At 40.3% G+C, this 144,179-nt stretch overlaps 7 protein-coding genes across 10 annotated transcripts; 4 read left to right on the top strand and 3 right to left on the bottom strand.

Annotated features, from left to right (window-relative positions):
• The first annotated feature begins 30,446 nt into the window (after positions 1-30,446).
• On the top strand, positions 30,447-38,822 carry slc16a1a (solute carrier family 16 member 1a). The gene is made up of 5 exons (XM_088309052.1): positions 30,447-30,508; positions 33,518-33,789; positions 35,669-35,812; positions 36,696-37,469; positions 38,351-38,822. Exons 2-5 carry the CDS (start codon positions 33,573-33,575, stop codon positions 38,572-38,574), a joined length of 1,359 nt encoding a protein of 452 aa, XP_088165178.1. The 5' UTR covers positions 30,447-30,508; positions 33,518-33,572; the 3' UTR covers positions 38,575-38,822.
• Positions 38,823-40,900: 2,078 nt separating this feature from the next.
• sycp1 (synaptonemal complex protein 1) lies at positions 40,901-53,314 on the top strand. Its single transcript, XM_088309233.1, has 36 exons — positions 40,901-40,986; positions 41,075-41,140; positions 41,211-41,343; positions 42,488-42,572; positions 42,657-42,694; positions 43,178-43,180; positions 44,370-44,534; positions 44,606-44,673; positions 44,750-44,823; positions 44,900-44,958; positions 45,034-45,100; positions 45,173-45,246; positions 45,303-45,411; positions 46,780-46,874; positions 47,012-47,196; positions 47,279-47,346; positions 47,449-47,510; positions 47,599-47,715; positions 47,795-47,890; positions 47,968-48,071; positions 48,152-48,269; positions 48,387-48,457; positions 49,115-49,196; positions 49,271-49,333; positions 49,400-49,459; positions 49,532-49,594; positions 49,668-49,784; positions 51,089-51,199; positions 51,279-51,371; positions 51,465-51,530; positions 51,657-51,743; positions 51,896-51,979; positions 52,219-52,290; positions 52,366-52,473; positions 52,551-52,616; positions 52,701-53,314. Exons 3-36 carry the CDS (start codon positions 41,230-41,232, stop codon positions 52,833-52,835), a joined length of 2,979 nt encoding a protein of 992 aa, XP_088165359.1. The 5' UTR covers positions 40,901-40,986; positions 41,075-41,140; positions 41,211-41,229; the 3' UTR covers positions 52,836-53,314.
• Positions 53,315-53,574: 260 nt separating this feature from the next.
• On the bottom strand, positions 53,575-67,165 carry slc5a8l (solute carrier family 5 member 8, like). The gene is made up of 15 exons (XM_088308343.1): positions 66,632-67,165; positions 63,630-63,695; positions 63,410-63,461; positions 61,531-61,598; positions 61,271-61,425; positions 60,403-60,543; positions 60,180-60,309; positions 60,014-60,102; positions 58,882-58,994; positions 56,226-56,293; positions 56,067-56,153; positions 55,779-55,972; positions 54,607-54,716; positions 54,428-54,513; positions 53,575-54,341 (listed from the first exon to the last, which is right to left on the bottom strand). Exons 1-15 carry the CDS (start codon positions 66,983-66,985, stop codon positions 54,228-54,230), a joined length of 1,827 nt encoding a protein of 608 aa, XP_088164469.1. The 5' UTR covers positions 66,986-67,165; the 3' UTR covers positions 53,575-54,227.
• A 2,954-nt stretch (positions 67,166-70,119) lies between these two features.
• tshba (thyroid stimulating hormone subunit beta a) lies at positions 70,120-71,895 on the top strand. Its single transcript, XM_088309498.1, has 3 exons — positions 70,120-70,210; positions 70,283-70,474; positions 71,399-71,895. The coding sequence occupies exons 2-3, from the start codon at positions 70,313-70,315 to the stop codon at positions 71,669-71,671; spliced, it is 435 nt and encodes a 144-aa protein (XP_088165624.1). The 5' UTR covers positions 70,120-70,210; positions 70,283-70,312; the 3' UTR covers positions 71,672-71,895.
• A 5,029-nt stretch (positions 71,896-76,924) lies between these two features.
• slc25a55a (solute carrier family 25 member 55a) lies at positions 76,925-83,353 on the top strand. 2 transcript variants are annotated; one of them, XM_088308631.1, is made up of 10 exons: positions 76,925-77,090; positions 77,684-77,761; positions 77,868-77,993; positions 78,571-78,626; positions 80,276-80,366; positions 80,452-80,570; positions 80,809-81,010; positions 81,091-81,245; positions 81,331-81,406; positions 82,596-83,353. In XM_088308631.1, the coding sequence occupies exons 2-10, from the start codon at positions 77,742-77,744 to the stop codon at positions 82,753-82,755; spliced, it is 1,005 nt and encodes a 334-aa protein (XP_088164757.1). In that variant the 5' UTR covers positions 76,925-77,090; positions 77,684-77,741; the 3' UTR covers positions 82,756-83,353. The 2 variants fall into 2 exon arrangements, with proteins under 2 accessions (XP_088164757.1, XP_088164758.1); XM_088308632.1 differs by lacking the exons at positions 76,925-77,090; positions 77,684-77,761; positions 77,868-77,993 and having other exon boundaries at positions 79,653-80,366.
• A 1-nt stretch (position 83,354) lies between these two features.
• On the bottom strand, positions 83,355-91,482 carry tspan2a (tetraspanin 2a). Its single transcript, XM_088308633.1, has 8 exons — positions 91,253-91,482; positions 87,722-87,824; positions 85,783-85,880; positions 85,425-85,499; positions 84,869-84,961; positions 84,728-84,799; positions 84,273-84,356; positions 83,355-84,190 (listed from the first exon to the last, which is right to left on the bottom strand). The coding sequence occupies exons 1-8, from the start codon at positions 91,319-91,321 to the stop codon at positions 84,125-84,127; spliced, it is 660 nt and encodes a 219-aa protein (XP_088164759.1). The 5' UTR covers positions 91,322-91,482; the 3' UTR covers positions 83,355-84,124.
• Positions 91,483-100,113: 8,631 nt separating this feature from the next.
• ngfb (nerve growth factor b (beta polypeptide)) lies at positions 100,114-125,725 on the bottom strand. 3 transcript variants are annotated; one of them, XM_088309616.1, is made up of 4 exons: positions 125,551-125,725; positions 125,206-125,469; positions 104,311-104,436; positions 100,114-100,727 (listed from the first exon to the last, which is right to left on the bottom strand). In XM_088309616.1, the coding sequence occupies exon 4, from the start codon at positions 100,714-100,716 to the stop codon at positions 100,114-100,116; it is 603 nt and encodes a 200-aa protein (XP_088165742.1). In that variant the 5' UTR covers positions 100,717-100,727; positions 104,311-104,436; positions 125,206-125,469; positions 125,551-125,725. The 3 variants fall into 3 exon arrangements, with proteins under 3 accessions (XP_088165742.1, XP_088165744.1, XP_088165743.1); XM_088309618.1 differs by having other exon boundaries at positions 125,206-125,315; XM_088309617.1 differs by having other exon boundaries at positions 104,311-104,433; positions 125,206-125,725.
• Between the last annotated feature and the right edge of the window lie 18,454 nt (positions 125,726-144,179).

The raw sequence follows: 144,179 nt of genomic DNA, 5'->3' as shown, positions 1-144,179 counted from the left end.
TTTTGTAGCATTGTATTCAATTTTGAGGTTTCTTCATTGCCACCCCAGAGCGAAATCTGAGTCTGTGATGTTGACATTAAAATGAACCGCATACCATATCATCACGCCAATTGAAATTTCACAGCGCTCCCTATGGGAAGCTGGGGAGTTGCCAGCTCCAGATGAATAATGAAACTTTGCCTGCTTTGCTCATTTTTATTTAATGTGAAACTCTCCTTTGTTGCTCCCCAAGAAGCACCCACAGTTGTGAAAAGAAAACATTCGCATTGGCTTTTCGCACATGCGTGAACGTGAGAGTGTGAAGGTTAAACGGTGATGAATAGTTTTGTTGTAGAGTTATGGATCACGGTACGCTTTCAATCTGAGGCATGCTAAACGTGTAAAGTGAACATTTCAGAATGAGATTCCGTTGGGATCTAATTGAGCCCTTAAAATACAAATGCACACACACACACAGAATTTGAAAAATAGAAGGAAAGAGGATGATAATAATGATCAAAGAATTGATTTCTACAATGATTAAGAGGGTTTGCACACTGTTGTCATATTTATGACGGAAATACAATGACATCCACCACAATATATCGTCAGCCTGCACCTCGACAAAATTCACTAAAATCGTGTTACACCACTTTTACTACAAATTCAATCTGCTCCAAGGGAGTCTAATGTCTAGTCTAATTTCAGTCACCAAATGTTCAGGTGCATTGGAGGCTTGTAAACGTACGGTGGCCACAAACAATTATTTTTGTAGTCGACTAATCACCAACAGTAGTCACGATTAGTCGAATAAATCAAATCATATGTAAATTGCGGCATGTCACACCAGCAAGCTGCTCTTATAAAACCATAAATACATATACAACTTGATTCTTTATGTATTTGAAAATTAATGAGATGATACCTTTAATTAAACTTTGCAGCTTCTACCAGAATTGCTGAGATGTGAATGAATGATGGTGCATCTTACACTGAAAGCAATATTGTGACCTTCAAATTTTTCGCTGAAATCGTAATTGTTAAAATGAAACCAAAACTGTACGCTGGGCAGAGTTCAAAACTATCTCTGAATATGAAAATAAATACTTTAAAACAAATTTTATTATTCTTGGGTACCAAGCCTTTTTTCAAATGTCAGAGGTCGTGAAATCAGAGGATAGTAGTAAATCAGGAAAATGCACTGTGCTAAAGAAAATTAAATTAACACTTGTATTTCATTTATTTAACCTTTATCCCAAACGTTTGTTTTTCTTCACTAATATGGGTAATTCAAGAGTAGTAAATTCTGTCCATAAAAGTTTTGAACAGAATCGGTGACAAACGGCAGCCTTGGTGGAGTCCAACCCTGACTGGAAACAAATCCGACTTACTACCGGCAATGCAGACCAAACTCTGACATCGGTGGAACAGGGACCAAACTCCCCGTATCAGAGGGCTCGGTACCCTGTACTCCTCAAAGCACGCTCCACAAAAATCCCAAGGGACACGGTCGGACGCCTTCTCCAAGTCCACAAAACACATGTAGACTGGTTGGGCGAACTCCCATGCACCCTCAAGGACCCTGTAGAGCAGGGTTGCTCACACTTTTTCAGCATGCGAGCTACTTATAAAATGACCAAGGCAAAATGATCCACCTACTATAAAAATGCAAATGTATATATATATATATATATATATATATATATATATATATATTTATATATATATATATATATAAAATATATATATATATATAAAAAAAAAATATATATATATATAAAATATATATATATATATATATATAAAAAAAATATATATATATATATAAAATATATATATATATAGAGAGAGAGAGAGGCGGCACGGTGGCCGACTGGTTAGCACGATGGCCTCACAGTGAGAGACAGCATCGGGCGTGGGTTCGGTCCCTCCATCCTGTGTGGAGTTTGCATGTTCTCCCCGTGCCTGCGTGGGTTTCCTCCAGGTACTCCGGTTTCCTCCCACATTCCAAAAACATGCATGGCAGGCCGATTGAACACTCTAAATTGCTCCTAGGTATGAGTGTGAGCGCGGATGGTTGTTCGTCTCTGTGTGTCCTGCAGTTGGCTGGCAACCAGTTCATGGTGTCCCCCGCCTACTGCCCCGAAGATAGCTGGGATAGGCTCCAGCACCCCCCGCGACCCTAGTGATGAGAAGCGGTACGAGAGAGAGAGAGCGAGGGAGAAAGAGTTGCTTTTCAAGTAAGTTGTTTGAAAAATGAGTGCTGTCCTGACAACTGGCTTTTTAATTCCTTCACCTTTCTCTTCCTCAGATCACTTTTCGGCGGAAAGTCTGTATCATATTTTCCCTGAACAGTCCGAAAATGCCGCTCCACATTTCCCTTCTTTGGTATTGCGATGGTAGACTGGCAGATGAGGCAAACGCACTTCGAAAATGTCATTGTGACAAACAACTCCTCCTCCCATACCGTATTAAAGTGATACGTTTTTGTCTTCTTACTTGGTCCAGCACCCCCACTCATGTTTATACCCCCCTTGAGTTCAAGAGAATAAAACGAGGGCTTAAAATTGGAGGTAATCAACTCGCTAGCTCGTTAGTCGTGCTGCACTTGTTGTTTGCGCATGCGTGGTGACCTATGTGTCACAAAAAAAAAAAAAATCAGGTGTCATCTGACTGGGTGCCTTGTATCAATCACATGACGGATAATGATAGGCTGATGTCTATTTTTTAATCTCATGCGATCTATCCATACTACCTTTGCAATTGACTGGTCGATCGCGATCGACGTAATGAGCACCCCTGCTGTAGTGAGTGTAGAGCTGGTCCACTGTTACACGACCAGGACGAAATACCACACTGCTCCCCCTAGATCTGTGATTCGACCTCCCGATGGACCCTTCTCACCAGTACCCCTGAGTAGACCTTACCAGGGAGGCTGAGGAGTGTGATTCGTCTATAATTGGAACACACCCTTTGGTCCCCCTTCTTAAAAAGTCTTTGGTTCTTGCCCTGTCAAACAGTGGTGCTACCTGAACAATGAACCATCGTGGCTAAAGGATAATTCAGTCAGGATTCTTGGATTATGTGACACAGTAGTCTCGTAAATTGGAAGATGGGTTGGACTCGGTTGCCTGCAAAATCTAGAATTCTTACACTGTTACACCGTTATAATCCAAGAATTTAAGTATGAATGAATTTAACATACTTTCTATAGGGTTCTTCCTTTCTAAGAGAAACTAGTACTTCTAATCCCAAAAAAGAATAGCCAAGTGTCATGAAATTTTCGCTACTTCAACTATTTTGAGTGTCTCAGTCCTGATCAACAGCGTTATTTCATAGAAAAAGGACAAAAACCAGTCAGGAAAAGTTTATTGAAGCATTTCTTGTTATTGTCCTTCACATAATGGCAGCAAGAGGAAGAGGAGGTGGAGACACCGCACCTTCCTCACTATGCTGCAATCACCAGACTGCAGCTACCAATGAAAACGATGTTTTATCTGAGAACACACACACATGCACGCACACACGCACACACTGCTGTGTTGGATGTCATTTCTATTTGGCAGAGGCGAGCACATCTTTGCCTTCTGGTAACAAGCTCCTTTCTGCATTAAAAATGGAGTCGCATCCCCCGCTACAAGATCCATATCCAGCCACTCATGTATGAGATTATACTTGCCGCAATGAAAAAAAAAAAACATGGAAAAATACAAAAGTGTTGTTTGATGCCTTTCTGTTCTACACATTTGGAGGTTGTGCTTTTTGTTTAGTTTTTTTGTGCATCTGTTGCTGTTCCACTCTTTCCTCATGCACCTGTTTCTCCTCAGCCGGCTCGCGTTGCCTTCAGGGACCTCTGAATCAGCTTGCCAGGCCTAAAGGTTAATAACCTCAAGTGAAGTCCATAGCTGAATGCGAGGGGAAAAAAGGAGGCAAGGTGGTGGGAGAACCTGCCAAGGGAGTGCAGTGGATTTTGATTTAACAAAAAAGAAATGTGCTCCACTGCTTAGAAGCTAGGGGCAATGGAGCTTTTGTGCTTTTTCTTTCTTTTTTTGGGGGTGGGGGTTTTAGGTCAGGGGGTCAAGGTACGTGAGTGTTGTTTGTGAGTCTCTCGTTATGTTGTTGTCTCTGAGGCATGGCGAGAAGAAATGGTGCGAGCTGCCAAACACGAAGAAAAATCGATTTGTCGGCCACATCATCAAAAGACAAACGACACCGTTAACCTTGTGAGACGGAAAATTAAATATTATTTTCTGTCTCCCCATGTGTGTGTGGTAGAGCTTGATTTCTCTGTGCGTTACGCAGTGGTGGGAAGTAATCAAGTACTGTACTTAAGTAGATTGATCATGTACGGTGCATATAACAAACGGCTGTTGAAATGCAACATTTTTGTGATATTAAAAAAAAATTACAGCAAGATAAATCATTTTATTATTATTTTTCCACAATAAATGTGTAACCTATAACCTGTAAAATGTCAAAAAAAAAATTATCAACTGAGATAATGTGTGTGATAATGTGTGGCATGCACACCCTCTTACAACATGGATGTGGCCTGTGCTTTAAGTGAAAAAAAAATGCCAGTATATAAAAAAAATAAATCCCTACAATTACAGATCATTAAATTATTTTTTTAATAGAAAAATGTATAATAAATAAATTAAAAGGCAAAAAAAAAAAAACCTTGGAATTCACAAAAAAATAAATACTAAAGTACAAAATAATGCAGTAAACAAACGCTAGGAAAACTCGATTTGGAGAAAGAACTAAACAAAAAGCAACAAGACGTAGCTCGGACAGGAGGACAACCAACACACAACAGTAGACAATCAACCAACAAGGGTTGAAAGGAACCCTCGAACAAAACACAAAAAAAAATCCGTTACTTGAAGCACACCTGGACAAGACACAAAGGGAGCTGGAGGGAGCTGATTGGCTAACAGTAGGGAGTGGGATGACAAGCACATGTGGACACAATAATCTTAACGAGACAGACAAAGGGACACGAGAAAAACCTGAAACTAAAAAGCAACAAAAATACGATACATGCCATGGTAGAGGATCAAATGCTAAAAAAACAAAACAAAACTGCATACTATTTAAAACACTGGATGTGGCTGTGTTCATTATTAACCAACCACAGTCAAAGCCATGTTTAGAGAGAGTCAGCACTCACCTGATGTGAGTTCCTCTGATTAACCCCAAATAATGCCGTTAGCTGTCATAGTAAGTCATTCCTGAATGTATTTGTTGTTGTTGCTTTCCAGCAAAATGAAGTTGTGTGATAATGCTCACTGCTATTTCAAACTGTTCATAATTTATTTCACCTTGTCTAAGGTCCCAGTTGCAGCTGAAGAAAAAAAGCAAAGCACAATGCTACCACCCAAATGCTTTCAACATAGATAAGCGTTTCTTTTGGTGATGAGCAGTGTTGTGTTTCCGACAAACATAATGGGCAAAAAAAATTCAACCTTCCTTCCATTGGACCGTGACAAGATCTCCCCAACACGTGGAAAAATATTTTATGCTCCAGCGAGCGTTGCCACAAAACCTTCAGGCTTCTGCTCGAAAGCAAAAGAAAAACATGTCACGTAAAGCCTACTTAAGAAGTTGAACATTATTTGGGGTTAATTAGAGACACTTTTAGTGATGCTAGGTGTGTCCTGACCATTTAACATAAGTTCAAACATGTTTGGTTAATTCTCGACACATCTCCAGCCATGTTATTTTAGTTGTTTATTTCACCTCCCATTACATTTTTTTTTAATAATTGCATTGTACAGGTTAATGCTTAATGTCATTAATGTTGCATTTTTGTCTATTTTTTTATATAACAAAAACGTGATTTGAACTGGGGTGTGCAGACTTTTTATATCCAATGTATCCATACATCAATTAAAAATTTCTGATGACTTCATCTTTTACTTTTTACTCCTTACTTTGTCAAGATAAGCCTTCTGTCTAATACTTCTACTTACTCCAGGGTATTTTCTGTACACATGTCTCTTTACTTCTACTTAAGAACAGAGCAGAGTGTGAATACTTTTTGTCCCATGTGGCGTGACATCACCATGACCAAAGGAGGCATTACAGTATTCGGACTAACTTTCAAACCCCTAGCGAGGGTTGCTCGCCATGTACCCGCGGGACTGCAGCACCGCCGGGTCATGCTAATGAGCAATTACATCCACAATCAGCCATGCTAATTCACTTAGTGGCGGGGTGAATGCTTTCTAGGGAAGCCAGAGTCACATTAAATTAATACAGCTAACGTGGCGTTTAAGTACCAATGTCGGCCACACTTGCTTGAATAGACTTCCAACACACACAACTATACACATACACACACCAATAGACCCCATCACACACGCACGCACACGCACATGCTGGGTTTCTCTATACTGATTATTTTTTTACTTCACACACACCCTCAGGGGCAATCTTGATCTTTTTTCAGTCAGTGACTACTGTAGCTGAGATTTCATTTCTCTTCAAAAGAAGGATTCAATCTGTTTCATAGGAAAACAGCATGAGAACGCACTGTGATTTGTCTCTCGGCTGCACTTTTTCAAGATTGCAATTTAATGTAAAAAATTTAATTCTACGAAGGACAAATTCCATTTGAATGAAAACTCATTAATATACTGTAAGGAGACCTAGTGATCGAGTCGGGAATTGTATTGTAATTTGTCATTACAAGCGGACGAGCGGTGACACCTGGCCCTGGGAGCACTCCCATTGGTCTGCCTTCCGGATTGCTGATTGGCTCATTGATTGCGCTCCGCTTCCGGCGCGCAGAGTGGTGGAGAAATCGCACAGGGACAGCTTTGGTGCTGCTACAAGTACTCCCTTGTTAGAGAGTCCTTGGCCGATAAAAATCGTGCAAATTTCATTTTTTTTTTTTTTAGGTCCTCATGGCTATACTTTAGTGCACAGACGCTTGGGTGGGTGGTGTCCTATGCACAATGGGTGGTGGTCACTGCCGCAGGTTGATCCCCGCCAGGTAGGTGGGTTTTAAGTGGTAGATACCCAGTCGCTGCGGCCGTTCACATCGACACAATATGCTGTCTACAGCCGTTTTTGGACAATGAAAGGACCGCGGTGCGGTCTTGTGAGCGGCACTCTGTGAATGTCGATCCTTACAAAAACATGTGTACTTGTATGCAGCGTCCTGGGTACCCGTACGGGAAGGTTGTTGGTGAATGTTGCTTTACTTCCCAACAGTATGTCGGAGGTCGGTGAGGTGGTTGGTAGTGGCTGTGGCGTTGTCCGTCGTGGGTTATGAAGGGAAGAACTTTCCTGGAATGGCAATGGTCTCGCCCATGGTTGCTGGGCTCCCAGTCAGGTCCGCTGCACCGGGCCATCAGAGCGGCTTTCAGTATACGATGACTACGTTAAGACCATGCCATCCGCAGGAGTGTTGTAGGCAGTATATGGTGAATCTTAGAGCGGCCCAGAGCTGTGAAAAGAAGGCTGGGACCCGGTCTGATGTGACATCATCTGGTAAAAGTGATTTCCTGTTGTTGAGTATGGCCTCAAGCGCAGGCTTGAGCAATGGTTACTGTTATGAGCACAGCTTCTGGCCATTGAGTTGATCGCTCGGTAGATGTGAAAAGGTATTAATATCCTTCCAAGGGAGTCAGGGGTCCCACATTGTCAACATGGAGGTGGCCGAAATTGCCCAATACGAGACTTTGTGTGAGAGCTGACTGAGCTAGCCTCAGAAGAGACGCAATTCTCACCTCAATTGACGGGCGTTGCGGGTGATGCCATAACATATGAACTTCTGAATCATCGGCTTGGCAGTTTCCAAACTGGATGGGTGAGACAGATCGTAAATTGTCTCAAAAACGTGGTGGCGTTGTAGCGCAGGCACATAAGCCAGTGCTTACGTCGCAGAGCAATGTGCGACCTTGTTCACCGAATGGCACATCTTCCCAGTGGAGGCCACTGATCGCGGTTCAGTATGCAGGCACGTCTGTGTCGTTTGCCTGCGCATCCACGACAGCATGGTAGTCGATTCCTTGGAGGACGTCGTTTATTCCGATCTGAGAAAGTGAGTCAGCGACTGGATTTCTTGCCAGGTTATTACTCAACCTCACAATCATGTTCCGCTGTGGCTGACAGTTGTCGCTGTCGTCGCGTAGACCAGGCGTCAGAATCATTAAAAAATGCATGAAATAGCAGACGGTGTTCTCTGCAAGCATTGAAGTGTATTTCATCGAGAATGTAGCCCTGTAATGTATCCCATCGAGAAGGTGGCGAATGTGGCTGAGTGCTTAACTTGAGGCTGAGAAACCAGTCTTAGTAGCATAAGGTAGATTGTTTTTGCTTAATGATTGGTCTGTAGTGACGTGTTTGCATTTCATTCTATACGTGTCACCTAGGAAACGGAGCAGGCGTGGCTCGAGCGCTGCAAAAGGGTGAATTCTCCCAGCAGGTATGGTTTCAAGACATCATATTGGTCATCAAGCCATGCCAAAATTTGAGGGAATACTTTATGCAGCACGTCATCGCTTTTCACTTTGCGTAGACGTAATTGTACTTTGACGTGGCGGAACCAGGAGATCGGCTTGTGAGTAGAGATTGGCGAAATCTTCACCGCCATGGCGTGAATGGTTGACGCCGAAGGCTCATTTGGGTGTCTTTCTTCGGACATTGTGGCGTGTCGCAAGATGTTTGAGGTCACCAGTTGTAAGGAGACGAAATGAAGTGTTGTATTGTAACCGACTTTATTTTAACAGCTGTCATTGCGGTCCCCGGAGTGCTCCCATTAGTCTGCCTTCCAGGTTGCTGGTGCGGAATGGTGGAGAAACAAATCGCACAGGGACAGCATTGGTGCTGGTGTTTGGGATTATTGTTTTTTTTTTGCTCTCGTTTTTCTTCTCTTTAACTGTTACATACTGAGAACACCTAATAATTAAGGAGCACATTCTCCTGTTGGCGCTTAAGTCAATTCCTTATGCGTGTTTCTTATGTCTCAGCTTCTGACACGTCCACCATGCATAAACTTGAAATATATGTGAAACCACCAAAGAGGCGTGATTCGGTGAAGTCTGTGGGTGGCTCTAATTTCCGGATTGTGGCATTTCATGACACATGAGAATTCCATAGTGATCCATTTTGGCACAATTTGACTGTGATATTAACTTGGACCTGGAAGTTCTCGCCAGTGACGTGAGCGTGGCTCATTTACAGGCTACCTTGAAGAAGCGTGTTATTTTGCATTCACTTTTTAATAAATCCAATAAAAGTAATTTAGTGCCGTGCTCATAAGGAAAGCTTAGGAGACGGCGCAAATTGAGAGTTGACCAGGTTGCCAAGCAACGTATTGCGCACGTGGTGCAGAAAATACCACTGCAAATAAAAAAATCTAGAACTTACGGCCCATTGCCAAATGCTCCACGATGATGAAGAAAAAAAGCACACTGGTACTGATCCATGTTTTCAATTTTATATGATATAATGTCAACATTCAGCCGTCATCATCATTTACATCCATTGGGCAATCGCTGAGCGCATATGGAACAGGTATGCTCGTCTGCCCCACATGTCAGCACGAATCAGCCGTATTGGCCGTTGACAGTTATCAGCTCACGCTCAGCGGCTGTGAAATGTCTCAAAAGATACAATATGATGTTTTGCCTTCGAGATGCGCGAGACCTTAGTATAGATTCCAAAAGACACTTACGTCTGCATGTGAATGCACGCACTGAGGTGCTTTTTCCGCGTTACGCCTTAATCTTGACTGTCTCGACCCGGAGTGCATAAATTTCATGAAGGTGCGTAACGACACAAAGTCAATGGGAAAATCTGCGCATAACAAAAAGTGCATAGCAGCGGCACTCACACCCCCACCCGAGTCTTGCTCCACCTCTCACTAAAACGGAATTTGAAAACGGTGCTCTAAGAGGGGTATCACCTGGAGGAGAGTTGGCCTTGCGGGGGGGAAAAGCCTAAACCACAATCTGAATAATTCCTATACTACTATACTAAACTAACCAATTGCTATGCTAATAAATCACTAACCTGAAAAGAGATATAAAGATGTTTGCAAACGTGACTATTCCAACTCCAACATGCTACAGAATCATATGGAGACTGAGCCGCTTATATACTCCACGTGGCAGAGTGAAGAACAACCATCCACGCTCACACTCATATCTAGGGGCAATTTAGAGTGTCCAACCTGCCATGCACGTTTATTGGAATGTGGGAGGAAACCGGAGGACCCGGAAAAAACCCACGCAGGCACGGAGAGAACATGGAAACTCCACACAGGAAGGCCGGAGCCTGGGATCGAACCCACGACCTTTGCACTGTGAGACCGTCCTGCATATTCATTATTTTTTTTACAAAAACAGAATACAGTACAAACACTATTCCTTACATTGGCTACAAAACAGAAATATGTGCCATGACTAGTAGATCATTTCTATTGATTTCAAGATTTTTTTCTTCTTGTCGTTGAGTTCTTCCATTATCCGTTGTAGTGTTTAATTACATTCTATATGGGCCAATCGGAACCCATTTAAAGTTGTAATATTTTACATTTCATGGGGTGTCTGACGGACTGGCAACACGGACTCCTGTTTAAACATTTACACCCCTATATGCACGGATCATTAATGTGTCTGATGCAAAAATCTATTGCGGTGAATGTGGGATGGGGGACAATCAATCAATCAAATTATATTTGGCCGAGGTACTGCTTGGCGGTAAAAGGAGACATTTTACTGGTGAGTATATTAGATGAGAGGATATGCTTCTCTTCTACAGTAAATACATGCAAATGAGCACACCTTTGGGGAGATGGAACACCTACTAATATGTATTATTTTGTGGCGAGACATAATTGCAATGAGCAATCAGGAATTCTTTCCTGGCGCATAGAGGCGGTGCACCATCCATCACGCCGCTTGGACGCCCTATCAGGAGATTACTTGATAAGTTGCCCTGCCTAATCTAGTTAACGTGGTAATTCTTCAGATTTTAACGATTCATTTCCTCCATAAATGTGTGTCTGCGGACACTCCTTCTGTTAAATGGTGTGGCCAAAACATTTAAATATTTGTGAAACTGGCACTTAAAAGTATTATACTTTCTAAAAACAAAGAATAATAATACAACTCAAGAGTGTAAATAATTTAACAGTTTTTGCATCATGATTTCATGAATTAATTATTTGTGGTGCTCTTTATTGGTGGCCACCACGCAACAATAAAATAAATACATGAAGACATACTACACATGATTGATATTGATGATTCATTAAATGAGAAGACCACCAGCATTACGATACACTGATATTAGTAGTTTTTCACCGAGAATATCGCACATATGCCTGCATTATTAATGCTCTATCTGCATATGTTGGTGTGCTTTGTGATCAAGCTGTGTCAAGGTTTGGAACTTTCGCAACATCAATGCGATGACATTTGCCTGTCTGTGGTGCTCCAATTGTGTGTTGGCATTAAGCGAGAGGCTTCAACAACGTTAAGTGCCTGGTAACAAAGCTGGGTATCATAAAAAGGTCGGAGAATGAAGAGACACCGACAAACATCGGATATTTATTTCAAGATTCAAGGGGGCATTAAGGCGTTAATTTTGATTAATGCGGAAATTCACATTAAATTCATATCATATATATGATAACATATTAAGAAAAAATATAATTAAAAAAATCGCTGAGAATGGGGGCTGTACTCTATATATGCTTTATGTTAAATATTCAAGGTCAAGGTCAGGTTTATTCATATGGTTCATTTAAAGTAGTACAGTAATCTTTGCCCGAAGTGCTCTTTATGAAATAGCTTTTCAGCAGTGTGTGGATCTAGCATGCAAAGACGACGCGATCAAAACAACTGTATGTGTGAAGGAGCTTTCCTTTAATTTATTTGTATTTATTTCATTCAAGTGCCATACACTCTCATGTTTGCTGTTGAATTATTGTAACACATCCATCCATCCATTATCTCCTCACTAGAGTCGCGGGAGCCGCTGAAGCCTATCCCAGCTGTCTTCGGGCAGTAGGCGGGGGACACCCTGAACTGGTTGCCAGCCAATCGCAGGGCACACACAAACAAACATTCACACTCACAGTCATACATAGTGACAATTTAGAGTGTTCAATCAACCTGCCATGCATATTTTTGGAATGTGGGAGGAAACCGGAGTGCCCAGAGGAAACCTCACAGGCACGGGGAGAACATGCAAAGTCCACACAGGAAGGCCGGAGCCGGGATCGAACCCACGACCGATGCTGTCTCTCACTGTGAGGCCATCGTCCTAACCAGTCGGCCACCGTGCCGCCCTTCTTGTAACCCAAATGTTGGGAATAAATAAGTCATATTTTCTCATAGTAACTAGGGCTGACTATTGTTGTTTGTTTGAATAGTATCACTTGATCAAGCCTCCTGTTAATTAATACAATTGATTATAATTAAAAGCATTTATCATTTCTGCCAAAATACTCTGGCTGCAAAATTGGTATCGTATTGGAAGTGAAAAGGTTGAAACACCCCTAATCAGAGCCCTTTCTCCCTGTGTCGAATTCTGAACCAGCTCTAATCGACAAATAGATAAATTATCCAGACCATGAAACAAGGAAGTGCAATAATCCAGGCGTGAGTCAATTTTTCCAACTGGTCAGATGGCAAGTAAGATTTCACTTTGGCAATCAGTCGCAGCTGAAAGCTACTTTTACCACTGAACTCATTTGCTCGCCCAGTTTAAAAGAAATGTCAATCATGATGCCAAAGTTCTTTACACGGAAACAGTGAGAAATGCCAAGGTCAATAGCGTGCTCAGGTTCACTAAACACAATTAGTTTTCCAAGTTTTCCAGTACACCTCAACTGCAAGTGGCAATGAACACCTGCCACTTTCTGCAAAGTTTGCTGCCACCATCTAATGATTGTGACTTGTGATTTTCGCTGGCAACATAAGATACGGAGACTTATTTCCACAGAACCTTGTAAGTCAATGTACTACTGTACATTGTTATTTTTTTATTACCTGGTCACACAGCAAATAGAATTGCCTGCACATCACTGAAACCTCATGTGCAGTACGCCTGCCTGTGAATTTCTCCATCTGCATTTGTCGATAAACACATGCAGAAACCCTAATATGTGTTGCGTTTTAAGTCACATATCCCGAGGTGTTCTCCACAACTTTGGACTTTTCACTGAGAGTGAACCGACAAACGCGGACATCCAATAAATTACATCAGATACTATCGTGAGCCAGCGTGTCTTTTAATCTCATCACGAGCAGGCGGTGGTGTTTAGTCGGACCGCGCTGTATCTCACTCAGGCAGGCCTCTTCACCCGGGTCTGTGCTGCAGACCGTTAAAAGCGGTCACGATCAACTCGATAACCCGCACACAGCGTTTACGCTTACCGGGGTTTGGTAATCATTGAAAATATTTTTAGTCCAGATTTGTGTTTTTTCGATATTACACATGTTGCTCTTGTAATGCCCGGTGTAAAATGTGAGGAATGGGAGTATTGTTAAGAAGGGAAACGTAATTGAAACTGAACATTGACACATATATATGGACTCGATGAAAAAGGGATGTCAGCATTGAAATTCACTCCCTTGAAATCTCTGGCGTGATTTGTAGATTTTTTTTTGTCATGAATTTAGCACATGTAACACCACCAAATGGAAAGGAAATTACTTGGTTGACACAACAGACAGACTCTCATAGAAGGAGACAAGCATTGTAATATTACTCTTATTTTTGTGGGGTTGTTGCTTAAGAACCAAAATAAGATGCAGCAGGGCTCGGAAAGCTTCCACACCAACACCAGAGGCATTGGCTGGGCCTGGAAGTAGTTAAAGAAAAAAAAAAGTGTATTTTCCTGCAGTGCTATTTTTGGCCAATTTACAGGTCAAAGTCTGCTATCACTAATTTGCACATTTTGGTTTCAGGAATTTCGGGGTAACTTCCTCACTGACACCAAGGCCCTAAGTGGGCAAAACATTGAGTTTTTTGTGTTTTATTTTTAATTTTATGCATTTACCTGAGCTACTCCTCCTTCCCTTGGTTCCTCTCGTTTCCCCCAGGCAAGACATGACTCACAGTTTCAAAAGACAAAAGAAACACATGAGCGCCATTTTTTTTCTTTTTTTTTTTTTTTCCTAAATACATCAAAATCTTTGGCTTTCCCTTTGCTGCAGTAAAAATGCAACCTTTTATAGTGTCGACAAAAAGAGAAAGCCCGATAAATCAAGCATACCATGCCAGGTCCTTTAAAATCTATGAAAAGATGAGACATTGCTTTGCTAAGACTGTTTATCAAAGAAGTTCCAAATGTTCACTTTCAATTAAATTGAAACTTGATCATGTGGGTTTGCCAACTTCCATATACACAGAAAACCAAATCTATAGCAAACAATGTTAAGAGTCAACATGCTGTGTGGGGCCGTTTGTTGGCGCAGTCAATTATCCACTCTTATGTGTACTCGTCCTGATCACACAAAGCGAGTCTTGATGCACCCTTGTTTACTGTATTCCTCTCTCACATACACTCATACACACACGTACACACACACACACACACCCGCACACCCCTATACCCAAATGGAAACACGCACATTTATTTACCAAGACATCAATTGCAATTGCAAGACAATATACACGGATTGCGTCAGTGTAAGCATCCACTGATGCGTGACCTTTTAATGACGGCTGAGACGTGAACAATTCTGTGGAGATGATGGAATTCAGCATTTTATCGAAAAGAGCCACTCAAACACCACCTTTATAGTGCAATCACGTTGCTTAACTTTGCATTTTAAAATGTTAATCAAAGGTGAAGCGGCGGGTTCGCACGATGGCCTCACAGTTAAGGGGTGTGGGGTTATTCACATTGGAAAAAATTTCGAGTCACATGAAAACTAGTTGCACGATGCCGCAAAGTGCACAACCGTGAAGTCACATTCGGTCGGACCGATTGTGCCGTGTACCTAATATATTTCTCATTCTCAAGATGCAATGTTGGTTTTAAATTCTATAATTGATCATCTATCATCTGGTCGCCAGATCAGTTTGGTTCATCCTGTTGTTTGTTGATATCGAATGGATTGAAGGTCAGAGTGTAAATCTTATTTTTGAATTCAAACACTCCCCTTTTGAGTGTTTCCAAGAGAGAGAGAGAGAAAAAAACACTAATCCTTAATATCACAAATGTGTATAATCCTCTCTTTTCTTCTTTTTTTTTTGTTTTTACTTTGACCTTTTGCATGGCGAGTGGCATCAAATCCAATTCCGTGGCCCGCCTCATCGGACTGATCTCGGCAAGCTGTGAAAAGCCACAGTCGTCATCCAGCGCCGGGTCCTGACATTTAAATAAAAGATGATGCAATCCAAAAGAAACGCCGCTCTCGCTACAAAAATCTGATAACACAGAATAGCTTTTACCCCATTTCATAAGGAGGTCCTCACTTGACGGCAGAATTATTTTTATCTCTTGTGCTACACTGTCAGGCCGTTAAATATTCATGGGAATTCTTGCGCCATATTTACATACAATCCACTCTCTGTAGGTTAGCTTATTTCAAGGGCAGGCTTTTACTTTTTGTACAGGATTGATTAACTAACTTTGTGTTCTGCTGAACTGAGAGTAAGTCAAGACACAAGGTGGCAGGTTTTCGTCTCACATTCGGATGGATTGAACGCTGTCACATCACTTCATCGTCAAGAAACGGGACGCAATGAATATTTCATCCCCGCTTCGCGCTGCACCTTTGCTGTCTGCATACAGATGTTCACTGCTTTAAAACACTGTTTGGCTCCATGACGCGTCTCGTTTAGGGGGCTCGGGCGGTGTCATCAAGCGCTTTGTAGGAGAAGCGCCTCTCTTTATTGGCACCTCACCCAGGTGAAATTAATATGCACACTTAGTCTGCATTTGTTGCAGAGTTACTTTCGTTCAATCCAATGCTAGCAAGCACAGTGATAAAAAAACTAGTTATAACTCATATTTCATATTATATTTTGACATTATTTTGCCAAGTAACATAAAAAGACACCAGTTACACTTGATTGTGGTCGAAGGAGTGCTGCAGCATTTCTCATCAAACTGCAACCTGGAATGGACACCCGTCAATCCCAGAGCAGTGGACTGTGAGCTTGATCCAATTTAACAACTCTCTTTCAATTATTGTGTTCGAGCAAAGCTTCACGGCTGACATTTTGGGCCATTTTGATTTTGCATTGCCCGGCAATCACCATATTCACATTACCATAAGACCAAATGTCGATGCCTTTATATTATTTCCAGTGTGGTGCTCAAAATTGCGAACGTAATGAAGTTCATATGAAAAGATTTTCGTTTGTCGTTGTCCAAAATATATTTTATTCCCGAATTCTTGGGGACATCAGATAATTCCACTATAGGAAGTGGAAAGTCAAGGCAATATGGTGGTGGACCGCCCCTTTGCAATTCAAACAGGTTCCAAACTGTTATAATCATGGTGGAATATCCCAATACGGTTTGTGAGACATCACAAGGGACTGACAATGACAGATCAGACATAGAAATAATTTTTCAAAATAGGCCCAATTATCAGAGTGACCCAATTTAAGATGAACAATTAGGAGTCCCCCTAAACTATGATTAATGCTTTAATTGATTAAAAAGGTGCGTCCCAATCATTTTTGCATCTTCACCAAAAAATTCCTATCATGAAGCAACATGGTCTATGACAACAGCTGCTCTGAATCCAAGCGGCACCTTACAGCGAGCCTTCGACTAATCTAACACACACAGCCTAAAGCACCTGTTCACAATTTGTTTTTGTTTTTTTTCAAGAGGTGGGATTTGTCGCCAATGTATTTTTGCCCCTTTATCCCTAATCTTCTCTATGTGTTCCCGTCCCATGAATTGTGCATGAAATCTTTGTCATCTCATCAGTGGTTCTTAATAAAATCACTGCGTAATGGCAAGGTAAATTACACCCTAATTGCAGTGGCATTAATTAATTATTCATCTGCAGCTTCCCTAACACAGCCTCAGACGTAGCTTGAGCTTTCTGTGAGGAAGATGTAAAGGAACACATGTACATCTAGTGCAAATTGAATTATATCGCAGCCTCCTTCTTGTCGCCAGAGCTTTGTTTACTGAACTCGGGACTAAAATTGCAGCTTTATTGAGAAATGATTGTGATGGATATGTTATGCATGCTAACTCACTTAAGCTTAGAGGTCAAATTAGATTTACTAGAGAAGAAAGCAAGATCCTTGCATGGTGTACTGTAATCCTGAAGGGTGTTTGTGCAGTAGGGTTTTTATATGAAACAAATGGACCAACCAATTAGGTAGACGACGTACCATAAAAACTACTCTGCTCTCTTATACTGTCTAATCATTCCAGTGTCTTACATAAAACAATGAACAAATCAAGTCCATTCCGACAGTAAGAAAAAAAAAAGAAAAATAATTTATATATATATATATATATATATATATATTTGTTTATCAGGACAGGAGTAGAACTCGTAGTACTCGTACTCTTACCACACTTTGAGAAATGTCCTACACTAATTGCCAAATGTAATTGGGCAATGAGGTGGTGAAGTACTGATCCCGTGATTGAAAATACAATTCATGCTTTTACGGTCCTTACAAGTACTCATATATCTCTTCAGACTGCTGCTTCTGTAAGTAGTTGCCACATACCTTGTTGCAAATCCCTCATTTGCATGAGATGACAGAATGATAGTATTGCATTTTTTTTTTTTGAAAAAAAACATAATGCGTCCTTCAAACATCATGAGAGAGATACAAAATGAGTTAAAAATTGAAGGGCTACTCTTTGGTTATTTTCACCAATCTGGTGGGGCACACAGAACAACGCTGTCTTCATTTAGTGGTAACACACCTAAATGTACAAGAAATAGACAAGCTTAAACAAGAGTGTCAGCCACTCTTGCTCCAACCACAACAAATTGGTTTTCAAAGGAGACCAAGGTGGCACTTTGACTGCATAATCCATTATCGTATTCAAGCATGAAGAGCATTTTTTTATACGTCCCTGCGGGGGACACAAGCGGCATCGTAAATGCGTGACTGCTGATGGCTTTCATTTGCAGGATGGACGCCCAGGCAGTCTCCCGTTATGGGATGGAGGTTTATTGAAAAGCGTGCCTACCTGTGTGACGCTCCCGACGTGGAAAGAACAGCTAGTTTGCATTGAGCAATTCCCAGTCAATTTTCCCAACTTCCTCAAGCGGAAAATGAGCCGAGCACAGATAAGATGCACAAGTGCACCATTGGGGTATGTCGTATATGGTAGCACACAGTGAACGTCCTGTAGACCAGATCGACAGGACATGCTTGAATCGCATTGCATAAATATTCTCGCATGATTTCCGCGGTAATGTGCCGGGCTCCAGCAATCATTTACAGTACTTATCCTCTTTTATTTTTATTTTGGGGTTGTCATAGACCTCCGCCCAGAGCGCTGAGTGAGTGAAAATCAACAAAACAAGGTCAGATGAAAACATGCAGCGCTAAATTGTGATGAATCGCCTCCACTTGCACATGTTGAATTTGAATGTCATGTTTTTCAAAGTCAGTAGGATTCTCACATGCAAAAAAAAACAAAAACTTGAGGTCATTAAGGCTGTTAGAGACAGCGATTTTATTTTTAATGTATTGGTGTAAAGACCAGTTGTGAATTGTATCCACACTGCAATGTTTGAACCAGCACTTAAATGAAATACATAATTGACTCACAACAGGAAACTTTTTTTTAAGTACGTAAGATGCATTTATAACATAATCACTCTTAAGTATCAAACTGTGACTCTCTGCAGCCATGAAACGTTGTTTTGGTTTTTATATGCTTATCCTCTGTCAAGTCATCAAGCAATGAGCAAAGTGACTGATGATGAGACCAATGAGATCAGACAGAGGCATCACGAGCGATGAGTCATGGATTTTTGATAACGATCTCGGGTACCAAACATCAGAGCCTGAGTCACCAAGTCAGTCCAAGTCCAACGTCAAAGTCATGAAGATCGCATTCTTCGATATGAGAAGTATTGTCCACTCTGAATTCTGGCCTCAGATCCAGACAAACAACCAAAAAGTGCACAAAGAAATCCTACGAAAGGTTTGTGACGGGACAACTTGTGGCTGCCTCACCATCGATACTCACTTAACCTGAATGCTTGTGTTTTTTTCCTCTTTCCCGAGCTAAAAGAGGACATCAAAGGGGACCCATTTTGAAGATGTGGGCAACATCAAGATGGAATTGTAACAGAAGAATCCTTCCAGAAGTACAAGAAGGCAATCCTAAAGCTGCAACCGACGGTAAGAATCTACGCTGATGTGACTGTTGCCATCAAACTGGTAACATTTAAGCTATAGCGATAAATAAATAAACAGGTCATGCTAGCAATGTACGCCATGCATGGGTATTAGTGAGCAGGGGGCGTTTCACGAGGGAAGAGAAGGGAAGAGTGATGTGAGGCTACATCAAGTCTTGCTAGCGGCTTCAAGAAGACTGCAAACTCAATTTATGTGTGTGGTCAACACCAAAGAGGGACAATCCATGGACTCCGAAACATCTCTTCCAAGTTGTGCACATCTGCAAACATCTGCTTTTACTTGGGAATACAATAACCCAACTATTGACGCAATCAGATTCCAAAAGGTTGCTGAGTACAACATCAATCCCTCAAGTGTGATATGGCTAAATTGCTGTTTAGTTGTTTTTTTTAATCACATTTATTCCATTTTATTCAAGTTTAGTGACTAAACACCACCAAAAAAAGGTTAATAAATGATAATGGTGGAAAAAGGGTTTCATAATACACTCCAATGAAAATTAAATGCAAAATAATAAAAATAAAATAATCGATTCTCAAAATATTATGGCTACAGCCCTAAATGGAACACTGTCAAAATGCCAACAGTTGCCTTTCTGTTAGCAAATGTCAGTTGCTTCCAGTCGACCGTGCACCTGCCAACATCTCAGATGATAAGACCTGAAGCTCATCAGCAGCAAAGAGCCTTTGCAGTGCTTCTGATTGATCCACATGTCAAGCCCTCACAATCAATATGACAGACACAAAGGAGGCTGTTATTTCACCATGCTAACCATCATCTGACATCTATTTCAAAAGCTGGCTAGTTTATAAGATCACAACCTTTTTAGTATTGAAAATCAAAACAAGATTCTGGCCTTTTAACAAATTAGGAGCATTTACACAAGCTAATGGGACTGAGGTGCAGAGTAAACTCTGTCCACAAGATGTCCTCATTTATTTACCTGGATACTTATGAGTCTCCTATCATTTTTGCTTGTTTCAACAGCATGCCACTGAACAGCTCTTTTTATACTTTCCAGCCTGTATTAGCTGCAGAAAGCACCTACTTAAGCCATGCAGGTGGAGATGATGATGAAAAAGAATTCAAACATTTTGCTGTGCCTGTGTGCTCGTTCCAGCCCTGGGCTCCGAGCCAAAGCGCCCCGGCACCACAGTGCAATAGCACTCTTGTCTTTCAAATTGTGTCACTCGACACAGCGGCCATCTGGCTTCTCTCCGAGGTGCACGGTGACAGTGATTCAAAAATAAAACAGGTCAGGCAGATGTTGTGGAATAAAAAAAAAAAAGTATCAGTTCAGTCTTCATTGTAGTTTCACGATAGCAATGGATGATGTGTTTATACACAAAAGAATTCACAAGATGGATGAAACGTTATCCACTCAGGATTAGATCGCTTGGATGAGGTCGATAAAGGCATGCTTGCAAAAGATTGGGTTGGACGAACAAGCCCTGAATTAATGTTTTTCCGGACAAAAATTCCCAAACATTCTTCATCATCATGCTCTTATCGAGCACACCACACAACGATATCTTCAACACCAACAGCGAGTCTCCCTATCCGAACCCAATGTCTTTTATAATACCAAAACAGGGCAGCTGTGGACCACATTAGCATTTGCCATTAGCCCCAACCATTTTCCAAGCTTAAAATAAAATTCACTGCGTTCAATGCAGAAGTTATATACCCAGGCAATTCAAAATGACACATTTTAGAGCATTAATTGCAAAATTGTGTTAATGAGAAAATGCGATACTTTTGCTCAAGGTTTTACTATCAGAATCTGATCCTGGCCAGTGTCCAGTGTTCACCCTATTTTTGCCAATTCTTCACCAAGGAGCAGAGATAAATTTTGTACATTCTTTTTTTTATAGTACCACTATCCTGTGAAATTCTATTACACTGAAAGATGGAGCCAGACACTGCAGTCAGTTGACTGGACATACTGCAGCTCAATTAAAAATTTTGTTGCACGCATGCGACTCGTATCAGATATTTTTCAACAGATTTTTTTAACAGTAAATTCAGATTTTTTTTTCCAAATGTTTTTTTCTAATTGATATGATCATATAAATCTGCTACACATGAAATGTGTCTGCAGTATGAATGCTCGGCTGCACACATCCGAACCATACGTCATCACAAGCCCAGTATTTGACATTGTGCTTTGTGTGCATGTGTGTCACATCACAGATGCGTTGCATTCACATTAGAAGTCGAATTTGTTTTTTGTAGCATGAAAAGATTGGATTTAACATAAATTGGGCATCACGCACTGCAGTATGAACGGAGCCTATGATGATCTGCTACTCATACGTGGTAGCCAAACCTGGATCACATTCGGGTTCACAAGTCCAAAAAGTCTTAAATTCAACAGAATTCTACCAGTTGGTGGCTGTACAGTTACTGGAGTAAAAATTGTTAGGTGTCCCAATATTTGTGTCCAAACAGCGCGGACGAGCACTCCCACTAAGGACGTACACTAAGGCTCGGAAAACTCTGATCTATGGCACTACAGCGGGAATTGACCCTCATCGGATAAACCGTTCCGAATTGCCCTCCTGATATATAGCAACCTCTTGTTACTTGTTATTGTACCCCTGTACTTCACCCCCACCCTCACCCCCCACCCTCGCGCCAATTTTCCCTATTCCCCTCAAGGTCAACGCTCCATGCTGCTGTACAAAGTAGCAAATCCACTCTCACATCTTAATACCTCTCCCTCGTCTACTTCCCCAAACCATGAGCGTCCCCAATTTTTGCGGCAATTGTTTCACCTATATTTACAAAAATAAAGTACGACTTGAACATCAGTCACGAGCCATGCGGAAGCTGACATTTGTGTGATATATTTAGATAACCCCAGTTCATCCAGATGCACCCGCAATAGAGACAGCGAAATAAAACTTTTTTTTCTTTTTCCCTCCAGCACACTTCAAACTAACAGTAATATTACACACTTTTCAAACACATTTTAAATATATTCGCAAACAAAAATGGAAGCATAAAATGTACATATTGTCGTATGTGCTAGATACCCTTCGTGCCTTTAAGAGGTGGGGCCTGGCGAGGCGCTGTGTGATGTCGCTGAGTCTGAGGGCCCTACTCTAGTCTAAAGGCGGAATGCTTGAGACTGTTTCCGAACATAGCAAGTGTTGGTAAAAAAATTCTTGGGGACAAGAAAAGCTTTCTGTGATTGGCTGGCAATCAGTTCAGGAAGTAGACCGCCTACTACCCGAAGACAGCTGGGTTAGGTTCCAGCGCCCCCGCGACCCTAGTGAGGACAAACGCTACAGATAATGGATGAAGAAAAACTCTTTGGGACAATTAAAATTGTATGCAAATGTCTTTGAAGAAAAACGAACAATCACTACGTTCATGAACACTTGCAAGCATTCACCGCTCAGTGAGATACACCTTAACTGTCCACATGAGTGTAGCTTTCTTTCTCTTGGGATTTCCTAAACAGGCGCAGTAAGAAATGGCGGTTTGCGCTGTTGTGGGACTGAACAAAGCCGACTTCACTTCCCGCCAATCAAAGCGACTCCCCTCATCATTCCCTTTAATTTCAGTACGGAAGAGGCCGTGCAGGAGTTCGGTATGTGCATCATACGTTTATAAGCAACTGCTAGAAAGGAAAAACTCCACTTCCTGAGGATATAGTTGGTCGAGGTGGTCAAGTGGGCACTTGGAGAGCATGCCTTCAAGCCCTTATCATGCATGTCCGGCTTTAAGCTCTGCAGTTACCACTCTCAGCTTCCAAGCCAGTGACGTGATGGTGGTGTGGGTTAGCTCGCCGAGTGGGTAGACAGCGTAGGGCGAATGCAAATAGATAGATTGCGGGAAAAGAAATTGCAACATTGCATTGGGTGAAGCGCAATATAACAGCACCATTTAACTTTCCCTCTGCTGCCCCAAGGGGTTTTCATCTTGATAGATCCAAGACCTGCACATTATTTTATTTGTAATGAGGCATTTATTCATATTTTACAATCAAGTGTCATGTTGAAGAAATGCGACACCTGCAAAGAGAATGCCATTGAACGTGCTACAAAGGAGCAGGAAGCACACTAACAGGCCATTTTGTTTCTCACTTTTCTATGCATGTGGCTTCTAATGTGCACACAAGAAAGAACAAAAAAAGTGACAGAGCCAAGCATCAGCTTTCTATTCTTTTCTCTATGATTTATTTGCTTTTTTTTAGGATTTTAGTAAGTGATTATAATTTAAGCCGCTTTTTTAAAACGTCCTCTGACTAAAGCAGCATGCACACATACCGATTTGTAACATCTTCACTAATATTTTGAATGTGGAAGACCCCACACATGATGAGAAAAAAACGGAAAGTGTATTCTTATATGTGTGGTGTACTTGAGATGTACAGCATAGAACACCATACACAGAACGAATTTGCTGCTAACAATCCCCGGTCCTCTCCTTCAAACAAGAAGTCTGCTGTCGTTCCAAGGTTGAATTGCAAGAGGCAGCATTGGACATCCATACTGGAAAATACGAAGAAATGAGAGTAGTAGTAGTAGAAGTAGAAGAATAAGAAATGGAAGAGCCTCGGCTTACTTGTAGATTATTTGGTAACCATATTGCTGTTGCAAACTCTTCTCCATATACAAAGTGGAGAATAACTTTCGTGACATGTTACACAAGCAATATACACGATCAGTTGCTCTTCTATTTGTGAAGTCCAGGAGCTTCGGGTCACTTCCAAATTGGCTATCATTCCAGTTCATGTGCCAATCACAGAATCTGTAGTTTCACCAAACTAGGTGTTGGCCACACACATTAAAGTTTCCCATTGTGAATATGGAAAGATGTTTAACGTTTAAATTGCGGCTGGCCGTTCACGGAGGAAAAATCCCTCTCAATGGAAAATCCATCCATTATCGGAAACGATTCTCCTCACTATGGTCGCGGGGGGTGCTGGAGCCTATCCCAGCTATCATCGGGCAGTTGGCGGGGTACACCCTGAACTGGTTGCCAGCCAATTGCAGGGCACACATAGACGGACAACCATCAACCAGCCGTGCTCACACTCAAACCTAGGGGAAATTTAGAGTGTCCAATCAACTTGCCATGGGAGGAAATCAGAACGCCTGGAGGAAACCCACTCAGGCACGTGGAGAACATGCAAAGTCCACACAGGATGGCCAGAGCCGGAATCGAACCCTGCACCGCTGTGCTGTGAGGCCATCGTTCACCGTGCTGCCCCTCAATGGGACAGTGTGTAGAATTTAGTGCCATCTAGTGGTGAATTAATAGAATGTGACAATCTAAGTTCAAAGTTAGTCACTTATCCAGCATATTTGTGATCCGGTGATTGTCTCCTTTGAGTAGCCATAGCAGAAAAATGGTCGCGAGACATGTCAACATTCTGTACGGTCAGCTCCCAGCCTTGTAATATGATTAGTGATTACTTGACCTACAATTGTATAAACAAAAAATGTACATTGATCAGATAAAATATATTTTTATATTTTTATATTGCTGAAATTAATACTTTTTTAAAATGAATGAACTTTGAAAAATCAAAGCATTCTAGACAATGTCTCTTTAATGTACCGTGCGTGACAGGGCCATCACATAGGATGATCATTCAGAGATTGCAAGAAAGGGAAACTATTCAATTTATTCTAATTGACGGTGTGTATATACTCGGATTTAGTATCTTTTGTTGATTTTCATCCCCCCTTTTATTATTTATGCCAAATACCTCAAACATCTTTTGTTAAGACAAAGTGCTCTATTTAAATAAAATGTCTTTCATCTGTCCATCCCGGGAACATAATAAGATGCTTTGAAAAGTTGTACATATCCAGTCCGTGATACTGTCAATCCAATATGTTGCTGCACAGGAAAACAACTTAAGCATGATTTCAATACAGCTATTTGACGTTATGACAGGGAGCATTGTATAGCCGGATATGTGTCAGTACAAAGGGGATGCTTAAAATTCTCCACACTCGATGCAGAGTTCAATGTGTGTACAAATGTTGAATATATGTGTGTATGTGTTTGTGTGCGTGGGTGTGTGCGTGTGTGTGCATGTGTGTGTGTTTGTGTCTTGTAAATAAGACAAAAGATTTAAAAAAAAAAATCTCATTCAGCTGACGTATTTATCAGGAAGCTTTCCAAGAGCTGTCGCTTCCGACGCTGTCTTGGCTCGCCTTTGTAGCGCCCACTGGTGTGTGTCGCTGTGCTTCCTTTGTGCGGCGTTCACAATCCCGGCGATAACATTGAAATGTGCTCAGCGCGTTCACAAAGCAGGCCCCAAATTGCTTTGTAACTTCATGAACACTTTGATGCATGTCACCCTGGCAAAGACCTGCGAGATGTTCTTTTTTTTCTGCACCCCAGATAGATGTTACATTGTGTAATTGCGTGTCAAAATAAGATGTGATAAAGACCTGAAAAAATGTCAAATGTAGAAGACAATCTGTACTTTGAGTTTTATGCAAATAAAAATGAAACAGATTAAAAACGCAACAGAAACCCCATCTTGCAAGACACATTCAAAACATTTTGTACACGGTGGCTCAAAAAAAAAGTATAAACTCTGTACTGTTCTCTTCAAAACACATTACTTCATAAAAGCTACATTTAAATGAAATGCAAGGAATTAAGCAGTTTGTGCTTCATGATTAACTCAATGTGGCACCAGGAGTTTGCGACTTTTCCACTAAGGGGGATTGTAATACAATCATGTGGACACAAACAAAGAGATTCACAACAACTTTAATCCACTCAATAATTTGCCATTTTTTATTGGGGATAAATACTATATGTCTGTGCGTATTGTTAAATTGTTCGTATTGTTAAATTGTTCATCTACAACGTATTATTGTGGTGCTGCACCATTTGTGTTCAAATAGCCATTAGGCTGGTAGTTGTTTTCTAATGTCACATCAAAAATAGCAAATAAAACTCTAACAAAAGAGCAAACATAAAAACGTGTTTTTATTTGACAGTATGTTACCGTCAGGACTCAACACGCATTGAAGGGAATGTGAAGCGGTTCTATTCAAAATTAAATGCTGAAAACTCAACTCAAACAACAAACTAACTTCAAAATAAAAGGCCAAGTCAGAAATCTGTAGATAGATAAACTCAGACCTGACTTTCAGCAATCATATCAAATCAATCACCAAAATGCCTTTTGTCAGCTCAAAAACACAACCAGATTGAAGGATTGCATGCTCAAAGCAGACCAGGACAAATTTATCCATATTTTTCTCTCCAGGAATTAATTTCGAACGGTCTTCTACTCCCAGAAAAGAGCATCAAACAGCTGCACCTCATTCAGAGCACTACAGGTCGGGTTCTGACCAGAACAAAGCGATCAAAATAAAATACTCCAGTTCTAAAGGCTTTACACTGGCTCTCAATGGGCTGTAGAATATATTTCAAAATTATGCAACTGGTCTATATTAATCACTGAATGGTTCTGAATGCGGCGTCACGGTGGCCCGACTGGTTAGCACGATGGCCTCACAGTGAGAGACAGCAGCGGTCGTGGGTTCGATTCCGGCTCCGGCCTTCCTGTGTGGAGTTTGCATGTTCTCCCCGTGCCTGTGTGGGTTTCCTCTGGGTACTCCGGTTTCCTCCCACATTCCAAAAACATGCATACTGTCCTCAAGAGCTGCTTAATGTTTCCCTCCTCCAACACATCTGATTCAAATGATCTGAACTAACCATTTGAAGCAGGTCAAATGATTTGCCAAGACGGCTTGTGTGAAGCACATTGAGTTGCCTTGCGTATGAACCGTGCTATATAAATAAGACTTCCTTGCCAAGCCTAACTAACCAAGCAATGGTGATTAAAAGAACACTTTGCACTGATGAACTTGGAGATAATCAATACCTGGCTGACCGTGGAAATCAAAAAGTCAGCTCATTATAAAATCAGACAAATGTTAACCTTCATGCTAACTTTTTATCCATATTGTATGCCAGTCTAATTTGGTAGCTGATGAAAATGGAACTTCAATACTCAGTTTTGAATTATTTTACCCCAATTACCAACTCATTACTAAAATGTATGCATCATAATAGTAAGTCATTCATAAGGCTAAAGTCCTCTTAATTGCTTTCCTCCATGAATGATGCTGTGAAGCTTGCTATCTCGCTAACTGTCGCTGCAAAAAGCCTTACTAAGCACTGAAAATCACATAATGACTTCTGGGGTGTGTGTGTTATTGTGTTATTGGTTAAGGGTGCTTTGGAAGGTGAAAACTCCCCTGTCACTGCAGTCTCTTTAATAGAATGGATGCTTCCTTACTTTTAGCTAATTGAGTTTGGAAACATTCAGCGTGTGACCCTTATAAAGACCTGGCTGCATCTCAGTCCATCAAGCCGCGATTTACTCCACTTTCATTTGTACCGCACGCACCTTGGCGCGGGTAAAAGGTAATTGGCACCGACTTTTTGCCCCAAACGCGTGTCTTTCCATTGGCCACCGCGCAATCACACTCAGTCACGTCCAAGTTGCGGAGGCGGTGCAGCATTTATTGCTTTCCGGCTCACGCGGCGGGGTGTTGTTTTGCTAACCAACTCCAGTTAAGATCATGCATTATGGGTGTAAAATGAAAAGCTGCATGCGGCACACTTTAAGAGCTCAGGCTCAGTAATGAACACTAGCACGTTGAAGGAGAACGTGTGCCACGACACCTTACAGCTGATTATACTGTATAGGAGCCGTCTTTAGCTGAGATAATCAATTTTAATCCCACTGAAAATGCTATATAGACTTTTTGTTCCTCAAACACTGAGCTGCAAATACACCAAACCGCACGTAGCAAATGAATGTTAATGAAAGCTCACTTAGAGCCTCTAAACACGTAAACTAATTAAGAATGTGGAAAAGATAGCTCGTGAATATTGATGGCAATTGGATCACCGGTCTTTTTTTATCCAGGTAGGCTCAGGTTGCAGTCCATATGGGTTTAAATTATGGCAGAGCAGATACAGCACTGAATGTTTGCGGTCTGGGTTGGCACTCTTTTTTTCTCTTTAAATAGGCGCAGATCCACAAACCCATACGACTATGTAACTTGAATTTGTACATCGGAAAAATGTTCCAACTTACGTTAGTATTAAAGCCAATAAATCGTCTGAAAAGCCCCTCAAGGCTATAAATATGCTGTCAGAAAAGTGCAGCGATAACTGAGTGTGCTTTGTGACAACATAGTCTTCCGCCATTTATTGTGGCCATTAGTGATCTTGAAACACAATATTGCATAGCTGGCCCGTTGGAAACAAAGGAGCCACTGAACACGACAGTACAGCAGGAGCACCCAACGCTCCAGGTTATGGAACGCTACGTTTGCGACCAGGTTACGGAGCCAAATAAGAAAAAAAAAGTTTGCTTTGAATTAAGTATCACTTTGAAAATAAAGTGCAGCACCCCAAAAAAGCCAAAAATTGGAGTGATATCTACTTAAAAAACGACAAGCATTTTCACTCAGAAATTCAACAAAGCAATGACCAAAACAATATTGCCAACTAGAATGAAAAACCCACTTTGGGTTTTATGATATCCCTGGCTTCTTGAGGAGAAACAAGCACAAGGCTAATTCCAACAACTGCATTAATTGAAATGATGAGCTATATTTTTAAGATGTTTTTCCTCAGTCGCTGGAAATATTGCTTACATGGCACAAGAAAGGTTGGGGAACACTACACAACAGGTAAATGCATGGAATTCATGAAGCTATCCATTTTGTTTGGCTTACCCTGTTCAGGTTCTCAGGTAAACTGGAGTCTATTCAGTAAGGCTATATGGTGGGCTGGTCTGGTTGCCAGTCAATCATAGACAATTTAATGCAAACAGTAAAACACACTACATCCTATAATACAAGACATGACATGTTTGAAATTGAGTCACAGGGGGGAAACGTTCCAACAAGGAGGCATCCTGAGATGTGATGAAGCCTTCCTTCCAGACTTTTACAGTATGGCTAAAAGCAATTATGCCGATGAAGTGAGCAGGTACTGGACCAATCCGCATCATGTAAGAGCGTCGTTGTCGTTCTTGCCTCTAAGGGATTGAATCCAGAGACAGAGATGAAGGCTCATCTTGTTTTCTATAATCCAAGTTCCTTTCTGATTTAAAGATCAAACTGGTGTGTGGCATGAATATGGACATGAACTTATTCTTCTATAAGAGGTATACAGAATAAGATAAGATCCAAACTGGAGAAATGCAATTGTTAGAGCAGTACAGTGTCACACACCACACAGCAGATGGTTGAAATACAAAAAGAACGCGAATACATATACATTCTCATTTGACGATTTATTGGGGTTTGTTTTTTTAATATAATATAAATTAATGTTCTTTTATACAGTGGTGTCAGATTAAAAAAAAAAAAAATAAACGGGCTTTGATTCCATGGATAAATTTGTTGGTTGGACAAGTGCCTCTTGGTGAGATTTAGCAAGCATTTAGATATGAGGTTAGTGCACTGAACATGCTCAGAAGTGTTTAAGTGATTTTAGAGCACCAAAAATGGGTTGGCAGCGCTGACCCTCCAAACAAAGAGAAGACATGCTTCATGAAGATAAGATTTCACTTTTCCAAAACCTGATACAGACTCACAGGGAAGGAAATGCCCGACCAGAGCTGACCTATGAAGTGTTAAAAATGACGCCGATTAACAATATCTGTTGTTGGACGGTCACCACTTCTAATATTTAGAACCGGATAAATCAGCCAATAGTGGAAGTTAGTGTGACAGAAAGCATCTTATCTCTTAGAGTGCAGACATGATTGGATTTCCTTATAGGTCAAACATGCCATAGGGCTCGGCCGTGAATGAGCGTGTCCTCGGCACATGACGGAGGGGTGGGGAAAGCATTGTAAGGCCATGGCACGAATAAGAGGTGACCCAAACTCCCTTGCACCACACTGTCCAAGTTTCATCTGGGCACTGAATGGACTCTAAACTTTGAGGTTATCTAGGAACCCAGAAACGAATGATGTTCGAGGCAGAATTGCCCCCAGCGAGGTTTATTGCTGTCAGGCTGGATGTAAACTGACAGATCACTTTTGGAGCGTCTGAGAAACATATGCGGTGTATTCCTTTCGCTACATAGTCAAGTAGTCTCCTCCATGATCTACATTGACGTGTCCCGCTGAGCTTATCTGGCCCCGTTTTGAGAGCGCCTGCCAGCCGAGGTAAGATGCTTCCCACTTTAAACTCTAGCCATGTATGCTTTCAAAATTCTCGATGTTGTACGTGGCCTCCTAGATTTGGCATTTGTGAAACTTGTTTGTCAAGCTTGTGGCAACACATAAAAGTAAGTGAAGATCTGATTTCCTTATGCAAATATTTAATACTCATCTATTTTCAATGAGACAAAGCCACTCGATTAGCAGTTACGAGTCGCAAGAGGCCCAAAGCGCTGCTGCAGGGAAAATGAATGAAATTGCTCAAAGCATCGCAAAGCTTCCCGTTCATCTAATGATTTTACAGTGGTTTCAGTGGGGATTCTTAACAAGTTAGTGGTTGTACAAAGCTAATCATGAATGGCAAATGAAAAATATCAGCCTCTTTGGAGGATTTGTTGTCATTGGGATGTTGTATCAAGGCTATTTTTAATGTCAATCCAACTCAACAGCTCTTATCTCAACATTAAACTTAAATTAAGTTAGCAATGTCTAACGAGCGAGTAATGTATACATTTGGCTGTAATGCGCACTCCCACTGAGTCTCTGCAGAGCCCCCCACCAGCTAGATGCCTTGTGCTGGTATTTGTTTTTAAAAGACACAAAAGCCACCCACTGCACATTTCAGGGGCATTAACGTCTGCCCGTCGCTGTTCATTTATTGACTTTAATTTTCACCAATTTGGTTTAGGACTTGGCAAACAATCCTTTTACATAAAACGTGGCTTTTCTTTTTCATTATCTCAGTGCTTTTGCCCCTTTATCTGGAGTCTTGTCTATGATTACCATGTTGTCCATTTATCATCTGCAGTCAGCTGCTGAATTTTTCATCCTTTAAACGCGAGCACATAACATCCCCCCCTATTCCCACATGGATGTGTGGCGACTATTTCTAGACAGTGAAGATTTGGTTAGCAAAGTTGGATATACAACGGACGGAAAGGGGAATCCAAAAATGCACTCCATTCACCAAAGCTAGCCCCTTTTTAGAGTTATACAGCTTGCAGAAAAAATCAATGATTCTCAAACACTGTGCCGTGAGATCTCATTTCCTTTAACTGGTCCGACAATTATTTAATTACTCCACAAAAATATATTTGTGTTTGGCTGTCCCTACCAGCAAAATATCGTGACAGGCCAATAATTGAAATCGCATGTGTCAAACTCAAGGCCCAAGGGCCACATCTTGCCCGCAACCTCATTTCATGTGGCCCGCAAGAGGCAAATCATGTGTGTCCACTTCCTGTTCCGGGCACATTTTCTTCATTTTTAACAACATTGAGATATGAGAAGTTGACATTTATGTGTTACCAACCCTCCCTTTTTAAAATAAATTGAAGATTTGTTGAACAAACAATTACTTCACCGGCTTCTGAGTCAAAACTGGCTTTTCATCAATTTGTTGTGTGTATTTGATAACGTAAGGTGATCATGCATTAAATGGGTTCACAGTCATGGCGGCCCCCTGAGTGAAAGCATAACTACGATGTGACTCATCCACAAAAATGAGTTTGACACCCCAGATCTAAATGCTCTTCCACTAGATGGCAGGAGGTACAATTCACCCGTTGCATGCGTACAACTGACAAATAGCAGCTTTGTCTTCAACTAAACATGCTGACATTTTACACCAAGTTCATCAATTTGGAAGGAAATAAAAAGCTGTCCTATGCCTTGGCTTAATCAAGGTTGGGAAACACTGACATAAGTTACATCGATACATTAAAGACTAACAGAGTACATAGTACTGTATTGTGGAAAAACCATTGTGCAGAAATATATATTCTCATCCTGTTAAAAAATAAAGTTGACATCAATAAACGATTGTGCTTTGTCTAGTCAATCCATCCATCCAAAAATGAATGACATAAGGAGGAAGTGATAACTCCACTATTTATGTATACCAGGTGGCATCTAAGGTGTGTATGAATGTTGTAAATAAGAACTCATGTCAGTTTATCGCCCATTTCTTCACCCGTTCAATTCAGGAGGCACATTTACAGCTGCATAGCAGCAGCCAAAATCCCAGCTCAATAACAAAAGTTCTTTAACACATTAAATATTTACTCCTCACTGCGCAGAAGTGGCCTACCCAATACTTTTGTAAGAAACGGTCTTTCACAAGAGTATTCGTCAACCAAATCAAGTACAAACCGGCGAAAGAAAAAGGTGCACTTCACAGTGCTGGGGGCTAAGCAGCAGTGTGAATTCCTCGTGTTCTTGCTCTGATCGATTCTCTCTCCGAGTGGCCTCCCCAGCGTAAACAACAAGGTAAGTTGTTTGACTCTGCACATGGACTCTTATTCATCACGACTTAAGCGAGACTGCTGGAGATCAGCAGGTGGGAGCGCATGCAGAGCCAAGCTAGCTCCTAAATAGTGTCCTCAATTTTGCACCCTGTTGTCCAGTTAACAAAATGTTTAGGATGTGATCGACTCGAAGCGCTCGGAGGCGCACTTTGGTCATGGGGGGCTACTGGCTTTTGTGCTCATGTTGATTTTAAGCTGTAGAAAAAGCACGAGCGTCCCCTCCACTGCAGCGTTGAAGTGGAATCTGACAAAAAAATTCCCTGGCTCAAGTTGTGGGAAGATTAATGATATTTATGGATCGACAAAGGTAATTGTCAAGTTCAATTTGGCGGTTTGGTGATACCTCCCCTAATGAAAATAACATAAATGCTTTTACTGTCATGATGGTTTGCACTCCCCCTCAAAGCACGTTTCCTTCAGCGATGCTAAAATAAAAAAAAAAAAATTAAAAAAAGGGGTTAAAGGTGTAATAGTAATTCTTGTTCTTTAGAGTAGTTTAATAAAAGCACATCACAGAAATGACACAGGGACTCCTTGGAAGTTTTTAAATTGAAAAAATTGCATACATTTAATGGAAACATAGCCTTCTTATCAATGAGTGACGAAAAAAATATGTTTCACGATTATGACACAAAATCCGATTGTGCGGAAAAATGAAGGTGTAGGAAATGCTAATAAATAAATGTGTGTTTTATCCTTTTCAGAAAAGGTTCTCCTGTCTGCACCGCATATAGAGAAACAGAAACCAACCCTTGCTTGTCAAAATGGCACCGGCCGTCGGAGGTCCAGTCGGCTACACCCCCCCAGAGGGCGGCTGGGGATGGATGGTGGTGATTGGGGCCTTCATCTCTATTGGCTTCTCTTACGCGTTCCCAAAGTCTATCACTGTCTTCTTCAAGGAAATTGAAATGATTTTCAACGTTACCAGCAGCCAGGTCTCCTGGATCTCCTCCATCATGTTAGCGGTCACGTACGGAGGAGGTAACTATATACTCAAATATGGGATCCTTCAACGGACACTGTAACAGTGGGTTTGTTTCAGATTAAATATATTTATGTTTTCCCAATTTGTATATCAATATATTGATTTAACACCACAGTCAGCTTCCTAACTACTCATTTCTGACTGCAAAACAACTTCATAATGAAATGTGTATGTCTTAAAAGTTTGCTTAAACTACTTTAAAGACTCTGAAGAAATTACGCTTTGAAGACTCTAAATTGTCTTTGAGGTTCACAAAACATGACCGTTGGGTGATTTTGACTTGATGGATTGATTTGTACAGATCCTGAATGTGTTTCTTTAGAAGTGAGGCCACTTTGATGAGATGAATGAAAACATGTTGGCAGGTGATGATCGGGCTCGGAATAAACATGCAGCTATCTGCTGCAGACTGAAAAAGAGTGGCTCTTCTCATTATCCCAATGCGAGATAAACCGCTAAATCGGATGATACAGAACCATTTTGGCCATCTCTGGAACATATTTCCTTTGTGTGGCAAACTGATATGAAGCTGAAAACTATTTCAAGTGAAAAGGGTATTAGGAAAGTGCAAACAATTTAAAGTTAGTTGCTCTATGAATGCATTCCTTGGCCTCATCCATTATACATTCTGCTATTTAGGTCAACAATAGCTCATTTCATGACCTAAGTGAAATTACATATCCATCTTAATCCCCCATTCCTCATTACATCAGCAAGCAGGATGTTTTAAAATCAATGAATCAAAGCTGCTTATCGTACGGCGACACGTTCCACCGAGAGCCCGACTGACACCGTCAATTATTGCAAATGTTTTGATGTAAATATACACAGCTGACAGCAAGTGGCACATTGGAAATTGAAAGTTAGCAGGGAAGTGTGTTTGCCGGCATTGCGACGCTGATGCTTTGCCTGCTAAGTATTCACCGCACGACAGTGGGACGAGTTCATTAAGCGACTGTTGCCTACTCCTGTACTCCCTCCATTTTTGATCCATTACCTTCATAATATTCCGCACCGGTTCGTATCCAACCTTTTTATCCCGGGCAGCTCTCCCTGCGGACCTGCCAGGAAAGAACTCATTGATAGCTCGGAGACGGCCTGCATTACAATTTAAAGACCCTTTGTCTCGCGTGGCGCTGGCAAATGAGTTTGGACAATCTCTAAACAAAAACTGTCAGTTTCTATTTCGATGGACTGGGCAGTGTGGGGATTTGGCAAGAAGGTGCTCTTCCTCGTGGGCCCTCATCGACACTCAGCCCTGTTAGAGCCCACATACCATACGGAAATCTGAATTGCATGTAAAGCCGAATTAACTGTTCTCGGGGTTCATATTTGGAGCCGAGAGCAGTAGGTTTCCTACCACTGCTTTACAGATTCCTCGCATGGCTGCAGAACCAAACGCTTGTGGCTTAGTTACACTTTTAATCACGAGTTTGAATAGTCTTGTGGTAAAGATTTGCTGATATTGTAGTGCCACACGCTGTGTCCACAACCTCCATCCACACTTTCACGCAATAAGACACTCAGGCCTGAACTTCCAATCATCTTTCAAATGCGTTGAGAGTCAATTTAAGGAGATTCCACAAACAAATTACATCTGTCCATGTGTATGCATCTCCAAGCCAAATAAATGATTATTTCATTACAGCTCTCACAGTTTTTCTGACAGATCCTATTATTAATGGAATGAAAACACATCTACTGCAGTGCACCACTGACAAAAATGATGCACAAGCTGTTGTGCGTTATCTGGGCCTCAGATGTAGTTCTGTGGCTCTCTAGTGGGCAAAAAAGAAATTGCACTCACATCCAACCCAACCCAATACAGTCATCGTTTGTGTGTGTTTATATGTGTGGTTGTTTATTTATTCTCAGGTCCTATCAGCAGCATCCTGGTGAATAAATACGGCAGTCGTCCTGTTATGATGCTGGGAGGATGTCTTTCCGGATTGGGTCTTGTTGCTGCCTCTTTCTGCAACTCTGTCCAAGCACTATATTTTTGCATCGGTGTAGTGGGAGGTACTGTACTTTGGTACTATTTTTTAATCACCAATCATGCCCTTTTCTGCCATCTAGTGTTCTGAAACTGCAATAGGTTGTCCAAATGCTGTCTCTTTGGGAGACCTTAGGCCTGGGGTAGTGAACTCCAGTTCCTGGAGAGCTATATCCTGCTTGTTTTAGCTCACTCCTTATTCAAAAAACACCTGATTCAAGCGATCAGCGCATCAGCATGCTCTGTAGAAGCCTGAAACGATCCTGATTATTTGAATCAGGTGTGTTTGGAGTAGGGAAAGAGCTAAAACAGGTAGGATATGGCTCTCCAGGAACCGGAGTTCCCTACCCCCTGCCTTAGGCGGTTTCCCATAATTTAAAATGGTTCCCGTGTTTTAACATGTCTCTGGCAATGATCAAGAACGGTAGCACCTAAACAAACATTTACTCTCTTGCTGGAATTGGTCCATTTTGAGGGCGAGGCCCTGTCTCATGCAAGTGAGCAACTCATCGCATATAAAGAGATGTCAAGTGGCAGAGCTAAGGGCATTGCGATGAGGTAAATGGCTTGTACTTGTGGAAGTAGAGCCAAGATTGTGTAAGAAATAGTAAAAATGTCTGTAAAGCCCAAAAAAGTCATTTTCACCGAGGAGGCGTGACTTTGCTCACTCGCACTATAACTCACACATGTATTCAGAAAATGGAAAATATTTGCTTTATCCAGCTTCTAAATCATTTGTGGAGAAATAATTATCGAAATTGCGACGACATAATTTGAAAATTTTAGAATGGCTCGCTCACATGGTTGCGCAGGGCCTCCAAAGATGCAGCTTTTTGGAAACACCATTAAAAAAGTAAGCTTTCCATAATATGTCCCATTTGAATAATTCTATTTGTGACTGTGTTTTAGGATTGGGATTGTCCTTCAACCTAAACCCCGCCCTCACTATGATTGGGAAATACTTCTACAAAAGGCGGCCCATTGCCAACGGCATTGCCATGGCTGGTAGTCCAGTCTTCCTTTCCACACTGGCACCTCTCAACACATGGTTCTACGACCGCTTTGGCTGGAGAGGAAGCTTCCTCATTCTGGGCGGTCTGTTGCTCAACTGCTGCGTTGCCGGTTCCCTTATGCGACCCATTGGACCGAAGCCCAAGCCAGTGGAGAAGACGACGGAGCGGAGAACCTGCTCGCAAATCATGAACAGCTTTCTCGACCTGTCTTTGTTCAAGCACCGTGGCTTCTTGCTTTATATTTCGGGCAATATTATCATGTTCTTTGGCCTTTTTGCTCCGTTGGTGTTCTTGAGTAATTTTGCAAAGAGCAAAGACATCCCGAAAGAGAAAGCAGCGTTCCTGCTGTCTGTCCTGGCGTTCGTTGACATGGTCGCCAGGCCATCGATGGGCATTGTGGCCAACACCAAATGGGTTCGGCCCAGGATCCAGTACTTCTTTGCCGCCTCTGTGCTATACAATGGCGTGTGTCACGTCTTTGCCCCGAGGTCAGTCGACTACAAAGGCTTTGTGATTTACGCCATGTTCTTTGGTTTTGCTTTTGGCTGGCTGAGCTCCGTATTGTTCGAGACCCTGATGGACCTGGTGGGAGCACAACGCTTCTCCAGTGCTGTTGGCCTGGTCACTATCATTGAATGTGGTCCTGTGTTGCTGGGGCCCCCTTTGCTAGGTAACCGACTCAGTTGCAAACACTACAGTGGAACCTCCACAGTCGAACACTATCTGAACTGTTGTTCTTAATTCGAAACATAATTTTTTTTTTCCAACAGGAAATAATTTGAAGTGTATTAATTTATTCTCTCTCTTTAAACTGTCACCATCATTTAATCAATATTAACAGTAGAGGGACTGGTTTAAGTGACTAACACCAGATAAATCATCTACACTGTAGATTCTACAGTGAACTGCCGTTTATCGCGAGAGTTGCATTCCAGATTCACCCATCATAATGTACAACTGTATATTATTATTTGTTCATAGTTTTATCTTTCCCACATATTTAAAACTCATTTAGATTTATTCAAACACTTGACAACGTAAGTGTATTTCAAATCCCCCCAAACAAATGCCAAGTACTTAAAAGAGAGAAATAAAATATCAAATACTGTGCATGTAGTGTCTCCATGTGCTTTTGGCATGTGACATCAATGAGTCTTCGTGTCAGCATCCGGGTGAGTGCTGTGGTTAACAGTAGCTTTTGCGTGAGCATGCTTATTGTATTAATTAGTTCTACTGTTTTAGGTGCTACATGACTGGCTAAAAATGTGAAAAAACTTGTCAGTTTTTTTTTTTGGGGGGGTGACCTTTCTTTAGTCATGTTAATATGAGTAATTCCATTAATTTCTTCAATGTAACTGATATCACATGTGCTCAACATCCAGACTCTGTTCTGTCCCAGTAAGTTTCATTTATGTTTCTATGGTCATCACAACTTTGATTGTACTCTAAATTGTCCCGACTTTGGCAGCGTTTGACTGTGGAGGTTTCACACAACACTGTGCTGTGGACTGCTGTAATTAAATCACAACCTTATTGTTTTGCTCCTCACAGGGAAGTTCAAAGACATCTATCATGACTACAAGTATACATACCAGGGCTGTGGGATCCTCCTCATCGTCTCTAGTTTCTTCCTCTTCATGGGCATGGGCCTCAACTATCGGCTGCTGAGGAAAGAGAAGGAAGAGGAGGAGCGCATGGCCAGAGTGGGTGATCATAAATCCTACAGAGACAATGCAGCTAAGGTGGTAGAGTCCCGGAACACAGACACTGTCTAAGTGTTTCGGTCGCATTTGAAGTCACATAGTTTCAAGTTTCAAGACGTTGAGAAAAACCTGAAAACATGCTGCCTCATATCGGACAAATCTATGGTTAGCATACAATTTTATTATTGTACCATATGTGCTTAACTGGAAAATATTTAAAAGCTACAATTGGTTTATTACTCATCATTTTAAAATAGTGACTTTTATCGTGTCTGGTTGCAATAACCCCTTTAATTCACTATTTACAAAGCTTCAATACATGTTACTCACATTCCACATACATACTATGCTGCTTTCGCCAGCTCTGATAATGTAGTCATGCAGAGTGTGCAGCACAGGGCTTTAAGAAATGTATTTAATTCACATTCTCTGTAAAAGCGCATAATTATCCGATTTGTATCATTATGTGTAGCACACAATGTTATTTTACAGTTTTTTTTCTTTATGGAAAATGTTTTGTAATGAGGGTATGCAGACCTCATTGCGTCTTGTTGTACAAGGAAACGTACAAATGACAGAATGAGTCGCTTCACAAAACTCATGTATTGTATTCGCACTCAACGAGGAACTTTGCAATGTCCCAACTGTTGTTTTTTTTTTTTTTGCTTCACGTAAATAAATAGAAAAGCACAACAATGTTTGACTCGTATATTAATATCTTGCCTCATAATTACTGACTGGTTGAAGGCTTGGAAAAATTGCAATTCCCCCAGAAATAATATGTTAATGTTGTGAAAGCACATAATTATTTGTGGATTTGTTATTTGCTTTATAGTAACAATCCCTGCATGGTAATATGCCACCTGAATGGACGGTTAGTGAATTGGCGCCAAGACATCATAGCGTTTCTGCTAGGGCGGGTGTTCGGATATGGCCCAGGCCCGCCTGTCTCGAATTTTGCATGTACAACATGTTCTACATGTGAAGGTTTTGTCTCTGTTCTACGGCTTCCTCACACATTCCAGATCATACACGTTAACTTCAGTGAAGACTCTAAATACACCAATTTCAATATAAGTGTTGTCTATATGTGCCTTATATTGTATGTGATTGGCTGCCGATCAGAGTGTACCGCGCCTCTCGCCTTTATATATATACATATATATATATACATATATATCGGAGTTGTGTGTGAACATACTTTATTGTTTTAGCAAATAATCATTTGAAAAAAAGCTGGGACACAATCATGTTTACAACAGGGTTACATCACCTTTTCTTTTAACAACATTCTCTAAAGCGTGAAGCTTAGTAGGTGGAATTGTTTTCCATTCTTGCTTCAGCTGTTCAAAGGTCTGCGGTCACCCATGTTGTAGTTTTATTTCCATAATGTGCCACACATTTTCATTTTGAGGCAGGTCTGGAGTGCTGGCAAGGCAGGTCTATTACCCGAACCGTTACTACAAAGCCATGCTGTTGCCGAATGTGGTTTTGGCATTGTCCTGCTGAAATAAGCAAGGAGCGTCAATGAAAAAGAGCACACATGGATGACAGCATATGTGTTTCTCCAAACCTTTCTCCAACCTTTCAGCATTACTGCTGCCTTTGCAGATGTGTAAGTTACCAATGCCATTGGCTCTAACACATCCCAATACCATCACATATGCTGGTTTATGAACATTGTATCCATCAGCGTCCCGGTGGTTCTTTTCCTCTTTGGCCCGGAGGACACAACTTAAACAATTTCCAAAAATTACTTGAAATTTGGGCTTGTCGGACAACAGAACAATTGTCCACATTGCATCATCTTAGATGAGGTCAGGCCCAGAGAAGCCGGAATGTCTGCGCAATTCAGGGAAGCGCCTTTCATACCCAATCATGGCACCTGCCGGCTCACAATTACCCTGTTCACCTATGTGTTTGATGAGCATTACTCAACTTTCTCATTCTTTTTTCCCACCTGTCCCAGCTTTATTGGAACAAAATTTAATGATTATAAAAAATAAAGGCTATCAGTGTCTTTTTAATGAGGTCAATTAAATAGTGGTTGAACATGATTAACAAATCATTGAATTCTGTTCTAATTTGTTTAACACAACATCACAACTTCATTATAATTTAGTTCGTGGGGAAAAACGTAGAGAGAGAGCGAGAGGGACACACGCACAGAGAGAGAGAGTATTCAGTTGTTGTGAATTGTGAAATGTTCAATTACATTTAATAATTAGGTAATCAACTACAATTCAGGTAATTCTACAGTTTTTAATTTTAATCGTTAATCGTAGTCGTAAGTGGGCTCGTTTTTATTTATTTATTTATTTTTGTTTTATCAAACGTTAATATGACGTCACCATTTTGTATAATTACGCACAGGCGGTTCCAGTTTAACAGCGACAACGGCCCGGCGTCGTAGGTAAGAAACGAGAATAAAAACGCCTTTGGTGGCATTCCTTTGTTGTTGCTGTTTTGGCGTTATCTGGTTTTGTAAGTAGGACAAGTCGTGGCTCAAGTTATAGCTAACACTTTAACTGTTTTCTTTTATTAACTATATCTATCCTATCCTCCCCATCAGCGTCCGTTACTTTGTCTCGAACAAGCTACGTATTCAATCTCCTGTCAACTTTAGTCATATCCAAAGGTGAGACCTCATGACATTTACGCTACAAAAAAATCCATAAGGCCTATTTGATTTTTTTTTTCATACACAGTGTTGCACTTGATTGCGAGATGGAGAAAGACGGACGGTTCAACTTCAAACTGTTAGTGCCACCGCGGGTGACTAACAGCAGCCAGGTGTCTGCCGTTAAACCCCAAGAGAGTGTCGAAAACAGAGCTGAGCTGGTCAGTTCGAAGTATTTATACTTCAGTAAATGTTTCAGCTGTGTTCTACTTTACTTGGGTATTTCATTTTCTGGCAATGTTTTACTCAATGTAACGGATATAACAGGTACACTTTCTACTTAGTTTGTTGTAATATGCTTGTTACTATTGTCCACTTTGGGAATGAAGAAACAACAGAAACCATATAAATCTCAGCCGCTGTTGACGTGTGATAATGAAGGCAGGGAGCAAAACTTAAGACGGCAAGGATATGGATAGGAAGGTGGACGAGGTAGCAACAATGACGGCTCCAGAAAGTCCCCATCAATGGCCTTATTTAAAAGATTTATTTGATGTCATGGGGGAGAATGATTTGTGGTGAATGGGCTGTGTATTGTGCTCATCTACAAGCCAAGCTCTTCTGGCCCCTGAAATTTCGCCATCTAATCTTAAAACACATGTCTGTGGAAGTGAGGTGTATTTTTTTCAGTTTTCAATAGCTAGTTTAGCAATTTTCAGTAATCATTTATGCTCAACGTTAGCAAAGCTATTGGACCACATTTTGTCTTTACATTTATTGTGTTTTTCAAAATAGATAATAAATTGACAGCAAAAAAATTGTATGTAAGTACTTTTTCAGTGTAATGCTTTCTTATTTTATTTAAGGAGTTAAATCAGCACTTCTACTTATTGCAGTCTTTTTTTTTATTCAAGTGTCTGTACATCTACTTTAAGTACTGCGTGTGAATGCTCTTTACTCCCTGTACCTGGGGCGTTTTGAGATAATAAATCTCCCCCATTGTTTTGTGAACAATTTGCATGTACAATGCAGACTTCACCCCCTTTTCAAATACCAGGTTACTGTCATATAAAAAAATGACACAGAGAAAAAATATTTCAAAGCTTTTGCAACCACATTATCTCAGTTGTTTAATTTTATTTTCCTATGAAAAAGATTAAATTTCTTTTCCGTTGAGTTGTATAGGTTATAAATCACGTGATGGTGAGAAAATTAAAATCATTTATATTGGTGTATTTATTTTTTTTAAATAAAAACTTTGAAAATAATTTTTCTTTATCACAAAAACCTGACATTTTAACCGGTGTGCGCACTGTGTAGACTTTATAGCCACTGTACATGTATTAAACTCCTGCTTTCATTTAGGGTCCGAGTAAATATTTTGTGAAAGACCAAAACATGCCTCCCCTCAACAAAGGTGCTGTCGCCCCAACTAAACCAATCACACAAGGTAATGTCGACCAAGTAACGCACATCTAAAAGAGATAGATGCACTACACCAAGCATCAACATTGTTATTTTCTGTCCTTATAAGATTGCCTCAAGATGACAGTGACTCCAACAGAGAAAGAGGTTGGTAATATAAGTAAACAGTCAAATGCTTTGAAATCTCCTGTACTGTAAAGGTAAATGCTAGGCCGGCCTGTGGCATAAACATCCTATACTGTTGTTTAGAACCTCAACTGCTTGGTGGGCCCACATTAATTCTGCTGTTGCAATTCGTGCTATACTGCATGATTTTTTTTTATACAACTGGCCCACGCTGAGTTAACCTTACTGCAACATATTTGAGGAAAATAGTATAATTATAGTGTGGGAGCCTTGGGTTGGCCATCAATTCTTTGGTATCAATTGAAACTAGGAATAACATTACGATTCTGCCGAAGCCATTTACATTTGAAAGGTTTCGATGCCCCATCCGCTGAACGAAATAAGTGCACAAATGTGAACCGCATGCGCATGCACAGTGCGGCAATAGAAAGTGTTGCTTAACATTGTTCAAATAAATGATCAGTCGCCATTGTGCAACTTTCGATTAGGTTTAAATGTGAAAAGGAGGTTACACAACCTGTACAGGTTTAGAGTGCTGTGTAGGACAGGCTTTCTGCAGTGAGCCTTGATCAGTAAAACAATAAAATATGTCAACTACCATAACTAAGGCAGCTGTCGGTCAACTCAAATGTGACTAACCTGCTAAAACTAGCATACAATATGTGTTCAGGTTAGAGCACGAGTTCCCAGCAATAAACACTAGACACATTGCTTTGTGACGGCAGATATGGCCATTTTCAAGGATTTTTTTTAGGTTCATACAGTACCTGCTGCTATTTTGAACTAGGTTGTCAAGCTGTTCTGTTTTGTTTCAATACACTAAATTACCTTAGCCCATCAATGGGAGCAAGATGTGTACACCCATTTACACTCGTCTAAATGTATTTTATGAGGTTTTAAAAAATAAAGCTGTCTTGTGAAAGGGAAACCTTTACTCCTGTGGAAAAAAATAAAACATTAATCATTAATTCATGTTCCTAGGTTTTCCCACTATTCAAAAATAGCCATTAGAGAAATTCATAGTAAAGTTAATAAAACAATAATAGAATTCCACTTGATTAACAAGTTGAGATCCTTTAATTAGAAAATGAGAAAATGCCTGATTGGCTCTGCCATTAAGCCAGAGGTGTCCTAACTTTTTCTTCCAACAGCCACATACAGAAAAGTAGTGATCAGTAACCCTACCAAATTATTTAAGATGTAAACAATGAAGTGAGAGATGTTAACAAACTCTTCTTCTCTTCTCCTTTGAGTGCCACCCAATATGGAAAGTAAATGCTATTGTACAATACAGGCAAACGACTCGCGCTGTTCTAAATCCTCATTTTAGTCTATGCTGTGCGCTGCTACAAAACTGGAGGGCCATAGTTTGGACACCCCTAATTTAAACCATGCAAAAATGGAATTAAACACCACTGGAATCGAGAGTTGTTGGTTTGGAACCTGAATTGAAACAATTAACCAAATTCAAACAATTCCCAATCCTTGGGAGCCGATATAATGTGTACCACAACAAGCGCACAGGTCAAGCACACTGCACGGGGTACACCGGACTGTGGACCACCACATGATTTGGTGGCCGTGCTGTCTGTCTTTTGTGCCTACATATAATATCTCATTTCTGGCCACCAAAATCCTAGGGCCAGTCCTGTGTAAATAATATGGCTAACTTCCTGCCATTGTCAATGTTCTTCAGAGCGACTTTACTCCTGGATCACTTTGTTCTAAAATGTTTGATGAAGTGGAGAAAATCAAATGCTGGAAAGTCAAAGTGGACTCTGACACTGCGCAAAGAGACAGGAAACTTCAGGAGAACAAAAGAACAATCGAGACTCAGCGCAAAGCCATTCAGGAGTTGCAGGTGCGTGCCTTTTGAGGCGAATACTGTGCATGTATTTCTGTGATTTCATATTGTGTGTGTGCACTTTACAGTTTCAAAATGAAAATCTCAGCATCAAGCTTGAGGAGCAGATGAGTGAAAATGAGGATTGGCACAACAAGTATGTTTTTTTTTGTGGGGGGGGCACTCAGCAGTTTCCATCTACAGTTCCATGAATAATCAATGTTTTGATTCAGACACAATGCAACCCGCAACTTGTGTAATTTGCTGAAAGAAACCTTTGAGCGGTCGGCAGACAAAATGCAATTATGTGAGTGTGTTCAGCTTGCAGGTTTCACTGCCTCATCATTGTGCTGAAAATTGATCCACTTGTCTGCGTTTTGTAGTTGAATCCGAGCGAGAGGAGACGCATCACCTTCTGATGGAAAACAGTGAACGTGTTCAGGTAAAATATATATATATGACAGAGGCCAAAAAGGGAATAATAAACAGTCAGTCAAGGAATAATTAATGTTCCCAGAAACTGATTGTAGCATTTGAACACCTTCGCTGTCAAGCTGAAGCCGATCAGAAAGAGATGCAGTCTGGTTTGTTCTTTCTTTTTTTTTTCATTTTAGCATTGTGACAACATGGAAAAAAAAATCTGTTTTAATTGACAGTGAAAGAGAGTTTGCAAAAACTTGAAGAGCTGAAAGAAAAGTATCAGCAAGAATACACTCTAAAAGAGAAAGAGGTCAGTAAAAGAATGTTTGTAACACTAACTGCTTAAAAGACTTGACTGCTCCACAGGTAGCAACACTTAAAGCTAAACTCCAGGAAAAAGAAGGTGAACTAAACAAAGTCCAGTGTGACCTCCAAGATACTCAGAATCATTGCCGACTGCTTCAGGAAGCCAAAAGTAAGCATGATGCCAAAAGGTTAATACACATAATTAAATGTATTATTATACACTTAGTTATTTTCTTCAAGGGAACATTTTCATGGATTGTTGAATTTAATGGCTGGTTTAAAACAGTTGGGTCTCTGGGACCTCTCAGTCCGTCACTGATAAGAGGGTCTCCTCGTCTTCGGACAGAAAAAAAAAAGTTTGAGCAATGCTTGTCAATCTGGTGACCTATACCCTGTGTTTGTGTTGGCTGCTAACTAACTCTTGGTACCTCATCTCCAAGCTTGCTCATTTTTTCAGTTGTCTATCTGGCTCCACATTCTAGCTGTGGCTGTCAATTTTGATGCAGGTTGTAACAAATCAACAGTCAAGAAACACAAAATTACTGGACTGATATTACCCTGACATTCCCAAGGCTGGACGCCAGTTGAACCGTAACATTTTAAAAATTCAAATATAGAAACGGTATACAACTTCACCAAATTCACAAAACACGGCAGGGAGGTTACAACGGGTATAAAAAGACAAGAAAAAAACAAATAAGCTACAGATTAAATACAAAAGAAGATACAGTGTAAACAATTATTTGGCTGTACATCTCCTTTGTGCTGCCTCTGTGTGTGACATAGTGACAGTCCTCAAATAGATTGTAACAATTTTCAATTCAATTTTAGTTTTAGTTATTTCGTTAGTTTCCATTTACCACAATAACGTTGGTTAAGAAAGCCGCACACTAGCGTTACCAACTTCAAACTAATAACTCTTTCTTAGCTACCGGTTAGAGCAAAGGGTTACCAAAGTTTTGATACATACTTCTGAAATTACAAATCACTGAAATTAGCTTACATCAAACATTCTCATTATATGTTATTAATGATTGATATTCATTTATGTGAAGACACTTATCCTGTCAAGGATTTCTCACAATAATTAGAAAACAGATGAATATTAAAATACAATGTTCTGGTTCAATTATGTCAGTATTTACATTTTCTAATAATCACTTATGTAACATTCCTTGAAATTCACAATGTCCCATCACTGGCGAGCTATTTCTGGTGGAGTCTCGTGGGCTATTCATGTGGTCCTTGGGAGCTACCTGATGCTGTTGGGCAACATGTTGGTGACCTCTGCCCTACCTCACTGCACATTCATCACCAGATGGGGTCAGGGTGACCATTGACTTCTTTGCAGGAGGCAGCTCATCGCAATGTTAAAAGGGTGAAAATAGCGAGACTCTAAAATGAGTGCAAAGGTGTTTCTTGATGCTTGGGGTGATTTGACAAAAGCATGTTAGTAATGTGTTTCAAATTGTAAAAAGAAATATTGCATGTGACCCTTCAAAATGTTCAATTAGAGTTGTAATACACACTTTTGCAGCACAACAATGTGAAGATCTGAGAAGCTCAAAAATGGAAAAGGAGTCCCTTCTTGATCAACTGCACTCAGCAGAGCAGCGCTGTGAAGACATCGAGGTGATTTCTGTTACGGCTCTGTCAGGGTCTACTTCATCTGCATACTATATCTTCTCATAAAACTCTCCAAGTGCCCTTCAAATTGGCCTCACATGTGTGTTGTCTGCTTTAGCTAAAACATGTTTCCTCCCTCAAAGACAAGCCGGGAAGCCATGAGTGTCGTGCTGAGACAGAGTGCAGAACAACACGAACAGATCATCAGCAGCAAAGATTCAAGCTTGCAGGAGGTTTGCCGAGTTAAAAATGAACAAGCCGAGAAGCTGGAGCAAGTTCAGAGAACCCTTGTGGAGCTGAAGAATTCATTAGCTTTTGAGGAGCGGAGGTACACACTCTTGAGAATTCACAACTCACAAGCCTGAATGGTGAATACTCTGGTCATTTTGGTCCCGAAATTAATGTTTAAGGTCTAAGGATTGCGAGGGAAAACTAATGGAGAAAAACAAAGAACTTGAAATGAGTCGCAAAATTTTAGGTCAGTCTTAATGAAAGGAATCTTATAAGTCTGGTGCAACATTTGTACTTAAAAAAGAAAATGGCATCAAAGAAACTTTTTTTTTTTTTTTGCTCTTGGCAGGAGAAATTGAAGAACAAACGGCAAGAAAAGATGAACAAATCACCATCCTTCAGGGCGAATTGGTGTGTTCGACTTATTTTAATGTACCTTATTATATTTCAATTGTTACATCATTTTAAAATACCGGCTCTTTGTTATTTGTGCTCTCAGGAAAAAAGCATGAACTCACTCGAACTTGTGAAGGGAAAAGCTGATGTTCTTGAGATCACAGTGAACAATTTCCAAGCTGAGCTTTCTGCAAAAACCAAAGAAGCCCAACTCGTCATGGTGATCCACACCAGTCATTTCGGAATGTTTTAAGAACCCTACACTGACCATTCATTTTTTTTTTTTTTTAATAAACCAGTGTGAGGCAGAGACAATACGTGCAGACAACGAAAAGCTCCAGAAAGCTGGTGAAAAGGCAGAAGAAGTTTTCATGGAGAAGCTCAGCAACAGAGAGGTTTTTACATCACCTGTGGAAATAAGGCAGATACATTATAATGACTCTGCTACATGTTTTTTTATGCTGTTACACAGAGTAAAGTACACGAACTGGAGGAAAGGTTGTTCAGTGAAATGAAGAAAACTAAGGAGTGCAGCTTTGAGATTGTGCAACTCAAGATGGAACTCACACAGCATCAGTGAGTCGCTCTATAATTAACAGCCTCCTATGATAGCTCACTGTTGTATTGCGCATGACCAGTGCTATTCTGCTTTCCAGAGCTAACCACGAAGAGTTGCTGTCTAACTTTAATGATGTCAATTTTGAGAAGAAGGCTGTTGAGCAGAAGTTTGAGAGCAGGTCCTCTAATATGAAAGCCATTGAGGCAAACATGAAGGTCCGAGTTTTGCCTCACATTTAGGTTGCTAAACTGCATGAAAACAAGTAATGTAAACTTGCAAGTTGTGTCCATCAATTCGTAAAAAAATAAGTGATTTCTAAATTTGACTGTCAGGTGAGTGAGGAGAAGGCTTTGAAGCTCTCAAAGGAAATTCAGAAGCTGGAAGAGGAAAACCAACGTTTAAGGTGAGTTTGTATTTTAGAGATTAGTGTAATTTGGGCCTCATCTTTCGACTCTGCTGTGCTACTGCGGCCTGTTTTTTTTAACATGAAAAGTCTACTCAAGTAAATCAGATCAGTAAAATTATCAAAACTTTTAAATTGTTTGATATGATTGTAGAACAACACTTTGTTTCCCAGAATACCTTGCTTTATCTAAGTATTTAAAATGGCTGCCCATACAGTTTAGAGCACACTGGTGAAATACACTGTCTTGTTCTCACTGTTCTGCAATGAAAGTTGCATTCATTTCTGTTTCCTGTTATTCAAATTCCACTCAACATCCTGTGTGGGCGGGCGTCAATTAAAATTCACAAGTTAGGCATTGTAAAATTGAGCAAAAGTCAACATTTTCTAACTTTGATGACAAGTGGCAAAGCATATCAGAAATCAGAAATCCCTTTATTGTCATTGTACTCAAGTGTGCAACGAGATTAGAGAGCTCCCCTCTCCAGTGCAATACAACAATAATTCAGATATGGTGTCTATCAAGTTGATTAAAGTGTAATTAATTTTAACATTTTCCTAATTCTCCCTGAATCATAGTCCCGAATAATGTGAGACACATTCTGAATTGAGTTTTTGACTTTAGAGGTTCTACTTATATTTTTGGGTGTTTTATAGGGCAGAAGTGTACACCATTCAGAGCTTAACCCAAAGACAGTGTGAAGAAATTGAGATATTGCAGAAGAAAATGGAAGACAATGTAAGTCACTTCAACTTAATGCTCAGTGGCTATTTTCTTTACTGATTTCAACATGCCTCTCATCTTTTGTGTAGTGTGAGCATTTGCAGGAGAAGGTTACACAAACAGAAGGACAGATCAAAGCCGCAGAAGTAAAGGTGAGGATAAATAACAATGTGATTAGTTTTCTTACTTTATGAAACTAATATGACAGTTATTATTAGTGCGTTTACCTCATGAAGAAAATTGGATCTCATCGTAAAGCGGGGGAATACCAAAAAGAGGTTTGTAAGAAGTTTGAGATCGACCATCCACTGTCTTTCTGCACAGTTCAGCTTCTCACTTGTGCATTTCAGATTAAAAAGATGAGGACACAAATGGCAAAAGAGCTTGTGAAATACAACCAACTTGAGAAAAGGGTATGGTTATGGTCCTCTTGTGTCGTAAAACACTTACAAAAAAAACTTTTAATGCCAGTAATTTTTTTGTTAGATGAGAAGTCTGAATGAGGAATCCAATAACCAGAAAACACAGCTTGAGGAAAAGCAACAAAAGCTGATTGAAGAGCTTCACGATAAATCTTCGTTTGCAGCCGAGCTTGACAATGAGGTTATTTTTTTTATAATAAATTACCTTTTTGGGCCCTGTGGAGTAGTGGTTCCCAACCTTTTTTGGGCTTGTTTAACGCCGAACCGTTCTGTCATACTATTAGTACTCCCTCACTCAAATGTGTTTGCAATTCTTCAAAAGTAGAATGTACCACAAATGGTTTTTAAATAAATATTATATATAAATGTATATATAAATTGATTGAAACCACCAGATTGAAATGAGATTTTCGCTAAATTTCGAATCGATTATGTCTAATGCAATTTTTCCAGTTTTCAAAATGTTTTTTTTATAAATTGACCAGACTGCAAAAAAATTAACAACCTAGCTCTAAAGTGCAAATTTAAACATAAACAGGAAAGTCACAGTTGTTATAGGTTCTCTTTTCAAATGCTGCTGCAATAAAGGCTACAGCTGAGATCTATCCTCTTACTGAATAGTTGAATAAAATAATACTTTCTTCTTAAAGTGCCGAACATCAAACAAATAATTAATTTGTATAACTACAGTACAGCATATCAAGCCATCCATGGTGTAGATTGCCAGCAAACTGGAACCATGTCAAATTCTCTAGACATAAAGGGTCATGTTCCTTTTCAGAAGTACAAGTATGTCCACATTCTTAGGGTCCAACTGCTCTTCTGGCAGGAACTATCCCACCTGCTAGAGCAAACGTTATATGCGGCCAACTCTGAAACCAGCCTGACTACCTAATGTGTGGCTAAAAACGAGCCTCTCGCTACATCCACGTTGCTAGCGTTATCTGTCAAAACAGTGACTCCATGATTTGGATGAGTTAAGTTCCCATTTGGCGACAGCTCCCTTTAGGACTTCTGCTATATATATTTTGACTGATTCATTTATCACAGACAATATCGTTTTAGGTCGTTTTTCGCCTGTGTACTTTTGGCTCTACAAGCCAAATTGCCAAAACATCGGCAAACAAAATTTGTTCTTGCGCTATGCAGGGACGGAAATCCTCATGGCGTTCTAATTTCTAATCCCGCAAGATCATCTTGTAGTACAATACATATATATATTTTTTTTTTCTTATATGTACTGCAAAACAGCTAGTATTCAGACCCACCATAGAAGTTTGATCTCCTTTTCGTCATTCATCTGAGCTTTAATGAGACGCTTGAGCTGATTGCGATTTTTGCACGGCTGTTCCACATTATTGATCTGTTAATTAAATTATTAACTGTTTCCACGTACCCCTTTCAATGTACTCACGTACCGTACCCCTAGTTGGGAAACAATGCTTTGGAGTGTCAAAGTGATAAAATAACAGGTTTTGCCCACAGATGCAACAGCTGCGGTTAACAGCTGCCGAGGCCATCAAGAGCAAAGAGGATGCAGAACTCAAGTGTCAACACAAGACGGCAGATATTGTCGCACTAATGGAAAAACACAAAGTACGCTTTTCCCCCCAGTGGTGACCTCGGCACACCTTGAGTGCCCGTTCAAACACATCCTTCATTTTGTCCTCCCTAGAGTCAATATGACCGCATGGTCAAAGAAAAGGATGCGGAGCTGGATGAGATGAGGAAGAGCGAGTCAAAGGCAGTTAGCTGCAAGATGACACTGGTACTGAGGACTCACACTACATCAGTAACAATACAAACCTAAAGAAAAATGTCGTTTCAGCTAAAGATGTATTCTTACAATTCTCTTAAACAGGAGGTTGATGTCTCCAAGCTTAAGACAGAAAACGGTCAACTGAAGAAGCAAATGATGACTGAGAAGGTGTTGTAATATAAATGTTTTTTTTTTTTTGTGTTAAATATGCAATTGACGAAACTAACTACAATAAGTTCATTCTGTATAACAAGCTGTGCTAAACTACTAAAAACTATTGTATTTTGCTGTTAGGATAACTTTCAAAAGGAGTTAATTGATCTGAAGAAAGAATTGTCATCACTTAAATTATCTCGGCTGTCTCAGGAGAAGAACAACACGGTATGCATACATGGTACAAATACAAGCGCACCCATCACCTCATCTGTTTATATATCCATTATGTAACAACAACTACTACTACTACTCTAATCTCGTTGCACACTTGAGTACAATGACAATAAAGGGATTTCTGATTCTGATACTACTTCTAGGGCTTCAACACAAATGATAAAGGGAGATATGCAGAAACACCAACCAGCAGGACTTCAAAGATGAACGTGTTTGACTTTGCTGAGGTCTGGAGTGACCACAGTATACTTTGCACTCATGAAGAAGCCTTAACTAGTCATTAATACGTACTGATAAAAATGTAACGTAACGTTCGGTATGTGTGTGTGTGTGTTAGGAATCTGATTTTGGATCCATGAGAATGTCCGGTGAAAGATCCCCAAATATCAAGGTAGAACTCGCAAGTGATGAATGTGGATCCGAATACTTAACTTAACATTGAATCAACTCTCAATTTATGCTCAAGGAACTCCGCCGTAAAGACTTTGCTTCCCCGTTAGATGGGAAAAAGCGGGCTGGCAGAGCAGAAAAAATCAAAGTATTTGATTCATCATTTGGACAGCCTAAAATATTTGACTCTGGAGCATGTTGATGTATGGTGACTGTTTTGCAGACCTACAGAATTAGGACGCCCCCTAGTGCTGAAAAGCCAGGGAGCTGGGTGAAGAGAGCCTTGGAGCTGGAGCCCAAGTCTGACAGCTCTGATCCTAACAATGTTTTGGTGAGAATTGTTTTATTTGTTATCCGATAACAGCACTAGGTCATGGGAAGCATCATTAGTTCTTCTGGTTTCGACAGACTTTTAAAAACTTGGCAACACCCCGCTTCTCTGTTCCCCTCTCTAAATGCAACCGATCCAAAAAGGTAATGTGAAAATCTGCATGTTTAAAAATTTATTCAAATTATTTTAAAAACCATGTTGCAGCATTTCTTTTTACCCACCTCCAGAGCCCGACTGCTGTCAAGTCACCAGGAACCTCCCTAAAGTTAGCGGCCATCAAGAGGATGCGTGACGCTGGCTGGATTGCTGTCAATGACAATGAGAAAAAAAAGAAAAAGGCTCAGGGGAAGACTTTTACCTAAGGAGTGTTTTTATAGACACCTTAAACTTTTCTTTTCTCTAACTTTGAAACTCTCGTGTCGTTAGTGGTAAAGATGTAGTAAAAATAGTAGGGTTGTGGTAGTCAGAAGAATAGTAGGAAGAGGTATAATTTTGTAGTTGTAGTTGTTACACTAATATTGTCAGAAGCATAGAATTGCTGTAGTAGTTGTCGTCATAGGTTGCTCGTATAGAAGTTATTGTTGTAGCGTAGTAGTCATGGCTTGCAAGTGTAGCAAAAAAAAAATTATTATTTTATTATTATTTGTTATTTATGCAGTTGTATTTGTTACAGTTTGCTAGTGTAAAACTGCGACACACGGCTAGGGTAGTTCCTATTAGTTGTTGTTCCTGTAGTAAGAGTAATGCTTTAGAGTGCTAGCGTTGTAATATTTTACTACTTTGATAGTTATTGATTTGATATTTGCATGTCTTTTCACAGTTTGACACTGAATTGTCAAAGAAATGTTAACTTTTGATTTCTCAAATGTGTACTGAACATTTTTCTTCATTTGTTAGCAGATATTAAATGCAAATAATAATAAATGCTTAATTTTCAGCTGCAAAAAAAATGGAGTTTGGTACTTACCATGAAGAGCTGAGGTATTGATGTAAATGCATGAGCTTTGCAAGACAAATGATCTTAAATATAAAACATTTATTTGATGAGCATTTAAATTCACAGCTTGTTATACAGAATGAACTTCTTGTAACTGAAAAGTAGGTGATGAAACAAAAAAAGTCACGTGTTACTGACCAAAAGTGTTCTTACGGTAATAAAACGGATGTAAAATTTAGTTGAGCATCAGCAGCAGTTGTAATCAAAGAAATTAAATATTGTTTTGTCATCAATACAATATTGTGCGTTGCTTTCAGTCCACAAGTTGATAAGATTTTAAGGACATTAAACAGTAAATTAGTATAATATGGTAATACTTAACATGTACAGTATTTCGCACTCCTGAAGCACTTTTTGGAATAAAGGTAATCTGTATAGTCGACCCCTGCATGCTCTTGGTTGAGCACTTGCGGATTTGGGCGGGGCTCTCCATTTTACTGTTTTTCATGGAAAACTTACAGTGAATATTCATCAGTGTTTTTGAAAATGTTATGGGTGTAATCATTTTTAAAAATATATATATTTTGTTCCCCTCAATGTGTGTCAATTATATGCAAAGACCTTATTCGCAGGCTCGCCCGGTGCTTGTCGGCGCAAATAGCGGGAGTCGAGAGTACATTTTAAACAGAAACATTATTGAACAGTATCATTCCTTTCCATTATATCCTTAAATTGTAAAAACTAGCCTTTGAATTATGTGTTCTACAATACGTAATTGTATGCAAAACTGTCAGGGGTACAGTATCTGAATGTATTATTATAGTTTGGTCGCTTCAACAAAATCTTCACTTGTCGGGTCACAGTGTACAAATCCTGAATTGTCGGCTTCTGTGTAGAATTCTGGCACACCCTTGTCTGTGTTCCCTGAAACCTGTCATGAAAGGGTAAGGGAAAGGTAAGATGACCTTGACTTGAATTTTTCTTTTCAATAATTCTGATCAAAAAACAAAGGTCTACCTCTGATTTACTGCTACAGCTGAAACACACCAAGTCACTTTTCCTCACAAATAATTGGGAGTTCAGCTTGCCATGCTTGCAGCCACCTTTAAACAACAATGGATGACTTACTGCATTGTCTTCTTGTCTTACCAGGTTTCATGCGTTTGTAACTGTGCAGGTCGACGAGTGATCCTCACCAGTGATCATGCTCACCAAGATGCCAATCACGATGGTTGTCAACGTACCGAGGAAGGAGATGTAGAGGTAGGACAGAGAGTACCAAAAGTCTGCCAAAGGGGGCCTAACACTGATACGCATGCGCACACAGGAATCATAGATTATCATATAGAGTATTGTGTGTATTGTATAATAATATATCAGCCTTTCACTAATTAAGATCAGGTCCCTCCTGAAGTTGTCAGTTACAGTAAACAATCCTGTCCTCTAATTTATTGATTGTCATACTAGTGGTGTAACGATATCTAAACGTCACAAAACTATGGAATTATCAGGAAATGAAGCTCACACGTTGATAATCATCCAAATATAGTGGGGAGGTTGGTTTCTTGACAATACTGAATGATAAAACTCACAATATTGTATAGAAACTAACAATATTGTTTAAAATCTCATTATGGAAAAAAAACAGCAAAAAAGGTTTTTGTACATAATCAGAGTAGTGACTGCTATTAATATTGTAACACGATGTTGACAATATTGTGGCAATTTTAAGGATGCGACGTCTCCAAAAATGCCAAAAGAAAAAAAAAATACCCAAGCACCAGTTAGACTCCTTGTGCTGGGCATGAAAACAAGGCCCAGTAGGTCTGCTTTCATTGAGGATTAAAGAAGTCTGAGAATATTTACTGTTGAAAGGCGGATATTCAACTTGGGCAATCTTAAATTAAATACATTCTCAAATAGACTCGCAAAGTAATTATCAAGTAGCTTGACAGTCAATTAGTTGTTAATTTCTTAATCATCGTACCTCTCATTACTGTACTTTTTATATAAAGTACACTATAGAGTGCATTTTTTTCTTTTAAAAGCATGAGATTTGGAGAGAAAGCTGGATAGAATTAATGGCATTTCCATTGACTTCAATGGGGTAAAATCGTTTTCAGTTACGAGCGTTGTCACAGAACGAATTAAATTCATATCTCAATGCACCGTTGTTTGTGACATTTATGTCCAGTAATATATCATGAGATTTTATACTTTTTAAAAATGCTTTTAGGCCCATTAGAGGTTGGAGGTTGCTGAGTTTTGTGTCAAGTGTCGTCAAAGTTTAGGAAGATTTACTTAGTAAATTAACTTCTCTTTGTATTTGTATGGCTAAAATGCTAGTTATTTGTCTCGCATGTCTCACTCGGGTTGCGTTGTGTGGATGACTGAAGTGGTCCAGGGAGCTTCCGTGGTCGTCTTGTATTGGATTGTGCTGTTGCAACCGGCCGTGCTGACTGGCAGAGGGTTCGTCTTGTCTGCTGTCGCCGGGTAATTCTGACTTCCAATCCCCACCCAAAGTGTCAACACTAGGCTGAGAAGCATTCCTACGAGGCCTCCCTGCAAAGTCAACAAACGCGTGCTGAAATGTTCGTGCTTGCTTCCCCCATGGAGTGGTAGAAAGTATGTGTTGGTGTTTTTCAGTCCAACTCACAGTTGAGTTGGCTGTACGGAAAAGCATGCCTAGTAGATAGAGCCCCAGAAGTGGCCCACTCAGCATCCCAAATATGGAGAGAGCTGCCTGTAGACACAACACTGTCAGGACACTGCGCTGTAGAGCTTCATTGTGTGTGCGAGTGTCCGTCACGTTTACCTGCAGAACGCTTCCCAACTGTGAAGCGACTCCAGCCATCCCAATGCACACAGCGCCAAAGAACACACCTAAGGAGAAAACAGTAGATTCCTGTGAAAGGAGATCCAATATGATTTTTTTCAAGAATTTAAAAAGCTTCCACATGCCTTAATCAAAGGAATCTGACATTCTTTTGTCAAAATTCTCACTGTAAATAATTTTGATTAAAAGAAATCTGAAAATCAAAATCACCCCCACTGGTTGGAGGGTGTTTCATATCAGTGGTACAGATTTGCTCAGACACATTTTCAGAAATGGGCAGCTACCTGAAGAAGTACATGGTTGTTAACGGAATACACTGATGAAACAGAAAATTTAATCAAAAACATTTGATTGAGCAGTGTGTATAAAAATAATCTGGTAAAAAAAAGAATCTATGGATCTGATGACCTGGAAAAAAAGTTTAAACTGATAAAGTATCAAAATAATGATGTTATGCTGAACAGCGCCATTTTGACCATTTTCGAGCAATTACATGTTTACTAGGACGCATTTCGTCCTTAAACATGGCAGTTGTTCTTTTTAGCTTAGTTTCCTGGTCTAATTTGCTGTAAAAATGCTTTTTGCCATAATTCAGATAGGGGCACTCCAAACAATGTCAGGCCTCAGGTCTTCCTTCAGGCAAGAAAATAAAACATTTTACAGTAGCAGTGGCTAGACTTCAAAAGGGATAGTCTAAAGCACTTAATTAAAAAAACATTAACATTGCTTAGTGTCTGAAAACCGTGACTTATTGTCATCAAAAGTCATCTACACGTCTACTCATGCCCACTTCGTGCTTTGAAAATATTAGAACAGGCACCCCGATATTTTGGCTTTTGGAGCCACTCATTCAGTTAAGTGCTCATTCATCCATCCTTTTTCTACATTGCTGAGCTGACTTTGGATAAAAGGCAGACTTCACCCTGGACTGGTCGCCAGTCAGTCAGTGACAAGGCACATACAGAAACGAAGAGCCATTCACACTCCAATTCACACCATCACTGAGTGGGAACTTTACCCGCACTGCATAGACTGAAAGCAGGCACACAGGACATCCATATACTACACTAGAGATAGGCACCAGCCCACGACCACACTCTGAATCACCCCTTCATTAATTTGTTAAAAAACAATAATGTTAACAGTTTTGGAGACAAAAATGTTTTTAAATTAAAGGAAATTAAATGGGAAACATCCTGTAGAAATTTATTTATATATATATTTATTTTATATATATATATATATATGTATGTATGTATGTATGTATATGTATATGTATATGTGTGTGCGTGTGTGTATTTATGTTAGTGTATATATGACCACTAATCACCACTAGATGGCAGACATGACTTAGTTTCACAATGATATGTTTAAACAAAATGAGTAGGCTGAATAATTTGGGGTGTGTTTGGAATTATATGCGGGACAATTATATGCCTCAATAATATTACAATTTTTAGTGAGTTGATTTGTGGGGAAAATGTACATGATGAGTTATTACACATGTTGGTTTCTTGTTCAGCAATTTTTGTGCCATCCTGAAATGGTAGTTTTTTTTGTTTGCTTTTTACGCAAGACAGCCAGCCGCATTGGGGAAAAAATACAGCATGTGTTTTTTTGTTGTTTGCTTCAAATCCTTTCTTGTTGAGTTACGGTTGTGAGTCCTGCATACATATATTGAAAAAAATATATATGTTAAGTCTATTTTGCACATATGTGTATATATATATATATATATATATATATATATATATATATTCTAAATGAGCATTTTTGTCATACATCTGCGCCTTCCAAGTAGCACTGATGAAAAATTCTGGCAGCCTCCAGTGTTGACATTAAGTTGCCCATCCCTGCCTTAGACTATCAGTTTCTTAGATGAATGTATGTCGAGATTGTTTTTTCAGTGCAACATTCTTTGTTTTTCAGGTGAAGCACATCAATCAGTTGTTCATCTCCTGAGGTTACAGAGTTTGAAAAAACATTTTATATAAGTTCTGTTATGTAACCATCACTGTACAGTTCATGAAACTTGCACAGTAGCCTATTGTTATTGAGTATTTCAACAATTCTCCATAGGCTTCAGGGTGTTTCGAGTGTGTTTTGAGTTTTTGTAGCAAACATTTTAACACAACAATCTTAAGAAAATAATGTCTTATTAAAATGTTCACAACTTTTCAATATGCGAGCCCTTAGTTACACTGCATACATCGAAACAGTCTTTCATTTCCTGCAGAACGCCAACAAGCAAATTGGGATCAATGGTTGTCAAGACGTCTTCGTATCATCCATTCTTTTCAAACTCTTCCAATGAACAGCATTATCAGTATAAAGTCGGTGCAAACCATTGCAAAAAGCAAACACACATTGTGACATAACTATAGCATGACAAGATCACCGCAGCAGAAAACTTTAAGATTTCACCTTTTAAGCAAAACCAGTTTTACTATATCTTGCTACCCTTGTCACGCGCAAGGAAATGGATTTTTGTAACATAGACTTTAATCAATCAGTAAATACAAGAAACAATTCAGGCGTATTCATACAGAAATAAGCACAAACTGTTTTCCCGGATGACCTAAAAACAAATTCATGATAATACAATTAACCATTGCACCTTTTTATCGACACTTACTGAGGCCCATGCTCATCCAGGTGGTCTGCTTCACTGTGAGGTTTTTGCACGCGGGACGAATGAAGTCTTCCACGGTGACGGCAACAAGGGCATTGATGCTGGAGGACACTGTGCTGAAAAACACACAGAGCACTCATCGTGTAGCATCTACAGTACGTGATTGTTTTATTATTTAATGTATTCAGCATTGGGCCAATTCATGTTTTGGTATTCCTTGTCTGGAAGTGCGCGCCCTAATGACGACTGCTCGTTTGCTCATCCACCCTACCATTAGACACACTTGCGCAAAAATGTACTTTTACTAAGATAAGCATAGTCAGTTGTCAGAGTAATTGTGGTTGTAATTTGCGGGTGTGGAATTGTGCTGTATTATGCAAAAGTATTGTTTTGCAAGGCAGAATTGTTGTGCTCTGTAATGTTTTATCAAATGCTCCATATGGGCGGTTGGTTTCCTACCAACAATCTGAATCTTTGACTTGCATATAATGGCCCACAGGAGCCCATCATAAATTTTTTTTCTCTAAAATTGACACACCCCTTGATTTTTACCTGTTTGGATGTGACACTCCACTACCTTTAGGACTACTAGGTTGATCATATATATACTGTGTCAAACAACCAAGTATATCCAGGTGAAATGCAAACAATATTTTTGCGAATTAATATGAGTCAGTTATAGCAACAACAACAAAAATTCTCGCTCCAGTTTCAAAATGTGAGTCAATATGATCCCAACTGTCCAACCCACAAAATCATATTGGCACCTCCCATCCTTCACTAACCAGGAAGTTGCCGGCAAACTAACAATCAAACAGACAAGTAAACCCAAATGCAAAACTCTATGAATTATTTCATATTTATTAATAGTTTATCCTAAGTTGAGATGTGCGACCTACTTGCTTACATTCTAGTCTCAATTAAACAACAACTATATTGTTGCGATTACACAGCACCGGATAAAAACTATGAGCTCAAGATGTTTACCTGCACTGATGGACTGATTTGACTAATTTCAAGGGGAAGCATTCCAAGTAGCCCATGCTTCCTTCACTTTTTCTGTATGCAGCCCTTGGAAGATAAACTTCGGACACCACTGCTCTAAATGAGTGCATTTCTTTCTCCTTAGCCTCACCTCAGAGTCCCGCTGTATGCAGCAGCCACAAACAAACCAGGAATTCCGGGGTAGATGGCCAAGATGTCCATGACCAGGTAGGGAAGCAACTACATTTTTTTGAAAATATTTTATTATTTACTGCATAGGAGCCTGTGTGATGGCTAGTTTGTGAAGTTGTGACTACCTGGTCTGTGGAACCGACATCACCATTGGTGAACGGGTCGCAGTTCTTGTAAATGGAGAACATGGTGAGGCCCGACAACATAGCCAGACTGAGAGTCAGACACAAGCCCACCATATTTACATATAAAGCCCTGAGTGGGGAGAGAAAATTGCTGTCAGGACATGAAGACTTCCAATTAATAATGATAACAATGTCAAAAAATGTAGGGTGCAGGAAAGCTCACATCTTAGCATGGCGCAGTGTTTTGCACGAGATGTAGCGCTGCACCTGGGATTGGTTTATAGAGTAGACTGACATCCATGTCACGCTACCGCCGATAGTGATGCTCCAGAAAGTATGTCGCTTCAAGGGATCAGGGTCAAAGCTGAGTCAGGTTCAAAATGTAAGATAGCTTAGAGGTGGAAAATATTTGGATTATACAAGGAGTTCTCTGTTTACAAGTTCCATTACAAAACATTACTAGGCTATAAATATTAAAATAGCCATCCATGATTCGATCTGGTTCTTTTCACAAGGGTCACGGACGTGCTGGAGCCTATCCCAGCAGTTTTTGGGCAGGAGGCGGGGTACACCCCTCCCAGCGTTGCCAGCCAATCACAGGGCACACAGAGACAAACAACCATCCGCGCTCACACTCATACCTAGGGGTAATTTCCAGTGTCCAATCAACCTGCCATGCATGTTTTTTGGAATGTGGGAGGAAACCGGAGTACCCGGAAGAAACCCACGCAGGTACGGGGATAACATGCAAACTCCACACAGGAAGGCGGGAGCCGGAATCAATCCCACGACCTCTGCATTGTGCTAACCTGTCGTCCACCGCGCCGCTACGTTACTTGGCCTATGGATAGATAAGGATGGATATTTTTTTCTAATGTAATTGATTTGGACAGGTTAAAGGACACATTATTGGTGCAAAAGGTTTTGAAATGCTTTCTGTTGGTCTTGGTGTACCTTCTTGTGACAATATATTTGTAGCCTCACAAAGTCACATGTAAGGATCAAGCATACCGAGCTGCCCCTGTAATTTTTCAATTCTTGACTAGATAACCCTTCTTTCCAACAACAATCCTCTACCCGCCGGTCCTTACTCGAATGCCTCAAGTCTGCCTCCTTGACGGGCATCGTCCCAAATCTTGTCCAGGCCTCCCTGAAGCACGGCCCCTCTCGCTATTACGGCCACAAAACCGGCCAGCATGATCACCATCTGTAGCACGTCGGTCCAAATGACAGCTTTCAGGCCACCCTGAAGACGACACCAGTTTGAGCAGACAAGTCAAATTAGGCTCAGAGATATTTAAAGTGGCAGTACAAACATGTCACAGTAAACATTTGAGGGAGTTTTACCAACCAAAGTGCAGTAGATGATGCACACTGCCCCTGTAGCCACCAGCACTCCCCACAGATCCATTCCAGTGACTAAATAATCAGAATGGCACATGATTGTTTGATTGAAGTGGGTGTCATTTTTTTTCCTATTAGCAAATAAGTAAAGTGTAATTATCTCAGTTAAGTTCATGAGTTAACTGCTGGAATTTGAAGCCTCATTTTATATGCTCGATTGTTTTTTCCCGACATATAAATTTGCCAGCGTTGTTGACAACAGTCATCTGCGTGGTCTGTCAAATTTTAAAGACATATGTTATTTTCTTTTTCAGAGACTTGAACATTGGTTTGTTCAGCAGGTAAGCACACATACTGATAACCAAGCCACATTTGAGAATTCCCCAAAATTCTGATCAAAGCCAGATTATCAGAAGTCTCTAAAGGATTCTTGATTCTTGATCATCTGGACCAATTGATAATCTTAACCGATTATCCTGTGGTGTGTAAAGATTAAGGCCGTCACTAGTGAGTAATTTTAGAATTGATTATTCTATTAATTATTTCATTGATTAATTTAATAATTGCATTAGAGTGTGTTACAAAACAATTTCCCCAATTACTGTTTATTAACAAATTATAGTTTTTAATATTTAATATTTTTAATATAGTAATTATTTAGTTCTGTTTAAAATAAAAAATAATTTCAGCACAATTTAGCAATATCACATGAGTGGGATTGCTCATGTTCTCATCTAACATTTTTAAATTGATTACCTTCCTGGTTTGATCATTGTTTTCCAAAGTAAAAGCAGATGTTTGCAAATGTCTCATTTGGATGACATTTTTTGGATTTGGGCATTTTTTAGTTAAACAATGGCTCTAAATTATTACTAGCTGTCGATTAATTTTATAATTGATTTAGTCGTCAATCAATTTATTTTTACGACTATAGTGAACAGTGATTTCAGAGGAGTAGCTGATGTTTATATAACAAGTCTCCCAAGGCATTCAACACAGTTGAAATGACAAAGAGAAGCATTTACGACTACATTATAATTAGCTTGTTTTATTTCTACTTCTACTACTACGCTTCCTTCTTATGTGTAGTTTCCGGTAGTCTTGATCCCCTGCGGCAACATGCTGGCTTTCAGAGGTCAGGCTTGGTGCTATGACTCACATCTAGTATGAGAGAAGCGTCTCGTCATTGTCAGAGTAATTATCTTAATGTTATATGTGCCGTGCGCTGTGTTGGTCTATTGGAGTACAAGCAAGTAGAGAGCAGTTAGCATACATGCTGATTTGGAAGTGTTGTACAAATAAAGGCTTGCCTTTGCAAATGCCTCCCCATCATCTGCAGTGGATTTGAGTGAATACATTTCCCTGGGCCACTATTTGTAGGAATACGGAAATAGTTGGGCACATGTGATTGAGTCAATAAGACAGTATTTACTGACCACTTGTTTGTTTGTTTTGTCATCATCTTAGACAATCATGATTCCAGTTGCTCCACTTGCGTTATTAGGTGTAGTCTGTCTTCTATCTATTTTTTGTGGGACATTTTCCTTATCATTTAGGGCAACAGAAGCATATCACTGTATTGTATTTCCTCTATCTGCTTCTCAAGATACAAGTCTGCCTTCCTGCAAACTCTTACTTTTCTGTAGACACCTCCCAGGGTCATATATTGTATATCAGTCCTTTTTCAATGTTAAAATTCACTGCATCTACATTCCAGAGTTGTTGCACTAAATACCTGATTTATGTTTGTCAAGAACGTAATTCCATATTTTCACGGACATGAGGCAAACCAGTTCCTTTTTTGTATGAATTTATAAGAAAACAACCACCGTCACTCATCAGAGATAAGTTTTAAAGCCTTATGAATGTATTCTTTGGTGACTCACTTTGATTCAGAGCGAGAGCCGGAGCGTAGATGACCAAACCCGTGTACAAGATCTGTTATGAGAGGCCGCCATTAGTTGATTGGATTGGAAACAACGCAAGCTTGCCATTCATATTCATGGAGGACGGAATGATGTTTCATTTACCATAAAAGCAACAGAGAAAACAAAGCCAGGTGTTGTTTGTCATGATGAAGAGCGCAAGTTGTGTTTAGTTACCAACCGTCTGGGTGGTGTACATCAAAGTCCCAAGTATGCGAATGAGCCGGTTGAAGCGCATCTCCAGGTACTAGAATTGAAAAGGGATCATAGAAGTTCATATCCTAGATGGTGGTCCTTATTTTTGACTTCATCATACACGTTTACTTACAACTCTTCGTTTTAATCATCTGGCCTCTATGCAAGTCATTTGTGTCCACCTCGCTACCTTTTTGGACCATTTTAACTGTGTTGTCAACAGTGTTTGGGGTAACATACAGAAGTACTCGCATTACAGTAATATATTACATTGTGGCATTAACAACCTAATATAACGAGTTACTCTTAAAATCCTTGCAATATTATTACAGAGACCGATCTATCTATCTATCTATCTGTTTTGTTGGACCAATTATCAATTATATGTTATCCATCACTATTATTTGCGTGTAAATTAATTTGAGTATGTTGATAATTTCATTTATGGTTTAGAGTCTGGGATTATTTATTTACTGGACAAAATATCAGTTCCAATATTTTCATTAAAAAAATAAGTCTAATTTTTACAAACACAGATCAAAGGTAGTGATCTCCCACCATAGAACTGAAATATTTAATATCATAGCCCACACTATAAAGTTAAAAAGAGCTACATTCTAAAAACAGATTGATTTAAAAAAAATACCAATCTAGTTGGTTAAGGTTAGATTGGTTACATTAACCAATTGATTGGTCAGAATTTGACCAATTCGGTTGGTTATCTAACAATTGTATTGGTTAGCCAAACAACCAATGAAATTGGTTACAGGGAGTACACTTCAGTAGCCCAACTGTTTGGCTGTTTTCATGTGCAGTGTGTAGTATACACATATAGAACAAACATATCAATTTACAATTAATTAATTTCATGGTTAAAATTTGTATCGGTTGGACCTATCGTCAATATAGATAGAGATATACACCAGGATGTTTATTTTTGTCATGTCATTGTCATGTCATTATCCACACCGCTTATCCATGTACAGGGGTCGCGGGAGGGTGCTGGAGCCCATCTCAGCTGACTACGGGCGAAAGGCGCACTACACCCTGAACTGGTCGCTAGCCAGTCACAGGGCAGACATAGACATTGAGTGGGAACTGAACCCACGCTGCCTGCACACAACTCAGGCGAGTGTACCACTACACCATCAGTGACGTTTATTTTTATTTATTTATTTATTTTAATAATAAAATATTGATCAGATGGATAACTACCAACTAGGTTGGTCAAATATAACCAATTTGTGTTTAAATTTAACCAATCAGTTTTTAGTATGAACGGTAAGGTTTTAAAGTGTCAAAATTATTATTAAATGAATAAATCCCCATTTTAAAAAAAGCAACTTAATAAAAACTTGAACATGAGTAATTAGTTAATCTACAAAGACAGTAATTTTGTAAATAAACAATACTTTCACATGCAAATAACTAGTAATATGTCATTTATTACATTATGAAAGTAACTTGTCCTACATTGGTTGTCAATACAAATGTAATAAAGTGAAGGGGATTTAGGTCTGATTTAGTTCAGCTCATTAAAGAGGAAGTCAACTCAAAAATATTATTTTCATTAATATGTTCTATGTGCCTTCACTTGTCTAGTCTAAACATGGCATTCTGATTACTATCGTGTTTGTGGAAAAAGAGTTAAGCAGCAAAATCCACCAGTGTTTAACCATCTCAGGGAGCAACCAATTAGTCACTTTTGTTGACTAAATATGACATCACATCTGTCAAATATTTCTTTCGTTTCTGTTCATGAGCTACGCTTCCAATCCTGACACGCGGAACAATGCATATGTGCTTTCTTTCACACTGTCAATTTTTCATTTATTTTTTGCTATGAATTAGCCCTCAGTATGATATTTAGAAGCCCTGGAAAGTGAGCATGACATGGGCTGAGCTGTCGCTGGTTACGTCAGCCCTCCTCAATCTCTACTGCCATCGCGGAGAGTGAGAGCTAAATGAGAGTCACACTGCCCTCGCTCGGCCACGCTATTTAAAGGGGAAGTCAACCCAAAAGTATTCTTTCAAATATTATGTCGTATACGCTCCCACTAATTTAAACATGGCATTTGGATTAATTTAGCGTTCTAGAAATATGAGTTACCTAAGTAGCAAAATTCACCCATTCCATCTCGGGCGGCAGCCATTTTGCCACTTGCTGTCAACTGAAAATCACATCACAGTTGCTCAGGGATCAGATAACGACCAATCATACATAATATTAAATAAAACGGTAAGCTTTGATTAGTCATTACCTGAGTCGTGAGCAACTGTGATGTTATTTTCAGTTGATAGCAAAATGGCTGCCACATGCAATTTTCGTGCTTAATTTGTTTTACACAAACATAACATGAATCAGAATACTGTGCTTACTCTAGCGGGGCTGCATAGACCATATTATTGTTTAGAGAATTTTTCGGTTGACTTCCCCTTTAAATGCACAACACGCCAATGTACTCCAGTGTATGTGTGTTACTTTGGGCTATATTATGGGCTATTAAAACAGTGTACAACACAAAACTATTTTCTTTATTAAGAACAAAACAAAATGATGGCGTTTATTTGGGGTGCATTGGAATGGATTAATGGGATTTCCAATCCATTTCAATTGGAAGACATGATTTGAGATCGAAGTAATTTAGGAGCATACTTCAAAGCACCACTGTATAAGAAGAAAACATTGTACTGACAATATATAAAATTTATTTCAGAAACTGTGAATTGTGGAAATGGCTTACAAAATAAAAGCTGGATTTACTGACAAAAACTGGTGTTAGTTAGAAATTGATTGCATTAAAAGTAGCAAACGTTTTTTTTTTGTTTTTTTACAATTTTAAAAGTTACAAGGTCAAAGGAAGTAACCTCAAACAAGGCCTGTGGATAATGAAATATGAAGATAAACTTCTTTCTATTTTTTAAAATCTGTGTTTTTCTCCATTGTTCAGTAAACATTAGAATTGGACTTGTTTGTCTTTGTCTTACTTCATAGGCGCTGGTGATCCCCAGCCGATAGAAGAGAGGCACGAAGATCTCAGCAGTGATGAGCGACATGATGACGTAGCCGATGCTGAAGAGCCAGAAGGACGCTCCGTACAAGTACGCCTCAGCTGGCGTGCCGATGACGGTGACACCGGACATGAAGCTCGCCGTGAGCGACATGGCCACAGGTACCGCCGTCATTTGCCGCCCGCCCAGAAAGAACTCTGCGCTGCTGTTCTCCTTGCGTCCTCGAAATGCCTGGAAGAGGCCAACGCCAGCGGAGGCCACAATCGTACCCGCAAACACCACATAGTCCCACACAGAGAAGGTGGCGACCGGACCACCCGTGCCAACCATGATGACTTCAGGTACGGAAAATTCCTTGAGCTTGATTCTTGACAATAGAATGTCTCAAATACACTAATACTCTTGTGCAACAAATTAGATCACAAAAAGTAATAGTGAGAGAAAAATTCCTTTCCAAGTAAATCGAAAACACATAATACATACACATGCCGTGGAGTCACCAGCACTGATTTACACTGACACACCTCTGCCGCGCAAGAAACTTCTTTGAGACCATAAAGATTATTTGACTTTGTTAATAATCTATCAAGGACAGCCTGGGGCTTTGGTCAGCCGTCATCTCATGCAATTATAAAAAAATAAAATAAAAAAAAACATTGACCTCGTGATGTATCTCCTTTTGTTGTTCTGATGTCAAACAAAAGATACGCCCTCCACGAAACATTTCCCATAAATGAGAAGCTCCACGTTTCGTACAGCCTATTGCTTATCTAAGACGGTAGCTGGATCACCACAATTATCTCATCAGACGGTCACATTAGTTCATGTCACTCCCCTGCATAGTTAAGCATTTTTTATAACTTGGTGGATAAAATGTGGAAAGATAAAGGTACTTTTGTGTGCTTAGAACAAATTACATGTACTATGTGCATCATCATGTTAACTCTAACCGGCACGATAAGGTTGTGTGCGGTGTGAAATACTACGGAACATCAGTTAATATCACTTGACCGACATATATAGCTTGATGTTAATCATGCATATTGCCATTTTTTGTGTCCCATAAATTGATGACCATCCTCCAATTATGGTGTCAAAAAAAAAAAAAAAAATGAGTCACTCTTCAGTGGATGCTGAGACAGTGGATCGTTGCAGATGGCTCCTTATGGTTATAATGAGTAATCTGTTTTTCCAAATGACCCCACCTGGATGATAATAGGACCGTTTAAAAGCATAATTTTCAGGGAACAAAAGCCACATGCCTCAAATATCCTCGACACGATTCAGCAAAAAGTTAGATAAGGAATTTACAGTTCCTTTGACTTTATAGAGTACAGGAAGGTTTTCCACTTTATTGCGTACAGGAAGTTTTTCAAGTTTATAATACTTTTTGTTGGGGTTTTTTTATGCTCCTGAGACTAGATTACACATTTAAGAGTGTGGTAACGTTGTGGACCATTCACAGTACTGTCTCACTGACCACAGTACAGTCAGAAAACAAAAAAAAACAAAAAAGTTAGTGTGAAGGCACATTTTCCTGGTTTAATCTTTACCCAAATGAGAGATAGATTAGAGCATCTTTGGAAAATGTAGTGAAACCCGGTTTAATATTTGAGAGGCTCATAATAAATATTAAATCCTTCCAGCAAAAATGAGTAGTAGAGGGCCTCTAGTGCTGTGTTTCTCAACTTTAATTCACTCACATACATTTTATATTGGAAAAATCTTACAAAAAGTAAATACTCAACTAATGTTCTCACATCAATTTACTCACAAAAATCTTCTCATGTACTCAAAAGATAAGATGCTACGGTATGAACCCAGAGGTTAATCTGATCTTCTGTCATCGAAAGGAATAGTGGGTAATTGGGGCTCCTTAAAAACCACAGGTACGATGGCAAGGCCTATTGGGAAGCCTTTCATGACCAGTTTGAACTTCTATTGACGTTAAAGCCCTCCAACTGGCAATGTGTCTGACTGATGATGACCTTCCAAGCCTGCTACTTCTGAGTCCTGATGATAGGAGTGACTATGAATCCCGAGTGGCCGCGCTTAAAAGACGTTGTGGACTTTGCAATACGACCAGTCTGCCCCGCTCGGAATTGTGCACCGCACCTATGCCTATATGCCTCCATCCGTTCAAGGTGACAATTTCCTCCAGGCACTTTCAACCGAGTGAACTCCCTGTACTGGCGCTGCTGGCTCACCCCAAGTCCCTTTTGGAAGCTGTGGAGCTTGCGTCAGAGAGGGAGATGTTGTGTGTTTTACCCCCGGTGGCCGATGTGGATGATTCTCTGAGAGTGAGGGCTCCAAACAGGACTGTTAGACACCGCTACATAGGAGCTGACTCAGCTGGTTCGGGCAGCCTTGCTTCAAGGAGGACGGTGGTTCAGGCCTCGGAAAACGATCTGATGGGGCACTTAGTCCTGCAGATGCCGCCAAACCAATGGGAAAGAGACGAGGACCGCATAGTCGCAATTCTGCCACGACCAGACGCAAGCGGAGCGACTGCGCTATTCAAAGACGGTGGGGACATCATGGCCAGTAGGTGGTGCTAATAACTGATTGGAGCACCTCGTGGTGCTTGGTCAGACTTGGTTGGTGGACTGCTGCCACCCTCTGTTGTCTGCAGAGGGGGTGAACTGTTGTGCACGACTGGACACAGGTTCTTTGGCGACTCTAGTGAGAACTGATGTTGTGGAGAAGGGAACAGCTGTCCCTCCCACCATGGTGAAGTTACAGACTGTTACTGGTGAGCGGGCATATATACGTATATATATATATATATATATATATATATATATATATACATAGATAGATATCGATATATATTGCGATTAATCACATTTTCCAACTACAATTTTTTGTCACAGATATTTACTTGAATTGTATCATGGAATTGATGCAAAATCACCAAATATGAAGTATATTTAATTCAAAGACTATTCTAATAGCTTTCTTAGATTCTTGAATACGATCTAAATGGAGACATCTTTACAGACATTTATTTTCTAAACATTTCTCAAAACTGCCCACAAGCGCCAAGCTCCAGCAGTGTTGGTTTGCAAGGCCCAGTGGTAACCTAAACACAGTGTTTTGTTCTGAGACAGTTAATATGGCACAATATTTGCAAAGTATGCAAATAATTTCTTAAGTAAATCAAACTGAGTTAACTGAGTTAAAATATTTAACTGAGTTAAAAAATTTTGGATGAATCACCTGAGTTAATTCTTTAATGTTGACAGCCCTAATATATATATATATATATATACATATATATATATATATATACACAAGCACACATCGGATGATCGGATCTCTCCTGGAACTGTCCTACTCAACACACAGAAACTGGTGGAGATTATTTTGACTGGATATTGACGGAAAATAATAAGTAATTCATGTCATCAGCGTAATGGCCTTATTCCTCAGCGGTTCCATTTGATCGCAGACTGGAGATAAAAGGGAGACAAGACAACAGATACATTATGTGTAGTGTATATATAAGTGCCGCAAGAATTCTTTTTAGTTGCCGTATCACCAGGCGTCTCTGAAGTAGGTGATGCAGGGGAGATAACATGAGAATATACTTAAACGACATACTTTAATGTTCTTATCATTTGCTAGGTGTGCGCGTGACTCGGACTACGGCTGAAGATGAACGCTGCTGTGTTCATGTGCTGCCTCCTCTTGCTGCTCTGCAGCCCCGCAGCACCAATGTGCATAGCCACCGATTACACTTTGTACGTGGAGAAGCCAGAGTGTGACTTCTGCGTGGCCATCAACACCACCGTCTGCATGGGATTTTGCTACTCCAGGGTGCGTACTATACATACTTGACAACCACAACGTAGAATATCTTGCACTCAGTTAAGAGTCATGCTTTATTGCAAAAGACTTGGAAGACTGGAACCATGCACACTCACAAAATGGCATGCAGCTACACGTTTTTCGGGTTGTGCACATTCTCCCATTAATAACTTAAAGGGACGCTTCACTGACGTTAACATTGGCACTTATGTAATGGGTTTGCATGTAAAAATGACATGAGTACTAAAATGCAGACCCCCCTAAAAGACTGCAGTTATTTCAGTTTTTTTTTTTTTGTTTTTTTGGGGGGGATGAGATTGACGCCCCCGTTCTGGAGCTCGGCTTGTTATTTTTTTTTTCGGTTTCAGCGTCTATGTCACCAGGGACCGCCACCAAATTACTACTCTTGACCACTTCAACCTGTGAAAGTAGAAAAGCGTTCTGCACAATAGTTTGAATTTATTGACACACCAAACGTGAGATCATGTGATCACCTCCACAAAATCAAAAATACCATGCCGACCGATTCTCCATTTATACAGACTGAAGCGAACAAGAGCAAGAATGTGCACACAAACCCAGACTAGTTATATTTCGGATATTTAGCGGCGCTAATCTTACATGTGATGTTTACACCTCCCTCAAAAGTATGTTCTGTTTGCTTTTGGTCGCTAAACAGACAACATTAGCACAACAAATTTAGTTTCTTACCAGCACAACATTTATAAATCTCGGGGAAAATCTGTGTTGTATGAGTTGCAACAAACAGCTTCATTTGTCAATGAATCATGTCTCTTTTTGCCCGGTGTCCTAAAGCTTACCTATAGTAGTAAGTGAGTGCCATTTTCATTTGTAAATGGTTCCATACTAAACAAATATGCACTATTTTCTGTTTTGTATATCAACACTGGGCTGCTTATGTACTCTGAGCAGGACAGCAACATCAGGGACACCTTCGGCTCGCGCTTCCTGATCCAGACAGGCTGTACCTACGACAGGGTGGAGTACCGCACGACCCAGCTGCCCGGATGTCCCCGAGCGGCCAGTGCCGCTTTCACCTACCCAGTAGCGCTCAGCTGCCACTGCGGAGCCTGCCGGACTGATACAGACGAGTGCGCCCACAGGGCGGACGTGGGTGGCACCGTGTGCACCAAACCAGTTCGACACTTGTACCCATTTCCTAGCGACTACATGCTCTCCTTCTGAATCCACTGGGTGTTTTTCCACCGCCTTGTCCACTGGGTGGTTTTCTACCGCCTTGTTTGCCGTCACATCCTGCCTGCTTTGTTGTACCTGTGTCAGTCAAGGCCTGTGAGCCTCATGTGTGTCTGAGTCACTGACCTTGTTCATCCTCCATGGATACAAATGTGTTTGTTTGACTCGCAGGCTGATTATGTGCTCTTAATAAAAGCCTCTAAATAGCCTCCCAACTAAGCCGTGCTTTGCTTAATCACATCCGGTTCTGCTTTTACTGTTTACTACATATACACCTGGCCTGCTGAACTTTCCAGTCTCACCTCAGAGACTATATTTATCTTAACTATAAGGCACATGCACACAAAGACGTTATTATGGGTTGCGGGTTGAAAGCCCCGGTCAAAATATTGCATTCCTTGTTTGATGGGTCACAGTTTTACCAGGATCGTTTATAATTCAGCAGTAAACTGAAAAGCCGATGTGATTGAATCGTAGACTTTAAAGGGGAAGTCATCTAAAAAATTTACAATATTATGTTCTATGTCGCGCCATTATTCGAAACAGTATTGTGATTAATATTGTTTATGGGATATGAATTAAGCAGCAAAATCCGCACATTTGATCATTTTGCCACTTCCTGTTGACTGAAAATTACCCCACAGTTGCTCAGTGCTCAGGAAACATCTGCACGGCTTACCTGTTTTCTGAGTTGGGTCATGTGACTTCCAATTTCCCATTTCGGTAGAGATTTTAGCAAGAAATTAAGTACATGCGTGTAGTTTTCATTATTTAGTGGGCCTCATAAAATCATGTAGCAGGTCGGAATTGGCCCCCGGGCTTTGAGTTGAACAGCACTGCTCTCTTGGCCAGGTGACAGATTAGTTTGATGAAAGTCAAAGAGGGTCCTTGGTTTCCATTCCTATGACATTGACGTAACTAAAATCTCTACATTGTTGAAAAAATTAAGAATTATATTAAATATTCAAAGAACACTTTTAGGCCATGAATGTGAAAAAAAAACAAAGTTCAGCTATAACTGGGGCCCATAGTCTTACATAATTGCACAAACATTCTTCATCTCTGTATGTCATAGTCTGTCAAGAATGTCGTAAACTTATATAAAAAAAAAAATTGCCATCCTAGTATTCAAAATGACTGTAATCCCTAAATGCCATTTTGTTTCTCTTTGACCAGCAAGACTTCGTTCAACCATAGTCAGGGGGCCATAGCAAATATTGTAAATTATGCTGACACCTCAGGCTACAAGATGATAGCCTATGCAGTTTCAAGAAATGAGTACTCACCATGTATTCTAGCAAGGTTGCCAGTGCAGGAAATTATTTTGTTAATTTCATGACCATTTTCAAAATGTTAAAATCGGATCAAGTGCTGTTATAGTCTTCAAAACCCCCCTTGTGATTTTGTGCAGATGTACAATGTAATCCAATTTATGTGCAACTGTGATGTTCAGAAAAGAATTATCACTATACATAGGCAGTATTGCAACATAGGGGGCAATGTTTTGTTGGCACATTTGTGGAATCAGGATTGCAACAATTCCAGTTTAGATGTACACAGCAAGTGTCAACAGTCTGAACAGAGAAATGTAGACTTCCTTGAGATGAAAGTTTTTTTTTCTTTTTCTCGCAAAAAAAACAAAACAATCTATTACTATTTTTACTACCAAATGTTGACAGAAAAAGGCAAGCAACACTCTTTCTCAAATAAATGCGTATTGGAGATACATGTTAAAATTTTTCTGCACAGCCGACTCTACAGTATGCTTGTTTAGCAAGCTAATTCATCTTACAATATGTGAGTCATGCTTAATTTTTTTAAGATCCAGATTCAGATGTGCTGACATGGAGGACGGGTGATCTGTCAGCCTACAGTCCAATTCGGGGCAAAAATCATTGTGTATCTTTAGTCTATTCTCCTGGCAATCACACATGCTCTGAGTCATCTTTTTAAGCATACGATGCCCTGGTTTGCTGCTTTTGATTACATAAGCTGGGGTGCTGTATAGCAGACATGGAACACCTGTCAGAGACAGCATTACAGGTTTACCAGGGTTTCCGAGACGGTGATTTTACAGATACGGGGATCAATCACAGCTTCAATGAGGCGCTGTTTTATCTGTGTCTTGAGTACATCAACAAAACCGGAAAGGTTGCTGGAGAATTGGTAGTCATAACTCCAAATGAGTCAGCTGGAAACCGTTGTTCCGTCACCTACAATGAATGTGAATCTGGAGCACAGGATACCATATCCTTGTTCGGACTTGCACATTGAAAAGATGATGAGGACACTCACAAAGAATGCCTTCAATCAAGACGAAAGACAGATGAACATGAGTAACTTAATGTGTCGACCAGATCCAGAAATATGACATTTTCCAGCTTGATAATATCTATGAGTTTGTGTCTTTGACGATTGTTGATGGTGCATCATACCAAAAAAACTAATCTTGACGTTTACAACAGCCTTTCCTAGAGAAATCGCCCAAAATTCTCAAATCTCTACAGCACAGATGAAAAAACAGCAAAAACCCAAGTGTGTGAGGCCTGACGGAAATATTTTGCTTCGTATCATTGTATCCATGCACAGTGGTAGAGAGGCTAACATAGATGAACTTCTCCAAAAGGAACTATGTGTGGTTCCCCCTGTCACTTTCCACCACAGATTCAGTGCTCTGATCTACGAACAAAGCAGACTTGGACACCAAAGTCCCAGGCCAGCCAAGATGGCCCATTTTTCACTAACAAGCTCAGTTTATACATTTTTTTTAATCAGAAAATGGATATTAGTTATCATTACCTTTTTTATCCATTCATTTTAGAAAAATTAGGATAATAAAAGAAGACCTGAAAAACGCCTACTTTTAATGAGGAATATTGACACACAATGGCCCACTCAATCACGCAGAATTTGGTGGCTGCAAGCGTGTTGGCACATCGCATGCGAGTGCTTGGGGGGGCAACCCCACGACATGAAAAGGCAAGCTGAACGAACAGGAAGGCGCTAATGTCGTTGGGTTAATGCCTTTTGGTTTTACGACCTGAGGCTAATTGTTATTAGGCGTGCCGTAATCCTAATGTCGCTGTGGGCGTGACAATTTGTCGTACACCTCGTCATGAAAAAAAAAATAAATGAAATCATTACAGTCTTTTCGTCGGGTGGGTTTTGATACTGATATCATTTTTGCATGCAAAACTATTATATAAGTGCCAATGTTAAGAGTAAAAGTATCCCTTTAATTGTACAACAGATGTTTTTAGACCATTGTGACACCTGCACTAAACATACCTTAATATCCACTTTTATTCGCTGCTGTGCAATTACATTTCCACACATTCCACGCCCTCTGTGTCAGTTTCACTGGGTAGATTTTACTGCTAACCTCATAATCCGCAAACGCAATATTATTCAGAACGCCATGTTAAGACAAGTGGGCCTGCATAGAGCATATGCCAGCAGAGAAACTTTTTGGGTTGACTCCCTTTTTAAATGCATTAAAATGTCCACTTTTGCCCATATTACGCAATTATTAATACAAATCCTTAGTAGTTTGAACGTTGAAGTTGTAAAAGTTGTCCAGTGTCACATTACAAGCTTTACACTTATAACGGCCATTGCCCCGAGATTGGGTCTCTTCTAACTAAAAAAAAAATGGTTGTCATCGTGTACCCAAACATGTCTGCAAAAGTCTTAACGGAGGCACTTTTCAGAATTGGCCCCCTGACTATCACAACTGCTAGCTGCTTTTAAATCCACCCTGGTGGTGTATTTAAAGGTCAAACTGTCACCACTGTGCAAAAACTTCTGTATTGCTTTTCACTTACACACCTTTGCCAGTTGCAATAAGCTACCACAACAGAACTACTTTTTTCCTAATTATTTGATTTGACTGGTAATGTGCTGTGTGCAGTAGCACTCATCCCCACGGGAGGTTTTGGGAAGACAGCTGGAGTGTATTAATAGCAGGGGCGCTCAAGAGTGGGAGAATGTGTGATGCACGTTGTCATGTGAATCGACGACATTGCTCCCGTCATCATGTGATGTCCACTTTGTTGTCTTTGTGACCCGTCCTGTTCCCGGCATGCCTCTGACAAGGGCTCATAGTTTAAAGCTGATGTCACAGAGGGGAAAGAGATCCCCCGCAAAGGGTAAACAAATAGTTTATAAAAATGCTAATACAAGATTGCCTAACGTTATCTAGCAGTACCTGAGCCACTGTTGCCTGGGAGGAACCGTATGACCTTAAATGAGATTTTGTAAAACAACGTAGGATGGAGTCCTCATGGAATCTTCAGCCATCAGCCCATCCATGTGGGCCAGATCTGTGATGCACATACCATTCATCCATTTGCAAAAAAAAAAAAAAAACACCATGCAATTTGGTCAGTATTGTGATTACCTCACAGACAGAAGTATCAAATCAATTATACTGCCATGTGATGGATCTAAATGGGCCACAAACACCGTCATTCTCAAGTGAGGCAATCATTTGAGATTCTATATGCACTTTGAACATTACTTTACGACTACTATAAAGTATACAGTTGCTTCTATGTTCCAGTTCAAATAAATCAGTTCCAATGCAAACAAAATGAGCACTTTCTTGCTTCACTCCATATTTTCAACGTTATGAGATCATTGTAAAAGAAAGCACCTGCAGCATTTTTACAGTAGGGAAGTAAAAAATGCCGCCCCGCCTTTCTTGTTAAACCTTAGAGGTATACAAACCAATAATTCATGTTCAACCATATTGCAAGTACATGTACCCAGTCTGGAACAAGCTCCAGGACGCCCGCAGCCCTCTTGATGATAAGCAGTTCAGATAATGAATGGGTGGTCGGTCTGTATGGTAAAATGTTTCATATAAGGAATCTAGTATGAAAATGCATTTTCATGCATGCAAATGCATGAATGAACAGTCAAAAGACTGCAATAAAACAAAGTCCTGAGGCTCACAATAGTTTACCATTGGTGACATTTATTATTTACAGCGATAATGTCAAGTTTGTGTCCGTAAGGTTTTAAGCTAAATGTAAGTTATCTGAATCTCAACGTGAACATTCTCGCATTCATTTGTGAACGCCTTTTCTTTTGACGCCTCTCAACGCAACCCAACCCCCCGCCATGCCATTGGTGGAACAGTTTAAAGTGTCGCTTTGTGGTCCAAAGGCGGTGGCATAAAAGCAGCCAATCGACGCCGAGTAAGCAAACTAGGGAGGCGTTGATTGGTTGTGTACCGGCGAAAGGGCGGATTTACCGTAATCGTACTCAAACGCAAAGAGATTCAATGGAAATTTCCACTCTGTGTAGAATTTCTCAAGTAGTAGTGGTTGTCCTGACTGACCTCTCGCAAATTAAACAGCGTCCCTTATTGAAAAATTACAGAAAGACTCAACACAGGCTAATTTAGGTGAGTTGATTTATCACATCATATAAGGCGTAGTTTTACGTTCCAACTATGTTCTTTGTGGGAGTATTTTGCGTCACTTTTCGCGGATGCTATTTGGCTAGCCAGTGTCAACCGTTAGGCGAATGTAAGACTGCTTGTGCATCTCGGGACTTTTTTTTTTATACGTGTGCGGTTATTACTCAAGACAGTGATGGTCGTTTACCAATCCAAGTTAAAATGCTTGTAATGGCTTTTTTCAATATAACGAAAATTTGTTTACTATTTTTTTGTCATTGTTATTTGAGCAGTGTAAAGATAACTAACGGAAGATAAAACGTCTATATCAGCGTTTATGTTTAAGTTTGTCCAGGCTGTAAAATATAAATGTTCTTTTTCCCTCCTGTCTCATTGCAATGGTGACTCATGTCCATTTTTGGTGTCCCGGAATGTAAACTAGGGCAGGCCCATTGGTTGCAAACTTTGTGACGTCATATGATCCGGAGTTAAATGTATTTAAGCTCCCATTTGCAGCGGGTTACATCAACTACACAGTGCTGTTTGTTGAGTGTGTCCATCAGAAAAGTAACTCCTGGCTTTTGTTTTAATCTACTTAGAACTCTCCATTGATTTTTGACTTGACGTTCAAATATACATCTTTAATTCAAAGTCATCATGTCTCAGAAGCAGATCAGGTATGATTGTTTTTGTTTTTTCCCCCTCCTTGCTTTGCCATTGCATCTAAAATGAACAGAATTGTACGGAGTGTAATTTTTAATGACATTAGTTTTCTTCTTGCAGTCTCCCAGCCAAGCTCATCAATGGTGGCATTGCCGGGATTGTTGGCGTCACTTGCGTCTTCCCCATTGACTTGGCAAAGACGAGGTTACAGAACCAGAGACAAGGGCAGCAGGTCTACAAGAGCATGTGAGTAATCATGCATATTCTTGCACAATATACATTCCCAGGGCTTTGTATACTTTACCATGCCCGGTTTTCAAAAGGCATGAGTGTCTCTAATCCCTCTGAGGCGCAATCCACTGTGTGAATAGGAGCAATTCCTGAAATTCCACATTTTATGTTCTGTGGTGGGGAAGCTCTCATGTTACGTGGCGTGGTCTATTTGCGCTAAATAAGGATGGCTTAGCACTAGAGGTGCAAGTTGGATTTAATGCAGATATTTTTTTTTTTTTTTTTACATGTCTTTTGACATGTAATGTTTAAAGTGATGCTTCCGCCATACAAGTGGTTCTCAAACTTTCCTACTGAAAGCATACTCTGTTCTGAATTAGTAATTCAATTAAAACCGTGTTAAACGCACAAGTTACAAATCATACCTAAGTAAATGTTTGAAAACAAATAGTTCCATTAATTTTTTCACTTGAACCATGCCGTGTAAATCCAACCTTTGGTGTACCAACAAAAAATGTCTCTTTTACATTATATTTGTCCATGTACAAGGTTACTCTCTACACTATTTGATTGCTGTTTCAATTGTATTTAGGATGGACTGCCTTGTGAAAACAGTTCGATCGGAGGGCTACTTTGGCATGTACAGAGGTAAGATTCCAAATAGAATGACTACAATGACTAGAAATTCTCGAAGAGGATTTATTTTAAAGAGATGGTAAGATCAGGATGTTTTGTTTAATATCACTGGCTAGGGGGTAATATTTTCACTGGCTACAGGGTAATATTTTCGATACAGTGGAACCTCCAAAGTCGAATGCGCCGCAAAAGTTGTACCATTTTAGGCTCTGAAAATCATGTGCGGCATCTGCAAATCTCACGAGAACTAAGATCAGCAAACAGCTAAAGGATTGACACATTGACTTTATTTTGCATTTTCTTTGAAGCAACAGATACTTATTTGTAAGCCAGAAAATTGTTGCAGTACCTGTATGGCTGAAACAATTGGAATCATTGTAATTTACACCACCTGAGCCCGTACATGTGGTCAAGGGTAGACGCAGCTGCAAATGTCTAACAATGTCTACCTTGTGTTTTTTATTTTTACACGCGATGTCTTCAAGAGCTACCAAAGATGACCATATGTGATGTTTAGACTTTGTTCGCGTTTATAATATAGCATATACGTATGTGCAGGCAACTGATAGTTGTGTATTTCTTAACATTTGTCCACAGATACCAACGATAAAGAATCCAAACTTTATATATATATATATATATATATATATATAAAATTGAAATCACTTAAAATTATTTTCTATGGTAATGTAATAGGATAGAATATTTAGTCAAAAGTTGTCCTGACCTTTGAGGTTCCACTGCATTATGTAATGCAAGGTTCCACCTTGCTAGTAGTGAGGGTGAAGCAGTACGTTTTTAGTACATCGGTTACTACAGTTAACCAGCAATGTGGCTGTTATTAGACAAGGCCAAAAGCATTCCCTTGTTAATTGTGATGAACATGAAACAACTGACAAGGCCTTTAAATGATTGTTAGATGTCATTCAAATAAAAGTGCATGTAGTATTTAATGAGGACAATTGGGGCCCTTATGTTGTGGGTCTCTGCCTGTGTGAGGAATGCTGTTTGTTTGCATCTGTGTTTTTCATATTACAGACATGGGTCCCCCTGGGATATTGAAGGCTAGCCGATAAGGCGCAGCCACGCTGGAGGGAAACCATTAATGGTTCTTACTATATTGCTCTATTTCAAACTACAGGCACATAAGTTGTTTTTGCCATCTTTACTTGTCCTCTTGTGTCAACAACTCTTTGTCAGTAACATCCGTGCTGCTCCTTCACTTTCCAGACTTATGGAGCGTGCTTTCATGAGTTTTGCTTGAGCTTGCAAATGACTTGTGAATCTCACAAGGTTCTATTTTCAAGTTTAGCCAAAGTCTGATTGCGCACTTTTGTCTATTTTTCTTTTCTTTTCAATAACATGTTCTTTTGTCTTGTCAGCTGGTTCTTTGCTTCTTGGTGTCTCTTACTGTCTGCATCTACCTTCTCTCTGTGTTCTCGTTTCAACATTACGTCTGTCTTGTTTGGCTCCTCCCTCATGTTCTCACTGTAATTTCCTCTACTCTGCCTTTATGACTAGAGATTCTGTTTGTGCTTTATTAGCCACATACTGGACTGTTTACATTTTAGTGTCGTAATAATAATGGTGGGGATTGTTTTGTATGTGCAAAGTCTAATGTGATGGCTTGATGTCTAACTGTCATCTTGTTTGTTCTTTAGGTGCCGCCGTGAATTTGACTCTAGTGACCCCTGAGAAGGCCATTAAGCTGGCCGCCAATGACTTTTTTCGTCACCATTTTGCTAAAAATGGGTGAGGTTTATTGAGCAACGCCTAGTTTTGAAGCAAATTAATTAATTGTGAAATCTGACTGTTGGTCTCTTGCTTTTGTTCCCAGTCAAGGTCTGACAGTGTTCAAAGAAATGTTGGCTGGCTGTGGCGCAGGTATGTGTCAAGTCATTGTCACCACGCCCATGGAAATGCTCAAAATACAGTTGCAGGATGCCGGCAGACTCGGTAAGCACATGTTTGTCACACAGACAAATTTAAACCGTCTATAGCTTGTCACAGAGTCTATAGGGAACATTTAGGAATAACATGTTGTATGGATGTTTCAATAAAAAAAACCAGACATGGTTAAATAATTTCATTGGTGTTTTTTTTTCATGAAAACAAATTAAGAAAGATATTTTCATGGCACTGCATTCATGTTGTTCACGAGTGGTGTTCTGTTTGACTTATCTTTTTTCCATAGTTGCCCAGCAACAAAAGCCAGTCATGGCATCTCCCTCTAAGCTGGTGGCCACTAATACGCTGCTGAGCCGCTCCTACAACTCGGGAACTGTGACGGCGTTGACGCCGCCGCGGGCCGTGTCGGCAACTCAGATCGCAAGGGAGCTCCTCCACACGCAGGGCATACAGGGGCTCTACAAAGGCCTTGGGGCCACGCTCATGAGGTAAGCTCCTCGCCTTCCTCCACAAATATACTGATTTTACAAGTGCCTTCAAGTCTAACGTGTCTTTTGTTGCTCTTAAGGGATGTCCCGTTCTCCGTAGTCTACTTCCCATTGTTCGCCAACCTAAACAGGCTCGGCCAGCCGAGCGCTGATCAATCGTCGCCCTTGTACTGGGCTTTCCTCTCGGGGTGCGTGGCGGGCTCCACTGCCGCGGTGGCCGTCAACCCCTGTGACGGTGAGGGCTCCGAGTCATTTGCAAATTTTCCAAATCGATATGAGAGAAATATTCTACTAACGCATCTGCTTTTCTTGCTTTCCAGTTGTGAAGACAAGACTGCAGTCACTGAACAAAGGCGCCACTGAGGAAGCTTACAGCGGAGTAGTCGACTGTGTCAGGTGAGACTTAGGGACTCGCTTTTGTAGACTGTGCATTTGTGCTTCAGTGTAAAAACTCCGGCGATTGGAGTGGGTTTTCTAATCTTTATACTAGCTAAAAGCAGGTCCAAGTTGTGGTGCAATTAGTCCAATGCGATTTTGGTGAATTTAATAGCGGTGCGGGCCGACAAATTGTAAGCTTGGCATATTTGTGGTAAATGTCATCATATTTCATTTATAAATATGAATGATAAAACATTGTGGGAGTCCTCTGAATCATTATAGAAATCAAGTAATATAATGCATTATTATTATTGTTATTATTATCATCATAACCTTTTATTATATTTTTAAGCTACCCTCTCTTGCCATGCTATAGTTATTTATTGGGCAGGTTGGGATTCACACATGGAGAGGAATGATCAGGTTTGAAGGGAATGAGACTCGACTGTGTTCACACCCACAATGGTGCAAAAGCCAATTTTTAAATGCGCTTGTCTGCGAAAATACCAAAAGAAAGAAAACGCCATCCATGCATGCAAATAAACACTGCTTTGTGTTGTGCATGAAAATACCCTTATATTTCACTAGCATTTTATTTTCATTTGTTTACATTCTTGCATTTTTTTTTAACAATCTAAAACAGTTTCCAACTCTCTCAATAAAAGGTACGTGACATACTTCTGGCAACAAGGAGGGTAAAAAATTCCAGAACATTTTATTAGATCTTTAACAATTAACTGAACAACTGGAGTCGTTGGATTACCAAAAAAAAAAAAATGCCAATGCAAAATCTCCATCAACACTTAGCAGGGAATGTGCTTCCATACTGCAGACTTTTGCAGACACCACTTTGATTAGCTATGAATTGGTACAATGGTGGCGAGCTTGAAAGAGTGCACAATAACAGAATCTCTGAAGATCGGGATCAAAATAAAATAATACCTGCACCTCACAGGTGCAACACGTTTTTCTGTTGGTATTGTTTAAATATGCAAAATAGATTTTTATCAGATTAGGGTGTACTCCACCCACAGCCCGAGGACATCTGTGATAGGCTCCAACACGCCTGTGTCCCTTGTGAGGAAAAGCGCTCTGGATAATGGATAAATGGATTTATATAATTGTATAATTAGTGGAATACTTGATTCTAAAAACTATTCGATAGCTGTTGCCTTTGGAATAACTTTCTCCTGCTTTGTGCCCGCAGCAAAATCCTGCGCAAAGAGGGACCGTCCGCCTTCATGAAGGGCGCTGGATGCCGAGCCCTGGTCATTGCCCCGCTGTTCGGCATCGCACAGGTCATGTATTTTGTTGGTGTGGGCGAGTACATCCTGGACAACTCCCCTCTCAGTGTTCTGTCGCCGTGAGAAGTCGCCACCACGTACACACGGGACCACTTGGAGCCAAGAAGGATGGCCGCGACTGGCAGCTACGCTCTATCAGTTTACATCCACACTCGGAGGACGAAGAGTTGTGTTGCACTTGAAACACTTTTGGTGGCTTAACTCTTAACTCTGCCTCGGCCCAGGTTCGCACTTTGACGATCATCAGCCTTACCGAGCGCAGAGTGGCATTGTTACTCTTTGTTTTGTGTTGTGTCCTAGTAGCTCATTTTTCCCAGCCCTCCATGAGGGTGTGAGAAGCAGAAAGATTCACCTCTTTTATTTTCAATGCTTTTCAGTTTCTGTTACGTACGTAGTTACTGTTGGTGACTGACTGAAGGCCTCCCTACACATGAAGTCATTTTTAAGTGTAAAGGGCTTTGTTACCACCATGTCACTGTGAATCTCCTCCATGCACATTGTGTGTGTTTGTGTCTGAATATTTGTCCACATTCATTTGCATATGCATTTACATGAAATTTCATCCTGCAGTGATGCCTTAGAGTGAAAAAAAAAATACTTTACATGCAACATTTTTGTACTGTGTATGTATGACTATACAAGTATTAAATAATGCAATCTACTCCCTTGGTTGGTTCATTTATTTGAATGATGGCACACAATTACAATGCAACAAATTATGACCTAAATACAGTTTTCTATGTTTTTATTGGCACACCTATACTATTGTACAGTACGTTGACAATTAAAGTATTTACTAAACTTTTAAAAAGATCGTTAAAACCTCTACTGTGTTTTAAAAGTACAAACATTGGTGATTAATCAAAGTAATATAAAATGCATTGAAATCTATTTCTCTGATGTTTCTCAGTCACAGAGAACTGGAGCCTATACCATCTGAGCAGCGGTGGCTTTCGCCCTGGATTGGTCGCCAGCCAATCGCACGGCTCATTGCCCAACATGTTCTCACATTCGGACAAATGGGCATCGTAAAAAGAAAACATGCATGTTTTTCTAGTTTAGGAGGAAGCTGACTAGTCGAAGAAAACCAACGCAAGCTTGAGATTGGAACCAATTACCTCAAAACAGGTCCACTAGGTCCACCGGCTGCCTTACATTTAATTCAAATGTAATAAATAAAGGCTGTTTTAGTTACACAAGGCTTGTCCAGGCATGGACAGTATGTTGTACATTCTCTATCAAGTCAAGCTTACAAAAAGGCAGGCTAGTCCTCCAAAACAATGAGGCACATAGTATGTAGGGCATGCAAAGATGCATCCATATTTACAGCAGGAATGTCACAGAAGCATGCCACAAGCAGAGCGCATGTGTTATATGCAGAGGGGAGGTGAGGAGACAAGAGATCAGTCCCACTGGGTCGTATGATCGACTACTATATGACCTCTCTGCTGTTCCGGATGGCACAACACAGGACCATACTGAAGATCATGCCCAAGATCTGAAATCACACATACACACATACATGGGCATTTTGGAAATCATCAGTGGTGTGTTCACCGATACAGAATAATTACACACACCATTACTCCTCCGATGCCGATCCCGATGTAGCCGATAATGTGCAGCTTGTTGTTGAAAAAATCTGTGATAGCGCTCAAGCAGTCCTGGAATGACACTTCATTAGGTATGCTTACAGTAAAAAAAATGCCTCAACAAATAACAAAAATTAGTGAGCAATACACTGGGATGTAGTCTATGTTAGGTTCGCTGAACACTTTAAATTATCCAGACATGTGAATGGGATCGCAATGGCCACATTTGTCTTTAAGTGCCATGTGAATGGCCAGCGACCAGTACCCCACTTGTCTCATCAAAATTCAGCAGTGATATGCTCCAGCCTACCGGGCCACCATAATCTGGACAAGTGGACAAGTTCTTAATGTTTAGACCACCTCACGAACCTGATTTTGCATTGACAATATTGTAATGTTAGGGCGCCCTCTTGTGGACAGAAATCACAATCACTCATCTTAACCTTGGTCTCCTCTGAAGCGTCAGCACACAAGTCAGTCGTTGCCGCCGATGTCGAGCCTCCACAGCAGTTGAGCTGCAAATCAAATGTTATGTTATTTTCATTATAAAGATATTCAACTTGGTAATGAAAAAGATAACTCACAGTTTTGTGGTAAATGAGTGCGATGGCGGTTGCGTTGAGATTGGACGCGTCACCGATGGAGCTGCTGTAGAATTTTTGCACCTCCTCGACAATCTGGTAAAATATATGAAAATTCCTCTATTTATTATTTATTTCAGGACTAAGTTCAATTCAAAAAGTGGAATTCCTTAATTAACCCTTAAAAACATAGCAAAAAAACTTTTCTGCAGGCTAATTCATGCCTAATTCTCTATGTTAATTATTATATTGTATGTTGCACCTGGGGTATGGAGGTGTTTCAACACCAACACTTTTTCTGGGGAGCGAGTTTAACACCGACATTTTCCCAAGAAAAATGTTCACCAGCCTCACTTTTCCTGCTGTTTCAATATCTCATCCGGTGGTACCTTAACATACACGAGAACTATACTTCAAGACTCATCTGGCATGTTTTCTTTCAAAATCCACCCTTTTTTGAATCTGTATTTTTTTTTAGGAATATCACCCATGTAGTGAAAGTATTATTTCCACCCCACGCGACCCTAAGATCCTGGCACAGCTTTGCTCTTTGTTGTACCTGCTCCTTGTTGATGAATCCAAACACACCTGCTGCAATCTCTGCTGCGAAAATGATCAAGAGGCAGGCAAAGAACTGCAAAAGAAACATTGAGAATAATTGTTTCCTCTTGAATTCTGATACTGTGAAAATAAAAAATCCTTAATGTTTACATGTAACTGTATTGTACTTAAAATACAACCGAGTTGTACTTTACAAATTATAAATACGGATTTTAATCAACCGCAACATGATGCACAGTAAACATTTAATTCAGCGATTCTTTGCATACCACTAGAGGAAGCCGGTACACTTTCATAATGACTGCCCGAGAACATTTTTTTAATCCTACATAACGTAAACTTGTGATTGTACTTACCGAGGCGAGAAGACACTGAGATTCCCGAACTGCCCCAAAACAACCAAAGAAGCCGACCAGCATCATTAAACTGCCAGCACCGAGGAGAATGTACACAGCTGCGGATACAAACACACAGGTGACAAACATGACACATAAAAACAACAGATCTTTTTTAAACAATCTGCCACCAAACACTAAAAGTGGTTTCTGGATCAGATCCTTATTCCTTGTTCAGACTTGATTAGTTACCATGACAACTTATTCTTCTTCTAGTTCTTCTTTTTCTTCTTCGTCCTCCTCTTCTTACATTTCTCCTTCCACTTTATTTTAGGTTTTGGCAAAATCTTGTGATGCAATAGAGCCACCGTCTTCAACATGCGGCACAACAACCAAGATTTACTATTTGCAGCTCCAAAAGGTGTAATAAATAACCAGGATTCCACCTTTGGCCAGAATGCAACACAAAATTCCTTTTAAAAAAAGAAGCCATTTTAAACTAAAATGAAAAACTAGTTCATGTAGTTTGTTTACAAATGTAACTGGAACATCACTGGAAGCAGGGATGGCACTACATTGAGGCTAGGCGGGGAAGTATCGCCGTCAGAAATCTGTGTTACCCGAGTTAAGCCCCTCCAGCATTTTATTTGATATTCCAAAATTTGTTTGTAAATTGTTTTATCAGCTCTCCCATGTATCAGTTGAGCCCCATTTTCGCACCGGGAGCAGAAAAATCCTGGAGCTGTGCCTAACTAGAAAATCACTCTTCCATCATTAAAAATCAATTACAAGAGGGTCGTAATGTTATGATAGCACAAATATGTGCAAATCATCCAAATTTAATAGAAAATAAAGCAAAACTATGACAAAGACTTAAGTCATTTCAACTGCTAGTGACATGACTGGAGTTCAGCTTTTCAATGGCGGCACCACTATTTTCACATCCGAGTCTGACTCTCTTTTTTTCCAATCACCCTGTTAGCCAACATGTTAGCTTAGCTTAGCATCATTAGCCTTTCTGCTGAGATGTTGTCACCACGGAGTGTTGTACACTGACTCCTTCGGGGCGGAGGTGGAAGGGGGGGGGTTGCCTGCACTCTGCGCAACTCCGCTCTAGAGAGTGATGGTTGCACAAATTTAATGAAGCCACGCGGGAGACCAGCAAGCTGTTATTTTTCCTAAACAAAAGAGCTAACTGAGGAGGATAACGAAGAGGTGGATGATTGCTAAATACAATAATCTTAAACGTAGAATTATATGTGGCAGGTGTGTTTTCCAGACAGACAATATGGAGTTGGATATTAAGTGTGTTTTCTACAATATGACGTGTGAAAAATTATTATTTAACAGTGCTAAGTGAGCTCTCCTTCCATCTGTCACATTCTCCTGATAGCTGCCCCTCCCAAAGAGCCTCGAGGAGGGGCCTTGGGGGGGGGGGGACCATGTCAAGTCATGTGACACGCACGCACATGCAGAAAGAAAAGGCCTCATTCTCACCATCTTGCCCACACCAAAAGCCACAGAAGGCCTTTTTTTTTGGTTTTTGTAAAGCCCCACATTGAAGGTGATGTGTTTACTGCTTCTTGTACTTTTCAGCCTCGAGCTGTTTATCATAATCAGAGAGCTCGGGGCATTTGCAGCCATTTGTGGTGCTTTCTAGAGGTATATATCTATATATATAGCTATATATATATCTATATCTATATATATATCTATATCTATATACCTATATATATATATATATATATATATATATAATATAAAATAAAATATAAACTTTTTCTCCACTGCAAACAACAATGCACTATCTTGCATCGTAATGCAATGTCTAAGACATTGAAGCACTGTTTGGCACCACCAAGCCCATTAGTAGTATACAGTATTTTTTTGTAACATGATGCACAATGCAGACCATAGTAAACCATTTCCAACACTGGAGCGGCGCTACGTAAGTACATACCGATGAAGAAAGTGTCGGGGGCATCGTTGCCAGTCAGCAGCTCAACTGTTTCCGGGTCAAACCGAAGCCAAAGTCCCACGGCCAGAACCAACAAGCCGCATAACTGAGGAGGCAGAAAGTCACATGTCAAATTGCTGCCTGTTCCTTGTTGCCTATCGACTAGTCTCAGTTTGCGAGCATCAGTCTTCAAAATTTTCAGGATTATTAAATTATGGAAGTGCAAGAAGATTGTATACAGTAGTGCCTTAGTTATGACCAACCTGACGAGCCATGATTTGGATTTTTGTTGTTGTTGTTTTGGCTTGCAAGCAAAAATTCTAATAGAACTTTACTTATTGCCACTCCCAGTTGCAAATTTACTGTCTAATTTAAAACAAAGATAAACATGTCGATGGTCAAAATGCAAGTGCTCCTATCTGACATAGGAGGATTTACATTTTGGCTTTGAATGTGTGTGTGTAAGACAACCACATATATGAGCCAGTTGAGCTTAATGCTAACAAACAATAAAAAATAAACTTTTAAACCAGTGCGTCTCAATTATTTTCTGAAAATAAAAAGCCTGTTACCCAGTGTCACACCCAGGGGGGCCCGCCCCACTATTTGAGAAGCACTGCTTTTTTAACACAAAAGGGGGAGCAAAACAGGTAGACCAGTGGTAGGCGGTCAAGGCTTTCAAGGCCTTTTTCTGCAGGCCAAACATAATCAAGAAATCATGATCATATTTATGATAAGTTTAGTTCATTATATATATATATATATATTTCTTCACATTCAGATTAATGTCATTTTATATCCCAGCCTGACATTTTTAGGTGAGAATTTTTATCCAATCAGAATTCAGCTAGCTCGTGTTACCAGGCAGATTTCATCGTACCAGTGGCTCGTAAAATTCGTCCAAGGCCTTCAAAATGAACCGTGCGGGCGTCTGTCCGGTGTGAGTAAACGGGCTCTCAGAGTTGGTAGACAGTTGCGATAGCCAATCAGATCACAGTTGGTTACAGTCAGCCTTCTTGCAGGCCTCAAATTGACGGCGCGAACGTGTCCTGTGATTCAATAATCACTTGTGAGAGGGCAGTGCAATGCGGAAATCGACACCAGACCAGTCTTATCCGGCGACCGTTCGAAATTCTAAACTATATTCTTGCTTTTTCTTTTTTAATCTGCAATGGTCGAAGGAGGGAAAAATGTGTATTTGATTGCAGATATACTTTCTGTATGCCTGTATTACAATGCCTTCATGTGGCCAAGGCCCACACACCAGAACACGCAGCACAAAGTCTCAAGTGAATCTTTTTTTATTTTGACTTTAATTCATTGTCATTGCTATATGTTTTCAATAGGGTAAAATATTATATACTTTTCTTACATTTCAGTGGGAAAAGGTGATTTGAGCAAAAAGCATGGTCACAGAACGAATAAAAGCCATGCATTTAATGTTTCCCATGGGGCACAGCCGTGCTTAGCCCAGGGGCGGGCGGGTATTTTTGAGGGGGGTGACGTAACTCACCCCGTTGGCCCCACAAAAAAAAAAAAAGCACCACCACCGCGTTCCGCCTCTTTTGGCGGCCGCCACAAGAGCCGTCGGTCCCACGGGCTCCTTGTAACAAAGAGCCGCTGTCTCCCTTTTATGACACACAAGTGGTCATTCGACTCAGCGGCTCTGGGTGATTGGGAGTGCCTCAATCGGACTATAACGCTCTCCAGTCCATCACTGATGCTATTGAGAGCCAATACAAGAGCTGTTTGCATTACAACGATCAAAATGCTCAGTTTTGTTTGTTAATTATTATAGTGATTTTAGCAACTACACATGGAGAGCAATCAAGGAAATAAATATTTAAAACAAGATGGATTTTCTGAGGCAGATGTCAATTCCAATATTTGGCACTATAGCTATTCAGTAAAAAGTAAATAGTTTTTAAATTCAATTCAGTGGACATTGGGGTTCTCCTTCAAATGTGTGCACCTTTGCCGCCTGGGGGCAGTATATTACAGGCATACTAAACCCAATGTAAGGCAGAGCAGTCAAACGGAGGAAAAGCGGAGAACTTCAACAGAACCACGGCTCTCTTAGAGGAACGATAGAACAATGGGCACAACAACAGCTCTAAATAATGGTACAAGCACAATAATATATTGTTGCCGTTCTTCTTATCATTATTACCCATATAAAAGCTGATTTTTGTTTTTAAATTGAGCTTTTACATTAGGTCTTATTCGATTGTGCAGGCATACCTATAATGTTATGCCTGATAAGTACTATAAAAATTCTGAATACTCACAAATGTATGCCATGATATATAATAGTAAATCTATTTTTGCCTTTGTAGGAATTTACAAGACCTAAAATGGCTTGCTTTGAGGAAAATGTTGATTGTTTCTTTGGCAGGTCTTCCTATCTGCGCATACCTCATAAAGCTAGGGAGACCAAAACAAACGAGTCGAAAAGAAGATTAACGCCGTCTCCTGCAACAAGGTCAAATGTCACACAGTGTGCAACATGAGAATTCTGAAAATACAAACACGGATTGTAAACGTGTAAAACGTGCACCTTGGGAGCTTTTTGGAGCCATGCTAAAGTATGATGCAACAAATGTAGTTAACCTGCACTTTTTCTCAGTGAGTCATTTGAAATTTCATTTGCTTTTAGAATTTTATGACGGGCCAGATGACATGCCCCAGCGGACCGTATATGGCCCACCAGCCCCAGGTTGTCCACCCCTGCTTGAACCCAACTGTATTTTGAGTCAAAAAAATAGTTTTTTAAAATTTTTTCAGAAAAACTGATTTTTTTTTTTTTTTACAAATGTGTGGATGTGACCTGTATTTTTTTTTTTTTGTGAAAAAAGAAAAATGCAACACATTAAAATATGCTGTCCATTAGTGTCTTTTAAAAAAATATGTGGATTTTTTATTTTTTTTTTAGGAAAACAAAATTAATTAGTCCAGCAAAATTTAAGTTCAATATATATTTTTTAATAGACCACCAGGCAAAAGTTTGGACATAGTTTTGCATTCACTCGCATGAGAAAGGTTGTTCAAACTGTTGCATGTTTCGAAAAAGAAAATTAAGGGAAAACGAGGCAAGCAGAGGAAAATGCAACCCATTTTTACAGTGTTTTCTAAAAAATGGAGAAAAAAAAGGCTTGCGGGATGAAGAAATCCCCCAATATTTTCAAAAGAACCAATATTTCACCTGCAACACAACGACGCTTGATATAGAGACTGCATAACTTGATTTAATTGTCCAAAGGTACTAATAGAAATTGATGGTTGTATCAGGATGGAGGTGGGCTGAGCTGGTTCTGTGCAGCATCAACATTATGCACATTGTGGTCTGTAAACACCAACATAGTGCACCGCTAGCAGCTTGGAAATTACACAAGCGTTACCGTGACAATCGTACAAATTGCAGCATGCAACTGATTCTCAGTGGGCAACTTTAAACAAAAAAAAAACATAAAAATAAAAAATGATGTCATTTCAATCAATGACCCCTCCCACCCACGCTGGTGCAAAAGGACTCACCCAAAAGATGAAGTTGAACACGAACAGCAGATATTTCACGCATTTCATCCCCCCGTGCACTTTGCTCATGATTGCCGAGTCTTGATGAGCCTCTTTTCACGCAAATAGATAACAACACAGTACTCGCAGATGTGCGCGCCTCGTTTTCGTCGTGCACGTTCACGTAGTCGCGACCACGGCGGACCAGGGAGCGCGCGACATCAACATCCGAAAACATGCGCGTGAGCGAGATGCAGCCTTGCTCCGCCCATCTCAAGCCCCCCCCCCCACCGTCGTGTGAGTGAGCGTCCGAGTCTGTATGTATGCCCACAATAAACATAAACCCCCACAATTGTAACATGTTTAATAAGAAAAACAGCCCTTCGTCGCATTGTACTTTACAAAAACATACAATGATAATATAATTGAATGGAATGTACAACACAGCTGGTGCATACTGATTTTATGCTTCAGTGTCAAATACAAACCTGAATCAATTAGGCTCCTTCCGGTGTCTTGATCACTTGGAAGCAATATAGAGTCTACTCCAAAAATAAGGTCAATTCTTTTGTTTCTGTTGTATACCAAAGACATTTGGGTTTCAGATTGAAAGATGAACGTGCGACAAATACTTCAGGATTCCAGCTGTTATCGCGAAATGTATTAAACAACTCATGTGAGAGCACCTTTTGTGGAGAACAGTCGCATCGGACTGGAAATCGGACTAGAAAATGATTAGAAGCAAACGCCACAAAAGCCGATGGAAAAGACAGCTCCTCTTGACTTTCTACGCATGTGTGAGTAGTACCCCTTCCTAGCCATTGGTGGCGATGTCGATTAACGGCTGAGAGTAAGAGTGATTACTTTGTCTTCGTACTCTTATGTCCAGACAGCCATTATTTCCATAGAGGGGATGTGAAAAAGTGCAAAGTTAATTTAGTTTTTTAGAAATAGCTTCAATTTTCACAGTTTTTACGCTTTCATCACACTTGTCCGGTGCACCGATTTTCCAGCTAATAGCCAATCCCAGTGCTCATTTAACCTGCCAACCCGCCCCAATTCTAACGTTGAATCGGCCAAACAAGCCCCCCCAGATACCCCAACATTGACTCTGACTTTACGACGTTGCACTCTAAACATCAGAACCTAAATGTTAGTCATACCTGTGAGACAAGTTCTGCCACAAACATTGACTAAGGCCTGGTAAAATAAATAAGTAAAGAAATAAACAAAGCAATACCAAGCAACACTTCATACACACTACTACTATTTATACAGTAGATTTTGAGAAAGTGCCCAGGGTAATACTTTAATGACATTCCTTTTGTGTTGCTATGTCCTCCTTTTTTGCCCAGATCCCACCTTGCACTGTATGCATGTTCTCTGCCAGACCATGCCGATGAGGATGACATATGGGGCATGGCTGTAGGGCCTGGAGTGGGTCATTCGGGGTTTATCCGCTCTGCCATCGAGGCCTCTCATGGTTAGGTCGCCTTTGTGCCACCATTTACTCATGTCATGTGGGCGGCAAACAGCGACCTCGTTTGTTTGTCGGGGGAGTCCATGGTGTGATCATCACAAGACTTATTGAGCAACTGCCCACCACCCGCATGCTACAGCAGCACCCATTGTAAATGGACAGCGGAATAGACAAATTAATCGTAATAATTAATACCATGGAAATCGTATGAACTCCTTGGAACATTTGATAAATTAAATGTTCTTTAAAAGTTGAGTGTGATTTTGGCTAAGTATTTAGTTTCATGTCTTTTGTGTGGTCCGGTGACTGTTTGTCTCGTTACGTTATTAGGTCCACCTGTGCTTGACACACCTGTGAACCAACCAGCTCCCTCCAACTATTTGTGACTTGTCCAGGTGTTCCTCGTTGTCGCGTCAATTTGTCTCTATTTAGTGCGCTCCTGCCAGGATGGCCGAGTGGTCTAAGGCGCCCCGTTCAGGACCCAGTCTCCCCAGGAGGCCTGGGTTCGAATCTCGAATTTCCCCATTGTGGGACTAATAAAGGGAATATTATTATTATTATTATTATTTATTCAGTCGTCGTCAATTCATTGTCCAATGTCCTTTGTTTATCCCATTTTTGTTGGTGTTGCGTTTGTTTCTCTGCAGTCATTGTCAAGTCCAAGTTCTTTTTTCTGAATTTTTGTTTAGATACTTTCATTTTGTGTCATTTTGGTCTTCAGTATTTTGTATTACCCCAGTAGATAAAGCTTCATGAAGCATTTGTAATATTTATTGACTCCTCTAGATGGCACTCTTGGTTTAAAGATGTACTGGAAATTCAAAGGGCACGTCACTGAATCGGTTTGCAGTATTAAACGGATAAATACTAAAGTTCAAAACAACAGGGATCAAAGTAAGACACTCACATTAGGACTTGACTTGACTTGGAAAACAGACATTGAAAATGAACCAGCAAGTACTGAAAGGAAACGGAACTATACAAATAAATTGACGAGACAGTGAGAAACACCTGGACAAGACACACTGGGATGACAAGCACAGGTTTACACAATAAAATAACGAGACACAAAGGAACATAAGGAAAACCTGAACCTAAATACTAAACCAAAATCAACCAAACCAGATCATGATGCTACTGCTCTTTTGTCACCCGCAAGACAAGTGCAGAAACATAACAAAACAATATGGGTTATGCTGTTATTGTTTTTTGTTTCAGTAAGAAAATCATTTTATTTCCAGTGGTATACATTGTTGTATTTTGTTTGGTCGACCTTTGCAATGGTGACAAAACATGTAGGCATTTTGACTGCACTGACTATTTCTATGAGAAAGGAAGTTCCTTTTGACACATTGTTAAACGGTTTTGGGAGAGATATGAGCTTTCGGAGGTGATTCATGGTGCTTTGCTGATCCATCCATTTTGTTTTTGGCAAAAGCACCAAGTGAATGCAAATGAGCCAAAGCAACTGAGAAGTAGCTTTGCAATTTTTATGAGAAATGGATCCAGTTTTGAAACATGAACAATTTGGGGAGAGACGTAAGCTTTTGCTAATAAGCTGTAATTGTTGAGTAAAGTTCAGTAAAAGAACATGCTGCGTGTTGTGGTAATGAAGAGATACAGGTTTCATCAAAACTTGGCAACAGGAAAGTAACACAGCAGGTGTCTCTATCAAACGGGAGCACACATCCAATACCTCTGCACTTTGGTTTGGATTCACTGACACAACCTCATTGGGTTCTCTAAAGATTGACATCAACACTGAAAGACTAGTCAGAAACTGAAACTCGGGCCTTCGGGCACTCATTCTGTTCAAGCTGTCCATGTCTAGGAGGTGTCACACGTCTTGCTGGATCAGGTTCAGTGTCCATACAAGAGTCTTGTTGGTTGATCCGTGTCTGTATAGGTTCCGCAAAATGTGAGATGTGTTTCCTGATTTTCCCGTATGGTTGTCTTTGTGACTGAATGAGGTAAGATCTGGGCTCTCTGCATGTTTCTCTCACAACTCCATTGTGGTCATATCCTTTGTTGTTGTTGTTTTTTTTTTAATCTAAACATCTGTCCTGCAGATAGAGCTGGAGCGGTCGACTTGTTCTGTGATAATCTGTTATGTGAATCTTTTGTTGGGAAGTTGAGCATGCACTTCCTGAGGCTTGTATGTTTTGGGTTCGAGCAGTCCTTTAGAGACAGGGAGAGTAGTGAATCTCTGTCATGACAATCTCGACATACAGTTCATCTTTGACTTGGTCTTTCATTGTGACAGGAATGCGGTGTGCAGGGTAAACTACAGGTCCCATTTCCGAGTTGAGCGCCACTGTATACGTGACTGGATGCTTTCCAAGCTTCTCTGATAAAAAGGTCATGATAGTCACCTTTTAGTTGCTGAGTGAAATCTTGAATGGAGGCAACTTTCACTTGTTAGACTTCTTTGCTGATGGTCACGATTCCCATTTGTAGTGAAGCATGGAGTCCAAGCAGTACAATTTCAAAGTAAAAACAACTTCTCTGATGGATATAGTATGTCCAAATTATTCAAACAAGCACAACTTTGTCATTAATACAGTGTTTGTTTCCATTGGAGCTACACGTTAAGAATGGCTGTGTGAATTACCAGCTCAGCCAGATTGACATGCATTGAATTAGTCAGCTTCTATTACTAATTAAGGTTGGGATCAATGAACCAACCGCTTCAACCTGATTTCCATTAGTACAATACAAACAACTTCGTTTTAACCTATTTTTAACGTGCATTTCACGACAGCTGATGCTGTAACAAAGCACTTCGCATTGAGTATAAAATAACAAATATTCAACAACAAACGCATAGAAAGCAATAAGTTAAAACACAAATTAATACTCATCTCTCTCTATATATATTTTACATATAGACATTGGCAATTAAATTAGTTAATGACCCGTCGATTTATTAAATTCTGCATTTAATTAATAAATGAAACATTTAATTAATGCCACTTTTATTTCATTATTGAATGGTGCATTCATTTATTTATTTGGTCTATTTAATCACATATATAATGAATAGATGAAACTATTAATGAATTAATGCCACTTAAAAATAAACATTTCATGGTGTATTTATTTATTTAATTTTGGAACTTTCTATACTCCATATATATGTCCGCCCCCCCCCAGTATGATGAATAAGGGAGGAGTATAACGTTTAGCCCCTAGATGGCGACAAAGGTCAACAAAGCTTCGAGTCTGTATCTTACCACCAACAAAAGCAATCAGGTTAGTACGTTTCCTGCATAGATTCAATTTTTTTTGTTTTTTTCCCCCCAAAAGTCTTTACAGAGAGGACATTGTACTTTGCACCAGTGCCCATTTTCACTTCCATTGAATTTTCATTCATTTGTAAAGTGGTGAAAGACTCTTTTTCCTGGATCTGCGCACAAGTTGAATTTGCAGTCACAACCAGTGTTGTTTCATTTACATAGTTTTCACCATCACTGTCTTCCTCTTGTCCAATATCCACCTGATGCACCGACCTCTGTCTTTGCCTGTCACGTTGTGGTTTGGCTTTTACATTTTTGACTAAAAACTGGTCATTTGTTTCATTTCGCCACATGACCACCACCCAGGGACAGCAATGGGGTTTTTGTCTTCCAGGGGTAAAGATGGGGATAGTCTGATAAATGTACTGGGAAAATCATTTATAAATATATTTTAGAATATCAAATAAAATGCTGAAGGGTCTTAACTGGGGCTACACAGCCCCCCTTATATTGTATACTACCTTTTCGTAAGGGTAGATAAAAATTTAAATGTATAAATGACCAAAGTTGCGTCTTTTATCTTTGATCCCTAAATTGCTCACGTATAATTCAATTGTCACACCAGCCTTTTGGTTATGTATTGAACGTGTATCGTTCCATTGTCAAGTTCGTTTGCGGGGTACACATTTCCCAAGACATTCCGAGTCCTCTGTTCTCCTTGGACTGTACGGGAAAGAGTAGACGTACCTCATCCATATCATCTCTCGGGTATCTGCGGCGTAAATAAAAGACTTCTCACTCACAATGGTTTGTCTGAGTACGTTGTAGCGATGAAAATGTGGTACTGCTGTTCAAATATGCGACTGTTGTCCACAATGGTGCCACCAAACACCTGTACAACGGGTTGTCTGAAGTCGAGGGTTGAGGGACATTTTTTTGGGGACTTTCAGGAAGGGAGTCAACTTTACCTTTAATCACAGGACTGGGATGGTACCGGATATAAAACTTGCGGTAGCAAACAGGTTGCAGGATCATCCAGAAGAGGGGGACCAAAAGGACCCGAGAGACGCAAACCGTGAATGACAAAACATCATTTACGATATTATAAACATATATTTTGCTTTATTTATTTTTCCAAAATAACTTCATGTAACACAAAGGGATTTGTAATGATGGTGCAAAGATATGCCGTTATCTCCCTATATGGTAATTTAGTGAAATTAATTAAATGCATTGAAGATTAGATATTTCTTCATTTATATAACTTGTGAACAAACTTTGCTAGAGCTCAAAATATGTTATGATAAACTAAAATAACAAACAATTTATCAGAATCAGCCACCTTTGCTGTTTACATTCCCCTCAAACGCTTTGAGGCGAGAATTGTGACAATCCATTCATTTTATCGAGTGGGGTGTTACCGATTTCCCACCTTCCACGAATGCAGCAATCGTCGAAGTACGCCGTTATTCCTCTAGAGGTCAGTGTTTCATCTGGGTTGACAAAACGTAATTGTATCAAACAAAACAAGGACATTCCAGTTATTAGTCATAATGTATGACTCACATAAAAGCTAACAGCTGCGTTTTTTGGGAACTACCTCTCACAGTTCTTACTCAGTGTTTTATCTGAAATAATTCGACAAGCTCACTTGTCACTACTAAAAAACCAAATTGATTCAGACTGGACGAACTGAAAGTCTCTCTGTTAATAATAATAATAATAATAATAATAATAATAATAATATCCATTCATCCATCTTCTGTACCGCTTCTCCTCACGAGGGTCGCGGGGGGTGCTGGAGCCTATCCCAGCTATCTTCGGGCAGTAGGCGGGGGACACCCTGAACTGGTAGCCAGCCAATCGCAGGGCACACAGAGACGAACAACCATCCACGCTCACACTCATACCTAGGGGCAATTTAGAGTGTTCAATCGGCCTGCCATGCATGTTTTTGGAATGTGGGAGGAAACCGGAGTACCCGGAGGAAACCCACACAAGCACGGGGAGAACATGCAAACTCCACACAAGATGGCCGGAGCCGGGATCGAACACACGCCCGATGCTGTCTCTCACTGTGAGGCCATCGTGCTGCCCATAATAATAATAATAATAATAATAATAATAATCATCATCATCATCATCATATGGCTAATTATATTATTTCCTACAACAGCCAAAGCTATAATTTATGGGAAATATTTTTCTGTTGCTCCTGAAGACCTGAAGAATGAAAAAAAAGTCAAAATTGAAATAAATTGAAGCCATGTTATTTTTGTCCTCTCCCCCCCATCCATTCTAAAACAATCTTGATGCCAGTGCGATTGAATTCCAACACATAATGTATAATGTACATGTTTAATAAATAATAAACACTATTTTCAACATAGATTCCTCATATCAGACCTGGGCCAACTAAAGAAAACAAAACAAAAAAAAAAACAGGACACTTCTAGTATGATTGTTTTGTTGTGCTGAGGCCTGTGCTGTCTGCTGAGCTGGCTCGCTAACAAGTTTAAACCTGCGATTTGGAGGAAAGTCGCTTGCTCTTTGGCTGCTTTTTTTTTTTTCCACGATGCATCGTTAAATTATTCTGAACCATTTTATACCCTGCTCTCTTGAAGCCAGCAGATTGAATGACATTTGAAATATTTGCATAATTGCAATTTTTCCACAGAGCGACAATATGTAGATTTCCTTGGGTAATTGTTTCTCCCCATTTTCAACAAAAAAGTCAAATTATAACCCAGCAGTGTGCTTTTGCATGTCTGAAATAAGTGTAGCAGGAGTCATAAAGGTCACATATTGCGTAAATGTTTATATAATGGTAGAGTCTCTGGAGTATAAAATTAAACAACACAATAAACATTTGGTGGGCTGAAGATTTTTGAAAATGTATCTTAAAGTGAGCTGTTCTGAAATTTGGCAAATTGTATTGTCAAATTGTGATATGATTGTAAATTTTTTGTATTATTTTTATGATTTAAAAAAAAATCCCCAAATCACTTCTTCTTTCATAAAATTATCCGAATAGCATAACAAGGTCCAAGAGGTTTCCTTTAGCTTCAAAATGAAGATATCACACATTATTTTAGAAAAAAAAATCACATACTTTCTGCTATTTTAGCACTTTCTGTAACAAGATGGCACAAGGCCACACCAATGCACTCACAAATAAGAAAGTTGTAATTAGTGATCTCGATTAGTGTAAAGTTAGCCAGGGTTGTTTGCGAGAGTCCCAGAGAGTCTTCACCACATGTATATGTCTTTTTTTTTTAATTCTGCTGCAATTAAATCATTTGTACCGCCCTTTACATCTTGTCCCGTCCCTTCCTCCATGAAATGCGTGTTCGCGACAAACAAGACGTGTCCCAATTCTCCGTAAACTTTAGGCGTAGGGCCCTTCAGCACGAAGTCAGACCCCGACCTCCGTAGAATCTGCACACGTCCCCTCGGTAACGAATACAATGTCTCTAGAAATGACATCCATGAACGAGATGAAGCGGGAAACAGATAAATGTAAGCGATATATTTGTGTTTCATAGTAGTGACGTGTGGTTTTATCAGATGTTCTATACTTTGCTACAATTACGTGTTTTAAGTTGTGGGTTAAAACGCTCTCTGTCGAGCTGGCTGTCAGACCAAACAACGATGCTAGAAGCCTTGTAATTCAGGACTGTTGTTTTTGAATGCCATGACAAATTGATTTTCACACGAATAACCCAGCACGCGGTCGGGGCTAATAGCATCGAGGCTGGGCTGCTTCTGAATTGTTTGGCATATGTTTTACTTTGTTTCGTTGTGTAATCAATAATGTAATAAAGTTATTATTAGCAAGTCCGTAAGTCGATGCGATATTCACGACACAACCAGCAGGCGGCTCCAAGAGATGATGTAGCGGATATAGAGTGTTTTTTGTAGGGGGATTTTTTTTCCCACCCTTTGTCTTAATCTCCTCGAACAAGATGAAGAGGGAGGGGGAAGACAAAGGTAAAGGACAAGTAATGGGATATTTTTCTTCATAGGGGAAACATAATCTTTGACCCAGGCCTGCGGTTATACGCAGTTCATGCAGTCCACGTACTTTGGCATAATACTAATAATTTACTCTGTGCAGAAGTCTATATATATATATATATATATATATATACTGAATGTATGCATTGTCACTGCCGCCATGATTTGCGGCTGAGCACGCACACACAGGCCACATTGATCCGTATGAGCCTCCACGCCACCAGGTTTTTAAAAGATGTCAACGCCCGCACAAACGTGTGTGAGTTGGTGCAGCGAGAGTTCCAGTGTCGGGCGTCAATGCCCAGGCAGCCCGGGTTGCCCGTGTGCGAGCTGTGACACGTGGTCTCGAAGAAGTACTGCTTCTTGTTGACATTGTTGATGTTGACATCCGGCAGTACTGTCACCTCGTTGCCCGAAATGTCCGTGGCCATGGTCTTGTTGCCCACCCACACACTGACGCTCTCGCACACCGAGTATACGCCTCGGTGCTGGGGCTGGCCCGCTCGACGCCGGCTCCTGCGTTCGCCATGTGACCCGGTCGGCTCGGCGTCGGGCGTCTGGGCACTGAACAGCACCCTGGGGGAGAGCCTGCGCCGCCTGCTGAAGAGTTTTGGGTCCACTTGAGGGGTGACGGCGACAGCACCTGAGTACCGACGATGTGCGTGGGAGGCTGCGCCGCTCGAGTCCTCCCCGACGGAGGCCACAGCCTGGGCACTGAAGAAAAGCAACAGGACCAGCATAGACGACCTCATGGGCACACCACCTGGGGAGGACAGTAACGCATTCTTCGTAAAATGCACTATATCCCACAGATGTCAAGGGTCGTGTTCCTGCATATTTTCTATCTCTCCTTGCTGCAACACACCTGATTCAAATGATCAGTTCATCAGCAAGCTCCCCTAGGAGTCTGATAATGATCCTGATCATTTGAATCAGGTGTGTTGTAGTGGCGAGAGATGGAAAACGGTACACAAGGACCGATTTCTGACACCTGTGTTCTTTAACATAGTGTATAGTGGATATGAAATGTCAACACACCCCTGTTGGAATGACCAGTTTTGCCGGCCCTTGTCAACGTGACGCCTTATGCAAAAACTTATATGGCATATCGACACCAGACTTTTAAAAGGTTCATTCATGCACAGAAGACTTTCTCTGGGTTTTATTCAATAACCAGGCATCGTTTTGATTTTGTCTTTCATTATTTTAGCATTGAGTCGTTTCACAGTTCATGAAGAATCTTTGTTGCGTTTAAGTCACAGGCAATGAGGTTTGTGAAATGCATTAAGTGCAGCGGCAATTATATTTGAATTCGATTCAGGACTTTGACAATAACGTGAGAAAATGTGTTATTGTAAATAAGTCTAAGCAGTAACCGAGGTAATTGAAGTATATTTTTGATTTCTTTAACAGCCTTAGATTGTACACAGCAAATTAGGCTGTGAATGTGAATTTTAGGCTAACATTAAATTAATTTATTTTGATGATGTTATTGCCATTTAATATTAAAAAGAAAATCTCTAAAAATTACATTTAAAATTTTGTTACACACACATGGAATTCTTTTATTTCCATCAAAGGGAACACATTTTGACTTCAAAAAGGATTAAAAGTAATCATTTGTTCAATATATTTATACTGATTTTTGGAACCCCCAATAGTCCACGGCACGCATCAGCACATGAATATATCGCCTATTTATCCTGGCCTTATTCGTTTCTATTTCACCAAAACCTAGAAATTGGGACATGGCTGTGTAGACTTTTATATCTATCCTATCAGTGGTTCTTAAACACTGCAGAACATTAGTGTTCACAAATGATTTATTTTGACAAATAATGTCTGTGCTTATCTATAGGTATCTGTGAAAGTAACATTTAATAACAGGCAGAACAATGAAATGTTCTTCCACTAGATGGCAGAAGGTGGTATTAAAATGGCATCCAGGTGCTTCATACTTAGCAGGTTTTCTGAAAATATTGACAATAGTATTACCGTTTTTTGTGAACTTTTATGACAAGGTAAAATATTTGTTCAGTTAATGCACTCTTTGTAAACATCAAAGAACATCTGGTCTAGACGTGTGTTCTTGTAAACACAGAAGACAACTGGCATATTTTTGTATAAATACAGTTTTATTGTATTGTATTATAAACTTAGCAATTACTTCATATGATTTTTAATTGAATTGCTCATCTTAGACAACAGTTTGTGTGTTCTTAACAGTAAGAGCATATTAACCAATTGATTAGCATCTAACGGTACCTCACTTTAAAATGCATGCAAATGTCGTCCATTTTCCCACACACAACTACTTCCATTGTCAACATGGAAACAAAAGTGACCGAGTTATTTTCTTAAACTTTGTAACCCATCGTCAAATATCTTCACGCTCCAGCGCGACAGTGGCCTCAGGCTCTCTTTACAAGTCAGAGTTTGTGAAAGCTTGAGTGTCTCTCAGCTAAATATCTTCATTTTTACACCAAAGACAAACAATCGGAGCCACCGCGACCTAGTGGGCTAAACAGAACAATCCTCCGCAAGTGAAGTTCCCATAAAATAAATTGGCAGAAATGGTGAACTCGCCACAGATACATATTGAAAGGATGCTTTTTCCAACCACTTTGAGACACTACAGGAATTTCGTGTGACTGAGGTATGCTTCAAAACTTGGAATAGACATTTGCTAAACCAAAACGCTGCATAAATTTAATTTACATTCAAATTTTGTCTTGAACGTCGGTGTTGACCCTCCATGAAAGTGTCATTTCTACTAATTGTATTTTTTTTTCTGCAAAGACTGACAGGCAGCATGGAAGCGAGCAGGCGTGTCGACACCCGCGACGGTGCCGTCGGCGGCCTCCACAGTTAAGGTTTTTTTTATTCCTCGTATTGCCCCCCCGGGGTAGGAGTGGGTCGCCCTCAATGCACACATCCAAATGGTTGCCAACCTCAATTAAACAGAAGCACATCACATGACTCGAGGTGACACATGTCGGCCCTCTGGGAGCTCGAAGGTCACGCAAGAATGAATCAAACCAAAGGAAAGTAAGATGTCTTTATTGTACTTGTGTTTCATGTTGCTATTTGCTTCATTTTTATGCAGGTTGCATCTAAAACTCTGGCTCACTAGAATACATTGTGCAACCCTTTCCCGCCATCACAGGTAGAAACAGAAACATGTGGCTTTGCGGCTAAAAATGCCTGATTGCAGGGGTGGAGAAAATGAGTTGATCATGTTTTAGATGAGTTTAGTTGAGCAAATAGCTTCAATGCGACATGATGTAAAGTTAACTTTTTAAAGGGGATGTCAGACCCCAAAATTTCTTTGCAATAATATACTCTATGTTTACTAACCCAAACATAGCATTCCGATTAATATTTTGTTTGTGGAGTATGAGTTTGGCGGCAAAATCCACCCGTTTTTAGCCATCTCAGGGGGCGGCCATTTTGTCCCATTCAATGCTGAAAATGACATCATAGTTGGTCAGGGCTCGAACAATCACTGCTCACCCGTTTTCTGAATGTTGGCCATGATTGGTCGTTGGCTTAGCCCTGAGCAACTGTCAATTTGAATCGGCAGAAAGTGACAAAATGTGCACCCCTGAAATGTACAAAAATGGGAGGATTTTACTGCTCAACTCATATTCCACAAATGCAATATTGATCACGATGCCATGTTTTAACTAGTGGGCCTGCATAGAACATATTGTCGTGAAGACATTTTTTGGGTAGACTTCCACTTTTAAGGGATTGTGTGAAAATTGTTGGGTCTCTGGAGTGCCTAATTAAAGAACTCTCATATCTGTCTATTTCTGATGTTTATGTGTCCGTGAGTGGGCACTTTAATTGCCATTAAAAAGAAAAACACATCCAGAACTCTTGTCAACATCTGCTAGGCTGGGTAAAGATCCAAAGCCACATTTAAGCAACTGCAGAGTACACACTGTCTAAATCAAGCTAATGCAGAAGCATTTTGTTGGATTGCTCGAACAGCCATGTCATTCAAATGATGGCCCAAATTATATCTTGGAAACAATAATAAATAGCTGTGGATAAAAATGCAAGTAGTGAGCGGAATGTACTTGTCGCGCCAGGAAAAAAAAAGTGTTTCTTCATGAAACGAAAAAAAATCCGTAACTAAAAGTAACAAGTTTATTGAATTAAAGGTACTCTGACAAGTATAATTTCTCCAAAAAGTAACTTATAAATATTGTAATGGAGTCAGTCTAGCTTGTGGCTACTCACCTCTGCTATCACGTCAAAGCCTACAACAGAGCTGAATTGTCTTTTTTGGGACGCTCACGGGTGTTTTGGCTTCTCAGCGTGCAGTACGGCATGTTTACCTTTTCAGAGTCCGCTCGGGAACGGAAGCGCCCCACTGTGGCACCTAGAGGACGCGAATTAAGCAGCGTGCTCCGCTCGGGGCTCCTGCCATGTGGCCCCCGTCCTGCACCTCCTTGGCCTGCCTGCTGAGACATAAGCCACAAGTTTTTTTTAAATGCCCACATAAAAATGCTATAAACACATTGTTAGCATCATCACATAGCAAACATACCCGAGGCTCAAAAGCAGGTTGGCTTCTCTGCTGGCCTAAACATTGTTATAAAGAAGAAGAAGTTGATTGGAAAAATAACCACGGTCCAACTCCTTAAGGAACACGAGTCAGAGCTTGTAAGTGTGAAGGCTTCAAAATAGTGTGCAACAATCATTGACCAATAAGAACAGCGGAAAATAGCGAGGTGATGAGGGCGTACAATTTGGGCATTTCTGACACACTGAGCAGTGCGCAAGGAAGGGGAGACAAAGACATAATCAATGTAGCGATTGGATGACAGGATCCAAATTCCTATCTTTGGGTAAATTCATACCTTGGACTGAATACACATCTCTAGTGTGTATTTTACTTTTATTTAAAGGGGTAGGTCAACCCTGAAAAAATCTTTACAAGAATATGTCCTTTGCAGGCTGACTTGTCAAAACATGAAAGATGGCATTCTGATTAATGTTGCGTTTGCGGACTGTGAATGAAAGAGTAAAATCCAGTTTTTGGCCATCTCAGGCGGCGGCCATTTTGTTGACTGCAAATGACATCACAGCCACTCAGTGCTCACCTAAAAACCAATCACGGCTCACTTGTTGTCTGAATCTGAGCCCTGATTGATGATGACAAAATGGCCCCTGCTGAGCTGGATTTTGCTTTCAAACTCATATTTTGCAAACACAATAAATCAGAATGCCGTGTTTAGACTAGTCAAGGCCCATAAACATTTTAATCTTTGGGGATTTACTTCCCCTTTAAAAAATAAGAGAACCTCTCAAGTAATGTTACTGAAGTTATTAAAATGTTTTTTTTCCTCGCCCGCTGTAGCGACATGATGGATTTGGCGTGGCACAAAGCGCCACCGCCTGATGATGCATCACAATAAATCAGGCCTCTTCCTTATCGTTGCATCATCTTGCTGTAGGATTAGTCAGAATTATTCCATTCGCATGTCACATGACACCCGCTGACAGACCACAACAGTCATTTGTCATGATCGTATGGTGTTTTGCCTCGGCGAGTGCACAGCGAGAGAAGTCGACGGGGGAATGGAAGCCTGAGTAAACGGGCTGCAAATCTATGTGACAGTGACCTACGAGCCATGCACAGGAAGTGTTCCGTGCCTTATTGCGGTGCTTAGAATGGCCCTGAGGATTTGAACCTGGTCAACAGGTCAATCCGAACTAACAATGCTGCATCAAGGCAATTATTAGCTATATAGAGAACATCATACTTTGCACAATTTAGCCATCCATCAATTTTCTATAGCGCTTGTCCGCATTAGACTCGCAGGTGCAGCATCTTATCCCACCTCACTTTAGTAGTCCAGAAATATATATATATATTATTGAAAAGTTGCCATCCAATTGCAAGTCACAATTTCAAGTCTTCAATGAAAATGGATGTTTTTAGAATTCAGGAGGAAGCAGGAGTTGTCAAAGAACACAGCGTGACACAGAGCTGAGGTTCAAACACAGAAATACCCAATGCGAAGCAGCTGTGCGAGCAACGGGCTGCCCCTGTACAATCTTGTGAAATCCAATACCAGAACTGTATCATAATAATAATAATAATAATAATTCTCTGATGCTATCGCAGTGCAAATTTATTTAGTCTTCATTTAAATGTAAATTGGACTTAGCTTTTTTCAAAAAAAATAATTTCAATATTAAAATGTCCAATATTCTTCAAATGCCTGGACATGTAAAGTACCGAGCAGTGTTTTTTTTTTTTAATGATATTTGATGAAACGAGGAAATACTCCCAATTGTTTGTTTATTTTTTTAGAATTAGAATTAGAAATCCCTTTATTGTCATTGTACTCAAGTGTGCAACGAGATTAGAGGGCTCCCCTCTCCAGTGCAATACAACAATATGGTCTAGATATACTTAATTTTAATATTCTGTATTCATTTATGGCGGCACGGTGGCCGATTAGTTAACACGATGGCCTTATAGTGCAAAAGTCGTGGCATCGGGCTTCCTGTGTGGAATTTGCATGTTCTGCCCGTGCATGTGTGGATTTTCTCTGGGTACTCCGGTTTCCTACCACATGCATGGCAGGTTTGTTTGGACACACTAAATTGCCCCTTGGCCCCAGGAAGTTGCAATTAAAAAATAAAAATAAAAATGGAAGCTCTAATTGGGCAAATGAGATGAGCCCCCTGTTTGTCCAACAAGGAAGAAGAAATTGAATGTCGCCCATGAGTTTCTGAATCCAGGCCCGTTTTGTAAGTTCATGTAGAGTTTGTCGTTATTTTTACATTAAGTAGATTGGTTTATAAAGTTTGTTTCTTTTAATGATGCCGTGATAAACTTTTAATTAACCCAAAGCTATTTATCAGCTAACTAGCTGCAGTCATATGTCAGTTTTCATTCCAAAACGCAGTGTTGTTACGTGTGCACTATTTTAACAGCTACTCAGCAAAAAAAAAACAACACTTTTATTCAACCCAAATGTACCCCTCCAAGTGTCAACATAGAAAACCTTTATTGTGTGTCATTCATGCTAATTTCCCAGTAAATTATAGTTTGTGAATAATTTAGTGATATGTAAATCTTGCGTCCTCTACTTGTGTTGGCCTCCTTAATGATGGCGGAAGGTCGCTCATAGAAAACAGACGTCTGATGCGAAAACGTCTTAGTGGTTTCGTAAAAAAGAATAAAAACGTCCAGTCAGCAGTTTCTTCTCAACTCGGCGGGTTTCAAGAATTCACAAAGCTGGGCTATGCACCAGCTTTGAGCTTGGCCCCCAAATGGAGTCATGAGCGACAACTGCAGTAACCAAAACTTTACAAACACCTTTCAGTGTAATGAAGGGCTACTGTTATTTTATTTAGAATATTTTGGTATTTGGAAATCCTAATGAAACTTCTACTGAATAATCAAGTATTCTGATAAAATTTTAAAAAAATTTACATTTTTAAATGAAAGTATTTTTGTTAAATCTTGAAGACCAATTACGGATAGTGAAGAGAAAATAAATCCCTCCACAACCAATTAGATTTCATTTTCAATTCAAATGTTTAACTTAGATTTAAACTTGTCCTTAGCAGCAAACTATTTTCTCCTCAAGAAACATTTGCAAGTGAGCTATTGGTCGATGAGACGAACGATTTTGCCGGCTAAAATAGCGCATTTGATGAAGCTTGATTTGTCTGTAACTTTCTCAGGCTGTCCGCATCAAAGTCTGCAGAGTTATTTGTGCCGCTGCTAACGCTGGCAAGAGGCGCTGTACTATACGATGTGAATGTCCATTCATCCATCCATTATCTGAGCTGCTTTTCCTCTCAAGTGTCGTGGGTGTACTCGATCCTATCCCAGCTGTTTTCCGGCAGAAGGTGGGGTACACCCTGAACTGGTTGCCATCCAATCGCAGGGCTCACAAAGACAAACCACCACTTGCACTCACAATCAAACCTAGGGAAAATGTAGAACTCTACACAAGAAGGCCGAGCTGGATTCCAACGTACTAACCACCGTGCCAGCCCGATGTGAAAGTAATTATTATTATTATTTTCTAAATGTTCGTAATTAGCAATTGAACATGATTTCAGGATGATGAAATGCCGCTATTGATGGCAATTATAAACCGGGTTCCTCATTTCCCAGCCTCCTTTTGGAAAGGGTTAAATCAGTCACCACGCTCTACCAGGAACACCTTCAAACTAAAAGTCTACTAATGTACTGATGTCCATGTACTATTTGGTAATATTTCATTTTGAAGTTGACCTTATCACCTCATTGGCGACATCTTACCGTCATGCATATCATGTACAATTGTTGTCACGTTTGGCTTGACTTGGCTTCTCTTTGTTGCAACAGGCACTCGAGGCATAAAAAAGTTGTTGAGCATTTTTTCAATTGAGCTTCTCGAATTACTCAACGGCTTTACTCACCTCCAAGTGTGACATTCATTCATTAGAGTTCTGCAACCGCAAAGCAAGAATGACACTCGGTTGGCTCAGCACCGAAGGCTCCAAGTTTAACATTTTAACGCAAAAGATTAAAGACCTCCACCAAGGCCACGTCTCATAAAAATCGGTTCCTTCACAGACTGGCACAATCTGTATGTCAGTCAGTCATCCCCCAATCATAAATATATCATCTAGCCATGAATTTCCCCATCTCGCTGTCAGTCTGTCTATATGTCCCTTGCTCTCTGTCATCCATCCACCCATCCATCCAACCATCATGTCTCCCGTTGTCAGCCATTATCCATCTATGGCCTTCTCACATCCATCACTCTTAAATTGTTAAATTTCCCCCATCTATCTATCTATCCGTCCCATACTCTCTCGCTATGTAACAAGTTCTGACAGATATATTAATGATAGAACATCGGTCACCTTACGTTCTGATATATTCAGTGTGTGCAGTTATTTTTGCTTTATACACAAACATTGCGATCAACTGGCATGCAGCAGTATGAGGGCTGTAAAACATCAAGTGAAAAACAATTTAGATTGCCAGTAGCCACTGTACAGCAGTTACACTTAAGTTGAACCTCTCCTATTCGCCATAATAGAGGTGAATCCTTTAATTAACAACAAATGGTCTGCGGTGATGTCATCATGAGAAACAACTTGAATAATAATTAGCAGACAGTCAGAGGTAAAAGTCAGGCTTTTTTGTTGCTATGGCAATTGTGTTGTCTTTTAATACCCCAGGCACTTTTTTCATGAGTCACATGGGGACATTATTTTCTCCACCAAGTAAAAAAGGGTTTTTGCCCGCAAAGGTTGGTTTGTTTGTGCATAATTTCCTGTCTCTCGTTTTTATGAAGTTAATTTATGTTTTTTTCCCCATAACATTTGCTGAGCTGCTAACTGTTACAGATTGTCTGTATTTAGATCCAAAAATCACTGGATGCCATATCATTATGCCCGCAACACTTTGACCGTTAACGATATTTAAAAAAATAATAATCATGGATCAGTTTGCTGATAAAGGTAGAAAATGCGGAGAAAATTAAGTATTTCTAGTAGGTAAAATACCTAGACGTGGCCTTCTTCTGACGGCGGCCCCGATGAAGTATCGCGTCACTGCTCACTCATGGCCAAGAAAGCTAGCTAATTTGTTCAACATTAGCCGAAAGCTAACATCATGATTATATTAGCAACAAGGAATAAGGGCAGTGATATAAATTGAAGCTTTTTCGCCGAATTATATTCAATAATGCGCAGACATCACCTGTGTGTTAACAAAAAAAAAAATTACTAAAATTCTTGCTGTCATACTTGTTGGAATATGCCCAACAAACATGGGTTGATGGAGACTAGCTAATGATCAGTGATAGTTTTTATAATTTGGGTTCTATTTGGTCCCTGACAATATGTCTTAACGTGAAAATGGCTAATGACACTAAAACATTTAGGGACTGCCGAATTCATTTAAAAAAATCTATCTGTGCATGTCCATGTGTATGTGCAATGTGCATTGTTTGAAGGCACGGTGCGGACAGTTGCCTACAAGCGGCAAAACTTTTTTGTCCACTGGGGGTTTAAGTATCAAAAGAATATGCCGTATCACTGCTAGGTATCGATGTCTTTAGTGGCATATCGTGCCAGGCAAAACAAATAAATGGTCTTGAATTGGATGGCAAAAGGTACGACCAGCCTGTGTATCCAACTGTGTCACTTTATACAACAATACAATTCAATACAACTAGAGTAAGATAGGGCTCCCTGCAAATATATTAACTTTGTGTTCAACTACAAATGCCTAGATTTCACACTAAGAACATTTGTGACTAAATTGAGGAACGATCATTGTTTATGTATGCATACTTTTTAAAATAGGTGCTTTGGCTCCACGCGTTGGGAAGACCTGATCCAATCATGACTCTCCTAAATAAAAGCTCAAATCTTATATGATGCACATAGACAGAGATGTTTCATAATTCATGTCCTATAGAAGAGCGAGTATTTGTATTATTATTACTGCAACTACTTCTACTACTTAATACATAATGCTTATATGTAAATGAGCTCAGCTCATTTCTTCATTGATTTAATATACGTGCAAACAATACTCATCTTTTTGCCTGAAAACACCACCACAATAGATTTAAAATTAAATGAACAGGATGTGCTTTAAATGCAGACTAGCATCACATTTCCGTGCGTTAAACCAATTTTCCTTGATAATCAAAACAACCTCAGTTGTCCCTAGGTATGATAGTGAGTGTGAATGTTTGTTTGTGTGTGCCCTGCGATTGGCTGGCAACCATTTCACGGTGTACCCCACCTACTGCTCAAAGACAGCTGGGATAGGCTCCAGCACGCCCGTGACCCTCGTGAGGATAAGCGGCCTCACAGTTGCACAGTGATAATTCAGTTAAGTTGTACAGAAAGTGAATTTCTATTTTTGGGCACCTCTGCAGTTGAGGTCTGACAAACCTTATATACTAGCAGATCCTTTGGCTAGTTCCTAGGCTACACTGTGGGGCCATGCATTATGCAGACCAAAAAAAAGGCGACAAAAATCATCTGACAAATGCACCAACGCGCGCACATTTGAAAAACAGAAGAAAACCCAAGGAAAGCTGTTTAAACTGCACCGCAAACTGCAGCTCCGGGTCAAGGCTGAGTTTCGGCCATGTTTGAAAACTTTGTTTTGGAACATTAAGAGTTCGTCTGTGTGGGAATCACAGTTGTTACGCCAGCACAGCCGAACATGAGTGATGTGAGGTTTGGTGTTTTTCTTTTAAAATAACAAAAAAAAAATGACATCAGTGAGGTAAGGAGCCTTGTTTTAAAACCGGCATGCATAATCAATGCTCTTGTACGTGCGTGTGCGTGTGTGTGGGTGTGCGAGCGTGCGTGCATGTGTGTGTGAGTGTGTGTTATAGTGAAAACAATCTCCATTTTAATGCTGTTGTACCAGTATGTGGCAAAAGAAGAATTCTTTTTTTTTTTTAACCCTTTTGAACATATCATGAAACGTTGATGCCATGCTCTGTCGAAATGAGACGGTGTAGATGAAAAGCCTTTGCATCACTCATATGTATATTATAGTGGTGCAAAAAATGTTCAATTAGTCAAAGAGAACACATACAGTTTTACAAGTTTCAAAATGATTTTTTTATTTTAAAGGAGAACGAAATCCAAACTTATACGGCCTTGTGTGGAAAAAGTGATAGCTCCTTCAACCTAATAACTTTTTGGGTCTCCCTCAGCAGAAACAAGAAAAATCAAGCATTTCCCGTAACTAGCAATGAGTGTCTTACAGTGCTGTGGAATAATTTTGGTGCACTCTTCTTCGTAGAATAGTTGTAATTCAGTCACATTCAACAGCTTTTGAACAGCCTTTTAAAGGTTATGCCACAGAATTTAAATCAGGTTCAGGTCTGGACTTCATCTAGGTCATTCCAAACCCTTCATTTAGTTTTTTTTTTTAAGCCATTCAGACGTTGACTTGTTTATTTGTTTTCAATTGTTGTGATGCAGAAGTCTCAGGATTTTCTGGTAAAGAGCAGAGTTCATAGTTCCATCTATCACAGCAAGTAATCCAAGTCCTGAAGTAGCAAAGCAGCCCGAGACGATCACTGTACCAGAAATACGTTTGACTTTTTGTATGGTGTTCTTTTTCTTACATTCTGTGTTACATTAACGCCAGACTTAACGAGGCTCATACCTTCCAAAATTTAAGCTTTGGTTTTGTCAGTCCATAGAATATTCTCCCCAAGGTGTTGGGATTCATTCATTTGAGTTTTGCAAACGTAAAACGAGCCTTTATGTTCTTTTTGGTGAGCGGTGGTTTTTGCCTTTGAACTCTGCCATGGATGTCTTTTGTGTCTCGTCTTTTCCTCATTGTTGAGTCAGCTCCTCAGACAGTCTGCAAACCTCTCTTTTGTCCGGCTTCATTCTATCCACTCTAAGGGGCTAAAATCATTGAATTCATTGGTATTGTCTGAAGCTACTGAGGGCACTGACGTAATACCATTATCCGTAAACCATAAATACGACCCTACGCATCTATGTAGAAAAAGGGGCAAACAATTCCAACAAGTCTGACTTTCGACTATCACAAGGAATAAAATACTCTGGGGGGCATGGTGGTCGACCGGTCAGTACGTCTGCCTCACAGTGCAGAGGCTCAGAGTTTGTGTGGGTTTTCTCCGGGTACCACAGTTTCCTCACATATTCCAAAACGATGGATGCTTGGTTAATTGAACACTGTAGATTGTCCCTAGGTGTGACTGTGAGTGCAAATAGTTGTTTGCACTTTTTTACAAGCAGCAGAGTGCACCATTACCGTCGCCTGTGAAATAGACACTGGTAGTGGAGAGAACTCAGAAGAGAAGGGAGCAGCAATAAGGGAAAGTGTGTTGAACAGGTGCGCTCAGTTACAAGTGCAAGTGCTATAGAAAACTGTTTACTGCTGAAATGGGATGAAAGGAAGCCCGAGATGAACAAGCAAGCAATGTGGCATCCCGTTCATTCCCCTCTTTCACCACTGTGAGTCACTCAACCAAGTGGTGCATTACGATTAACGTATGAAGCTTAGGACAGTGACCACACATGATAAAGGTTACAGTGTGCAATGTCTACTAAAGGCGGCGGTCGGTTTTACATGTGTATTACATTGAACAGAAAAACAATTTTGTTAAAGGTCGATTTTCTAAAGGAGAGTTATCATTTATAACTTTGTCATATTTTAGTAACGGAACAACTATTAGGGTTTGTTATGCCATCTTCTACATAGCTTATCCTGTACAGGGTGGCGGTAGGGTGCTGCAGCCTATCTCAGCTGACTTCAGGTGAAAGGCGGACTAGACCGTAAACTCGCTGCCAGCCAGTCACGGTGCACACACAGACACCATCACTGAGCGGGAACTGATGGCACGCTGCCTACACACAAGTCAGGCGAGTACAAGCTACACCATCAGTGATTCTTATTATGAGTTTTATTTTGTACCCATACACAGGAGGCACAATTAATTAGGGCTGAACAATATATTGGAAAAACGTTGTCCTTGTGATAATGGCACATTAGTAGTGCAGAAAGCAAAATCCGACCAATATATTCATATGAAACTGCTTTAATCTAATTTTGACCAATCAGATGCAACCTAAATGAGCGCCGCCATCCAATAGGAGAACACTGTTCATGTGCTAACAGTAAACCTAATTAGGTGAAAATGTGGCCTAATTTCCGCATGAAAAAAATCAATTTATTTTCTGAGATAATGTTAGGTACATGTACAATATTGCAATGATATTGATATTGCAATATGCAGCCCCAATATTGCATATTTTTCCAGCATCGTGCAGCCCCGCTTTAAATGTATAAATTCAGTATCTCAGGCTAAGTTTTTTAACTTAAAATATGGTCACCCGAATTTATGTTATGCACTCATCATTGATGCGTGACTTCTATTGGCAAGAAAGAAATTCTGCTTGCGGTTAATGTTTCAGTTTACAACTTATATTGTAAATGATCTAACAGACTTCCTCTTTTAATGTTGGTGTATAAATTCTGTCTTGTGATCCCAAAATTCTTACACGATACAAGACTCAATAATTGTAATAATATTACAAAAATATAATGACTAACATGTGATATTACTTCATTTCTGCTTGAATGTAATATATTACGGCAGCTCTGTAACCATGTTTAGAACAAGAACAACAACAACAAAAAAAACAGTCACCGATGTTGACGGGCTGTGACAAAGTCAATGCCCAATTTTAATACTCATGCAGGCGGAACATTCTCGAAGTTCAGTTTCAAAACATACGTTTGGCAATTTTATTTTTACAAAGGAATGTTCTGTACTGCTGCAGCTTCATCATCATTGTCGTCGGCATCTTTGCTCGTGTAGGAACACATATTTTCATTCTGCAATAATTCTGCTATTTATTGATCTTGTTCTTAATATATTATCCATTGAAAATTGGATTGTATAATTTTTCAAAGTGTGTTTAAAGAAAAAATGAAAGCGTTGTAAATGGTATAATATTTCTGTCATCTTCCTCTCTTCTAAATGGTGGTCTGGTCCTTTGCAGCTCTGACAAATGGATCCTAACTTTCCATCCAAAGTTAATGTCAGCTGTGATGTCCAGAAGATCTGAAGGTAACATCTGGATAAGCGTGACAGGCATTTGATTTTTTTTTTTTTCCTGCCATGTAACACAATATACATGCTGCACAACTGTGAGTGTGACTCGTGTGATTTACAATCTGCAAAGTTCTCGTAAGAAGACTCTGCACTTCCTGTTCAACACACACGCGCACGCACACCCCCACACCCACACAAAAGTGTATGAAAATCTATGAAAATGCTTGCTGTCAGGGATAAGTAAAACCAGCTCTAGAAGGAATGTTCCACACGGCCGCAACAGCTTTTTTTAATCCCGGCTGACATGAAATATAATGAGTGTCAATGACAAACACGTGAGGATGTTTGACTCGGTTACTAAACACAAAACAGCAGATTCCCCAATTAAAAGGATGACAATTGCATCACGTGAACAGCACATTAGCATGCTTGGAAATCCAAAGCAATCCCATCCAAAGCTTCCTTGATCAGCCACTGGAAGGCACGGCGACTTCCATCGCCAGAAAAAATATCAATGCGTGGAACGAGACGTTTCACCCTTGTCGTAAGGAATTAATTTGCTCTTTACGTCATTCTTTCCACCCTCGCCCATTGTTGCAGCAAGTTTGTCGCTTTTTGTACATCGCGGCCCATGCTGCGTGCTGTCGTGCCGCAAACACAATAAATCACAGAATGTGTTTAAGAAGACGCCAGTCTGCAGGAGAACAAGTGTAGAGCAGATCTTTGTTTTATTGCTCTGCGTGTCTCCCGGTAGGATGTGTGAGGATTGCCAGGGACAATAGTTTGTGCTTGCATGTTGCCTTTTAGTGCTTTTGACGCTCTCTAAACAATAACAGGCACGAGATATTCTTGGAACTAGAGTGCCGCACATTTTTTTTTTTACTACCTCTGTCAAGGTAGATGTGCTTTGGTATTGTATTCACAGCGCATTAAAATTTGTGGTGGTTTGCCTCTGTGGCGATCTGGGTGTTGTTGTTTCCCCAAATCTTTTATTGCTATTCTTGTAGACGCAAAGACCTAAGGGGGAAAGACAGAAGTTACTTTTTTCCGGGACTGGATTTTCATGATGGATCAGGAGGAAACTAACTATTGATGAATTGTTATTTCGATGAAGAATTTGGGGGCCATCTTAATCAAGGATGAAAATAAACTTTTCTAGACAATATGCTTTTTTTACCCTGATTCTGAATCTACCTTTGTTTTTTTCTCTAGCACATCAGGTTGTCAGAATGATCATAATACAATAATCATACTCTAATAAGAATAGTCACAAAATAACAATAATATATAATGTCATATAACCATATATTTTGTGAGACTAATGAAGGGCTTGGTTCAACAGCAGATTTAATTTTTTTCTCTGAAATCTCATAGCTATGAATTTCAACGCATGGTAAAATACGTCTTGTTGTGCAAGATTCGTTTGTGGGTGTGAACTTATTATAATGCAATATATAATACAATTATTTATATAGCGCATTTCACAATACAGTCGCTCCCCTACTTACGAACACCGGTACATACATGTCTGCGTGTATGTCAAAAAATGTTCGGAAAGAGATGCTGTAAGTTAGATTTTGTATTGCGCGCCTTTTTCCAAGTAGTGCTTCTTTCCGCCCGCCAATATCGACGCTTGGCGCTGTGAGAGTTCACCCAGCATCCACCTTCCTGATGAAAAAAAGAAGAAAACTGTGCTATCGCCGTTAGATCGCTTCTTTCGGCCAGTTTCTAGTAAATCCTCCAAGGAAAATACTCATCAACCCTCATCTTCTTCTCCTCGACCCTCAACTTCTTCCTACATTGAAGTTACGGAGGAGGAAGTAACTTTTGAAGTGCATTCCAGCGACAACGAAGAACCTCTCATGATATAAAATCCTCCTCTTCCTCCATCATCTCCTTAAGCATCGAGTACATCTTCCAAAAGTAAGTTAAACTTCTTATTACGTGCATGTACATGCTGTGTGTGTGTCTCTAACATACGTAGTACAGTACTGTACGTATTCTCTCCATTTTATTAAAATTTTTTTTTCAGTACAAACCCATGCAGGTTACTTATACAAGCCTTAAACATTCTTATATAAACCTTCAATATACTTATATAGGCCTTAAACATAAATTATAATACAAAATATAGCACTGAAGCAACCTACGAACTAATTCACCTTACGAACGATCGTTCGGAACGTAACTCGTTCGTAAGTTGGGGAGCGTCTGTAGCTCGAGCTGGAAAAAAGCACTTTTCAAATGGTCTAAGATATGTTATCAGGAAATTAGAACACAAATTAATAGACATAAAAAACAAATTGATCAAAAAACAGATGTGCTAGAATGGCATTTTTTTAGATCAGCGTCAAAAATACATTAAGGGACACATGCAGCCTTCTCAGATTAATATTTGATTTTGACCATCCATCCATTCATCCATTATCTGTACCGCTTGTCCTCACTAGGGTCGCGGGGGGTGCTGGAGCCTACCCCAGCTGTCTTCGGACGGTATGCGTGGGACACCCTGAACTGGTTGCCAGCCAATTGCAGGGCACACGAAGACGAACTACCATCCGCACTCACACTCATACCTAGGGCAATTTACAGTGTTCAATCGGCCTGCCATGCATGTCTTTGGAATGTGGGAGGAAACTGGAGTACGGGCAGAAAACCCGCGCAGGCACGGGGAGAACATGCAAACCACACACAGTAAGGCCGGAGCCGGATTCGAACCCACGACCACTGCTGTGTCTCACTGTGAGGCCATCGTGCTAACCAGTCGTCCACCGTGCTGCTGCAGATTATTTCGATTACAGTGAATTCTCAAGTTTAGAATTCATTCATTCAGTTCATTTTAAAAAGGAATGAGCCATTTCAAACTGAATTCACCTTTGTGGCTCAAATTTGAAAAGTTAGGAATGAAAAAACACTTGAGTTTTTTTTTTTTAACTATATATTATATTGCGATTGGCCGGCAACCACTGCCCAAAGATAGCTGGGATAGGCTAGAGCGCCCCTGCGACTCTAGTGAGGACAAGCGGTACGGATAATGGATGGATGGATGAAATAGTCCGCAATAAAGCGCATCATGATGTTGACTGGTGTCAAAATAGTCATTTTTTATTTATTTATTTTTTTAATGACGGGAGATCGGATGCGTTTATTCTGCACGTTGCTGTTGATGGTCTAGAATGATAAAATTTCATTTGTTTGGTTCTCAGTTGAAAAAGTTGAAGAATGCTTGTTTTAAAGTCGTCGACTCTGACGTTGCATTGTTTTGACTAGTGATTCACATGTTTTAATGAGTTTGTGTGTTTTGTGTGTGTGGTCAATGTAGCTGTACTTTGTCTTCAACTCAAAACCTACAATGGTATGTGAAGGGGTTCTGAAATGCAGTCGAAATGTTCCTGCAGAAGAGCACCGAGTTTTCAAGTTGCAGCCGTGTATATTGCTCTGACACCATTGCATACGTGGGTGGGTATCGCCGTCGCGTGGAGAGCGCCCCAGGCTGCGAGAGACGACGCAACATGCCTGCGTGGAGACTTCAATGCTTGCCGTCATTAACACACACTAAGGCTGGCTATACCAGGTGGATGCCAGCGAGGGAGGGGCCGACAAAAACTCCTGTCTTCAGGCGGAATTGTTCTTTGTAAGGCTGGGAAAGCACAGCGATCTCATTATCATCCACAACCCACTTTTTATGGATAGTTTTTTTTAGGCCTTTTGTTACCATCACTACTGACATTACGTTTTTACTAGTGGTTTGACATTTGTGTACACACACACTCACACACATATATATAAATATTAGGCCTGTGAACAATAATGTGTTAACTGCCGTGATTTATCTGGAAATGTTGAGGTGTTAAAAAAAAAAAAAAGCCATTTAAAATTAAGTTTGACTGCAACTTAATCGTGTCGTCTCCCTACCTGGAATTTTTTTTCCCCCCAAGGTGAAATGGGTGAGGAGAAAGACCCAGGCCTGCTTTATGGCAAATTTCATTTTAAAAAGCTATCTAATTGAAGTCTGAATAAAACCTAAGTTGTGTGTGCATTTTGCTGCGATGAACTGTTGTTCCATCGAAGCACAACAGCCTAAAGTATAACCTTCGGTCAAAGCACATCTTCGCTAGCGCTAGCAAATATGCTAACAGCATCGTGGAAACATACCGCAGTGAGTACTCGTGAGTTTCTGGATGTTGCAAAGGATTGGGCATAACAAACAAAGTTACCACTATAGGAACAGATAGGGCTGAAAATATGATGGCAGCAGCACATACGAGCGGGTTATCATGGTGTCTCTCCGCGACGGTGGGGTTGACGGTGCTTTAGCCAAATGTCGTATGATAGTCGGACATTCTAAACATCGTCCCGCAAATATAACAGAGCTAAAAATTCAGCAAGCATGCCATGGACTTCCAAAAGAACCACTCGTACAGGGTATACCCACTTGCTGGAACTCATCACTGGAAATCCTAAAATGTGTCGAACACAGCAAAGAGCCCTTGAATGCAACTCTGGCCCAGCAGAGGCACAATTTTGCCATACTAACAACAAATGAATAGGATTGCAAAGTTGGGAACACTACTGCAGGCAAGTTGATTTTTAACTTCTCTCTCAATTCATATGATCTAAAATGATTCTCATATCATGCGGCATGGTGGTTGAATGGTTAGCACGATGGCCTCACAGTGCAGAGGTCCGTACATGAACGGGAAACGGCAGCATATTCACTCTCAGGATCGTTCTCGAGCAGAAAATTACCTCACTGATTCCGTGAACGGCAATAGCGTGGTAGTATTTTCAGTAAAATCCCTCCTAGATCTATCTACTTATGTTCACTAAAAAAATGTGTTCTTTTTGAACGACCCACTATTATTATACATCCAATTCACAATCTTTACATGGTTTCAGCAATTATCTTGAAATGTATTATGTACTTAACAAGGTTTGTCAAGCGCTTCTGCATACTGGACTGTGCAGAAACATGTAATTATCAATCTGTTAATTTAGGGCACCTTAAATCTCAATCAGATGCTCAAACCATTAAATTAGTGTTCCATGAGAGTCTGCACTTGGCTATCATAACAAGGCAACAGCGCTTGAGTTTGTCTTTCTCTGAGTAGTATCAAAGGTGTTTTCATTGGTTGCTAAGCTATGCATTTTTTATAGGACACGCAATGCATACAATCTCGGTATGTTTAACTGTCAATCGTCAAGAAGTGGTGATACAAGTTTTTCTTTCCAGACACAGTGCATATGCACAACCATAAATAACTAAACCAGATTTCAACAATTTGTGTATTGTTAAAAATATTCAAGTTGCATCATTAAATTCACAATCGTTGAAGTTTAGGATAGATTCCGAAGTGTTGTGCCATTCAATTCATCGTCTTAAAACAATGAATTAATTCCACTAATCCAGGTGTGTTAACAGAGGAGATGTTTGTACTTGTCACTTATAAAGCAACACATTCTCGCTCTGCTGCTGAATCCCAAAGGAAACAATTCGCAATAGTTTGTGATCTGACAGTAAAAACAATGCCCTCAAATGACACGAAACTCATAACCGGCCCTCCAAGTGCCAACCCAAGAAAAATCAGTTGGACCAGCTGCGGATCAACTTGCAGAGTTCCCTCTCCCCCAAACATTTTGGACCTCATTCTGCCTCCAGCCAACATCGTGCTTAAAAGCATTAGCAATAATCCCAGTGTCTAAACAGTGGACTCGCGCATGTCCGATGAGTAAAGGCCCTTGTCACTTTGCCTTTTGTTTCTTGCCAAGTGTTTGGAGAGACTTTGTTAGCATCCTCCCAAGCAGCGGGTTTACCTGTAGGCATGTTCCACAATGTGTGGTGGTGAGTACACAACCTCTGGAATATGGATAAACAAAATGACTGTTAGACTTTCATTGGAAGGCTATTAGTCTGCCTATCTTGGCAAGAATTCATTATTGATCACTATTCAGGGATCATTAATAATCTCAAATGATAATGCATTCAGTTGTCCATTACTTGGTTATAAACATTAAGGAAGGCGGCACGGTGGACAACTTGTTAGCACGATGGCCTCACAGTGCAGAGATCGTGGGATCGATTCTGGTCCTGAGTAGAGTTTGCACGTTCCTCCGGGCACTCCGGTTTCCGCCCACGTTCCCAAAACATGCATGGCAGGTTAATTGGGCCCTCTAAATTGCCCCTAGGCATGAGTGTGAGCTCGGATGGTTGTTCGTCTGTGTGCCATGCGATTGGCTGGCAACCAGTTCAGGGTGCCCCCCGCCTACTGCCCGAAGATACCTGGGACAGGCTCCAGCACCCTCCGTGACCCTCGTGAGGAGAAGCGGTACAGATAATGGATGGATGGATAGAACATTAAGAAAACCAAAGCAGAGATGACTCAATGTGTTTGTAAAGGCTGACAAAGTTTTGTGGCTACTAAGAGGCGTTATCAACACTCGCTCTTTAAGATTTTGGGATTCTAACAAAATAATCCGTCTTCAACTATCAAGTGTGAACTGACATACTGCCCGACAATGTAGCACAAAAACAATAAACTTTTCATGTGTAATGCTCCTGTTGGACTTCTAAGTATGCTACTGGAGTTACACAGGGAACTTCTAAAAGAGTTTTGGAGTGTTGTTGTCATGGTCTGCGTTTGTTGTTTTTGGTTTAGTATTTAGTTTCATGGTTTTCCTTGTGTTTGGTGTGTCTCTTGTTAAACCTAATTGTGTCCACCTGTGTTTGTCGTCCCATTCCCAAATGTGAAACAAACGGCTCCCTCCAACCCTTTGTGTCTTGTCCAGGTGTTCCTCGTTGTCTTGTTACTCGTTAGTTCCTTTTGCTTTCAGTTCTTGTCGGTTCATTGTCCATGTCAGTGTCTCTGTTAGTTGTCTCCTGTCATGTTGCATCAGTGCCTTTCGTACATGCAAGTCTGAGCCCTCCTTTTTTAGCTTGGTTGTTAGTTTGATCCTTGTTGTTTATTTCTTTGATATTTTTCATTTTCAGTTCCCTGTTTGCCTTTTGTTTCTTTAATGAAATGCCCTTTACGTTAGTGCTGCCTCACTTCCACGAATTTGGGTCCTTCTCCACCATACCTCAACCAAGAACTTGACAGTTGTTTGTTTGGTTAACATTTGAACTGGAATATTCTTGAAAGACTTGTAACTGCTCGTTTGGAGAAAAACTCAAATGTCGATTGATGTACCGGAGCTAAACTTTTATGGAATTGAGTGAATGCAGAGAAACAAGGAATTGCTAATGCCGTAAGATATTACAGACATTTTCCTCACTTAATAACCTGGTCATTTTCCAATAGTTCAAAACTAAATTAAAAAGAATAAAATAAGTAGCAATGTACGAAACAACTTTTTTCAGGCCGATACCAACACAAGTATTCTTCCTGTGAGTACTAACCTAAACTGGGTCCCGACATCTCAAATACTTTTGATTTACAAAATGACATTTAACACAATGAGAAAAAAATTGAACAAAGACCTTTCTTTCTGACTCAGATTATTCACTGATATGTCAAACTGCCCCAGTATAGCGCTAACTATTGCTGCTGAAGATTTACTCAATGTCAGATTTTTTTTTTTTTTAGCTTAAGTAATGGATGCTGGTTTCAGTCGTGGTTTCAATAGCTGATATTGGTACTCACCCATCCCTGAAAATAGGCATCTTGTTTAGTATTTGAACTATTCTTCTTCTCCACCCTGGCACATATTAGTTTCTGAATATCAAATTTTCTTTGCAACAAGTGTTGTCATGGACAGAAAATCATTGCATTGCCTCAAAGACTCTTATCATTCCAAACTAGTCACCTGATACAGACCCATTAATGATTTTTGTCCTTACATCCGCTTTCAAACACGACCTATGGGCCAATGCATGACGACAAATGTCATTCAAAATCAGGACAAATTATGTGCATACGTGCGGAAGACGTGTTTTTAAGATATTTTGTTTGTCATAATACATTTGTCAGTGCATGTATGAAAGATTAATTCAACAACAAAGGCTGTGGAGAATCAAAAAATAACCACATGCTGTGACTCCCCCACCTCCTACTGCAAAGGGCTTTCATGTAAAAAACGTTCCATTCAGGGATACCACAAAACTGCTAAATAGCAAACCAACATTAAGTGCACGAACTCATTTTGTGCATGGTTTCACAAGAATCAACACACTCAAAATTGTAATATTAGCTAGGTACTATGTTTGTCCTGAATGCCAACCAAATCTGTGAAAAAGTTATTAGGCCTCACGTTGTAGTCGAGGCCAGTATCAGACTCAGTACAAGCATAACCAAGCCATGTCTGACATCGAGTGGTAAATGGTGATATTATGTATGGTAGACCACGAATAGCCATTGACAGCCATTGAAATGCATTGGGGGAAAAATTGTAAACCCAAGATATTCTACAAAGTAAATGTTGAAAAAAAAACTCCAATATACATACAGTATAGAACAATGGAGTTTGCTCCCCCCCAAAAACACCCAAAGAAATTAGAAAGCCATCAAACAAGTGACAAGTTCCAGTGATGTCGTCTTCCTGCAGCGCGACATTTGATCAATTTATTTATATACTTTAGCATCTAATTTAATTATTTGTTGGCCTGTTTACTGCCGGTTCTTCTCTTTTCTGCCCCCTCCTTCCCCTGCTTGGGAATTAGGTGATGGGGACATGCTTTGAAGATTACGGCACTGACGAACCGGGAAGGGACCTGCTCTGCCGAAGTCGTCTTCATGCAGCGCCTTTTCTGATTTCCTTATATTTCAGCACTTCATTGAACTACTTGTTGGCCTGTTTGCTATTTCTGTTCTTTCTTTTCTGTTCCCAATTCCCCGAATTAGGTGATGGCGATTCACTTGGAAGTGGCTGTACTGAATTTACACCAACTGACTGGTACAAGATCGAAGGCTCATCTTCGGATATGCTGCCATGGATATTACGGCCCTGGATGAGGACCCACTCCACTGAAGTCATCTTCCTGCAGCACTTCATTCAATTGACTCTTATATTATCTCATCTATTATTGCATAGCATCATTGCATGTGTCAAATGTTGCCCAGTTGGCATCCATTGCAGCCTGGTCATCCTGGAAGGGGGATTCCCCCATCTGTGGTCCCTTCTCAAGGTTTCTCACTTTTCCCCTAATGAGGTTTTGTGAGTTTTTCCTTGCCCTCCTGGGGGTTAAAATCGGGGATGTCGATTGTGGCTATGTAAAGCCCTTTGAGACTGTCTGTGATTAAGGGCTATACAAATAAAATTGACTTGATTTGACAAGTTCTGGGTGCAGAGCCGAGAGTATTTGGAGAGCTACTAAGATAGAGGAAACATGTTTATAATCAGCCTGCCACTCCATTTTTTAAATATATATATATATATATATATATATATATATATATATATAATATTTTTGTGTGTGTTTTTGTTTAGGTTTTTTTTTTAAAATTAATGATACATTTTACATGAAAGGATGGTTTGGTTTTTGTATATTTTTGTCACAAGTGTCAATAATTAATCTACAGGTACATATAAAATTGTAATCATGGTTAAGTATTCCTGTCAATATGTGATATACACGCATTGCATTTTTATCACTTGGTGGGCAACTGTGTCCCGCTCGCTCATAACCAGGAAAATTATTTTTTGCCTGTGTGAAAGCTTCCATGCATTTCAATTGGCTGTTGTGACGCCACATCGCGCAACTGCAATAGCTGCAAAACTAGTGACTCAGACACGAACACTCATGAAATCTTGTGGCAGAACACCACACGCTGTGTGAGCGTTGAGTGGAATTCCGTCGCATCGCTAAGAGTGCGACGTCCCTAAGAGCTATGGGTTACAGTCAGGGTTTGAAATTTATGAACGCCACCATTACTTGACTTGTAAATCAGTGCTTATGCATCTTCAAGTATACCTCGAAAGCTCTGCAAGCAAAAGAGGTTCTAACTAGAAATCTGCCAGCCACATAAGAGCCACTTGACCACTGACCGAATACATCCATCACTAAAGTTTCATAACTTCTTCAAATTCTGAACAATTTGCAGGCGACAAGGAGTCACAACCAAACCAAAAGTCTTCCTGACACACTCCACCTCTTGCTGCACAGGTCATTGATAGACAAAAACCAAAGAAGAATAATGTAAGTTTGCTGTTCTGTAACAGTTTCGAGGCTAAAATGTATAATAACTTCTATTCTGCAAACAACATCCTCCATGTCCCACCCTAATTTTTTTTATTGCTTCACAGTATTCTAAACTGACTTTTGCCTTCTGACAAAACATGTAAAATAGTCTTTGTGGAACCATGAACAGTAATACCATCTGCAGGAATTCATGCTTTACAGCGCCCAGAGGAAGATGATGTATGCATGCAAACTATGAGAAACAATGTACAGGTTGTCCTGGGGCCCAAAAAAAAGATTTTGAGGAAAACGATCAACCCCATGAGCAAATCTTCTGAAGAGCCATCCAAATAGTAGCAAGTCTTCTCCGGTATAATCACCTGCTATTATGACAAGAATGCAATCATTCAGTTGCTGCGCTCAGTAGCATAATTTGAGGAACTTGCCCTGCAGCTACCTACTTGTTTTCACGCCAACATACCACACACAACCAGGAACTCTGCAGGATTTTGTTGTACCTCCAGAGAAGAGGTGTGCAGCTCTGCTCGTGGTCGTGGTGTAACCTGATGAGCCCCTCAGTAACGCGTCAGCAGTCTCGCAGGGATGGAGGTTCCCCTCTGAACCTGATCTTCACGTTCAGCCCACAGAAAGTGTCTCAGTTGTACAGTCGTCATTAAAATACTCCAGCAGGTTGTGTTTATCTCCAAGCCCGAAGACAGCAAACATAAAGAGTGTTGGGGAGTGGGTTCCCGAAAAAACTCAAAAAACTTCCATTCTTTTACCTGCAAAAAGTGGTTCAAACTACTTTTGTTGCATTGCAATTTTCTATAATTCCAAGGAATCAAAGTCAAATGGTGGTCTACCTCTACAGAAGCTTGACTTGTTGCTCCTCCAGAGTATTATTGATATATATATTCCAGTTTACGTCCACAGGATGCCCGGGAGGAGACGAGCACATTCTTTGTCATTTGTCCCAATCGTCGCTCTCGGAACACTGCACTTGTTGGAAACTTGTTCTGATAGTGAGCAAGTATAGCAAGACACTGTGTGTCTTTGTTGAGTGTGTTGTGAGGTCCTAGTGCCTGCCTTTTTGGGGAACAGGTCCTCTCGACTGGATTTTTGGCACAACTCAAGATTGTGGTACTCGGAAATACTTTTAAGAGAATACTTCGGAAACCATGAGAGACATGTGGAGTATTTCTGTGGCGGTTGCATTATTAAAGTGCCTTGTAAACATTTGCACTCCTTAATTGCTCTATAAAAGGTCTACTGGGTGCCTTTTGCATGCTAGTGAGAGTAAATAAACACAGCAGGAGGCCCAACATTGTGCAAACTCTGCAAAAATACCACTCAGAAGAATCATGGCAAACTGTTTTACGCTGATTTATAGAAGTAATCTTGTTGGATCATCATGTTCAATGTTATTTGAGGTGTTAGCCAGCCGAGACTTCACAGAGATCTTGTCTCATACAAATGCGGGACTGTTAATAAAAGAAAAACCCACAGCACCAGACACATTTGATGGTTATTAAGAAGACACGCCTTGGTTGGACAGCAAATCACCAGTTTGAAAATGAAGCAATTGGATCACTTTTAAGTAAAGCAGTCTTCGTGAGCAATCTCATTTTTGATATTTGATCATTGAAATATAGGTCAAGATGAATATGTTTGATGATCTCCTACGCCCCACACATTGCCTTTTACCTTCACCATATTTAGATCGTTTCAAAGCATTGTTGTTCCTTCCTCACATCTAACTCAGCATTTGCTGGATGGCCGAGTGGTCTAAGGCGCCGCGTTCAGGACCAAGTCTCCCCAGGAGGCCTGGGTTCGAATCTCGAATTTCCCCATTGTGGGACTAATAAAGGGAATATTATTATTATTATTATTATTTGGCGTTTGGTTGTATGCAATGTGTCTAGGTTGGGGCTCTGCGCCACTGTGGTTGTTTCGTCTACAAGGCCAAAAAGTGGTACGATATGGGCCAATTCTTGTTATACAATTTTTTTTTTTGCAATGGAAAAATAACATTAACACTTTAATGTTAACCCAACTGAACAGCTAGTTGGAAGTGTGCCTTCAGTGCACTATTTCTAACGTCCAGCATTCCACGAAACACCAAACGTTGGTTGATCATCCACAACTCTGCCTCTCCCAAAAGTGACATTAATTTTATTTCATCGGTGCACAAACGGGATTGAGAATGTCAAGTTCCAATTCATCCATTTGGTCAATCTCAATAATTATTCCGCCAACATGGTTGTGTAATCATAATTAGAATTTCCTGCTGCACAAAGATCATACTTCCATCTTGTTAGTGCGTTTTCCCTGCTGTTGTTTTCTGTCCATATTGACAAGCTGAGATCAATGAGAACATTCGATTCTACTGATGCAACATAAAAAGTAAATGTTAAAATATGTTCAAAGATTTTAGTAATTGTATATTAGACTCTATTGGAATACAGTTCCCTAATGTCCCCTCAAATATTTTAAGCAAGAGCCAGCGAAGGTCACGCAATGTTTTTGACAAAAAAGCCAGAGCATCATGTTGAAGTTTTCAACGCTCTGATCTTTTTTCTTATTTTTCCTTTTTCCCACTGTCTGACTCAAACATGTGCACTTTTTACGAAGTTGCGCGTAAAGCAAGTAAAAGTACAGTAATTCCCCAAAGTATTACTCTCAAGAGCTGATCGCGAGCAGATGTCTCACACTGGATCACCTTGTGCGTGCCATTCAACCTGCACGGCCAGTTTTGCATTTCAAGTTCACAAATTGGATATATACTGTTGAATCTTTTGAGTTCAACTTGTCCGAGAGCCAAATATTTTTTACCCTTTCACTTTGGAAAAATCGGGAAAATTGTCCTTTAAGGGTTTCCTTAATTATCTTTGCGGTTTAAGAGATCTAGTTTCATGCTGTGTGGAATACTGCATGTGTACAGTCGGTGTCCTTTCCTCATCTGAGCCTCGCTCCAAGGTTACACCAAGGTCACCGGGGAGACGTGATTTATTCCTTATAAGTGAGACCGCGGCGGTGGAGGAATAAATGCGCCGCTTTTGTTCGCACTGATGTCAGCGGCCTTACACATCTGGAGCCAAATGGGAGCATATGGATGCCAAATCTGCTTACCGCGTTACGCACGAGGATTACCGCCGCCGCTGCTGCTTTGAATTAGGCGCTCGCAACGCTAGGGGGCGTGGGGTTATTAAGACAGCTCGAGACCAATGTTTCCCAACCTTGATTGAGCCAAAGCACTGGAAAAACAGTTAATCTCACAGCACACCACCTAAAATTAAAATGGTGCTTATGTTGATTTTAATTCTGCACCTTCACTGATCTACGGTGGGAGACGGGCTTTGAAGTAGTGATATTATTTTTCTGGGCCGATATATATTATTAGTAGTCAAGCAAGTTGATAACTGATTTGGAGCCAATTTTGAATTGGAGTCTACCACAAAATATTGCTGTCACAACTTTTTTTCCATGTGGAAACAAAGCAAAGCTATTCTTTGCAGTTCAGTTCACCCCAACTAATCCAAACACGGTAGCATGAACAGCTTGTCTCGCATGTGTGAATGTTCACTGGGGTTGACCACACCTGAGCTGCTTCATGCAGTGCAGAAGAGAGGCTCCTTGTCCTCTGACAGAAAAAAAATTGAACATCAATCTGGTGACTTGTGATTGGCTGCTAAATTTCTTGACTTGCGCATGTGCAAGTAAAAAATGTGATGTTTTTAGCAATCAGTCTTCATGATCCCAATACATTCAAAAAGTCCACATCTATTTTTAGATGTGATGTACAGTGCAATGTCCTCTATCTCCTTGTTTTCAATTTGATGGTTTTATATCGACCGAACATGTAATTTTGAGGTACTCGGGGACATGCAGACAAAATACCATGAAGTTTATGAAAAATTCGTTAAGATTTGTGTCGAATGCGGGGAGACGCAGGGGAGCTGTCTAACCGTGATGATCTTGCCACCATTGCCAGTGATGAGGTGGCAAACTCAGAAAGACAAACAAACAGGCTTCCTGTCTAAGTCGTTCGAGAGAATTTGTCTCTTTTTTGGTGGGAAATTCTTGTACTTTTCTCTTCTACCACTATCTTCTTTAGCATGCAATAAAGAAGGCGGCTACTGGCAGTCATGCATGACTACCATATTTCTTTTTCTTCCATTTCTTCTTCGACTGTCTTTTTGGCAGTTGGCAAATTGTCTATGCTTTGCTTTCATTTTTCTTTGGCTCTTAATTTGTTCCTTTCAACCTTTTTATTTGATTTCCTCACTTTCTTTATTTTGCTTTCCTTTTTAAAATCAATTTTTCCTTTCCCTCGATCTTGTTGTACCTCCACCTCATTTTCCCATCACTTCCTTTTACTCCTCTCATTCTTTAAATTCTACTTTCTCCACCCTTAATTCAAATATCTTCCTTTCTTTAGTTCATTGCATTCAGTCCATTCGCCCTCTGACCCTTCCTTCTTACCTTTCTTTTGTTTTTGTGTTTTATCTTCTTTTTCTCTTCTATTATTCAGTTCCTTTGAAATCACCCATTTGTTTTTGTCCTTTGCTTTTATTTCCTCTTATCTGTCCATTTCTTCCCATCTTGTCATTCTTTATTTTCATTTTGTACTTCTCCTCTTTCCTACCCCCCAATTCTCTTCATCTATAATATATTCCCATGCATTCCTTTTCATTGCTCCTCCTTTCCTTTCACTTGATGAAGACATCTACAAGTGTTTATGATGTCACAGTTTTGGAAGATTCAAAAATAAATCAGCAGATCCCCCTTATACAATATATCAATCTAGACGTTGAAGGGTTTGTTGCTTCCCTATGTTCATGATAAAGGATCGCTACCAGTACTTTCTACCTTCATAAATAACAAACAAAGCCCCCTCACTGAGAACATGAAGTGTGATCCGTAAGTGTTCTTCTACTGAATCTTTGTGAAGATTGCGAGGATCCCGCCAAGTCCCTCCATCAGCTCGCGGTTGAAACTTGTAGATAGAGATGATCAGGGCCAGATGTGGATTTCCACTTTGTCCTTTTCCACAATTCTCTTGGTTTACAAAACAGACAGACTGATCGCTGGTGCCACAGTGAGAAGGAAGACTGGATGAATTATAGAACAGTGAATATGATGCAGCTTTCATAGTTCTCAGAAGAGAGAACGAGTGATCTGATGGGCTTGTGCTCAGACGTCATCCAAAGCGTGTGACATTTGAACTACTCCCCCCTTCCCTGGCCAGAGTAAGCCCCCAGGCAAGATAGCCTTTTTTAGGGGAAGCCTCCTCTTTGCATCAGGACAATGACTGTGTTGTGTAGGACATCATTTCTGCATTGGATTGAATTTCCAGTTGAGTAACAAGACTCCAAAATGGCAAAATCTCATGTTGGAACCTCCGAGAGGCTTCCATAGTGTGCGTGTTGATGTGTATGTGCGTGCGTGCGTGTGTGCTAGTGTGAGAGCAAGAGGCGACGGAGAGTGTTCGTGATTGGTGGTGCTGCTTCATTTAATCCCCCCAAGGTGGAGAGCCGCAAAATATCATTTTTTAATCACTAAATTAAACATAATGACATGTTAAAAAATATAAAATTAGTAATTCTCTCAACTGCATCCACATCCAGTGCTTTGATTCCACACTAAACATTAATGCATCAATCATGCCCCATTTATTATGGTGTCAATAAGCATTGACGCACCCTTCCTGCGGGGATAATTCCCCCCCCCCATTATTAGCATTACAGCCCTTTTATGACTCGTTCCATTATTCATTAGCTTCTCCTTTGTAGAAATGTTAATGAGCTGATTACAGGCCCCAGCACGGCAAAGCAGACCATGTACCCTTTGTGAAAAGAGTCAAATAAGCATTTTTTTTCCTAATTTAAACAGAAATACTGCCTACTTGTAATATACATGGTTGACACACACAATATCGTATGACACGGACTCTTTGCCATCGTGTCGCGCTAACCGATACTTGGATTCGATGAAGTTAAAAACGCAGAATGTCACAAGTTTAGGCACCAACAAAGTGTATTTTTCTGATAACATGAAGCAACCCGCACCACACTCCTCAAGGTATATTATTCACAATCTCTTTTTTGTGTGAAAGGAGCTCGAGTTGGGATTCCTCAGGACCAAGAAATGTTCTCGTTTGCTAATCATTTGGGTCAGGTGAGAGCCAAAATACACAAAACAGTTCCATTTAATATCAGTACAAACTACAGTAATAAGCTTCAAATTAATACTTCAAAAACACATCGAGAATTATTGTGAAGGTTGAATTTTGGATACAGCTCTTGTGTTGGACCTCATTAGAGTGTGCAGGTGAATTTAAATGTGAATTAAAACCCATGGAAAAATCTTATAAAGTTTATATGGTAACATGAACAGCCAATTTTAAACCATAAGTTAGAACATTACAAAGCACTGTAGTTGTCCCTTGTGCAATGAGTGTGACTCGCATACACAACTATTTCATATGTCCTTGCCCCTCTGAAACTCGATCTGCTTTGGTGAACATGTGATTGCCTCACCTCAAACATGTGTTCCAAAAAAGCTTTAAAAAAAAAAATGGATGCCTGAACTTTTGCTGTCATTACCAATTAAGCAGTTCCAGCAGTGCCGCTGCTCTGTTTTCTTCCAATTGAAACAATATGGTTAAATAAAAAAAAAAGGGGAAGAAAAGAATGTCAGGCTGAGTGAGCGAAGCTAAATCTATCTACTGCCATCCTGTGGATACATATTGCCACTCTGGTGCACGCAGTGTCGACATGGCCTATTTCAACAGACCTCATTACTGATCGTTGATATTTGTATTTTAGTCCTGTAAGCTAATTAAGACCTTACTTTCTGTCATGTGCCGAGGTGAATTCATGGAGAAAACCTCAACCATAGTGCGGGTTTACTCATTCCAAGAGTGGAGGCAAACGGAATTCGATCTGAAGCGCAGGTACCCCCCGACTTCAGTCCTTGAGTAGCGGACATTTATTTGTTTTTAAATTAACTTTTTTAATTGGTCACTATAATGTGTTCAGTGTTATGATATTAGCTTCAATTAGCTTCAAAATATTTGTGTTTCTAGCTTGTTACTCAATGAGGTGTTTCAGCGCAATAAAACAATGATGTAAAAAATATATGTATATTTGCCTGAGATTGGCCAATTTACGATTGGAGTAGCTCCATCTGTATATAATCAAGTTTAGGATTAAAAAGACGACAACAACGTATTTTGAGAGAGTTCAAACGAGGAAAACATACTGGTTTGGATTAGTGACCTTAAAAACGACAACTTGGCTCAAACTGCAACTTTCACTCTTTTTAACATTTATTTGTCTGACTAGTTAGATGATTATCTGAATGGATGACATTTCATCATGTAGCGAATGAATACTTGGCCTTCTATTGGTGCAACTTTGCAAGATTTGAAAAACAGGGACTGTAAATCTTATAGCAAGTCTTCTGTTCAGGTGATATATTTTTCATTTATTTGGCTCCAAGTAGGTGGAAGGTATTTTAGGGGTACAAAACACAACCCCCCTCCCAATTATACCAACTGGGAACGTTAGAAGAAATACGCCCCAGACACTTGTTTCGCCGATTAACACAAAATTGAGTGGATATATGTCTATCAAAAGAAGAACCAAAACAAAAGGCTCAAGGACCCATGTCTGAAAAATGGATGAAGTTGACTGTTTTGGTTTGGGTGACTTTCAGGGCTTGAATTCCTTGTAGAGAATGTCCCCAAACAAGTCCAACTCAGAATTGGGTATTCTTTACCAACATTTATTGAGCCAATGCACATATTTTATGTTATAAAAACCTCACAACACACCACCAAACCAAAGTGTCGCTAAAAGTGGAGGATCATTCATTCATTCACTCTCAGGAGTAACAGCTTAAGTAGGGAAGTCCATACTTCGCTCTCCCCAGCCACTTCATCCTGCTCCTCCTGGGGAGGAGTTCACAACCCAGCTGTGAGACATAATCTCTCCCAGCGTGTCTTGGTTGGACCTCGGGGCCTCCTCTCAGTGGGACATGCCCAGAACACCTCACCAGGAAGGTGTCCAGGAGGCATCCTAAATGGATGCCCATGCCACCTCACATGGCTAATCTCAATGCGAGCTTAGCTTGAACACCCAGTGGGGGAAACTCATTTCGGCCGCTTTTATCCGGGATCTTCTTCTTTTGCAACCAACAACTCGTGACCTTAGGTAAGAGAAGGAGTGTAGCTCAACCGGTAAATTGAAAGCTACGCCTTCCGGCTCATCTCACTCTTCACCACTGATACAGAGTCCGAAATCACTGCACGCTGCACCAATCCACTTGTCGATCTCCCACTCCATCCTTCCCTCACTCGTGAACAACACCCCAAAGATACATAAACTCCTCCACTTGGGGCAGGATTTCATCTCCGACCTGAAGTGGACACTCCACCCTTTTTCCGACTGAGAACCATGATCTCAGATTTGAAGTTGATGCTTTTCATCTCAACCGCTTCACATTCGGCTGCGAACCACTGCAGTGAGAGTTGGAGATCACGGCTTGAAGAAGCCTAGAGTACCACATCATCTGCAAGAAGCAGAGATGCAATACTGAGGCCACCAAATAGGATACCCTCAATACCTTGGCTGCACCTAGAAATTCTTTCCATGAAAGTTATGAACAGGATCTGTGATAAAGGGCAGCCTTGGCGGAGTTCAACACTCACTGGAAACAAATATGACTTACTGCCGGCAATGCGGACCAAACTCTGACAGAGGTCGTACAGGGATTGAACTACCCGTACTAGGGAGAGTCGAGATTCATGTTAATGATTTTTATCCTCATAGATTGAAATGCATATTTGATTTTTTTGGGGAAAAAAAACGCAATACATTCAACAAACAAGAAGAGTGCACCAACCTTGATTCATCCTTTGCGGATTATATTGATAAAGAAAAAAAATACATTCTTTTTCAACAAGCACATGGGAATTTTTTTATTCATATTTTGACTTCAGATGAAAATTTACTTGTTCAATCATGCAAACATTATGTACCTTAAACGTTATATCATTGAGTCGGAAGGCTTTTAATTTGTCTGCCTATGCCTGTGAGTCTCTGGCATACATAGTGGAAAATAGATAAATATTTTTAAATGATTTTCGCTACAATTAAAATGAAAGTGTGAGTGAAATTGGGTAATTTCTCTCAGCACACTAATGTGACTGGACGCATTGGTTGGGAAACAGTGAATCACTCTCGTACACAATAAGTCATAAAAAATTGTGCAGCCATTCTCTTTCTCATTCGGTTATATACATATACCTGCATGAGAGTTTTTGAAACTGTACTTCAGTATATGACAGCGATGACGTTTCCCTGCAAACGGTTCCCCACAACACATCTTGTTTTGATGCCTTTAGAGTCCCAGAGGGACGAGTGACAGGGCAAGTATGGGGGTCCAAGCGCTCATTAGACGACATAGCAAATGAATCCTCGCAGGGACTGAGTCGGCGTGCCAGGCCAACAACAACAACAGCAGATGTCGCCTGTCGGAAAGCTCAAAGTTGTCGCCTAATGAGGCTTTCTTTGCGAGGCATCGTAGCTTGCCGAGGAGGTGCAAATCAAGTGTCTTACCGGATAAAATGGCAGCCCTCCAGGCAAAAAAATAACTTTATCTTTGTGAGTCAGTTTGTGTTCTGGTCCGGGACACGTCGGGATGCCGTGATGTGCACAGTGAGCAATTGTTCAGCAGCAAGTCACTTCAGCGTGAAGGCTTTCTGCACTCTCATCCAAAAGGTATCACAGCATACTGATGGCGCTCGTTTTTCGATGCAGTTCAGGCCACACTGATGTGTAGTGTTCACATCTGTTGTAAACTCCAAGCACAAAAGTAATCTGTTGACTTGTTTATCGTCTTTTGTTCATTTGCACACCTAACGTGGCTCGGTGCATTGAGATAACAGACGCGAGTGGTGACGTCAGCACGGCAACAACAATTGCTTACAATGCAAATGAGCATGGCCGGTGAAAGGGTGTTTAAATTTGCGTTCCCTTAGGACAGGTACGCACGACAAGCCAAGTAGGCTGGTTTTGGCCTAATTTTGTTTCTTTCCATCCTCAACCAATGACATCAAATGCCGGACTGTTTTATGTTTTATAAGATTATCATGTGAGCCTTCTGTTTAACGTGTGTTGAGAGTCGATATGTCCCGATAAAACGGGAAAAAACAACGAGTTGTGCTGAGTATTTGTTTGTGAGTCACTCACTACAATAAAAATGGACAAGTAGAAGCTTTTCCATCTGCACTGCAGTAACCACATAAACTGACAATCCAGAAACAAAGAGAATGGTCATGGAGAATGGTCATTTCCACAGTTCCTCATTATCAGATAAATCAGCAAAAGAGAGGTTAATCCTTTTGATTTGTTGAAGTGGTCATAGGTAGGGATGTCCACTTACATTTTGGTGCCAATTGATCACAGTTTTTGGATGTTATAAGCAGTGTTGTTTTCGTTGACGATGACGAAAATATTTCGTTTACGCCCCTTTTTTCCATGACCATAATGAGACAATGACGAGCTAAACGAGTTTATTTGATGACGTGACGTACATGAAATTTTCGGTGATGAGACGAGACGGGAGGAAATTGTTAGCGTGTGGTTCGTCAGACACTCAAAATTTATGACATCCCTTCCTATTGTACATGTAATCTGTATTTCAAAACATTGCAATGAAGTGCAACCAATCTTTCATTAGGGCTCGCCCACCACCGGAACAGCATGCAGGGCGCATGCGCCGCGCACGCACCGCCACATATACTGGTTTCGCATGAACACGTCTGCTGTCTTTTGTCTCGGCTCGCACACACTGACACGTGTTCCTTTGACGGACCATGGCGACAGTGACATTCGCAAGGCTACTTCGCTCTGATAACCGCAGGCTGGTACAAGTAAACAAGTCATGTGTTTGATAGAGCTTGTACTTGTGCTACTCTACTATAGAACAAGTCTATTACAAGTCCATGTTGTTATTTTATGTTCCTTTAAGTGAAATAAAGCCACAACAGTTGCCAAATAAAACATTTATGTTCTCGGCTTATTTTGGAGCAATGAGCATTGATTCCACTGTTACGTTATCTGTTTGTAATGCATAATCCTTAATACCCTATCAGAAAGTCTTTGCTATTGACTGGAAACCTCGTATTCCTATTTTTAACGAAAGCGGACTAAAACCTTTTTGAGTTTTGGTCTAATAAATTAAAACTTTTTTTGGTGGGCGTTTCCGTTGCTAAAAGCGACTAAAACCATTTTGAGTTTTTGTCGACTAAAACCAAATATAAAATCTTTTTGAGTTTTTGTCGACTAAAACTAGAATAGGAATGACTAAATCTGACAAAAACTAATAAGCATTTTCGTCCAAATGACTAAGTCTAAGACTAAATCTAAAATGCTTGCCAAAAACAACACTGGTTATAAGCAATGAAAGTACAATGATTTTCAATGGAGAGTTTGTAATCGGTCCCTTTGATGACTCCGCAAAACCATGGAGAGAGCGGAGGTGGGTGTGGCCAAATTCCTCATTAAAAGTAGGCGTTTTTCAAGTCTTCACTTATTTCTTAATTTCTCCAAAATGAATAGATAAAAAAGAAAATAATAACTATCCCTGATAAGTGGCGGATAATGGATGAATGGATGATCAAAAAAATATATAAAGTGAGCTTGTCAGTGAAAAATTAGCCATCTTGGCTCTCTGCCTCCTTTAAGGCACAGTTTACTGTTTCAATGTTCTACTGTGTAAAAAAAGCAACTTAAATACAGTGGTTTGTGAAGTCATTCACAGTTTAGGAATCGGTTCATATGATCCAAATCATTGAGAGAGGATGCGGCTTTTCATTTAAGAGGCTGCAGTTCGAGCTGTCAAATTTTGCTCTTATTTTTAAAGTTAAAAACATCAGTGAATCTATGTCAAAAGTGCATGAAATCCTTCTTTTTTTCAATTTTATAAAAGTCACGAGTTTGCATCACACTGCTCAATAAGACAAAAGCTCTTCCTAAACACAACGCGTCCTGGTTTTGCGCGCCTTTGGGGAAATCCCACATCCGGATAAACGCTTCCTCTTTGGCATCGCCGTCGTTAAGAGCGGAAATCCTCATTATGCCAATTAATTCTCTGCATCAACACTGTGGCCTGTGGCGCGGCGTGCCCGCCTGCCTGTTCTGCGTCACTGGGGTCTTTTCCCACTCTGTCATCATCTCCACTGACCTGGATCGCCGGGCCACGTCTACGTGGCAGTAAATATTTCAATGCAGACTAATGTGTGTTGGGCGGTCATGAATATTGTGTAGCAGGTGTGCCTTTAAATCCCTCTGTGGCTACTGATTTTTGATGGAACTTAAAACATAATTTAATAGAGAAAGATAAGAAAGACTACATTTATTGCACCCTTCTACACTCCCATACACTCCCCTACACACACACACCCACGCACGTCATTAGCAACCGTGTTGTTGTGTGTGTGTGTGTGTGATACTGTTTGTGTGTACATGAAAGTAAGTGGGTGAACACGCCGCCTGGATTTTCCTTTCCTTTGGCACCAATTGAAAGTCCAAAAAGGAGGATATAATCCTACTTTGCACATGTCGCCACTCTTGACGTGTGTGTGTGTGTGTGTGTGTGCGTGATTTTGTGTGGTTGTGTTTTTGTGTGTGTGTGATGTGTATTTGTAGAGAGGAGGGTGCAGCTGCCGCGCAGGGTGGGCTCAGCCGACTGTGAAATGTGTTCTTAAACTGTTAATTTCACAGCCTGGATGGAAAGGCAGGACGTTGGCTTACGTGCCATCAGTTGATTTCCGGCCATCCCGTGCTATTAGCGCTGTTACCGTGGTTACTGCTAGCGTGCCGCAAAAAGAGATTTCGCCATCTGTTTACAGCCAATCGGAAAAGCTTTCAAGTTGTTTTACAACTGTCTTGCTCCTAGGACTTCTAGTAAGAGCGATGCTCATTTTTTTTTGGTTATTTTTGGCAAATTTATGTTGTTGAAAATAAAATGTCTGGAAAAAGGCAATTCCCAAGGGATGGTGACCGAGCCCTACCAGGAATATTGGAAAAACAATGACTAATTTTACACTCCCCAAAAAACATTTAGAAATGCCTTTTTGTTGAAAACTATATATATTGTACAACGTATACAGTCACTCAGGTTAAACAATATTGCGATATTGCGATAGTTTAGATTGGACTGATACCCAGTCAGTCAAAAGAAGATTATCCTTTCCATTGAAAAAACAACTGTTGTTCTTTTCATGAAAACATAGTGGTCTCATTTCTGATAAGTTGCTTCTCGCGTACAAATCACGCCTCTGAGCCCTGCCTGTCTCTCCTCAATGGATGCTGATTGGATCACACATTTTACTGGACCCCAGAATTTTAGCAGATATATTCTTTGAGCTACTGTGCTGCAACCATGCAAAGTTCTTTCTGTCGCGATGTTTCCCTTTCAGTTACATTTCACTTGTAGTGACCAGTTTTCTAAAATGCAACAGGCAACAAATCTTGTGAATTTTTGTGTTTGTTTTGTTTCTTGAATGTGACTCCTTCCAGAGCACTGGATGTTAACCTCTCTGACTCCAGACTACAAATGCACGTGCAAAAGCCAGAGCTGGCGGCTGTAATTTCCAGACTATAAACCGCTATATTTTTCCTAACCTTTGAACCCTGCGGCTTTTAATGTGATCTGGCTTATTTATGAATTTTTATTGACGAGCTTTTAGCAGTCAATTGACCCTTTCCGCTGACATCATATACCTACAATGCTTAGTTTTGTGAAAAAAAGATCCCTATTTAGGTCCCCAGTCCAGTACATTGCATATTGGAACCAGTTGGAAGTTAGTTGGAGGGAAAGATTAACTTTTAAAATCACACTGATCAATTGAAGCCACTTTGTTCGCCAAATACATTGAACAAAACATCATTAATTACTTGTTTGATAAAGAAGAGCGCCTACACTTGAGAGGACTTTGATGATGTCGCCAGCCTGGATTCTTACAATTACCCTGTGTCCAGATGGGTGAAGCCTGTTGGCTGCTTTCAACACAATAATCCCTTTCTCATGACAACAAAGGTTTTGTTGTTTTGGTTGACACAGTATGTCAATCACTTTAAATTTTGTCAAACTTTCTTCATTAAATCGTTTGTGTCCAGGTGAATTCGTTGTGGTATACGTTGAAGCCATTCAAGCTAGCTTAGCTAGCGAGTTGCTAAAAAAGACACACACTTGTTTGCAATACATCGCTCAGCAGTGTTTGTACCATTTATTTAACGTCAGACATTTTTAATTGATTTTAATCAATCAAATTTTTAGTATTTCAAAACATATGCTTAAGTAAATTTGGATTCATATATATAACAGATTCATGTTGAACAGCAATGCAAACTAAAACTTGCATGGGTATGCAAACATGTACGCATCACATCTGCTCCAGATTTTGGTGCAATCAAAGGGTTAATCACATGACCCACTACACATGAACAACAACAAAAAATACCTGATGTAAATTACTCAGAGCATGTCCTTGTATGTTTTGATGGTGTAAGTGGTCACGTCGAATCCATCCTGCTTGTCTTATTTCACATAACTGCCACATAGATTTAACAGTCACTGCTGGTATCACAAAGATTGATTTCTTTTCTCTAGTTGATTGATTAGAGCAACTGCGAACAGCACAGGTGTTCGTTCACCATTGTTACAAACACAAAACGGACGGATCTGCCTGCCCTCAAATATTGCGACTGGTGTCGAAATGTGAAATCAAATGGTACCAGTCTATAGCTTGACCCACAGTCTCGTCACATCTGACCAATAAAATTGCCAAATACGTCGCAGTGGACCAATGAAACTTTCTGCCGTCATTCTGAATATTCATCAAGCATTTGCAATTGGAATGCGCATGCGTGAGAGCCTGAAGAGTGAAATGCAGAAGTCTGTATGTGTAGTGGTGCGCAGCTGTGGAAGAAGAATCTTGAGTTGAGATTAACGACCATGGTGCCATAAATACAGCCATCTCAACAGTGGGTATGTAAATAACCCAAATTGTGGCATCACATTTCGGCAAGGCTAGATGACAAAAAATTAACTTGCCATTTAATTTCACACAGAAACTGTTCGTACTCATGCATGTAAAAAGTCAATTTAACAAATGATGCCTCCATCGTGTGTGTTCCCCTCGTGAATTTTCCAGTAAAGGTTGCATTGCCTTCGGGTCAGCTCGCACGCCTCATTACCTGTGAAATGACAATTTGCCTTTTACCTCTGCCAATCATCAGAAATGTCTACTCAGAATGTACAATCTGCAGAAAGAACAATCCTGACCGAGCATACGTGTAGCGTTTCTTATGACACCAACAATTTTTTTAAGTGAGCCCCCACTTCACGATTCCTTGTGGGCCACACTCCCGTTATGACGGCTTGCTGCCACCTTGCCACGCTGCGATTTGGCACCCGTCAGGGGTTACTTTCGTCAGCCCATCTGCTCCTTTGAAAAGTGTGTGCTTCACACGCTTCCAAGTCGTGTCTCACGCTCACGAGCGGGATTAATTAGCTGCAGAAAATGAAATAAGGCAGCAAGGAGGAAAACAGTCATTTCTTGTATGATAATCATTTTTAATCTCTATTGACTGAATATATTTGTTTGGGACCTCCAAAGTTGATAGATAATGATTGACTTCCAAGTTTTTCTAATTTCCAAACAATTTTTGGAAATCTTATCAAGTCGGTACTAAAAAAAGCAAAAATCTTTGCGCTGCAAATTGCCTTGAAATCCATCCGAAAAATTAAAAGAATGATAAAATGTAGCAACAAAGCATAAGGAAATGTTATTATTTTAAAAAAAATATATACATTATTATTCATGTGCCATATTTTACACTTTTTAAGTTAAAAAAAGAGTTAAAGTAAGGCAAGAATAGAAAATATGTCACGTATAAAGTGGGTAAAAAGAAATAGAAGACTGCTACTTGAAATGCCACAAGTAAAACAAAATAGAATTGTGACAGGACAACTGACGTTTTCACACCCACCCTTACTTCTCTGTGAACTTGACGCTTGTCACAAGCCCCGTTGCAACAACTTCCTATTGTTTATTTGCCCCTCCTTATTTAATGGCTATAGTGTGACCAATCTTGAACTTGCTCCCAATTTCCCCACCTTGTATTTATTTTGATTGACTTTTAGATTTAAAAGCCGGTCACAAACCATGACCGGAATGGAAGTGAGTCCCAGAGGTCCTCTATTATCTCTCGCCTCTCACCTTCCTCCAAAACATATTAACGACGGCGGAGGGGCCACAATCAATCAGTATTAGCTTTCAGATCCGTATGTCTCTTCTGTTTGGAGCCATCTCAAATCGGGGTGGATGTAAAGCAGGTATTCCAGTCTTTGGGAGGCCTCTTGCCAATTCATTATGTTGACGGAATGTCATACAGGGAGCAGAGCAGGACCTCCCTTCGGGAATGCATCTTTTTTTTTTTTTTTTGAACCACCTGCTTTCCTTGGCCTTCACGTTTCACTGGTGGAATGTCCTTTGGAATAGCAACCACCTGTCTTCATCTCCTTCTTTTATCCCATCACTGAGAAACAGAGAGTAGTAATTTGGATCTCATTCTTGCAAAGAGAGCAGAGGTTGTTCAGAGAAGGTACATACAAATGCAGTAGTGCATAATACTAGAAGATTGAAGGATGGAGCCAACACAAAAGTACAAAAATAAACCAACAATAGAATGGCTCCAACAAAAGTCCTTCTGGATTGGCCCTGTCAAAGTCCTGACCTCAATTCATTTGAAGACTTCAAGACAGCTCAAGGCATGCCAAGAATATTGCAGAACTGGAACTGTTTCATCAAGAGGAACACTCCACAGGTCCTCCTGACCGTTGTGCGAGTCTGATCTGAAACTACAAGAAACATGTGGCTGCTGTTATTGCTACACAAACAATGCCCAACCTTTTATTAAATCCAAAAGGTCACATTCTTTTTCTATCCTGACTTTGAAATTTACATGTTGTGTTCAGTAAAAACATGAAAAATAGTGGTCTGAGTGCTATAAGTTGAAGATGAATGTTTTTGTCTTTTGTTGTGACTAATTAAATGAAAATCAGATCACATTTTATCACCAGTCGAAAGAAAGCAGAATTCCAGTAATTCCCCTCTACTATTCTTGCAACTGTATAATTTTAGTTTATGTTTTAAGCAAGCATCCTTGCACTTGATTCATCTTGTTAAGGTGTATGGTGTACTGCATACAGGGGGGTATACTGTATACCTGTATAGGTTTTTTTAAGCATTTTTGAAGGGGCGCCGCTACTTCGCGGATTTTCAGTTTTCGCGGGTGGTCTTGGTCCCCATTAACCGCGATAACCGGGGTTTCACTGTATATATATGTATGTATGCACAATGCAATGTACTGAGCTAATGATGGCCCCCCATTTATGGCATTTCATGCACGTTTTCATTTTAATGCAACTGGTGGATGCATTGGTGAAAACCTTATTCCCTCTGGTGGAAGAGGATTTAATTGGTCTGACTTTCACTCTATATAACGAGACAACTATTTCTGGTGTCATTGGAGAGGAGACTCTGATATAAAAGCATGTATCATTCTTATTGTTCTCAACATGCAAGGGGTGCTTCGGTTGGCTTCTCCCCCCCATCTTAGAGTGCACACAGGTAGCCCAGTCCACTCGCAGGAGCCCCTCCCAGCTCCAATCAGAGCCGGAGATGCTCACCCATCCATGTTCAGACTGCAAATGAATTCCGCATGCAAACCCACCGCTTTTTCGCCGCCTTGGTGTACAGACACAGTGGGATATATGACATCCACATTTTGTGGGTTGTCTAAAAAATTTAATTTTAAAGTTACAATTAAAATAAACTGTATGCAAAAATTATGGTTGAATTGTTCATGCTTCATTGTGCCCAAACCAAACTTAAGAAAACAATTAACAATAAACATTAAAAAAGAAACTTCAATTCAAGTAACTCTGCCTGAGTGTCTCTATTTGGTTACTTTTGCTGTCATGTTCGGTGACTAACATTTGTTCTTTTCCAGTCCCTGGGCCTGGTGGATGGGCGGAGCCTCCAGTGCACACCTGCTGGTTATTCCAATCAGCAGGGTATATAGGTGCTGGAGAAGTGGAAGTTCATCGCCGGAATTTTGCTGTTAGTCTAGCTTTGCTTGGTAATTGTGTGCTTCTGTTGTTCGCCACATAATTTATTCCCACGTGAGTAAAGTCCCGGTTTTAGTCCTTCCTGTCTTCGTTGCTTTTGTTTGTCCTACATTGTATAGTTAGGACTTATTTTTGTTTGGATTCTCGTCATCTGTCTTTCTCCCACTTGGGCTGAGTTCCTTTGTTAGTTATTCACTGCGCTTCCGTTGCATTAATTTCCGTTAGTCTTTTTGTCTTTTATGTCGGCGTCTAACTTCCACTGCGCTCCGCCCATCCACTTACGTTTAGTTTTGTTTCCGCGTCAGCCTTTTGCTGGTGTTGTTATCGTTTTGATTAATTTGCCTTTATTTCTTGTTCACATTCTCGTGCTCCCTTGATTGAATAAACTTCAGTATTTTGCTCCTTATTGTTTTGGCTCTGCTTTGGGGTTCGAAATTCCTTGCACACGATCGTGGCAGAATATTCCGGCCAATAAGCATGGACCCCGCAGAAGACGAGCGACTGCGCTCAGCTTTATCCAATCAAGGTAGAATGGTAGGAGAACACGAGCAAAGGATAAATAGCATTTTGGAGGCGTTAAATAGCCTTACCTCCTCCTTTGGCACTTTCGGGTTGCAATTTCAGCAAAACTGCGCTCAGTTGCTCGCAAGCAGGGACACACCCGTTGCCCTCGCCCCAGCTAGTGTCCACACTGCACCTACAGCCAGGGCATCCAACATTCGTGAACCCAACATTCCACACCCTAATCGTGGGGAGCCTGGTGGCTGTAGGCAGTTCCTTCACCAGTGCACCCTCGTGTTCGACCAGCAGCCTTGTACTTACGCCTCTGACCAGTCCAACGTGGCATACATTATGAGTTTACTTACTGACAAGGCTGCTGACTGGGCTATGGCTGTCAGCAACAATAACCCGGACTTCCGCTCATCACTGTCATGTTTTCTTGCGGAAATGAAGAAAGTATTTGACCACCCGGTTAAAAGTAAAGAAGCGGGGAGCAGACTTCTGGACATTGTACAAGTGACCCAATCTGTGGCAGAATTTTCTATATCTTTCCGGACTTTGGCCACAGAGAGTGGATTTGATGAACAGGCCCTGTGCAGCATTTTTCGCCGAGGCCTCAACACCTGCCTGAAGGACGAACTTGCGGCACGTGACGAGACCTCCAGATTAGACAAGCTCATTGGACTGGCCATACGCTTGGACAACCGACTACGAGAGTGTCAGAGGAAGCGCGCAGAGGAACGAGGTGGCCAAGTTGTGTGGGGTGTCCTACCTCACAAGTCTT

Source organism: Idiotropiscis lumnitzeri, chromosome 11 (genome assembly GCF_059441095.1).
Source record: "Idiotropiscis lumnitzeri isolate Australia: NSW breed Sydney's pygmy pipehorse chromosome 11, RoL_Ilum_1.0, whole genome shotgun sequence".
NCBI lineage: Eukaryota > Metazoa > Chordata > Actinopteri > Syngnathiformes > Syngnathidae > Idiotropiscis > Idiotropiscis lumnitzeri.
The sequence above is the reverse complement of the archived record's forward strand: the minus strand, read 5'-3'. Positions and strand labels throughout refer to the sequence as shown.

Bases quoted from the DNA above. Each gene is read 5' to 3' on its own strand.
- tspan2a (XM_088308633.1), bottom strand. From the start codon at position 91,321: ATGAGCAAAGTGCACGGGGGGATGAAATGCGTGAAATATCTGCTGTTC. The intron at 87,825-91,252 runs GTGAGTCCTTTT...CTGCCTCCTCAG, and splicing joins TGTTCAACTTCATCTTTTGG to TTATGCGGCTTGTTGGTTCT. The intron at 85,500-85,782 runs GTAAGTACAATC...TTTCTTTTGCAG, and splicing joins CTCAGTGTCTTCTCGCCTCG to TTCTTTGCCTGCCTCTTGAT.
- ngfb (XM_088309617.1), bottom strand. From the start codon at position 100,716: ATGAGGTCGTCTATGCTGGTCCTGTTGCTTTTCTTCAGTGCCCAGGCT.
- sycp1 (XM_088309233.1), top strand. From the start codon at position 41,230: ATGGAGAAAGACGGACGGTTCAACTTCAAACTGTTAGTGCCACCGCGG. The intron at 44,535-44,605 runs GTGCGTGCCTTT...TGCACTTTACAG, and splicing joins AAGCCATTCAGGAGTTGCAG to TTTCAAAATGAAAATCTCAG. The intron at 45,247-45,302 runs GTCAGTAAAAGA...ACTGCTCCACAG, and splicing joins ACACTCTAAAAGAGAAAGAG to GTAGCAACACTTAAAGCTAA.
- tshba (XM_088309498.1), top strand. From the start codon at position 70,313: ATGAACGCTGCTGTGTTCATGTGCTGCCTCCTCTTGCTGCTCTGCAGC. The intron at 70,475-71,398 runs GTGCGTACTATA...TACTCTGAGCAG, and splicing joins TGGGATTTTGCTACTCCAGG to GACAGCAACATCAGGGACAC.
- slc25a55a (XM_088308631.1), top strand. From the start codon at position 77,742: ATGTCTCAGAAGCAGATCAG. The intron at 77,762-77,867 runs GTATGATTGTTT...TTCTTCTTGCAG, and splicing joins ATGTCTCAGAAGCAGATCAG to TCTCCCAGCCAAGCTCATCA. The intron at 80,571-80,808 runs GTAAGCACATGT...TTTTTTCCATAG, and splicing joins GCAGGATGCCGGCAGACTCG to TTGCCCAGCAACAAAAGCCA.
- slc5a8l (XM_088308343.1), bottom strand. From the start codon at position 66,985: ATGGTTGGCACGGGTGGTCCGGTCGCCACCTTCTCTGTGTGGGACTAT. The intron at 63,696-66,631 runs GTAAGACAAAGA...TTTCAATTCTAG, and splicing joins GGATCACCAGCGCCTATGAA to TACCTGGAGATGCGCTTCAA. The intron at 54,514-54,606 runs GTGAGGATCACT...TGTTGTTTAAAG, and splicing joins CTTGGTGAGCATGATCACTG to GTGGCTGCAAGCATGGCAAG.
- slc16a1a (XM_088309052.1), top strand. From the start codon at position 33,573: ATGGCACCGGCCGTCGGAGGTCCAGTCGGCTACACCCCCCCAGAGGGC. The intron at 33,790-35,668 runs GTAACTATATAC...ATTTATTCTCAG, and splicing joins AGCGGTCACGTACGGAGGAG to GTCCTATCAGCAGCATCCTG. The intron at 35,813-36,695 runs GTACTGTACTTT...ACTGTGTTTTAG, and splicing joins TTGCATCGGTGTAGTGGGAG to GATTGGGATTGTCCTTCAAC.